Source organism: Catharus ustulatus, chromosome 6 (assembly GCF_009819885.2).
Source record: "Catharus ustulatus isolate bCatUst1 chromosome 6, bCatUst1.pri.v2, whole genome shotgun sequence".
NCBI lineage: Eukaryota > Metazoa > Chordata > Aves > Passeriformes > Turdidae > Catharus > Catharus ustulatus.
In genome coordinates, this window is record NC_046226.1 from 8,651,539 (window position 1) to 8,760,373 (window position 108,835).

Below are 108,835 nucleotides of genomic sequence, written 5' to 3' on the forward strand. Positions count from 1 at the left end.
GAAAGTGTGGAAGTGAATCTGCAACTTCATATTCCTGTCTGAGGAGCTGCCCACGGGTTTCAGTGGAGCAAGGCAGGAGAAAAGCAGCAGTGCTGGGACAAAAAGAGTGCTGCCAGATCCCAGGCTGAGCCTCCCAGCATGAGCCCCTGGCTCAGTGGGGATGCTCTTAGACACCTCCCCCAGCACAAGGGCTGTGGTGGTTGGTGCAAACCAGGGCTGTGCCCCAGCCCACAGGGACCCTCACAAATTGGAGCCTTCCAGCCCTCTCCAAAACCCTGGGCCTCAGCAGCAGCTACAAGCCATCCCTCCACCCATATGCTGCTTTCCAAACCCAGCCTGAAAATGAGACTTCTGTCTCCAGACTGCCACAAGCCAGGGCTGAGCTGCTGAGCACCACCAGTTTTCTCTCAGGTTCAGGGCTGACTGGGTATTTCCTTTTGAAGTGATGACAAACCACTGAGAGTTGCCATCACTTGATGGCAAAAAACTCTGTATCCTGGGGCTGGGGAGTTCCAGTGCCCTGCCTTGGAGCAATGACCCTGCAGCACCTCTGCCCAGCTACCCAGCACCACACAGAGCTTCTGGCCATCCAGCTGCTGGAAGTGGCATGCAGGGACCTGGAAAGAAAGCCATGGGATCAAGATGGGAGAGGTTATAATAAAGCCAAGCAAGCACACTCTAGCACAGGTTTCTGTAAAAGCAGGGAGAGCTAACCCACCTCACCATTAGGGCACTAATTGGGGATTTTTATTCAGTGTTGACTCTCTTTTATCAACTCCTTGTCTGCACGAGGTTCTTTTAGGCATGGTAAAATGAGATTCATATTACCACATTCCGGCTCCTCCAGGCATTTTCACATCACTTTTCCCCTCTGCAGATGAAAAGCAGTGCAGTTGTAAGTGGCATTTCTGTAGAATATACTGCCTCAAGACACAAACTGCATGCACAATTACTTCTCCCTCTGGGGAAAGTAAGACGTAATGATAACAGCACCTTGCCTTTGCTAGGCTGCTTTGATCCTGGAGGATCTCACAGATTTCCCAGAAAATCTTATCCTGAAGCAATAAATCATGTGAACTAGGCAAAACATTTCTGAGATTATTTTTTTTAAATACAAACACCGGTCATACATGGACAAAGCCCAAGAGGTTCTGTCAGATGTCTCCTGTGACAGCTTTGCGTAAAAAAAGTAAGAGAGAATGAAAAATACCCATGGATAAGCATACACCCAAACATTCTGTATTTTCCTTAAAAACTGAATCTCTTACTTGTGTTTCCTACATCATGACAATCTGCAGCTGAGGACATGTGCAGGTATGGCCCCTCTAAGTGGGGCTGGGCACAGCCCAGAGATCTGGAATAAAAAATTTTCCTTCTTCAGTGGCTGCAAGGGACTGAAGTTACACCCATATAGGTATGGGAAGACCTGAGTGCCCATCTCAGCTCCTGGAAACCCCTTATCCCAAGTACCCTATAGCCTGGAGGTCAGGGAAATACCCTGTTAGAGAGATGTTTGCATTGTACCATGTCGAGGAGGCTTAGGCACCTGTCTTCTCTATCTGCAAGTACAAGATCTCTGAGATCAGCTGGAGCCTCATCCCTCCAAGTTCATGTTTCCAGAGCACAGGCAGACTTGCACCAGCCCAGAGAGAGAAATTACAGAAAGAAAAATAAGCAGGGATCGTATTAGGCAAGATCTGAATGCAAGTGGCATTGCACTTGTGAATGTCTCCGTTTCCTTTCCTAGCTTAGCTTAAAGACAGGGGGTGTCAAATGGGTGCTTTGCAGTCAAACAGCACATTTAGTGCCTGGGGTATTCCACAGGAGTAGTTTTAGCTGGAGTAATTTAGAAAACATCATAGCCTGGCCACCCAAGTCACTGACCTGATGTGGCTTTTTAGGAGTGAGCTATAAAGCACATTCGGGGGATTTAAGAAAACTTTTGGTGATCTGGCTCTCTTTAAGTAATAAAGTAAATGCAGAGGGTCTGTGAGTGAACAATATACTTCACAGCCAGCTGGAGTTTCTGACTCAGGAAAGGACTAACAGACATGCAGAAACACTGCATGAAAACTCTGCCATCGACAGAGCTGCAGGTCTGAGCATTTGCTTTGGTCTCACCCTGTGCTGCTGGAAAACTTTACTTCCATCACCCAGCTCTCAGCCAGATCTCATTTTGACTTGGTTTTAAACAGACTCATTGGGCCATTCCTGAGCTGGCTTTGGTTGGTGAAACTTTGCTTCCTGAGACAACGTGAAGTGAGAAAGGAAAACTTAAAAGGTAAGGCAAGATGATTTTGCTTATTTGCTGTAAGTAGATGGTTTTGCAGGCCTGACTAGGAAAGTCTTCCCAAAATCTGCTTTCATAAGCTCTCCAATCTGCTCTCTGCTGGCGGGCTCACAGATACTTTGCTGGCTCGGTAATGAGCTGTTATAAGTGAGACTCCTGTAAATCAGATGACTCTGTAGTCATTTGATGCTTATATTTGGCATGCTGAGTCACAAGGACAGGGGTTACAGCATGTCAAGCTAATCATGCAAAACGAATTACAGATATGCAGAGCTCTGGGGTGTGGGAGTGGGCAGCCACCATCCTTCCCTTACCCCTCTGTCACCATCAGTGGGGCTCTGTCCCTCACTTCTGCTCCTGGCACCTCTCCTGCTCTGGTAGATGTTTCCTTTGAGAAGTATTTACAACAGACCTCTAGAAGGCCCCCACCAGATAATGTCTGGTCACACACCCAGGTTCAGCGCGAGGTCGCACAGGGCGTCCCAGCACAGACTTACACAGAAGATGCTATTTTTCTTTAAAACAGAAAAGCCAAATCATTTTATTATTTCCAACACACTGTTCCCTCTAACAGCCCATCCCTGACCCCGCCTGTTGGCTGTACACTCCCCTCCCTGAGCCATGGCTTTCTCCCTGTGGTTCCTCCTCTTCTGCACCTTCTTGCTCCTGGAGTGTCCCCCAGCCTTGCACCCTTTCCTCATCCACCACTGATAAATGCTAGGCAACCTTCAGACTTCCTAAAGAAAACAGCCTTCATTTAAAGGCTTAATGCAGTAGGGAAGCCACAGCAGCCTCTCTCAGCAACCCCTTTGAATAATTAGAGTTGGTGCAGCTGGAGGTACCCACCTCTCCCATCAAGTTGTGGCATCTCTTTGTACCTTTGGCTGCTCAGAGTTCACAACAAAACCACAGAGACAAGCAGAGTGGAAAACAGATATATTAACACCTTTATTTTTCAAAGAGATGCAGCAGTTTAGAAGAAAGAGCATTTTATTCCATGAGTGTTAGGGTAGTCTTGCATCATGAAATAATTCAAAAACCTGCAAGCTGAAGCCAGGTCAAAAATCCCATAAGCTCACAAAAAAGCAATGTTTGGATAATGGTATTCTGGTATTCCCCAGTGAAATACTTTGCAAGTTACCTCTCACAGGTCACTCTTTTCCCTTCAGATTGTAGAAAGCAATGCACATGCAGCAAGGAAAAAATGATGACTTTGATGGTTTAGCAGTCAAGCCACTCACCTAGAAGGGGCACTCTGCTCCAGAAAACCACTTTCTTTTTTATGTGCTAAATATTTAATGCAAAATGTACAACAAGGTTTGGCAGCCACCTGCTTACCTCGACCACTGAATCACAGTCATATTTGCAGTGGTGCCTCTCTATCTGATCAGAGTCTGAGCTTCTTGCTGCACAGCAGGCACATTTTCAGGAAATGCAATGGGAATTCCCACAGCTCCCATCAGACTACCTGGTGAGCAAGCATGGATTTGGATCCCATTACTCTGCAAATCTGGCTCCCCCAATTCTTGGACCAAAGCTCCAGATCTGTATAATCACTGAAAAAGAATGGATTCATTCAGACAGAAAAGATTCAGCTGTGGTGAGGTCTGTGTAAGGTGTGTCTGCACCAGGAAAAGGTCCTGGCTGCTGCAGGTGTCTCTTTGCAATCCTGGAAAGGACACTGGTCCCACTGAAGCACCAGTGTTCAGGTAATGCCCTGTGCTGGGTGGTGGCACTCCTGTGGCAATGTCAGCCACTGCAGGTGGACACCAGGAGAAGGGCTGAGGGCCAGCAGAGCCTCACTGGCTGAGGAGAGGGCTCTGTTCCAGCACAGAGCCTCTGGCTGGATATTCACAGTCTCTGCAAGGCACAGTGCTGTGCTGAGCCTCAGCTCCCACAGAGCAGCAGGGGGTTATTTCTTAGGGAGTGCATTATCTCTGATGGTAGTGCAGTTACTCTCCCTCTCACCAACTCTTATCTCTCCTCCAGCCATACACATTTCAGTTATGTGACCATTTCTGTTTGGGATTTTTGTTCACACACAGAGTATTTTCCTAGGGAGACCAGTTCAAAAGCATCACACATTTGATTTTTGTCCCTATTTTCTGGAAAACAGTGTGGCCTGCCTGGAAGTGTCAAGCTATCCAGAGAGAACAGCTCTCCCTGCGAGCCCTCACAGCTGGCTTGTTTTCAGAGGTGTTGCTGCCTCTGTTAACATGAGAATCATAAGTGATCCCCAATTTTATGGCAGGTGAGGAGCAGTGGCTGCAGCTGATGGTGTGTCCTTGTGTTCTGGTGGCATGGCTGTCCCACCCCTGTGCCTGGCTGAAAATGTAAATCCCCGTGGCAGTAGCTGAACCACTCCCATGCCTTCCCTTCACAGAAGTACCACACACATGAAATAAATAGCAGCAGCCCTGTCAAAAGGCTCCTGCCTTGTTGAGGACCAGGTTGAAACCCCAGCAGGCAACTCAGAACTGTCTCCCTCCTCATAACTTGTTCTCCCTGCCCTCTTCTGTGAGAAAAAAGGGCAAAAATCCCACAGCCACAGCCAGACCCTTCCTGGTGGGAGAGGGATGCCTGGGTTTGGAGGGGCTCAGCTCTCACTGCCAGGGAGAGCAGAGCAAGGCGTGCATGAAACCTTCTGGGCTTCAGGCTTTGGCCTCTTTTGAGCAGGAAGAAAAACACTCTCCCTGCAACCCTTGAGTGACCTGAGGTTGGTTTGCAGCACGAGCAAGCAGAAGGGTGAAGGCCCTGGCTCCCAGGGAGCAGCCACAGCGCTGGCCTCAGCCCCTGCTCTCCGGGAAGTCGAGCCTTTGGCGTGCTCAAATATCTGATCCCATTTGAATCACAGCCCTCTCCAGTGTGATAGTGCTGGTGAGCTGACAGCAAACAGCTCAGTCAGATGTGATGGACAGCCTTCTCTGTCCTGTGGACAGCAGCCCCAGGCACTGTCCCTCCTCTGTCCCCAAGCAGAGTCACCGTGCAATACGAAAGTGCTCCGGTCTTTGGAGGAGAACACCATGTACCACTGGATCTCCCGAGGAGAAGTAATTACAATGCTGTCTGCTGGTGCCTGGGGGACCAGCAATGCATGTCTTGGCAGCCCTCACGTGTTGTTCAAGGCAGATTTCCTGCTCAGATCCAGGCGCTGGATGGCAGCCACAAGCAGGACAGAGATGAACCCTCCGCCCTCTCAGGAAATGATACAGGAGCTGAGCGAATGCTTTTGTTTGTGAAACAGCATCATCTGGAGCCCCCTTCCAGAGGCAAAGGCAAAGTGTGGAAATCACAAGCATCTCCTAACCCCATGCCAGGCACTGGGTGTCACTGGGTGAGCTGTGCAAGTCAGCTAACACCAGAAAGGACCTTAATGCTCTGTCACTTCTGAGTGGTGTCCCTTTGACAAGAAAGGAAAGAAGATGGCAGAAGGATAGTGATCCACCTGCTATGAACTCATGCTGTAAAAGAATTTCCTTTTTCACAAAACCAGCACTGAGGAAGCAGGGGAGTGATCCTGGCATGGAGGAAGCTGAGAACAAGAGAGCAGAGGGAACACAGGCTCACGGAGTGGGAGGCACTGCACAGGTGACACACAAGTCTGCAGCAGACAGAGCAGACCTACAGCAAAGATGGACAGGGCAGATTTCAGCACTGGGACAACACATGGAACCCTGGAGTTAACAGGCCTTTTTCATGTGGGAGATTATTTTGCAGGGATGAGTCATGAAAGACTCACATTGGGCATCCTCCAAGGCAGCAAGCTCTGGAACACAGCCTCTGGAAACACAGAAAGAAGAGATGCCCACCAGCCAAAGCGTTTTCCCAGACGTGCCAGAGCCCAGTTCAAACACTTTTGCTGCTGGGTTGAGGGATGTTTTCATGCAGGGCACAGTGCCTCTCTCCTACTCCACAGGGCAGCCAGTGCTCACAAGGTTCTCACACAGCCAGGTCACCTTCAGGCACCCTTCTCCAGAAAATGGAGGGAATTGCTCCTCAGCTTCCAGAATTGTGCTACAAATACTGAGCCACTCCATGCAAAGGCAGGTGGGCCTCTCCCCAGCTGGATTTTGTGACAAAAGGGTGGCTTGGACATGGTCTCCAGGGAAGAGCCCATGGTTACAGATTCCAGGTGAGAGTAGGTACTTCTGCAGCTCAGAGCTAAGTGTTCATATCTCTTTGCAGGTCCCTGCTCCTCTCCTTGCCATTTTCTTCACGCCAACTTAGGGAATTGCTCCTTGTTGACCTCGGTGAATCCCACTTTTACATGCTGAGTTCTCCCAGAATCTGCACAGGACTCCAATCAGAACTGGATAGAGAAATGTAAGAGGCAAAGTGCTGAAATATTCAGCCCTGCAGCCTTTCTGTCTGAGCAATGCTGTCACCTGGGTAGCTAAAAGATCATTCATTACCTTTTGACTGGTTAATGGAGGAGCACTGATCTGACCACTGTGGAAGAAAAGGTCTCCCTGCACTGATATTTTCTCTTCAGCTGGGAAGAGGAGATTGGGAAACAGAGCTAGGGAAAACTAGCAGATTTTAGGCAACCAATACCTCTTCATAGCCTAAAGAATGTAACATTGAAAAAGGAAAGAAATTTCTGTAATGGATTTTCTGGGACTCAAATGGCAGAAACAGAAAGAGATAAATTAACTATACTCATAACTGGACAAATCAGGGTATGCAGATAGTTTCATGTAAAAACGAAAGCTTTTATATAGTTGAGGTTGATATATCTCACTCAGAAATTTTCACATTTTTTCATTTTAATGAAACTTTCAAAGTTATTTAAATAGAACTAAGAGTCTTTTTGGGTAAAACACTGAGATATTGCACCTGATTGTCTCAAAAAGGAAGCCTGAAAGCAAGTATATTTTACTAGGAACATCTGTACTGCACTTTAGCATTATTATAGTGTGATGAGGGTGCAGGAGACTTAACCTGCACAAAGTTTTTCTCACTGTTTAAAGCAGTGAAATCTCTTCTTCCCAAGCCTTGATCTCTGCCTAAAGACTGACACCCACTTAGCTCCAGGGAACTTTGTTGTCTGATTTTCCCATTTCATTTGTGCCAGAAAAGGTTTGTGCATCTGAGATGAGAGAGGAGGAGGCTAAAAATCAGACAGCAGAGAGGGGACTCTTCTAAAAGGCAAAAAGAGCAACAGTAGGAAAAAAAGGAATTTAGGCACAGAGGGTCCAGTTATATCAACAGTAAAAGCCAGTGACTTTACAAATAATAATCATGAGTCCCTAGAGGTCCTTACCAGTCCTCAGCCACCCTGAGACAGATGCTGAACTATACTGAGACATCCGGTGTCTGAATAGCTTTGAACAGCTGGTCAATAGAGCCTGGCCAAAAGAACAGCTGAGTCAGGACATCAAAACATGACCCAACAGAAATTCACTGGGCACTGCATATTTCCTTCCTTCCCTGCCCCATGGATGTACCAGTACACGCCCACTTGCATGCACCAAATGCACATTAAAAAAAGAGAACAAACAGCCATGACAAGATCCTCTACAGTCAGGAACCATATTCTGGAGTCTTCACTTAGACCAGTAAAATGATGTGGACCCAAGTTACTAAAGCTAGAAGGAACACTCCAAGAGCTTGGTGCCAAAGTTTTATAAACTGGTAAAGAGCTGAACCAATTTTTCTTAGAAAAGATCAATTTTTTCATGCATCTGGACTCTGCACACTAAAGGCCAGTGCAACTGGGCTCCTTCTGCATCAGGGAAGCTGCAGCATGTTCATTTTGGATACTCTACGTGCACAGTTCCAAGAGTGGAGCAAATCACAGACATATTTAAAAGGGAAGGATGAGGCTGGAAGGCTGAAGTTGAGCAGGGTTGTTTTTTGCTTTTTTGGTTTTGGGTTTTTTTTAATTTCAGGCAAAATATTTTAATATTTTGTATCTAATTTTTTCCATGTTCAATTATTAGCTCTGCTTGCCTGTAGGAACAGTTTCAGACAACTTCTAAACTTGCTCCTAAGTTCTCTGTTCTGTTCTTGCTGTACTGCTTAAAAGAGCAAGACATGGCAGGAATGAATGACACCCATTTGGCTCCAGGGAACTTTGTTGTCTGACTTTCCCATTTCATTTGTGCCAGAAAAGGTTTGTGCATCTGAGATGAGAGCAGCTCCCTAAGCAGATTTTTACCTTGGGGGAGGGATGAGCTGAATGTTACTGTCAGAGGGGATTGTGTAACTCAGCAGATACCAGATCACAAAAGTGAGGTGGGAAAAGTCACTGGAACTGGTCCATGTCACGTAGACTGAAACCTCCAATCACCTAGAAAGTTATGTAAAACACTCTAGGAAAAAAGCAGTCACATAAAGAAAACAAGAAAATTGGTAATTCAGAAGATGTTCAGGACCTTGCAGATCTCAAACAGCTGAACTGGCCAGAGCATAAATCCAAGCAGAAGACATCTCACAAATAAGAATGGGCACAGTTCAGGAGGCCATTGAAGGGGAGAGGGAAGGCTGAGGAGGGACTAGCTGAGCCTTCTGTTGGACATGGAAATGTGAACATATTTCCCAGGGCAATGCATCTCCCCTCTGATCCTAAGAGACCTCAGTGGAAAAACCTCCTGCCACCCATTTTCCATAATTGCCCATGCAGTGGCAGCACCATCTGACCAGTAACCAACCACTGAGGGTCAAGAATAGAAGGACATTGAGACCAAGAAAGAAGAGAATGAAGAGAGAGGAATGTGGGCCCTCAAAAGAGCAAGTATATTAATTTGGATACTGGAGTGCACGTAGGAATCAAGACTGGGACATAGCTGTGCCACCTGGAAAGCCACAGTGCAGAGTGACAGTGACATCCATGCCCATGGGAACAAAGAAGCTGCTCGCAGTTCAGCCATGTGCTGTTGCAGAGCAGCTGAAGGGCTGGAGAAGGCACTGCAGGGCTCACACAGCCGCTGAGAACAGATGCTGGTGGCTGAGCAGCCTTCCCCAGCTCTGAGTTTCCAAGGCACGAGCTGTGCTCCCCGTTTCACCCAAGTATTTGAGGATCAGGGAGGCATTCAGCCTCATTAACCTCTCAGTGGTATGAAAACTGCAGAGCAAAAGGACAGCTGGAATTCTTCCTCCTGTACACACTGACCTAGGGCACAGTCATCTGAACACACTGGTGCATGGAGACATGGAGTGCTGACATTTGGAGGAATTGCTCAGGATATAACAGGGACCTGCTGGAGCGGGTCCAGAGAAGGCCACAGAGAGGATCAGAGGGCTGGAGCACCTGTCCTACAAACACAGGCTGAGAGAGCAGGAGCTGCTCAGCCTGGAGAAGGGAAGGCTCCAGGGAGACCTTAGAGCCCCTTCCAGTGCCTACAGGGGCTCCAAGAGAGCTGGAGAGGAACTTTTGACAAGGGCATGGAGGGGTAGGACAAAGGGGAAAGGCTTTAAACTGAAAGATTAGAAGAGATTTTTGCAATGAAACTGGTGAAATACAGGCTGCCCAGAGAGACAGCAGCTGCCCCATCCCTGGAAGTGTTCAAGGTTAGGTTGGATGGGGCTTTGAACAACCTGATCTAGTTGAAGATGTCCCTGCTATTCCAGGGGGTTGCACTATATGACCTTTAAAGATCCCTTCCAACCCAAACTATTCTATGATTCTGTGATATTGCTAGCCCCTAATTTCTGGTAGTATTTATATTTTTGGCAAGACTGTGGTGTTATTGTGAGAATCGAGCAGATGGGGAGGAGATCAGGTCTGTGCCCTGACCTCACCCTGCCACCGTGCTCCTGCACAGGCTGCCCTCCTCCAACAGCACAGAGGGAACGAGGTGTGCCAGCCCAGAGCCATAAATCCCACTGGAGCAGTCCTACCTGTGAAATGAACTGGGTCACACATCCAGAGGAGGAAGTTTCTAACAAGAAACCAAATGAGGTGTTGCTACTCAGGAAGTACACACAGGACAGAAATATAAGCTCATTGGAAGAGATATCTTCACTTGTGCTGCACTGTTTGGACGAGTTGAACTGCAAGGGAAAGAGTAATTCAAACAAAACAAGTTGGAATGAATGTAGAAAAATAAATATGTGTCTCTGAACAATTTTGATCTGCCCATTATTCGAATTGTCAAGATCCAGAACAGATGTGTTGACTCAGCTTTAACAATGTCAAAGTGCAGCCTCCCTGGCCAGGTTCAGCCATCCAAATGTAGGCAAGTCATGCTCTCAGACAAGCAGGATATGCTGCCTTGCCTCTGCTGGCCTCTCTGGAAGCGGACAGGTTTATCCTGGGTCCTGTGTCAGATCTGCCAGCCCCATGTAGATGTCTAGGGGCCCTAAGGTACCCAGGATGGGCATCAGGTACCTTTGTGTACAGAAGAAAATGCAGAAACTGGACTGAATCCATCCTCCAGGCTCCTTGAGCAATAATGGAGAGGTGTGTGTCTGCAACACCCATCTCTAGAGGAATCTCCTTTCAGAGGTACATTTATCTTTCCAGAGGCTATTAAAAATCCTTGAAAGTTAACTTGCAATGTACATGTCCTGCTTTAAAAACTGAAGACACTTCAGTTAATCTTTTCCTTAGTCATGCAAACATACTCCTTCCAATATCTCACTTTTGGGTCTTTGTAGACTCAGCTGGAAACAAAGAACCCAGAAATACCACACCACCAAACTCTGACAGCCAGTGACTGCCTTGCTCTGGGACATTGCTCAGTTGGTGGCCTGGTCCAGGGGATGTGACAAGCAGTGAAGGGACACAGAGCAGCAAGGCTGCATACCCCATGGAAAAAGGCTCCTGTTCCCAAACCACAACCCACTTACTCCTCCCCCACCACAAATTTTCTGGGGTGTGAAATGTCACGGAAAGGTCTGGTATTGTCTTTTTATCTTATTTTTGTTCACAGCCCCGGAGGGAGCTTTAGCACTTTGCAATTGCTTTTCCCTCTTTTTCTGTCATCTGTGGATATTTCCATGACACACTTGCCCTGAGGCCATCAGACTCAGCTGCCAGCCCTGAGGGCATCTCCACCTGGCTGAACCTAATGAGCGATGGAGGGAGGACATTTTCAGAGGACAAGATGCTTGGATTTTACGGAGAAAGGGTGTGATCAGAAAACTGTAGCATTAGTCCTATTTACAGGTTGAAAATGCTTGCAGAGAGCAGCAGAAGGCTGGAAATAGCCTAGGGAGGACAGGCTGAGCTGTGGCCCTGCACAGGGTAGCCAGCAGGTCTATGTGGTTGTGCAGTTCTAAATCTTGGGTCCCTTCTATCAGCACCTCAGACCTTGTTTCAGCAGAGACTGGTGACATGGGCAAGCAGCTACTGATTTATGGCCATTTCCTTCAGGAAAGGGCTGCCACTTTCCCTTCATCTGTGAAGACTCTGATGGAATTCATTTGGCAGGCAAGAGACACAGAGCTTTCTTAATGGTGTCACGAAAGGATGTTTTCCAGATCCAATGAAGCTCTGTATTTATGTCTCTGGTTCTTCTGAGATAAGGAAAATGTGAATCCAAACCTTCACCCTGACAGAGCAAGCTGAGAACTGAACCCAGACTACGTGCATGCCAGGAGAGAGCTCTGTGGACTGGTGTGTTGTGACAAAAGTGGTACCACCCCTAAACCACTGCAGGTGGAGAAACCCAAACCTGCTACCACGGATAAATCAAGCTCCAAGGATACCTAACAAAACATCTCTGGAGATCCAGCAGCTCAGCAGGCTCAGGAATCCAGATGGGCTGAACTTCTCCTGCAGAGCAGCCCCCTCTGTGCCTGTGTGGGAGGGATCCAATCTCCTGGCCAACAGAAACCAGGTCCCTCCAGAGGGTATTTGTGTTTAGCACAAGGCAGCAGCCCAGAGAGCTGGGGTGCCTGGCAGCACAGTGCTGGACTGATTTCTGCACATGTCATGCTTCAAGCTCTGAAACCTCATTTATATCTAGTCCCCAGTTATGGATCTCTTCCAGATTTACCCCTTCTTCCTGTGTTGGATAATGACATATTGGTGCATTCCTTTTCTGCTCACTTTCTGCATTGTACAGGAATTCACTACTGATACCAGAAGCAAAAATAAAGCTAACCAAAAATATCTGTCACAAGAAATATTTTGGCTTCGTAGGTGCAAACATACAGCTGAAATGAGTAAATAGGGAGATCTCCCAGCTGAGTTGTTCTGTGTGTGTATGCACATCTGCTTGCATCTGCATTTTTACTTGAGCTGTTGTCATCTTCACTAAATATTTTACTATGTTCAAAAGCATGTCTTTAAAGGGCTTTCAACAGTAGGAAAGAGCACATGGATTTTTATTCCTGTACTGCACTACGAATAATTCACTTGTCAGATACCACCCCGCTCTCCTGATCAGCTGGTTCTGCAAATAGAGAGAAACCACATCCTATGCGCACTGAGAATCCCTGAGTCACCACTCTGTCTTCTGATCCATCCTCTCCATGTGTGAGCCATGACAAGCTGGGGCCTTGGACTGGCCCTGCTGCTCAAGGATTTACAGCATCAGGCACAATTAGCAGAATATAAAGGTTAGAGATACAATTAACAAAATATGGTTGGATGACTACAGTCCTTTGACTACAATGGGACACAGCATGAAGCTTTTATTCTCTAGGCATCTAAAGCTGTGGGAGTTGAACCCCGGCCTGAGAAGTCCACAGACCTGACTTTTGGTGGGAGTCACCTCTCCTGTGTACTTTGAGGCACCAAACCCCCACAGAGCTGGTGGGGCCAGGCTAACTGGAGTCATGGGGATTATGCTCCTCGAGACAAACTAAGGGCTAGGTATAACCCAAGGTGGATGCCAAGCAGTACAACCATATTTGTTGCCTTCCTTGTCATAAATGCCAAGGAGGCCAACTCTAGCATGAAGCCTTGAAGTCCCTTCCCACCTTGTGCTCCTCACCCATAGCACTGCCATACTCACAGCCAGAAAGCAGGGGTGATGGTATGGCACACTCCCTGTCTTTAGCAGCATTGGCTTCCTGGCTTACACTGGCTGCTCTCATCCTCTCCTCAGCTTCCACTAGGATCAGGGAAACTTCTCCTGTTGATCTCAGTGGACACTGCATCAGACCCAAGTGCACATTCTTGCACAGCAGCTGGTTTTGGCAGCATGATTTTCCTGTTTTTCAAAGATTACTAATGAAATGTCTGAGCATTATAATAAGTTCAACACAGAAAGTCTACATATAATTTATATCTTGTTCTTTTTCATTCTTAGTGGTGGTATGTAGCTGGCCATGAATACAAGTTCATTTCCAAGATGTGTCCCAAACCCCTTCTTCTGATGAGTGTCCAGAATGTAATTTTAAGCAGATGAGTGGGATTCCCTTCTGCTGATTTGGTGGGGAGGGCAGCAGACCTTGCTCACAGGGAAGGGAAAATCCCAGGTCTGCTCACCCTTCTTGCATGCTTCTCTGCATTTCCTCAGGGAGGCATGCAGAACACTGCCAGCCCCACTGCTCCTGGCTCTCTCCATCACCAGGAGGCTGCTGTGCTCTGTCAGCGTGGCCTCTCTGCTGAGCCCGGGGAGAGCAGCAGCCAATCGGGCAGCCGGGCAGCCTTCATCAATCTCCCTAAGTGTGCTCAGACTCCGCGAGCAACATCCTCACCACTCCTCTTCTCTCCCTGCAATGACCTGAACTCCAGCTCTGCAAGCAGTGATCAGTGAGGCATAATGCAATGCAGGGCAGCCCGGAATAACCTGGTTGGCATCCAAGGATGTATATTCACTGAGAGGCTGAGGAGTGTGTCAGCATTTAGTTTCAGTCTAGCTGCACTTTTTCTGCAGCACAGAATCACAAAGTCTCCGTCTCCTCCTCTGGATTGGGACTGATTCTGCACCGGGATCCTCTGAAAAGACAAAGTTTTCCTCTCTTGTTATTGCTGTACCACCATAATCTACCAAGATGTGTGACTGCTTTCATCTAGTTCTTCCTAACTGGCAAGGATCTCCAGCCAGTGGTGGGCTTACATTTTCTATACTTTTCTGTATTCTGCTTCTGCTTTCCTGCACTCCGCTCGCTGCGACTCAGCCTCCCAGGCAAACCCTGCAGCTGCTGGGGTGTGGCTTTCTCTGATGCTGCATGAATCAGATAAGGAAAAATAGAGTTAAGAAAAGCCTGTGTTACCTCCTCTAAACTTTCCTGCCTATGTCGAAGCTATGCTTAAAGAAGCCTTTGACTTTGTAAACAAATTAAATTCAAGCTGTGTCTAAATGACCTCTTTCGGGTTGCATGCCTTAATTCACGAGCTTGCCCTTCATTTTCAGAGTAGCAGGATTCCTGCATGATCCGATCCACCCGGCATTTACAATGGCTAAAGCTGTGCCGTGCACTGTGTGTTTGCAAATTCAACGTGTCCTATGCTCTGTATTCGGTCTGTTGGCTGGACAACACGGCACTCTGGAAGCAGAGATTGTTTTCCTGGGTTTCCCTGCAGAGCAGGAGGAAATTAGCAATTTAATTTTTTTTTTTTAAGGGGAAAAGATACACATTTTAATATAAAATATTGCTGAAGCAGAACAGGGATGACTGGAGGAATGAGTATAGAGAGTAATGCAAAACAGTGCTTAGCTGGCAGAAGTGTATCAATAAATTACAAATCTGCCCTTCAGTTTATGCAGAGATTGACCTGTTTTAAAACAAGCAACTTAAGTCTTAAAGTTGTCTCTACAAAAATGGCAGGAATCTGAAATTTCTACAGTATCTTTTCCTCCCTAAAATATACAAAAAACTATGTTTATCTACATTCTGCAATAAATTTCCTTGCTATTTATTCTGGTAGAAGTTATAACCTACAAAACACAGTCTGTAAGATTTTGATAGTCTAAAAGTGGAGTGCTTTTATTTTTTTTTCTTTAAATGCCTGACTATTTCTGTTTTCTTTTATAAATAGTTTGGGATTATACTTTCCATAACAATGGAAAGCCAGAAATTGCTTGTCAGACTCTGAGTCCTATTATTGCCTAAGCTGACTTGTTGAAATCAAGGAGACAACTCAAGGAATAACTCCTATCTCTCCACCCAACAAAAGAAACAGTCTGACTCTGTGCTGGTTACCTGGTGATTAGATTAAACAATTGCTATAAGGTTATAGAATATATTTTAGGACTACACTCTGACAGTATTTAAATACGATTTATTTAAAATATATTTAACATAGTTTTGGCAAAAATATTTTCTTTTCTAAATGCGACTTTCCCAGTAGTAGCATTTTCCTAATGTTTGTCTGCCTGCACAGATTTACTTGTTTAGCAAACAAACTAGTTTTGTGGTTCTTACTACTCTTTCTATTTATCACATCAGAGGCATTCTTGGGACTTCTAGGTGCTACCTAATAGAAACAAAAACAACCAGTGTACGAACAGAGCACTCTAGCAAACCAGGCTTTCCCCACCAGTTAGCAAAATGTTTGGGTTGGTTTTTTTCAGGCTTTTTTCTACTAAAGAAACAAAATTCCATTTCCCCCATGCCATGAACTTGGGTTATTACTTCCATGGTGCCACTTTCTGGTGGTGTGACAGGATGCTGTTGGTGGGTGACATGTCAGAGGAGCATCTCCTGCCCTGGGTCATGCCATGGCACCAACCAGATCCTGGTGCCTAGGGGTGCCAAGCAGGACCAGGGCATGGCACCTACAGCAAGATCTGTGCTGGGAAGGGATGCAGCAGGGAAAGTTGGCTGCATGTGAAGTTTGACAGGCATCTGCTTTCCAAACAGTTATTGCTGATGTTTCCTGACAATGGGTTATCATCCTCAGGGTGTGGTGGGGAGAAGCAGCTCTGTTTTTCTCAGACAGGTAGGCTGGCTGGCTGCCCAGGCATGTGATATGGGTTTGAGAAAGGATGGTGATGAGGCAGGATCATCTGAGCAAGGGTGGGGAAAACCACACCATGAATCCCACATCAAGCAGAGCATATTAAATGCCTCGTTTCCTCCACAGCATGGAAGGAAGGCTGGCTAAAAATAGCCTGGTTTTGTAAGCTCCTGTCTCTGCTGGCTAAATTCATCTGCTCCTGCTTTAGCTGACTGTCACAATGACACAGGTGAGAAACAGATAAACAAAAATTTGTCAGTTTTCTTTATTAGCCAGGCAAGCAGAGGCATGCACTTGGATCTGACATCTGGAGGAGGCTGGGAGCATTTTGCAGTTGTTGATGAACATGTTTTTCATGGATAATTTTTGAGTCAGAACAAAAAATAAGTAGGAGAACATCTCCATTGGCAAACTGTGGCAATTGGCCAAATCCTAAAAATAGAGGTCTTTCTAGCAGAAATGTTTTCTAAACTTTTTCTTCACCTTGTTTTGGGGCATGATCTAAATCCTCAGAAACTAATGGCTGTAAAAGACTCCATTCACTAAGACACTGGAACAAGTGTGTATGGCCTCCTAATTGCCACTAGATTGGAGCAAGGGTCAAAATAAAACACATAGCTTAGTCCTTTGCTGAGTGGACACCTGGACCACAAGATTGCTGCTTCTCAGGAGCCACATTGATCTTGCACTGTGTGGGAATAACACACCTGAGATCCTGAGACCAGCTGGAGCTCTGGAAGTCCCTGGTCAGGGCTCCAGTGCAAGCTATGACATCAGAAAAACACTACAAGTACAGTGACATCCCTTCTTCTCTGTTCTTGTCTGCCATGCCAAAGACTGCACTACCATTCCACTGTAAGACTTGCTGAATACAGTCCACAAATTTTGAGGATCTAAACCAAAATGCTAGCTCAGTTACACTTTTTTTCCTAGAAATATTTTCTCAAGATGTTCGACTATGAGCTGCAACAGCATCTATTCCAACCCCATCAAGAGACAGAGACAAACAAAACCCGTAGGAGGCAGACGCCCAGCCTGGGTGAGGAACACCTCCCTGCCTCTCAGGAGAAGTTCTGACCTGACACACCAGCATATTTCATCTTCCCTCCTTCTACTTCATTCAGTGAGAATATTGTTAGGATGACAAGCTGTTTCAGTTTCAACAGACACTCACTCTCTGCCCAGTAATGCTTCCCAATACTGACTCTTGTTCTGCCCATGGTAACACCAAAATAACTGTGGTGCCAGCACAGACTGAAAAGGAATCTGATTCATCTGGCTCTGGCAGAGAGATCCCTGCCAGCATCATGAATCAGGCTCAGTAAATTGCATCCCTCTGGCTTCTCTCGGTCTTCCCTCCCTCCTGACTCATTTTCTTCCCTCCAGAGTTTATATTTTTAGTTATTAGTTTCACACTTCTATTTCCAATGGGTACCCACGGGCCCTTTGGTGACTTATGAGCACAAGTGAAAAAGAAACATCGGCATGACAGAGCCCCACAGGCAACAAGGCTTTCTTTGTCCATCCCCAGCCCAATGAAGGGTTTGCTGTTCTCCATCAAGCTGCAAGAAGTGGGGATGGTATGTACCCGCCAGAGGCACAGCACATTGTGTTTGCCACAGCTTCTGATTCATGTGAGGAACGGACATAGCCCAGCAGCAAACCAAAACCAGCTGAAAAGTGTTGATTTTTCTTTACTGCTGTATTTCAAAACTTCAAGAAGGAAAGAGAATCAACAGACATCTCAAGTAGTGTGCTTCTCTGGGCACCAAGTGGGATGCATTTCACCCAGCAGTTTGTGCACCATCTGTTTCTGTCCAAGGCATTCTGGCTGCAGCAGCCTCTTTTCCAGGGCCCTTGTTACTGTGTGAGAGGTGGAAGAATGCAAAGCAAAGGCCAGGGAGAGCCCCCACGAGCCAGGGCCTCCAGGGCTGTGCTGCAGCTCCTCGCTCGGGCGAGCACTGCCACCACCAGAGATAAATGACACCCTTGGTTCAACGTGGGGACTCGCTGCCAAGGCAAACACTCAAACAATCAGCCAGGCTGGGCTTGTCACACAGAGGAGTGGCTGCAAAATACTTCTGGATCCAAGCTTGCTGCACACATGGTCACCCAGTGCCAGTGTCCTGTGCAGATGGACCTTGTGTTTTCCTCCTTCCCGTGTTTCCCGTGGCACAGGGCTGTGCACCCTTGTCCCAGTCACAATCCCATCCCCAGCACATCTGGGGATCACACATCTGCTGCCACTGCAGCCACCATGGGTGACCTGGATGTGTGGGGTGCTCAGGGCTGCATTGCTGAGCACTGGGACACCCCCATGGGGTTTTGGTTGGCAGTGGGGCTGCTGGAGGGTTATTTTCTCCCTGGTCTAACTGAGAGTGCACCTTTGGGGGTGATGTGGCAGTGCAGGGAGGGACAACAAGGAGCTCCTTTAGCCAGTGTTGATGTGAATAAAAAGGCACATGGAGATGGTATTCTGCACGAGGGAGCTCTCCCATCCTAGAGCCTGTTCACTGTATAAAACCCAGGCCTCCAAGCTCTCAAACACCAAAGGAATAACTGTCTCTCAAGGATACATCCCTGCCTTTATGGCAACAATTTCCTAACTGTGTCATCATGACACACAGATGAGTTTGAAAATGCCAATAATATGCCTAATTTTTCTAGCCTTAAGCCTTTGTATTTACTAGTAGTGGGTATTACAACTGAACAGTAGTGTCTGTGTACCAAAACTTGCTGGCGTAACATTTTGTGTTGAAGTATCTTCAGGGCCATAGGAGTTGCACAAGTGTAACCTTTCATTCCTGTTTTTGCATCAGTTTTTTCCCCTACTAACCCTGCCAGCCCGTGTGCCTGCACAGAGCCTCAGCATGCGGAGAGCAGCCAGGTCTGAGGTTGCACTAATTAGTCCTGGCTGGGCTTCCAGTTTTCTTTAGTACAATATTGCCATTAGATTTCTATCAGTGTGCCTTCCTCTGTTAGAATAGGCAGCACAAAAAAAAAAAAAAAAAATTAAAAAAAAATGTATCTAGTTGTTAGAATTACTGTGGGAGAAATATTAGTAAATTAATGCTAGCAAATTAATTGTAAATTACACAGGTGCATTACACATGCAATCTTCTCTTGCATTTACTGTTGTGCTCATAAGAATACCTAAGAAACAAGAAACAAAACTGTTTCATCTGTCTTTCACTGCCATCTCACCTCAATACAAGCTTTTTAAAATGAAACACACAGCTGGGGTGCACCAGCAGACTAGTCCAGTGTGAGAACACGATGCATGCTTATGGGCCAAGAAAATTAAAGGAAACAGCCCCACCACCTTCACCCTTTTCTTAGGGCACAAAAGGCAGATGCACTGCACAGTCTGGGAAGTTTTCCAGGCTTCTATTTTATATTTTTTTTTTAAGTTCATGACACACAGCAGGAACCCAAATCCTTTAAGCTACTGTGGCACCAGATGTGTTTCAGGAGAGGTGCTGGGGATGTGGATGAATGCAGAACAGATCAGGTTCTCCACACTTTTGTTTTCAAGGTCTGGCAGCACCAAAGCTGTGCTTAGCTTGGACTGATGACCAACGTGAGTAAATCCCTTTGGGACTCAGCAGTAGCATGAAAGGGGAAAATCTATCCTCAAATCCTGAGGGACCTGGAATCTTGCTGCTATGGGCTGGAAGAGGAAATGTGATAGTCCCAGTGAAACTAGTGATATATGGAGTGGCTTGTCACAGACATTTGTATTTCCTCCGACCCTGTTCAACAGAACACCGACTCCAAATTTGACACAACTGTAGTATGGCAAAAACGCTGCACCCATTCTGTGGCATCCATTTTCCCAGTGAGATCAACATTCTGCTAAGACACAGCAAAAGACAGAGACTTTTCTCTTATTTTGACCCCTACTGCTGAATTAAGCCAATAAAGTCAATGTGAGGTTTCACCACAGAGCCATAGGGGACTCTTCATATGTGCCTTTGAAAACATTGCCTCACCCTGAAAATGATAACCCTCATCTTTGCTGGGCTCCTAGACTTAATTAATGGCTGAAAAGCATCTGAAGAAGGTTGAAGTAGGTAAATGATGCAACTTAGCTCCCAGTCTGATGATTGGTATCACTGTTCCCAGACTACAATCTCTCTTTGATATTGGAAACAACGGCGAGAAAGATGCTGACGATGGTGACATTGGTTTTGGCTCTGGCTCCTGGAAGGTACAGTCATCTCATATCTTATGATCCCAATTACACCAGCAGATTTACTCTGGATTCACACTAGTGTAACTGGAAAAGGGAGCTGGACCACAGAAAGCTTTAGTAAATGGGGATTACAGCTATGACTAGAAAAACAAAAAGGATTAAAAGAAGGTACGAAAAAAGATGGAAAAGGTGGGTCAGCATGGATCTGAAAGAGCTGGAGCTGAAGTTGTTGTAAAGAACAGCGAAATTTGTGACCTGGCCCAACAGTCAGCATTTCTGAGCCTTCAACAGCTGTTCTCTGTATTACACAGAAGGGCCAACAACACAATGAGAAGAGAGAAGGATATGAGGAGGAGCAAGAGAAAATACGAGATCTGGAAAGAGCCACACATCCCACACCATCAGAAAGGCAACAGTGGCATTAAAGGGAGGAGGAAGAAAACAGCCTAGGAAAGCTTTGCCATGAATTATCATGAGATGATGTCAAGTAGCCTATAAACAGTCTCAGGAAAAAGCTAAATAGCAAAACTTTTTTTTGTCTCCCTCCCTTTCCCTTTGTGTCCTCTCTTAATCCAGAGTGACCTTAGCAAAACAGCACAAGAATAGCTGGACTCCACCTAATGTGGACTAAGGATAACTCACCTCCTCCCTACCCTATTTCTAGTTCTTTGCTTGACTTGTGTCATGTTTGTCTCTTGCACTCTGATCTCTGGTATGTGCCACAGCAGGAGAAGTGGGGAAAGGAGAGATGTTAACCTTTTCCTTGAGAAGCAAAACATGACTGGTGTGAGGGGGAACACAGTGCCTTTTCTCGGCCACTGAATAAGGCAAGCAGAGAAAAAAATGCCCCTTGCATGTCTCTATCCTGATTTCCAAAGGGGAAAAATTCATAAAGGAGAATATGCTTCTCGCCACCATCAATCCTGCAATTAAACTGAACTTTAGCAAAATATTTGCTGGGTTATGTAATAGAGGCGGATTACAACAGGCTGCCACATGGCTGGAAACTGCAGTTTTAACCCCTGGACAAATTGCCTTGTGGTAGGTAAAGATAAGTGACATCATGGGCTGTAAGAGCAGTCAAGCTCAGACAAACATTTAAAGTATAGTTTGATGGTCCACCTGATAGAGCAACTCCAAATATCTAAGGCTGCTTTTCTTCCTGATTTTCTTGCCTATACACAGCCTTTCTGTCTTTCTTCTATCTCTCCCTCTGAGCAATGAGAGCAGTTCTCCTCATTCTCCAGGTGCCTCTTTCTCAGGCTCCCCACTTTTTATGGCTGCAGAGGATGCCCTGGAGATGTTCCTTTGCACCAATGGGTTTGTGCTGTCATCCCTTCAATGTCCCAGTCCCCCCAGCCCCTCCTGCACCTGCAGGTGTTGATGGCTTCCTCTGTTACCTGATCCCAGTGATCTGTGCCAGGACCAGGAACAAGGATGTGGCAGTTCTGGCTGCAGGGCACTGCACAAACCAAGGTACACAGCCTGTTGTGATACTGGCCCCAAGCCACCGTGCCTTTGCTGATGTTCTGTGCATCAGCTGGATGAACCTGCACAGGCACAGAGCACCTTCCTTCCTCAGCACAAGCTTTAAAGTCTCTCTAGGTCTGACCAGCTCTTATTTGGGCAGCACTTAAAAACTGGAGAAGCTGAGCATTGTAGCTAATTAGCTGAGCCAGAAAGGCACAAAGGATGTTTGAAACAGAAGAGAAAACAAACAAAGCTTTGGCAGGGACTCAAAGGCGAGGCAGGCTGGCTGCAATTTGCCGCTCCACAGGCAGAGAGGCTCCTCAGGAGGGCTCCCAGAGCCATGGGAGAGGGGAGCACCCTTTGGGAAGGGCTGGAAGGGAAGGGCACACATCATGCGAGGCGGGGTTTGGAGCCAAAGCCGCCCCCGCTGGCCCCACCCTGGGACCTGGTGCATGAATGACCCAAAGCACCTCATCCATCCCAGCGGGGACACGCACCAGGACACGGCACCGAAACCTGCCCACGCCTTCAGGTAGGAGCTCACTTCTTGCAGCACATCTTGCTCTGCCTCCACTGCCTTGCTGCTCATGGCTGTGAGAAGGGCACCTGGTGCCATCAAGAAGATGCAATTTCTGCTTTCTCTGAGCACACACCTCATTAAGACTTTCTACCTGTGTGTTAAGTTTCTTCCCTCTCTTTCCCCCAGCTGCTGGGGTTTGAAAATCTTGTTGGATGTGTGCTAAGGTGATAAACTGGTTTTATTTCCTTTCTGCCGGGTATTGCTGTCATGACAAGCAGAGAAAAGTAGGATACCCTCAATGCTGACAGAGCAACCAACATGCTGCTGGGGCATGTGCATTTGCTTTCTTTACAAACGTCTGCAAAGCAGAGAGTGGCAAGGAGCTTCTTGAAATGGTTATGCATCATTGAACTTAACTGGCACCCACCCAGACCCCCAGATGGGAGAAGAGGAGCTTTTTCTAAGCCCTTCCCACATTCTTGTGCAAATAGAAAGGATGAATGATCACCATCCCCTGTGCCAGACAGCTTTCTGGGCCAAATTCACACACAAGCGTAGGAAAGCCAAGGGGAACTCAAACTGGTGAAGCTCTCCCTTCCTTCCGCTTCTCGCAGGGACTGTATTTCATATGTTCAAATCCTTCTGGGATTGCTTAGACTGACTTTGCGTAATTATTTTCATCCTTGGATTAAACAGGCCAAATATGTAAGCTGGATCTCAACTTGCTGAGATCTTACTTTACACCATATTTTGTCCCTCTGGCATATATATTACACAGCAGCAGATTGCATTTAAGTAGTTTTTTCAGAATAAAAGTCTGTCTTTGCTTGAGGGTGTCAATTTTCTTGTAATTCTTGCTGTTCTGTCTTGTATGGATACTTCAAAGGATCAGGGAAAGGTCCTAAACCAGGCATTTACCCATTCTGGCTTTCAGTACACTCAGTCTGACTGACACCTCTCCAGACTTGGAGCATGCACAGATTTCTCAGCCTAGAGGTTAGGAGGATGGTGTGACTTGATGCAAAAACCTGTAACTACACCCTTATTTCTACCAACTGTGCTTGTCCTTCATTTCTTGTGATTGATGACGAGATGGGCAGACTCATGGATGTGCCTAAACCTGAGGGATAGCCTTGTTTTCAGAGTGAGTAGGCAATGATGCTTTTTGAAATTAAAGACCAAAGGATGCAAGGGGCTATGGGACCCCCAGGAAGGAGCAGTGGCTTTGAAATCAGCTTATAATTGCCTTGTGGGATGCCAGTAGGTGCAGGAGAAAGGGTGGCCATTGAGTTTGCATTGTTATGGGAGGTACTGAGTGCATCCTGTGCAGAAGGACAAAGTATTTATGTGCTATAAAAGATTCAGTGTGTTCCATCTGTCACCAGGTCAGGGTCAGCAGGTACAGCCAAAATTAAAACCAGCATTTTTGATGTGCACCACCTTTCTTTCTGCTGGCAAAGTGCCACCTTAAACAAAGCCTAAATTTTTCATGAGTGAAAATTACTTGCTCAGCAGTCAGAGGTTTCCAGGGAAATAACAATAGTTTTGAAATCATCATCTGTTGGTGATTTGGTCAATCAATCCTAATTTTTCCTTTGAACATTTGGCGTCTAAACTGGGAATTGTGGTGTTTGGCCATCACTGGATACACCTTGGTTAAAAATCTTACCACACAAATACTTCATCTACTATTAAGAGATGCTCAAAATCTTCCTCTAGGCTCTTCCCCATGAGCTTGTTTGCTAGAGGCTTTGTGAAAAGCAGTTGTGGTGAGCAGAAAATGCACGAAGGGCAAATCCTAGCTACATTCCTGAGAGGACTGTTTCCCACTAGACCCATCTCTCCAACACTCCCTACTTCCTTGTTCCACCCATTAATTTCCAGCTTCTTCTGTATTGCTGGCATCTGTCTCCAGGAGCTCTGGAGGTTTCCACCACGCTTCTTGTTCAGTCCAGGTGAAGATGTGCTCTCCTTGCCTGAACCTTGACTAGGTCCAGCTTGTACCTGAGCTGAATCCTTCCAGCCTGCCACAGTTCTTGCCTGCTGTCTCCTCTCTCCGCCTCTACCATCTGCAGGATTGATCCCAAGCAGAGGCTGATGTGCTGCCATCCTCTCCTGCCCCAGGGGATGGGTGTTCCTGGTGTTCCTGGTGTTCCTGGACATGTTCTGTCCAGAAACAGTGAAGTTTCAAGGGGCAGGGCCACTGAACAAGCAGGATCACTGAACTAAGAAAATACTGCCGTGGCTGGGATGGAAGGGCTGCTTCAGGCTCCTGTCTGTCTCATGTTGGCTCTATCTGAAGCACATTCCCAATGTTCTCCGCATCTTGGCCCTGGCACTGTTCTGCTCTGCTGAGTTCCTGCTCAGTTTGTTCTTCATAAAGTGGCTGTTTCTTGATAATAATGGGTGGCCTTGCTGGAAGGCTGTAGGTAACATCTGGCAGGGTGACTTTCCTCTTTGCAGCTCCCTGGAGAATGACTGTGGGCCCTGAGCTGCAGATTCCCAAACCTGTTCTGGTTCATAGGCACCCCAAGGGTGTTCTGCAGTGCTGCTGTTAGAACTTGTTCTCTTCTAAAAAAGCCAAAGCTCCTTGAGATTAGAAAAGTGTAAACTACGAAAATAGAAGATTAATGCTGTACCTGAAACTAATCTCTTTCCCAAGATGTCTTTTAAGTTCTCACCAAGGCTTCTCCTCTGTGCAGTTACCAAGAACCAATTCATCCATGGTCTCACTCCTTTGTCTCACAACCCTTGGTCCTCCTCTCTCCAAGTTTACTGGAGGGTTAGATGGGTGCTACAGACTACAGATAAATAAATCTTTGAAGCTGTTGCTTGCATCTGCACTCTCTCTCCTGCCTCCAAATCAGTGCAGGGAGTTAGATTTGCAGTTTGGTTGAGATTTAGGCCTTTTTGAGGCTGTAAATAAAACACTGTGTGCGATATCCAGGTCGTCTGGATTTGCTGATTTTGCACGGGGCTCACGCTGCTGTTTAAAAGTGAATTGGCTGCTCTGCCTCATCTCTTCCTGAGTATCATGACTCACACTAAAAAACTCCTCTTGGGTTTCTAATGGCTTTATTATGGGATATACACATGCAACATCTTTTTGATGGTCTCAGAGTTTGTGATATGTGGCCAGATTTTCAGAGAGACCACACACAATATGATAATAAAAATGACTAATTGGGCATTTGGGATGTTTCACTCCTTCATTCCTTTACCAGTTTTAAAGTTTCAGTTTGTTGCTTGGGGACTTCACATCGCCTCCAAGGGCTTCTGATATTCTGTGGTGCATGATTAGTTTGGAGATGGTTAATGGGTCCTTCACTTCTCACCAAAGGATCTGTAAGAAAAGAATAAAGTTCAAAATCCAGGAGAGGAAATTAACTATTTTCTCAAGAGGAAAAAAAATCCATTTCTCTTTGAGTGGGAATTTTATATCTGAATATAAACTGTGTTTCATTTGCTTTTCCCTGTTGAAACCTCCCTGTTTCAACAGAATGATGAGAGAAACTTTTCAGCAAGGACTGAGAGAATAATCAGAAAAGCCAATCTGCAGCTTTTCTGTTGTGATTCCTTGGCAAAATGGACTATAAAAATATTGTAATGCAGGGAAAGAATAGTCCCAGGCCACAGCATTATGGATGTGGTCAGGATTAGTCTTGGAGCTGAAAACAGTGGGAGCAAGGTGAGCAGAAAGCTGTCTCTGAGGGTTCAGGGAGGGAAAAGCTGAGCACCCTTCTGCAATATTCCCAGCCCTTCCAGCTCTTCCTGCAGCTCTGCAGAAAGCAAGGGGGGTGTTCATGTTTCTTACTGAATTCCCCAATGAGAAGGGCTCAGAAAAGAGAGTGAATGAGAAACCCTCTGAACTCAGCATAACTGCACATGAGAGGGAATACAGACCAAACCAAACCTGGTTTAATTGCTGTTAGATTGGGTTTGTGGGCTAAGCAAAAGCTGCTCTGCCCCCTTATCCCCCTGCTCACAAGGGAAGAACAGAATTCCACCTGCCTCTGCCATCTGTGGGAGCTGAAAAGCACCTGGGGAAGCAGACAGGGTGCACATGCCATGCCCAGACATTTTTCAGGACCAAGAGAAGGACAAATGTTGTAGTAGATTAGATTAATTATTATCTCATCCCTGTAGCTGTGCTTAATTCTACAGAACTACAGGCCTATACCCAGTGAGGGCCGTTTTCCACACAGCATGAATCACTTGCTCAGTTTTTGTGCTCTCCAGTTTCACGTTTTAGTTTTCCATTCCTCTGGCTTTCCTCATGCAGGTGAGTAATGGATAATTTACAATGCACCAACAATATCAGAGCGCAGGGTAGGGCTGTGCTCAGTGTAATCCCTTCAGACAGAGCCCAGAGCATGCCTGTCGTGCACAGCCACCTCTGTTTCCACAAAGGACACGGGAGGGGATGCCCTGGCAGCTTCTCCCCTCTGCTGCCCAAAATAGCGCTCAGGAGCTGAGTCACGCAGGGAGCCCGAAGTAATGGTGATTCCTTTCAGCAGGGACAATCCTCAGCTCTGCTGACAATTACAGATGGAAATGGGCTCCAGGCAGTTTATCACAGGACACTCTGAGCCTTTCCATTGCTCTGTGTAAAAGAAAAAGGCAGCCTGAGGACTGAGCCCATGCTGTTTGCCCATGGGGCTGCAGGACCTGCGCTGTGACACTCAGCATCCTGATTCATGGATGCTGCTTAAAGGAGAACTTGCTTCTCTTCTTGCATCCAAAAACCCTCATTAAGGACTACCAAATCACACTTGAGCAGGTGATGCTTGCAGTTCTGCTTTTCTGTTCCCCTATCACACCTTTTCCTCTGTCATGTGTTTGTTGAATATTTGGAAAAGGAATAGTTTCCTGAAACCAGGATTTTGAGTCTGGAAATATGTAGGGCCAGTGCTGCTTAACTGAACCACTCTCTACATAGGAAGTCATCAGCAGAAGAAGGTGATGAATCATGAGTCTGTGTAGTGAGAAATTGGAAGCCTTCACAGAGCTGCTTGTGAGGTGTCACATGTGTGCATTTCCTGAGTCACTTGTATTACTCAGAATCATGGGCTGGGATGTGGCACGTGGGTATGCCTGGGCAAGAGCCCAGTCCAGGCAGGATCCTGCAGCTGCCAGAGGGGTCTGGAGGGAGTTCAGGACTGTGTGAGCAGGAAGGATTCACTAAATAATACCATGAGGAGCACTACAACTTCCATTTGAGTTCTTTGAGCAAGAACTGAACAGCAGCAAAAAAATACATTTTAAAAATTCCCCACTACCTTCTGTCTTAACCATTCATCCACAGGAATACCCATTTCAAATAAAGGAACTTCTAAGGACGCTTTTCCTCCATTTTTGAAAAACAAAGGTGTTTAAACCAAGCTAACAAAATTAAGCTGACAAAGCATGAGGTAGAAAAGAGAAGAGCTACATCCCCTCTCCCTTCACTGGTCAGTTCAGGTACTTCTTGGGATTCTTTTAATTAATAAACTTCTTATTTGAAACAAGACAAAGAAAAAGCTTAACTATCAGTAATTCGTTATTTAACTTTTCAAATCCTTTCATGAACATTGTATAAAAATCTTTAAGATTCAGTTCTCCTCCTACTCCCCAAATACATTCAATACCTTTTTTAAAAAGGAAAAGATAAACTAAAATAAGCAAACACAGACTGAAAACACAAGCACTTGTGTGAGATAACAGATTGTGGAAGAACAGGACTAGACTCACTGCTGGCAGTGTTCAGTTTGCTGTGATCTCAGAATAAATTCTCTTCTCTGCTCCTGACCCATTTTGGGCTCTTTCTTCTCAGCCTACATTTACAGGGTTTGCATCAGCAACTGAGAGCACTTCTGCTGTCAAAACTCCACAGTATATATAATGTCTCCCTTTAAAAAAATATGAGCTATTCTCTCTCACTTCATTGATTCCTATCTATTGGCAGCTGCTGCCAGAAGCAACACAGCACTGTGTGCTGTGCAAGACTGAAGAGTGACCTTGTTTACCGTTAGCACCACTGAAAATTAGGAGGAATTAATTATCACACACTGGGTTTTTTCATCCAACCAAGTGGCTGGCAGCTGAACTCAAAGGCACCAGTGCAGTGGTGGGGAAAGGTCTCTTCCAGGGCCCCTTCCTCCACACAGAAATGCTGCCTCACAGCTGAGTGCTTCAGCAGGACCCAAGGGAATCCTGTTCCTCTGCTTCTCAAGCTGATTTTCTCTGCCAGCACCATCAATCAATGTTTAAATTCAATTTCTGGGTGTGTATTGAGGAGTCCAGCAGTTTCAGTGATATTTTACCTTTCTCTGGCACTGACCAGTGAAAAAGATGAGATGATTTATTTCTCACCCCTGACTGAGGTTGGTTGCTGTTGTTTCCTCTGCTCTTCAGGGGGAGAAAGTCAGGAATGAAGCATTAAAGGGCTCAGCATTGCTGCCATTAAAAGTCACAGGCAATACTACAGCTGACTTCAGTGACAGTGATTAAAAGGCCTGAAACCAAAATGTACAAGTGCTAAGACCCTTAAAGCCCAAAATTTAATTCACAGGACAAAGCCAATGGCATCACAAATGCATTGTGGAGGGAGCACTCCTTTTCTTACTCCCTCTTGGCAGCTGTTTCCCAGAGTTTTCCTTTCTGGGGCACTGGAGAGCCAGTTCAGCTGAGTAAGCTGAAGTGCAGAAGTCAGATAACTGTGCTGATTATCTGATTTTACTTACCCTGTACTTCTGGCTTTCCCCTTTCCAAGGAAAGGCCTTTTTTTTTTTTTCCCTGGTATGTAGGGCTTTGAGGTGGATTTTGTGTTGCTGGAAAATCAGTCTCAACTCTGTGAGGAAGCAGGAGACTTAGAAAGCCCAGATGGAATTAACCTAATGTATTTCCATCTCTCACTGATGTTGTTTACACAGTGCAAGCCAGTCCAGAGTGGTGAATGGTATATTTAAAACGAATCCTCTAACATTTGGATCCACCCCATCACTCAACTTAACAGATACTTGATACCAATCGAGTGACTCACTTCATTAAGAAATAAACCCTGCTGTGTTGCTGACATCCTACAGCAAACACTGAGCCCCATTGTCATCTGCTGAGTCCTTTCTCAGTCCAGCCCACGCCCTGAAGATGCACACCGAGTCTCAGGCACAGCAGCAGCACTGACCCTGATTTTCCATGGTGGTGTGTGCCAGCCACAGGCACACAGCAACCCCTGTGCGTGTGAAATACCCTCCCTCGATCCCCAGCTCCCTCTGTGCCCCGACACGGAGGGGCAAAACAGGGAGAGCATTCATCATCTGGAGGAAAACAGTTTATTTTATTAGCGAGACAGGAGCTGGTGCTTGCTGTTCCCAGTTTGAGGGGGTTTCTCCTGTTTTTTCCATTCACCTGGGCTTCTTGCTGGTTGTCAAAGGCAGCTCCTGCCCACCAAGCAGGACACAGGAACAGGTGCAAGGGTTCCAGTAACAGGTGGTGTTACAGATGTGTGCGAAGGCTTGGGTTAAAACACTGTGAAAAAGAAGTGACACTAAGAAATGTCCCCCTGTGCCCAGAGCCACTGCCAGAAACAGCCCTTGCCTGACGGGCTGTGGGCACAGCCAGGGCCCCAGGTGAGCATTTACACTTTTCCATCACCCAGAGCAGGTTCCATCGGGACCTGGAAGCCAGAAGAAAGGGATTATTTCAGTGCAGCTCCCAGTTACTCCTTCACCAAACCTACTAATCACTGGTGACCGCCACTAAATGCCATGGAAACCCCAGGGCACATCGTGAGATCCTCTGCCAGGACTCTTGTATTTTAAGATCTTTGTTTAAGAGCTTTGGAGAGAAAAACAACAAGGGAGGGTTCACTGAAGCATTTCCACAGCTGGAATGTCATAAAGCCACAGGAGCACCCACAAAAGGCAAGAGTTTATGTCATTCCATACAGGAACTAGTGAAAAGGAAAAGGGAAAAAACCTCAACCTTTAGTGAAGCATCTGAAATGTGTTTTGCTATAGCAGATGAAAACTTCTGCTTTTTTTTCAATGGTGTCTGAGCTACTGCATTTGATAATTATACTTGGCTTTTACTGATGTCTGCTTTTTATAGGAGATATTTTATATTATTTTATATTATACCAAATCGGTAGCAATATCCTTCAACTTTCAGTTTGATAGGAAAAGAGTGTCTTGATCAAATATAACAAATGTCACACAGATGCTTAAAAGTACTTCAGAAATATCTAACTTAGTAAATGATTGAAAATTGAGAGTTTGTGAATGCTGTATTAATACTTTGACAGTCCTTAGGGCTTTTTTCCCTTGGATTTCGAAAGGAGAAAACTCACTGACTTTGTGATACCCAGAAGTTCCAAAACTGCGGAAAGAAAAGTGCTTAAGGCAGCATAATGACATTGCAGAAAGAAAAACAGTTTATTTTAAATAGTTTTTTTTCCAGGTGCTTGAGCATTACCATCTAGTACAAACAGGTTATTCACGGGTAATTAACACCTATCTTTCCAGCTTGAAGAGCTGCTTTTGTTTTACTCCTGTCGGCTATTTGTCACTAATCAATTTTCAGGGAGGAGCCCAGGTCTGCTCTTCATACAACGTCACAGGTTTTGAAATAGTAAAATAATAAAGGTCCACGGTCAGCCAGCTCTGGATTCCAGTTGAGTGGGGAGCTGAAAACAGCAGAGAGCAGGGAAGGAGATGGCTGTGAGGAACAGGGAATAAATACCAACTTTTAATTACAGCCCTCCACAGCACAGTCTGGAGATGGAGGAGGATGCTGATGGCGAGGTGACTCCTCAGCCAGGGGGTGTGAAGAGTTCTGCAGGCTCTGTTTCCCTTTACTCTCAATGCTCTAACATGCAGCTGGCAGGGCAGGAAGGCAGCACTCCATGAGTACCGTGGGTTTTGTACGAGCCCTGCTAATTATAGCAGTTTTCCCCCAGGTCCACAACCAGGGCTGTCTTGCCCCTTGCTCTGGCTGGCTCCTGTTTTTCTGTTTCGCTCTGTCCAAGCTATTTTGGCTGCAGAAGGTCAATGCCAGCACTGTCAGGCCAGTGGAAATGCATTTGGGGGACAAAGGGAGATGGAGCACATGCCCGAGGACAAAATAAAAGAAACTCTGCAGGGTGAATTAGTTTCCTTTTCCTTCTCCTCCTGTTAATGAAAGGATTGCTCTTGGAAATGTATCATTTTATTTAATTTCTAAATAATGCTTTCTCTGTTGTTGTTGGAGTTTTTTGTTTATGCTGGTAGTAGATCTGCATTTTTAGGCTCCTTTTTTTTTTTTTTTTTTTCCCATCAGCAGCAATATTAACCACTAAAGTGGAAAAAAAAAGTATTTAGGATGCTGGAAGAGAATATTTGAATTTCTGAAAGTATACAACTCTTGCCTGGGTTTATTTGGGTTATTTTGCCATGAGTTTGGATTTTACTACTCCAGCCCTGAATACCTGGAGTTGACATTTGCTAATCTTCACAAAGGAGAAACCTCTTTCTATACAAAATATTATCAGTTGCATCTTGGTGTTAGTGCAGGAAGCAGGTAGTGCTGGTAGAACTTGCCACAGGCAGGTAGACACTGGAGCCTCTTTTGAGTAAATTCTCAAATGAAAAGACCAATCTCTTTGGAGGACAGACTGCAGTTAAGTTACAAGATACATGAATGACACCCATTCACTTTTTGGGGGGGAGAACTCATCTGAATTGACTAACTTCAGAAAGAAGTCTTTGAGTCCAGCCCTGAGGTTTTTAAAAGAGGCAGCGATGGAACCTCATTTCCATACTGGGCTCTCTCTCTGTTTGTGAGGTTGCATGTCTACCTGCAAATGGAAGAGCTTTATGCAAAAAAAATGAAGCAAATCAATCAAATTAATGGCTTATGTATTGCAAAAGAGAAGAAATTCGGAGGAAGTTAGTGTGGCTGACTTAAATACCTTTTTAGTTCAAACAAACTGAGTGTGAAATAGATAAATGTATACATTCCTATGTTGTAACAAAATGCTGTCATGGGAGACAAAGTATGGGAGATGTCTGTAAATTGGTGATTAATACTATATTTGTCTTCCTCTGGGCTAGAACTGAGAGTTGGTGGCCAGATGCTTCCACCCATTCATTCCTCTCATTGCCTGTCTGATATTCAGTTCCATCCACTCTTCTGCATCTTGAGTTCACATTGGTCTTTTCTCTTCCTTCCTTTCTCTTTTTCCTGTGGTTCATTCTCTTAGCAGCCTATTTCTCTTTCAGCTGGAGGTCCTCAATGTTTTAACTGTTTTCTGAATTGTGCAGACAAGTTTGCTTTCTTTAGCTGGTCTCTGCAACCCAGTCTTATCTACTTGTGGAAATTTGTGGCTTCATATTTTTCCCTCAAATATCTGAAGATTCCTAACTGCTGGAAAGGAAAAATAATAGAAACTATCCCTCTTGCATCCTCCACACTAAACTACAGGAATTTGTGTTCCAGAGCATGCTTTACTATAATCTCATGGAACATGTCTCTCTCTCTTTTTGGTCAAAGAAAACACAGGAACATTCCCGTTGTTTTTCATTTCATTTCTCAATTACTATTAAAGCAGCATACCCTTATGTGTAAATCTAACATGAGTCCATGCACAGGTCAGGGTGTGAATAGCACAAATAAAAGAAAGCTTGTGTCACTCAGCTGTGTGTTTGCAGCCTCACCTGTGAACAGAGTAGAGAAAACAAGGTTGTAACACAGGGAAGTTGGGAAACGGGGTTAGATATGGGACAGGGAAGTGTGGGACACAATGATGCTCCCTGGTAAGGCAGCTCAGCAGAAAGGAATATTTTTAAATATTGCTGCAGCGTAACTCAAAGAGCTTTATCCTTTAATATTTAGATGTCTGTCAAGAAGAGTAAACACAAGGGCTGTTTGGAGTGTTTTCACTGAATAACTCACGCTGGAACCACTTGGTGAATTGGGAAATTATCAGTCTCATAGCATTTTTTCAATAGCTCAGTAGACAAACAGTGGATTTGATAAATATTTAAAAATAAACCCAGTGAGTGTTATGAATTCCTGTCAGTCAAATAATGTTGAAATAGTCCCAGAACAGCACCATATTGGCTGAAAAGAGGGGAGATTTTAGGCTTGAAGTTGTGTGAGGATAGATCTCTGACACAGCAGTTGTCTTCACTGGAGTCACAGCTGCAGGGCAGTGCTCAGACACCCGAGCTCACACCTTCAGTCCCGAGATCAAATTGGAAAAAAGCCACTGACAGTGAAGGTAGGTTTCCCAATACCATGAAAAGGAGCAAAGTAATTTCTTCCAGGTTTATGGAAAAACAGTTGGCTTCTCTCAACTTAGCCAGGAGTTTGTCTCACGTGGGCTTTAAAAATTCTTAAAAAGATCGAAACAATGCCCATCCATGTATCCAGCAAAGACAGCTGAGATGCAGCACTGGCTGGGATGAGCACACTGCAGCTGCTGCCACCCACAGCCTGTGCCCTGCTGGAGTGATGCTGCGGGCACCGCTCTGGAGGCAGGAGCCAGATTTCTGCATCCAAATGAACTGTCCCCACATCAATCCATGATGTAGGCTGGCCTTCTTGTTTTGCATGTCTGTTTCTAAAAATATATGTTGTTTGTCAGGATGTTGTTTGTCAGGATGTAAGAAGGCTCAGAAAGGCTGGACCTTGGTATAGTCCTAAAGACTGCACAGAAATGGGGGTGGCAGCAGAGCAAGCCTGAAACAGCTCTTAGCAAGTCTTGTTCCCATTCTCAGTAATCTCAGTTTACTCTGCTGCTGTCAACTGCACCTCAGGAGGCCTTTATTGCTTCTGGCCACCTCCATCCTTGAGGCAGCTGCAGGACATCTTTCTTGAAACACAGAATCATGGAATGGTTTGTGCTGGAAAGGACCCTAAAGACCATCCAGTTCCAAGCCCCTGCTATGGGCACGGACATCTTCCACTAGATCAGGTCACTCCAAACCCCACCCAGCCTGGCCTTCAACACTTCCAGGTGCCACCTTCTCACTTCCCCTGTGCTGACACTGTCCCATTGCCTCATCTCCCTTCTTCACAGCCTTACCACCTTGCAGTGGCTACAGCCACCCTCTGCTTTTAACTCTTTAAGTGCCTGCCACACTCACAAGAAGACACAGGTTGCATGTGAACTGCATACTACTTCACAACATATCTATATTAATTATATATGATTATAGATATAATATATAATCACACATTATATATGATTATATATTACTTATTTTGTATAGATATACAGTAGAATCACATAATAGACACAATTGCTGAAGTGCTCATGTGCTGAAAAACTGTATATTAATTAGACAAAATTACAGATAGTATTTATAAATTAAATTATATATGTGATCTATAATTAATATATAATGTATAATTAGATGTAATGATACACATTAATTGCACAAGTTAAAGAATTGGCTTAAATAGAAATACTGTAGTTCTGTGACCCAGTTTTCACAAAATGCCTGTTAAGTACCCGCATAGGATGGAATCAGAGATACACACTCAGTTTTCTCTCTCAGATTTTCAAATGCCCTCTGTGGAAACTATGTGTGCCCATTCCAAACTAGTGCCCACAAACCCAACATCTGCAGAATTTCAGGTATCAAAACCTATTCAGAGCCAACAGCATAAAAACCCCCAGCACAGCATCTGCCTCGACACGAAACGAGGCTGTTCTGCCAACACAGGGGTTTTCCTTCTCCATTGGCTGGAGTGTTTTTTACCTGCTCTGGGGTGTTGGCAAAGCAGCCGGAGCAATTGCAGGACACTCCCAGGGCTGCTTGTGTGTTGTTTGTATTTTGCACCCCTTCTCGCCTCACCCTTATTTGACAGAATGCAAACCAGCAGCCAGATGCTTCTGTGAAATGCAGAAACCCGGGCTGAAATCTGTTGCTGTGACTTTTTAAAGCTTCAGGGAGGAGGAGTCAAAGGATCAGTGGAATTCCTGGGAGAGGGAGGAATCACTGTATTAGAAATGTCTTTCCTTTACATGAGGTGAAATAGAAACAGGTGAGAGGAGGGGCTGGGGATTTTAATAAATCGGTTTGTGCTGGCGTTAAGCAGCTTCTCTCAAGTGTAGAATATCAGGACACGAAGCACTGGCACTCCCAACACCATGGTGCTTCACTTGGTGTGAGCACTGTCAGCTCAGCATTCAGGGGGCTTTGGGACAGAATCGAACAGCTGAATAGAAGTGACCAGGAAAGACGGACTGGGAGAGGACATGGGACAGCCTTGAAGCCCGTTTGAACCGCGCTGTTGTGACAGGCTGCATCCTGTGTGTGCGCATGAGACTTTACTGATACACACAACGTTAATTACCCAGTTATGTCCTGAAGCAAGGCTGGGAATGAATTTCAGGAAAAGAGATGTTTGTTTTGCGCGGGCGCCCACATCCCATATAGTCGCAGAGCCGCGGAAATCGCCCCGCATCTCCGCCCTGCGATCCCCGTGCCTGCGGGCAGCGAGCTCACGGAAACCCCCGTGCCCCCACTCCTCAGCCTCCCCCAGCATGGGAAGCCTGACCAGCAGCAAGCCCAGGGTCTGTGCCCTGCTCCCGCCTCAGCTGAAGCCGTACAGCTGTTGCCTGAGCAGAGGAAGGGATTGGATTTCACGGGCTGTGTGATCTGCGACAGCGCTCTGTGCCTTGGGGATCGCGGCGAGCCTCGCCCCGGCTCAGCCATCCCCTTCTGCCCGCCAGGAACGCCCCGGCCGACATAGAAGGAAAATTGTTTGCTGAATTTCTGCACAGCCCTCCTTCCAATTGCTGGAGAGAGAGGGGGAGTGGGAAAGAGAGAGAGTTTAAGGCAGGCTCTGCACTGGTGTTCTGGGCTATTTCAACTTCAGGGCAACTTTAGAGAACTTCAGTTATTTTTGGTAAGTTTTTTTTTCTTAAAACCCAAACGTCTCTCTCTCTCTTTCTTTCTTTCTATGAAATCTCCGATGCAGATTGTAAAAGTTTGCAGTAGATGATGGGCTTTTAAACATGCAGAGAGATGTGGGCGTGAGCATTTTGCGTCCTTTGATACAGAAACCGGACTTTACAATTGTAAAGACAAAATGTTCCCAGCTGCTGTACTTGATAAGCGGAACCTGAAGATGTTGTGTGTTAAATGACACTGCTGAGGAAAAGCATTGCCCAGAGCTTCAGCCAAGGTGCATCTCACCTGGTGTAAAGCTTTGCCTCTCTCTTGTGTATGGGAAGAGGTGAGATCAGGGATGAACAGATGTGTTCGCCCTGATAAAGTTTCTGATCCAGGTTTTCACACAGGGGGTTTCAAGCCTCCAAGCCTCCCCAAGCTTTCAGAGGGATGTTGGTTCTTAGTGTATACACACCCCTCCATTCAGTAATCTCTATTCCAGATCATGCATGTTGTTTTTCTTACTTCCTCTGTCTGTATACTTAACCCATCGGGACGATCTCAAAGATAGTGAAACTCTTTTGTAGTGCTAAGACCAATCCCAATTGTTGCAATGAATTGCAGGGTGCAAGAGCAGTTTTCTTACAGAGAGTTTGATTTCTGATGAATCTGAGTTTTCTGTTATTTGTTCTTCCTCTAGATATGTCTGCATTTTATAGTATCTCTGCTCCTATATGAGGAATACTGTTTGTGTGGATATTATATCTCAACAGATACTATTTGCAATATATATATATATATAAAACTATATAAAATATAATCTACTGACTTGGCATTAGGATCTCTGAATGTTCGTGGAATTTGAGACTAAGATTAACCTTGAAGCCTTCAAAAAGCAGATCCATAACCTTGTCAGTAGAAGTTGGATCCTGGAAGTGCTCACTGCAAGGCTGCTGAGGCTAGTTCATAAAGTGTTGTGAAATACACAGGGTAAAATTATTCTGTCCACCTGTCTAGGTTCATCCATGTACCCTGATATCTCTCTGAACATATAATATGGATGGTCAGAAGTATAATCTATAACTGTAACCACCTGTAGAGAAAGTGAAATCTGTTCTCTCAAAGCTTCGATAAAAAAAGAGAGAAAACATTACTCATGTGAGAGAAAAGACCAAAAGCCATTGCTAAAACAAAAATAACCATCATTCTTTATAATTTATGACACAAAAACCAGAGAAGGTTGGAAGATGACTTGTAAGAGACACACTACTTAGCTTATGATCACCTGTTGCATGCATGAGGGAAAAGGTCTAAGTATTGCCTCACTCCTTCTTTTACTATAATAAAAACAAAATTACAAGAAATTTTGAAGACCTAAGCACATCAGAAGTAAACCAGCTTACAACAGGCAATTTACATCCAAAATCCATCCTAACATAAGTCAAAAATGCAGCATAAAAAAAGTTTCAGATGTTTAACAGCATGGGAAAACCTGTAACGTCTCAGGATGTATTGGGTTTTATTAGCTATGTTTAAAAATGATAAGTGTGACTGGAACTTTTAATTGCAGAAAGTCTGTAACAATGGAGTTAACAATAACTCTTCAGCACTAAACTGAAAACGATAAATCTGCGCCAGGCGCTCTGCGGTGCTGACACGCTCCGCGATGGCTGCAGCTTTTCTGTGCAAGCGTGTAGATTTGTTAGCTAAAACTGCATTTTACTATCTTTGGTGTGGCACTCTCGTAAAGTAAACTCTACTATTAGATTATGAGGCTTGTGTAAATCTCTGACTGAAGTCAGTTTGACTCTAGTCAGTGCTCATAAGCAATCCATCGGGGATGGCTGCCTTCCAACCTGCTCTGCAGCGGGTGTTAATGTCTTTGCAGGCGGACGGGGCAGCGGTAACTTCTGGCAGTGCCTTGCCAGGGGTTTGGAGATGGCACGTATTCCCTGCTTTTAATTGTCTTGGACGCTCCCTCTGTATTCACAAAACTATGAGGTCAACGTGCCTCTATTCGCTTTTGGCTGTACTCGAAGCTCATCACTGAAACAAAATCCAGCAGTCTGTAATGCATGGTTATTGGGAATAGCTGCAATCTGAGTTAACCTCCTGTTGACTTCAGGGGGTTCAGGGCCCTGTGCTCAGACACACCTTTCTCCAGGAAGCCACACCACAAACTTCCCAGACTTCACTTAAGGTTGACACTGTGAGTGGAGGGAGCATCAGGGTCTTGCTGAGACCCATGCCTTACATTAAGCCACAGGAATGTGAATTTGAAGGTTTGAACCTCCAAATATTCTTGGAGTTTTGGGTTGTTTTTATTCCTCAAGTTTTCTACTTGGGCAAAGAAGTAAGTTCATCCTATGCGAGTGTAAAACACTGACGGATTAGAGTAAGATTTTTTCCAGGATTCCTCACATTCAGAGACCTCAGTAATTTGAATATAAGGCAGTGTATTTGAAAGGTGTGAAATCTTATAATATGAGTAAATATTTGAGTAAATAGAGTCAATCTATTTTTTTACATCTTGCTATTTTTGCATTCCATAATGTTGCTTACATTTGGAAACAGCAAAAATGTGCCCTGAAAAACCCCAGGGTTTCCTCCTCTGGAGAAACATCTCACTATGTAGTGGGCTTTGTATTGCAGGTACAATCTGAACCAGTAAGGCTGAGAAAAGCCTCACCATTAACCTTGTCTGGAGTGAGGAGGGGACCTGGCCCTCTGCACCAGCACAGGCAGACCCAGCAAGTGCAAGCACTTGTTCTCAGGCAGTTTGCCACGTCCCTGACCCCCAGTGCACCAACAAACTGTTTTCCTGACAATACCAGCAAACAAATGCTGCCTTTTCTGCTTCCCTGAGGTGTAACTTGCAGTCTGCCCAGCAGGCTTTTCCCTCCACAGCCAAGAGGTGGAGCAGTGCTGAGCCGTGTAGGAGATTCAGGTCCCAGTGGAGCTAAGATTAAACGTGACCAAAACTAGTTTGCCATCTCTCCACATGCTGCAGGAATCAAAGCAACATCCCTGGGGCAAGGAAGATCCTTTGGATGACCCAAAGCTCCTGTCTGGGAGGGTTATGCCTGCTCCAAGGAAAATTTGCTAAATCCACTTGTTTGCTCATTTCACTCTGGATTTCAGAGTGAAGGCTGGAATTCTTTATTTCATATTGGAAAACAAAACCTCAGGCTAGGAGATGACCTTTCATGTACTAAATACTTCCTACCAACATGTTTACTTCCTGAAAGGAGGCCCTAGGTAGCCAAATAGCTGAAAGTAACTGCTGACTTATTGCAGAGAATAAGTCTGCAGTTTTCTGTCAAAGAAAGAGATGACCAAATGTGTAGTCCAGAGTGACTGAAACAAGTCAAAATATGCTGAGGGTGCTATGGCATGTAAGTAATAAATAGGCTAAGATAATTGGTAGAGGACCCATCAGTAAGGGACAGCAGCTGTGCAAGGGAGAGAGTCCCAGGTCACAGTAACCACCCAAATCCCTGCAAAATTCCATGGAGCAGGAATGCAAGTGCCTGAAGAAGAGCAGGCACCAAGTCCACTTCATCTGCCTAATAAAGATAGCAGTGTCTTCAGGGGGCAGAATTATCTGTTTTTCAGAAACACAAACAAAGAGATAAGGTTTATATGATTTCCAAACTTGCTGATAAATGCTGGAGACTCCAAAGCCACAGGAACTGCTCTTCACTGCTGGGCAAATGTTGTTTCTTCTCTGTAGTTAAGAGAACAAACACTACTTGATTCTGATAGCAGTGGTCTGTACCTGACTTTCATAGAGTCAGAGGAGCAGCTCTTATCCATGCAGCCCTCTGATTTTAAATACCTTTTACCTGCCTGCTGACGTCCCAGTTCTCTCCCCTTGATCAGTGGTCAGCCAGTCAGCACTGAAAAACAAAGGTTTCAAGCTGTACATGCTTCTTCCCATTTCCACAAGTCCTAGCTAAATAGTCTAATAAATTGTTATAGATATAAAATATTCCACCTTGAAGTGTATCCTGAAAGCTCACATACTTTATTAGTCCAAGCATCCCCACTTTTCCTATGATCCCCATTCTCCATACCAGCCATAGGAACCAAATATGATCAGGTTTCTACAGGTTCTCTCTTCGTTTTCTTGCTGTGTGATTTGCTCCAGCTCCTGGATCTTAGACTGTCAGCCAGGCACAGTGCTCTACTTTTCCCTCAAGTAAATAGATGCAGGAACTTTTCTTTCCCTTGCCTCACATCACTCTTTTTCTAATCTGAAGAATTTGCCTTAGCTCTATTACTTGGAGGAGCAAAAAAATTCTCATTTCCAAAATGAGAATTTTAGCCTGAGCAGAAGAAACTCAAAGGACATGCATGCAGGAGCAAAAATTATTAAAGTTAGCAAATGGGATTCCACACAGCAGGAATGCTTTAACTTGCATTGTATTCTGAAGGGGGGAAAATGGCTCAGTAGGACTAGGCATCGTTATCTTGAAAATTAGAGACCAGCTTTTGGTGAACCTCGAAGAAGTTAGCAGCTCTCCCTCAGATCAGAAAATCAGATAAGCATCCAAAAGATTGGGTTGCTTTTGTTTTTGTTTTTGTTTGTTTTTTGTTTTTTGTTTGTTTTTTTGTTTTTGTTTTTGTTTTTTTGCAGGAGGGTTGTTTGTTTGTTTTTCTTTAATTTGCTTGAAAACTGAGCATGGCAGGATCAGGTCAAAGGTTGGACTTTATGATCTTGGAGGTCTTTTCCACATTTAAAGATTCTCTGATTCTGGGTGTATGAGTTTATTGGAAGGTCTACAAGAATAAGATCTGTGAAACTATCATGAGAAAGCTGGTGGTTTCAATTGCTGATATTTCCTGATATGAGCTGAGCTTCCCCTATTCCTCCTTTTAAAATCAGCTGAAAGCAAATAATTTACAAGAACACAAAAATGTCGTTAAACATTCCCCAAATATTTTCATATATGTCAGAGCTGATCTATGTTTCAGTGAAAGGTTGCATTGATTTTTATATGAACTGTGTCCTCACACTCCTTAAGGCTGACTTTTTCACATAATGGGCTTGATTATGAGAAAAAAAATTGTTTGCAGAATGAATTGCTCAGCCAACTCAGTGCCTAAAGAGCGAGTAAGAGCCCATTTTGGAGGCAAACTGGGCATTTTCACGTGAGAATGACTACATGCAGCACTTGGGTTCGTGGTGATGCCATCTTGCTGCTCAGGCTTCCCATGGACAGTGAGGGGTAATATGTTCATAGGCTTTGCTGTCAGTATCCTTTTTGGGGACAGGTCTCAGACTAGAAAATGATTGACTCTGTAAGTGGTGTAAAGCAGAATTGTCACACATGGGTATTTATGAGGGGACATTCCAGTGATCGGAGCTGGATGGAGGAAGGGCCCCCACAGATCTGCTATGAAAGGAATAAATTTAGTATCTTATATCTGTGGATTATATGTTCACAGTGGATTTAACCACTGCTTCAGTCAGTCTAAAAGCAATCTGTGAATGAAAGGGTTTGGATAGAGATAGCAGGAGAAATCATGTTTTTCTTCTTGAAATTATCCCTCCTCAGAGATTAAAAAGAAGCTTTTGGATAACTGTACTGAGTTATGCCAGGAAAGCTCATCACAGAGATTAGTGCATTAACTACATAATTATAATGTATACATTGCATGCTTCACCAACCAAATATATAAACCTTATTTAGTCTAAATAAACCTTAAAGCCCAGAGAATAAGCCAAGCACTTTCAGATAAGCTCAAGCATGAATTTAATCTCTCCTTAATGTACCAGCTTTTTTCTTAGAAAGAAAACAGCGTGCTCAGTGCATGTGACAACAAATCATCCCTGGGTCTCATGGTGAGGAGATCAGAGCAGCCATCAGGAGTCCCCAAGGAGCCCAAGCAAGCTGTCCACACAACATTTTCCTGGGAGCTCTGCCCAGTGCTTCCTCCTCCTTCTCTCCCTTTCTCACTTTGCTTTTTCTACCGAGGATAAACAGCCCCACTCCTGCAGAACCGCTCACATCCCAACCTGGCCAGCCCCAGGCCATGGGACCCCTCCCAGAGACCTGGATCATCATTTCCCTTCTGCTGCTGCTGAGCACAGCAGGGCATGGGGAGGGTGAGTGGGTGCCTGAGGTATCCCTGTTCAGAGGTCAGGCTGCTCAGGGGGTATTGGAAAATACAGCATCCCAGACTGGCAGGATCTCAGCAGCAGTAGGTAGGGAGAATCTGGCAGCAGAAATGTTATTTGGAGGGCAGCAGGGTTTGTCATTCTGGAGCCAGCATGAACAGGTACATGTGTCAGCAGCATTTACTGCACATCAGTATGATGATGTCCTGGTCAACCTACGGGCTCCAGAGGATGTTGTCACACAAATTCAGAGCTCTGCCTCTCTCTTGATTAGGAAAATGCTGCAGTCCCTCTCTGTCACAGAAGCGTGGCGTTTCCAGGAGAGCAGTGCCTGGTGCAGTGGCAGGGAAGGCTGTGCAGGCAGATGGCAGAGCAGGTGGGTGCTGTTCTGCAGGCTGGGTGTTTGCAGGCAGGCAGAGGGTGCCCAGCACAATGCTAGCAGGGACATTCAGGGCACTCAGCACTGCAGGTGCACTGGAACAGAGAGGCTGAAGCACCTGAGTCAGATCAACCTGTTGGGTGGGGACCATAGTTGATGGCATGGCTTGGGTAGGAAAACCGAAAAAAAATCCCATTTCTTATTTCCAGTTTTTGGAGCTTTCTTCCTGAATAAAAGTTTAAATTCATACAGCACCCATGAAAGAAGATTGTGACAGGCCCACCTTGAAGTCCTTTGCAGCTTTCCTCTGGGATCAGTCTGCTTGGCAGAGGCAGTGTTGAGGGAAGATACCTTGGCAAAAAGGGAGATATGGGAGCAGGCAGCCCACAGCACACCCTCCTGCCACAGCCTCTGCCTCAGCAAGGCTGCCCAAAGGTGCCTGCAGACCCTTGGGATGCAGTGATGGAGTCAAAGACAACCTCAGAGCAGGGATGGAAACAAATAGCATGGAGAGAAAGCAAGTGATTTTGGATTATTTTTCAAGGGCACTGACAAAGCAGCCAGCAGGGCCACACACAGACACATCCAGCCACAGGCCAGTGAAAACCAGTGTGGGTGAGACAACCTCATGCAGCAAAATCCCCTCCTTGCCCATTTGGGCAACCACAGCACTTTGCAGCCCAGGGGAAACACCTTGTAGGAGTTTTGGCTGGTGCCACAGAGCTGTGCTGCACAGCAGCAGCAAGACACACTGTGATGTGTTTGGGGTGTTGCTGCTGACCACAGCCCCCATCATTCTCAGCTGTGCTTCATTAATTTATTTCCCCTCCTGTGTGTCTGGAGCTTATTGCTGGTTCACATCCAGTCCCTGCCCTGCTCTGAAATATGGGGATTGGAATCAGCAGATCTCCACCCTGGTGTTTGATAGGGAAGTGCTTTTGCAATGATCCCCCAAGTTGTGACATGCACTGAAAACTGGTCTTCTGCCAGCACTCCTCTGTGCAGGGAGCTGCAGCTGAGCTCAGGTGCTGCATGAACAGCTCTCCACTGTCACACTGATATTTCATGGCCTGGGCTGACAAAAGCCCCGTGACAGCACACACAGATACAGCCCATGGGCCTGGGGCTTGCATTTGCACCAGAGCCAAGGGAGAGCAAAGGAACTATAAAAAACATTATGAATATTTCCCCTCACCACAAATCCTCCTCTTTCAAATGCCCAGTAAGGGGTGTAGAGGGAGGGAAAAGCATCATCCTCCAATCCAAAACAGGAGCTGGCTGTCATACCAGCACAAACAGACCACGCCAACTCCTCCACTAGCTCTGCTCCTGCGAGGAGACAGAGATGGGCTGCGATAAGGCTTTGGCTCTCAGACACACTTGGAACCCTGGGGAAGGCCAGCCAGAGCCTGTGCATCCAGGGGAAGGGAGCTGGGACTTGCTAAATCCGCACTGACAGATTGCAGCAAGGAGCAATGTCCTTGACCTGGCTGCAATAGCTCTGAGGAGCAGGAGTGAGAGTTTCCTGCTTCGCAGGGACTTTGCAGACAGCAGTGTCTCTGACAGGAGCACAGGCTCAAATCTGTAAAATTTTGCACCAAAGTGGTGCAACCCAGCCATGTTTGTCAAGACCTGTTCTTGTCATTTATTGCTGCTGCAGTCTGAGGGCAGGTTAAGGTCCCCACCATGTTAAGTGATATGCTGTCTCCTGCCCAGGTGTGCCTCAGAGGATTTACAAGGTTTGTGTCAGGCAAGTTGGGCAAAATGGAGGTGACAGTAATGAGGAAATAGCAAAAACAGTTTAAAGAAAAAGAAGGAAGGCTTTTTGGGCTGCATTTTTGACTGTTTGTTGTCTAGAATATCTCAGAAAATGTCAATCGTAATAAAGCCCAGTTGGCTGGAGCAAAGCTGTGGATGCAGTTATCCAGCTTGTGGGATCATGCAGAGTGCTCATGGTGGAGGCACCTAATACAGGAGCATCTAAGAAGACCGTGAGCTCTTTGACCTGGCCATGTGTGGGATCTCCAGCTGCAGAGGAGCAGGAGGCTGCTGCTCTCTGACAGGAGACCTGAATGCAAAATCTGGAGGGAGTTTGTTTTCCAGTGGAGAGAAATGAGGGAGTGAAGTGTTTTAGGCAACCTGCACCTGCTGAAGTTTTTGTTCCCACTGTCATGCCCCTTGAGTATTTGGGTGAGAGGAGGATACAACATGAAATGCTGCATTTCTTTTTAACTTCTGTCCAGCTCCCCTGAAGCACCTTCAGTAGGCAGAGCAGCATGAAAGTGGAGTTATAGCAACAGCAGCACAATACCTGCAGTCCCAGCTGGGTTTGTATGATGACAGGTAGGAAAAATGGAATGGCATTCACCTTGAGGGTGAGAAAACAGGCAAATAAGAGTGTGTAACTGCTCGGAGACATGGACTTGCCGTGGGCTGACAGCAGTAAGGATGGTTTGCTGACAGGACATGAGGTATTAGATGGAAATGAGATTTACGTTGCTTTTGGAAAATATGTGAACATGGCCTACCACACAGGCACCATAGATACCTTAATGAGCAAATTTAAAATATTGATTTAAATATTCTGTTCACTAAATAAATTGATGGGAAATTAACGTCAATTAGCTATCTTATGGCAGACCTGAGGTCAAGGGTTGAATTTTCTACCTTTCAACAAAATAAAAAGGTATAGAGGCTTGTCTTAAGTTTATGCTTACAAAAAGCATGCTGTAGCTTTTTTTTGTTTGTTTTTTAATATTAGTAGATCCATTTATTCACTGCTTGATTGAGTTACTGTCATGGTTTAACTCCACCTGAGCCCCACAGAGTCATTCACTCCCTCCTGCAGTGGGATGGGGAGAGAATAGGAAAAGTGAAAAAACTCTTGGGCTTAGATAAGAACAGTTTAATAGGTAAAACAGAATCCACACACAAAAGCAAAGCAAAGCAAGGAATTAATTCACGGCTTCCCATTGGCAGGCAGGTGTTCAGCCATCCTCAGGAAATCAGGACTCCATCACAGGCACCGGGGAAGACAAATGCCATGACTCTGAATGTGTCCTCCCCCTCCTTCTTCTTCCCCCAGCTTTATATGCTGAGCAGATGCCATATGGTCTGGAATATCCTTTGGGTCAGTTGGGGTCAGCTGTCCCAGCTGTGTCCCCTCTCAGCTCCTTTTGCACCCCCACTCTGCTCAATGGTGGGGTTGCTGCGAGGAGCAGAAAAGGCCTTGACTCTGTGGAAGCACTGCTCAGCAATAACAAAAACATCCCTGAATTATCAACACTGTTTCCAGCACAAATCCAAAACACAGCCCCATACCAGCTACTATGAAAAAAAATTAACTCTACCTCAGCCAAAACCATCGCAGTCACAAAAATTGCGGTTTTGTAATTAGTGGTTCTTTGCAAAGTCATGAAATATATATATGTATACACAATGCCTATCTATATAAAAGCAGTATGTGCTTAAATGAGTTTTGCACTGATAGGCTACTTGGCAAAGAAATCACTTTTAGTTGTCCATTAGGGCTGGATTCAATAAAAATGTTGGCTGACTTTACTGCAAGCCTTGGAAACCATTGGAGTATTCAAGGCTTAGGCAGTCAGATGCCTGCTTTAATTTCTATTGACAAAGGAAAAGGAGGGATGAGTAAATGTAAAACATTTTCTTCCAGCATTGAGCTAAGGGAGGCAGCATGGTGCAGGGAGGAGGTGGAATCCAGGACATCTGGGTTGCATTTACTGCTGGCTCTGCTGCCAACTTGCTTTGTGACTTTCAGCAAGTAATTTTTTTTTTAACTTTGCTGTCTTACTTTCTGCAAGGTGGGGAAAGCTCGCCTGGTTTCACATGGTGCTGTGGGCAGGGGGAGGGATTTCCTTGGTGGCCATGACCAGGATGCTGCAGTTGCTAAGCTGGCAGATTCTCATGTGCCAGGCAGTGCTGTCTGTGTGACAGAGGGTGCAAGGGGTAGCTGTGCCTTTGGAGAACCCAAAGGGAAAGATGTTCCTGAAGTAGCACCATGCCTGCACAAACATGTGTCCATAAGTACCAGTAACCAATGCCTGCTACTACCCACCACAAAGTAATTTGGAGCTGAAGTTCGGTTGGCAACCTCTACCTATGATCTCCTTTTCAATTTTCAACAGCATTCCCAGGGAAGAGGAATTGCTTTGAGGCTAAATCACAGAGAATGAGGTGGCTATTTTTAAATGGTCTCTGTAGGTGTGCTTCCTGGACCCAAACTGTTTTCAGGTTCTCAGTGGGGAGGAAAGAAGCCTGGCAGCTCCTTATTTTTTTCTTTTTCATAAGATACATTTCTGCCAAATGTGAAGAAGTGAAAAAGCACATGAAAGCCAAGAGAGAGTCATATATGGTCCTCTGCATGGCACCACGTCTGTAGTCCAGCAGTGATGCTTGGGCTATTGCTAGAAATCTTCTGCTATCTCTTATTTGCCTTTCTCACTTCATACAACACTAGTCCTAGTGCTAGTGCTAGTGCTACTTACTGTATCCACCAATGGAGCTCATGGCTAATCTACAAAATACTTGTGTTTTTTTCTCAAAGCATTTACTCTTACAAGGTTGCAGGTGTGATTGCTGTGGGCAATGATGTGTGCTCTGCTGGATTTTGCAAGATGAAATCACCGCTGACCTCAGCCCATATCAGAGTCTGAATTACAAGATGAATGCAATGTAATGTGCCATGTATCAGTTTCAATGAGACCAAGTGGTGTCTTGCTCAAGTAGGCACAGAATGAAATATCAACACTTCAGGATTTGATCCTGTGGCATTACATGATCAGCAGCTATCATGTAAGTCCTACTGATTTTTGTAAGCTTCCATTTATGGCTGTGTCCTGATGATCCTACTGGTGGGTCAAGATGTCTTTGATGAAACCTCTTGGAAATACCTGGAACACGAGAGTTTGGGCAGACTTACCTCTCCACAAAGCTGTACATGAACTCAAGACTCTGTTGAGTATTGTACAAATGATGGAAGAACTTGTGATGAATAGTGATAATCATATGCCTTTATGCAGTGTACAAATCTGAGAATAAAATGCAGTATTCAAGTCTGGAGACAGAGTGATTAAAATCAATAGAAAACATTGATGGAGACTGATCTGATCTATACACTCTACTGCAATATTCCCCTTTATTTTTTTTAACCTATGAAGGGAAAATATTATTAAGAATATCAGGGTAACAGGAGTATAAATTTTGCCTGATATACTGTAGCTTTGTTGTATGCTGTCCTAGTTTAGGTGTCACTTCAACTGCATTGCTTTTCTCTCCTCTGCAGGGTACATAATGTATTCTTCTTCTCACAGTAACAAATTTGGCAACTAGAATCAGTAATTTGAGCTGGGGTGCAAGACACCTGGGTGTCTAGGTGGTTAATGCAGTCACATCACCTCTCTGCCTCTGCCTCCTCCTCTGTCCAGCCTCCTCCCCCTTTGGCTCTCTGTTAGTTTAACAGAAAGCCCTTTGGGGCCAGCATTGTTCTCCATTGTGTGTTTGTACAGCATAATGAGGTGTCAGTCCTGGGACAGGCTCTTGGAAACTACTAAAGCATAAATGGTAATAGAAATTAATTAAGTGAATACCCATGTCATGTCCTAGGTGTCAAGGCACGGTGTAAAAATTATCTCCAGTAAAGTGGTCTAAGTGTTTTAAAGTGTGATACAAACCTTCTCCAGACTTCAGGGGCTTAAATTCATCTCTTAGCATACAGCCAGGACTTCCTGCAAAGTTCTCTAGTCCTGCACAGACAACTTTGTGATGTGAAGTGAAAGCTCAGTTTGAATTGCCGTGGGTTAAAGGCGGTTATTCCCACAGTTCCCATTTCCTAATGTTTTCCACTTATGATGTTCGTCTCTTTCAATGTTCATAGTAACTCGTGCCAAAAAAGGTGTTTCCTATCATGTTCTCTTCACACTGTGTGTTGTGGTTTAGGGATTTTTTTAAATTCCATATTTTCAATCCCCAGAGAGCTAAGGTTAGTCATAAACATGCTTTTGGCTATCAGATTCATGTGTGGTTTGCTATAGCAACAAACAAAAGCATTAGTCAGAAACTGGCATGAAGCTATAAACACATATTTTTTTGTGATATTGCCCAGAGTTAGCTGAATTTATCTGGTACACTGTTGCCACACAACTGCATTGTATTTAGACTATAATCCTGGTTGAATAGAAACCTTGTAGAAAACCCAAATAATACATTATAGAGAAATAAACAAGTCTGTTAACTGGTGGTGTTGTCTGAAGATCATGGCCAAATTCTGCTATTGCACTGTTATAAATTCAGCTGAACACCTTCAGGACACACATTTAGATCAGAGGCTAAAATTTGAATCTGTATCTGTTGAGTAAGAGGAAAATTATAATTAAAAAAAAAATCTTGCTTTGCCTTTGCTGTTTTCACCTCCATAATTGTACTGCAGCAAAATGACTGGAGGTAGGTGTTACCAGATTGTAGATGGTGTGAGTTCACTGCCAGCACACTTGGAACACATTATCTGCAGCATGGCAGGGAGGGTGAGCATTGCTAAGGACAGTCCCTGGCTGTGCTTCCCCAGTGCTGGGAAGGTGCAGTTTGTGCAGAGCTGGTGTCTATCCAGCCACTCTGGGCACAGCAGGAGTGGCTTGTGCAGCAAGTACAGGCTTCCCTGGGGAGCTGGTTGGGTTTGTAAGGCATTCACTGAAATCCCACAGCTACACAGCTACCAGTCCCTGAGCCAGCTAGTTTAAAGGTTGCCCTGAAGGCTCTACAGAAGTGGTGATTTTTGCCTAGGCAGAGTAGGCACATTCCTGCTTTATTCCAACCATTTGTCTTCTCTTCCCTGCACCTTTTCAGGAACATGAGCCCTGCTCTGTTTTGACAGCTGCATTTAATAAAAAACATATGCATGAAAAATGTGTTTTCCAGTATCCCTGAGCTGGCACTGCTCTGCAAGGAGAACTTAAACTTCCCTAGAAATTGTTCAGATACATTTTCAGATCCCTCTCTTTGAATGTGTATGTGTGAAGTGGTCATGACCTTCCCTGCTGCAGAGGTGTGCAGAGGAACATAGCTGTAATATCCACACCTATCCAGGTGATAAGAGTAACAAATCCATCAGAACCTCCTCGTACCAACCTGTCCAGAAGTTGTTCACATGGCCAGTGGTTCCAGCTGCAGAGGATAAACCTGCAGCAGCATGTACTTTGAACATGTGTACTTGAGCCCTCTGAGAATTGGCTTTAGAAGTATAGGGATCAGGAACAAGACCTAGCACTGGTCAAGCCATGTCCAAAAACAAAGAGCTCTTTTCCTGAACTAAGCCCAGAGCACAAGGACATGCCCCTGGAAATCCTACATTTTAACCCTCACTCTGTGCTTTGCTTAGTTTTGTTGAATCTGGGTCCTACACACTTGAGACCCTGGCCCCCGTTTATTTTCAAAAACTTTTAAAATAATTTTTCCGGGTAGATTTCTCTGATGTAGAAGTGTAGAAGGACCTGTTTTTCTGTTATCAGGACTTCGGGAGGCTTTGAGCAACCTGGTCTAGTGAAACGTGTCTCTGTCCATGGCAGGGGGTTTGGAATGGGATGATCCTTAAGGTCATTTTTAGACCATTCTGTGATTCTATGATTCTGTGGCTTACTCTGCACTTACATGTGGGTTTGTCTTTGCCCTTTGCCCATCTGTCCCCTTTTGCATCGCAAGCCCTGTGCTTGATTTCTCTGAAGAGTCCTGAGTGTTTGTCTTCTAAGATCAGCAGAATGCTTTTCTTTACTCTCTTTTGGTCAAATGGGGGCAGATCTTCTTCCTGAGAGTTCAAAGTGGGATTAAGTAGTGTTCAAAGTATTTGTGATCAAGAAAGAAACAAATTCTTCTCTCAGTGGAGTTGCAGAATTCTGTCAACACTGCCCCAACACCACTATATAAAGCAAATATTTCAGTCTCTGCTAAAACCCTATTAACATTTCAGTCCATGGAGGACTTTGGGATTGCAGCATTTAAGAATGTCACAGTGAGATGGTGGTGGAGCCTTTTGTTTTAGATGGGATAATTTCATGGTAGCAATCGTTCTTTTCTGGCATTATTGACTGTAAGCTGTGCACAGTGCAAGGAATGCAAATACACCTTCCTTAGGAGAGAGCAGTGGTCTCTGTGCTGCACACAGAGCTCACAGAGAGCTCAACCTCTGTTCAGACAGCAGAGTCCTCACTGGGGCTGTGGATCAGGCAGGGTGCAAGAGAGCAAAGGTAGTAAAACACCATTGGTTTAAAAATAATCTGTGCAAAGATGCATAAAACCCTACAGATGGACTGAAGGGCATCTCCAGGTGCCTCCCACTCTTTCCTGTTGCTCAAGCTCTTCACAGTTCCACAAATCAAGGTGGTCATTGCTGTTCTTCAGAGTGAGGACAAGCCACTGGATTGTCCTCCTGTTGCACAGATTTAAATGACTCTGAAAAAGCCACCTTGCAGCAGATCTCAAAAACTGTAACTAAAGCCCCAGGATATTCATTTTCCTTATACTTTGTATTGGTATTTAAGCTGTTTTATTTCAGTGGAGCTCTTGATCTGGCTGGAAAGCAAAATGTAATTTACTCTCTCTTATTAGTCTGAATCTAGCACAGCTTTTCATCAAGAAAAACCTTACCATGTGCCTTCAAAAAGAATGCATCCTGTTTTAACTGAATTACAAAATACTTAACCTGAGTGTGAACAGACCATTATGATAACATTACTAATTTCCATTAGATATCATTATTTTCGTATTACAGAGAAGCTCTGGATGTTTGGAAATGTTTTGAGTCAGCGTTAGGGTTGATAATCAGATCCAAGAAACAGTCCTCTTAGTGCTTTCAAACAACTCCACCCATCTCAATTCATTCACCAGTTACTACATGGATGAGCCACAGTGCATTCACTTTCTCACTATTTTAGTCTTTAACCAGAAAGAAATCCAGAACTACAGTAAAGAGTCTTTAAAGAAATGGTTTCTCCCTATCATTTATACAAGTGTCTGTGAAACCTAAAACTGAAATCTATTTCCTTAACTAAACTGTGTTTTTCTCTAATCTATTAAGCAAGCATTTTGATTTGTTATTTTTGGGGTGCTAGGAGGTACAGAAATGGAAAATCCATACTGAACCATTTAAAAACCACATGCAAAGATTCAATTTTCTTTTTTCAAAAATATCATGCTACAAAATTTTATCAGTGTCAGTTTTTTCTTTTGTAAATTAATATGCACTTTAAATTCCAATACTTTTAAGTCTTAACATAATTATTTCTGATTTCAAACAATGAAAATTAAGTTAACAGAATTAATTTGTAAAAGAGGACATGCATCAAATGTCTTGTTAAGAAAATGATGGGGCAAGGTATACATCTGTTAGAGAAAGATATTCAGAAAAGAGGTAAAAGCCAATGGGCTGAAATCAAGAGACAACATTTTCAAAAAGAATTTGGTATGTGACCAATTCAATTATTTTGAAATCTGACCTTTTTGTGACTGAAACCTAAGTTTATAGTCCATTTATTCAGATTTGAATTACACTGATGTGGGCAGAACTAAGCTAATTTATTTATTTATATGACTCAATGGATTAATTTATCTGTAAATGAGATTTTACGCTTTTGTAAACCCACTGTGCATCCAGAAATAATCTCTAATTTTAAAGAGAATCTTCTTCCACACAAAAACAAGGAAAAGTGAGCTGTGCTAAATGCTATTTTGCTACTATCAGTGTTTATTGACAGAAAAGATTTTTATCTTAACAAAATAAGGGAACTGTTAACTTTATCTTTGATGTAAAATATTTTCCCATAATAATTTTCTGTCACCTTTCTCCCATATCTCTTGTATTACATATACATTAAGGAATTTAAAAGCTTAAAAGATATTTTCTTCTGTGGTGATTTACATCCAAACAAGTTGCCCAGGGAATTTTCTCTCAAACTGAAAACCTGTTTCCAAAGGCAGATATTTATATAAAAGCCCCCATAAAAGGTTGTGGGAACACTACAAGGTTTTTTTCTGCATTCCTGTTTTGACAGGGGCTGTGTCCAGCATACCAGAGAGACAGCCAAAGTAGCATCACTCCATTAATATTGCTGTATCTGCAACTTAATTATGCACTTAATTATGCACTGAATTTTATCAGTGGGATAAGGAAAAATAGAAGTCTTCTAGACCATAAGGACCTTAACACCATAAGGGATCATAATATGCACTCTTTCTCTCGATATATATATGTATGTATTTATTTATATTTATCTCCAAATAGAAAAAAATTTACTGAGCATGGATTCTGATGGCAATTTTTTTAAACAAAGTGTTTGAAGAGCATTTTTAACAGTTTGGGCTAAAAAAATCTGTTTCTAATTTGGAGTGGTAAGTGCCATTTATACAAAGCCTGCGTCAGTTTCTTTGGGCTTTTTGCAAAATGTTAACAGTTCCTCTATTCTTATCTTAAGACCTATTCTTACAGAACAAATGTACTTTCTACCAAAACCACCGAGAATTAGCATCTTTCTTCAGTGTGTCAGTACTGGGCTACCTTAAGAGACAGCTTGGGGTTACAACCACTTCTTCTGAAGAAATACTGGTTCTGTGGCCAGAGAGATTGAGTCTCCAGGGCTGCCAATCAAGCCTACGCAGGCAGAGAGATCATTTTCCATAAATGCATTCATTTGATTCATTTATAAATCTGAGCAGGGCTGTGCTTTGGCAGTGGAACAGGCAATCTGCTCTGGTAGAAGCCTGAATTCTTGGAAGGGTGAATCAGAGAGGGGAAGGAATGTGGCAAAGTTAATTTTTGTGATCTTTATGGGCCTTATCTGCAATAGGCACCCACCTGCCCGTGCTCCTAGGTGAGTCATGGTAGGAGCTGAGTTCACAGCTATCTAACAAGGAAGGCAGCAGGAATCTGCTCCTTGCTCTGAGAGGGAGCCAGATGTGCTGTGCACTCCCTTCCCAAGTCTAGCTTGTTGTATAGGTCAAGGGGTTTCTTTCAGAGGGGAGAAAACTGCAAGATGCCTGATTAATATACTGGATAACCAAATAGCTGCAGTGTAGTTCCCATTAGGGTTTCTGAAGCTGGTAAGTGAGAGCTCTGCATTTGCAACATGTTCCTGAAGCCCTTCTTAAAACTCAGATCATCCAGATGGGCAGAGACACTCCAGGAAATTTTGTTTGGGTATCCATACAACTATTTACAGCACGGTAGCAAATCAATTGCAAGTAAAACCAATATATCCCAAGAGATAAAACTGTTGAGAGCCCCAGGAGATAAAACTGTTAAGGTTCAGGGTGGATTAGACCTGTCTTTATTGCTTTGTTTGGCTATGAATTGCTAACTCACTTTCTGTCCAAAAGGGTGGTAAGCAATTTTGGTTCAGTCGAGGAGCTTGGGCACACAGAGCAACAACTGCTAAAAACTAATTCCCTTCTCTTATCATCTTTGTGAGAACATGCCCTTCAAACCTGGAAAATTATAATTACCAGAGATGGTCCCAATTCACTGCATTATCACAACATTATGCAAGAAAACACTGTACAAATTCATGCAGGAAGTAAAGCACAGACTGGAAACCCATTCTGTTACATAAAACCTGAGAAAGAGGAAAATTCCTGCCTAAGACATGCAAGACAGAGACACAGGGCAGAAAGTTACACCTACCCTCCATGCAAACAGACTAAAACTAGAGATTATACAAAACTTGTGATTCTGAGACAGAGCCATGGCCTAGGGGAAACAGCACCAAACCTCTGCTTGTCTGCTGGGTACCATGAGCATTTCTCCAGCTTCCTTTTTCACTCTGCCACTTGTAGCAGTGTTTTAGCTAGGAAGAGAAGGGATGGACCAGGAGAGCCAAATACAGCTATTAACCACTTCTGTCTGCTTTTGCTGTCACTTTTGGACATCACTCTGTTCATGTCCCTGCAATAAACTTTGGTTAAGAGCTTATTTTCAAACTCTCTGTTACTCATAGCAAGCATTATTCTGTTTCAGTAAGAGGTGAAATATTAGACTAATGAAATACTTTAGTTAATATTTTATCCTTGTAGCAGAAGAGTTACGTGGATCTGGCCAAACTACCTTTCCTATATAGCCAAGTAACCAATAAATGATAGCTAGATGAAAGTCATTAACTCAGGATCTGGGAAATTTCAGTTTGACAATTGGAAAAAAAAAAGTCCCCTGTGCTTTTCATGATAAATATGACTCAAGCTGAGAAGGTCTGTGCAGAGCCCCACTAGAGTGATTTATTTTCATGCTCGAATTGTTCTGTGGTTTCTGTTAAGTTTATCCTTAATAAAAAGGAAAGGTGGAAGAGGAAAGGTGGACCACTGTAAGCATTAAGAACTTTCTTCTGATCACCCTGACTAAAGTTTTTGCTCCTATTGTGAAATATGAACAGGAATGCTTTTAATACTTTTAAATTTGTGGGCAGAGTTTATCAATAAACACACACTCGTGGGAAAGCCATTCACTCTTCATCTGGGGGCTGTTAGTTTCTCGTTTTATGGTAATGTTTTTATCAGTTCTTTGTTGCCAGTGCTCTTACACATCTTTCCTGATATTAGTCAACATGTAGAAAATGCTCTATAAAATCCTACAGAGCTCAGTATGGTCTGCAAGGGACCTTAATTCCTTAGACATTTCCCTGCTTGGATGTACTTTGCAGAGCAGAGTACTGTTCTGTTTGATAAAAATAAGTGTTAACTTCATGGACACTCCTCTGGCTGGGCAAGGAGACTCATGATTGTAACTCACATATATATAATGTCTTCAAAAGTTTTCGAGATGAAATGATTTGAAGGCTTTTAATGAAGTGCTCTAACAGCCAACAAGGGCAGCTTAACATACCAAGGCAATGAATCAAAACATCTTGTTCATGCCTTGAATGGAAGGAAACTATTCACACACGTTGGTTATTTGGGAGTAGCTGCTCCTTTAGCACGACTCTGCTCCAAGCTTTCGGCTCCCAGGTCTGAGCTGCATTCATCAGAGCACAAGTATGCAGCCCAGGGACAGAGTGCAGCCAAGGGGCATTGCCAAACCAGCGCAGAACAAAGGCAGGAGTGTAGCTTGAGCACCGGCCCAGCTGGTTCTGATAGCATCCCGCTGATAACAAGGCCTGTTAAACTCCTTCAGCAGCAAAATCTTTATCTTCATTCCACAGAGCCCTGCTTTGTCTTCATCCCACAGAAGTGTCAGGGCTTGGTGGGAGGGTCCCTGTCCCAGCACAGAGCAGAGGGGCGATGCTGTGCTCACTCTAACACTTTCTCTGAGGCAGGCCTGCCTGCTGCACTGAGCCCTGCTCTGCTCAGAGCTGACGAGCTGCTGCTTGTACTGGGGCTGCTCTGTCTGGCTGGCAGCGGTTCAAGCGCAGTAAATGACATCTCTGCATGGAGGGGAGAGGCTGTGTCTCCGTGACAGAGTGCCCGCATGTCCCCAGGCCCTGCGCCCTGCCCGCATGCAGCGACAGCCGCAGCATTCCGGCCGTGCCCCACAGCCCTGCCCTGCAGTTGTTGTAACTCAGCCCCTGGGAGCTTGCAGGACAGTGGAATGAATCCAGGTCTCTGGAATGCACTAGGAAATCTCTGTAGAAGATGAACCTCCTGATTTTTTTTTGCTGGTGGTTTTCCCCAGCATCACTGGAGCTGTTTACTGGAAATGCTGTGAACCTTCTCAAGTCTCGAGACTGTGCGAGAGCCTGGGCTCTAAACCATGGTTTAAACTTCATGGCAGCTTTCATCAGGAGCACTGCACATGCCTAACAAGGTTTATTTGCAGACACTTTCAGATTCTTATCTTAGCAGCTGATGCTTGCAGGATCATTTCCCTCCAGCGTTGCTCGCTTGGGAGTCAGGTGAACTTACCTATCTGAAAAAGTGCTCTTGAGAGGCCAAGACAAATGCCAGCCATGTGCATAGTGTTCCTGTTATCAAGTGCTTTCCTGAACTGGGACCCACGATTTAAAATATTCTAACTATTCTGAGTATTCCCTATTTCAACTCTAAGAAGTGAATCAGAAGGGGCTGGGGGACTTCTGGGCAGCGCTGCTCAGGCGGCGGTGAGAGCTCGGAGGGAGGAAAAGGAATCCCAGTAATTGTGATACCTGCACGAGAGGGAGAACAAGCTGTGGGGGAAAAGTCACGCACACCATCCATCTGGAGAGAGGGGTGTGGTTCTAAAAACAAAAGACATTCTGGAGAAATGCATTAGCAGTTACCAGCCATTTGTGCATGAGGAATAACAGCCCCACGATAGGGGCTGGGGGCAGAGGGACAGACAGACCTGCAGGTACAGGGACTGACAGCTGCAGGAGAGGTCTGGTACCAGAGCCAGCTGAAGCTGTCCATGACAGCAGTCATGCACATCTTTTTTACAACAAAACATAAGCCCATGAGGAGGCACCATTAAAACTGCTGACCTACATGTATGAATTCTTTAGTGGGTCAAACACAGTGTCAACAATGACAATGATACTGAATTATTTCTGCTGCTGTTCGTCTTGCAATTATTCATTCCTCCTTCTCCTTATTAATAACACAAATGAGGGTATGTGTCCAGAGAGTGCTTTGCATTGTCAGAAAAGACATGATCTAAAGGTGTCCCAGCCTTGCCCACAGGTCAAGGCACAAGTTTTCTAACTGGCTATGGACTCAGAGTTATTTCCACAACACTGCACAAACAGGACTGTTACTTTCTTGTTACAGCTTAGAAATAGTAACTAGCAAATGCCAAAATCCTCATAAACAAAAGGCACAGGTTGTGACTTTAAATAACAATAAGTGAGTGAAGAACGCATAAAACTTTTCACCTGTGGACAGGTATTTATCATGGATCAGGTTTCTGTCTGTTAAGAAAAACTATTTGTTGAAGTAACATTGAAGTTGATGCAAGAAAAAGTAATATACCTAAAGTTAAGAGCAGATTACTTAAATTCACTATTCATATGCAAATATAACTTCAGTACAAAATCTTACAAAACAAAAAGCCCAAATCTAAGAATTGCAGAGACAGGGCTATAGTGTGGAAGCAGAGAAGCTAGGATGATCAGCAAAATATATTATTGTTTCTTTTATTAATATCTCCGGTATTTTCATGTATTGTTTTATTTTACTTTAAAGTATACAAATCACAGAAATTTTATATGCCAGTGTTCCAATTAAAATTAGGTTTTCTCTTTATACAATACATTAAAGCACATTTTATTTCAATTCAATGACACTGACATACTTGGACTCCATCATATTGTATGAAATGTGATTTTGGAGACTGTTGCCCACTTAATGTGAATACCAAAAAATAACCTGTTTTTATTTTTTCCTTCTGATTTTCCCCAAACAGTCCATCTGGGTTGCTAGGCTAAAGATAAAATAATTTTTGAAAAATTGCATTTCTAAAAGCAGATACACATTTCAGTCATATGATACGAAAATGATCCAGCCTATATAACTCCTACTGCTTACTTTCAAAAATTCCCTTGTTCTGAAGTCAGTCCAGTGGCTATTAGAAGTAGTCACTGATGTGAATTCCATCTTGTTTATGAAAACATTTTGAACAAAGCATTGATTGTCCAGGGTCCATAAAAAAGAGTTAAAATCTATAAAATGTTGGCATTGCTACTATTCAGGGCATGAGAATGACATGCATATAAATCATAATTTATTGGCGCAGGCTTTTCTACTCAGAAAGAAGGCTTTGCTGAAAATGTACTGTAATGCCCCTCTTTTGTAGATTACTTTTGAAAGTATTCTGAATCAGGAAATAATCAGAAGCAAATCTTAGTCTACGGTAGGAATCAAGGGCACAACAAGTCTTTAACACAACATGGGTTAACTATCGTAGAGGGCCAACCTGGGCAGAGTGTGGGGAAATCAGGGTGGATGGAAAAACCTCAGTATGAAGCTTAGGGAGGGAAGATCATCTGTGTCTGATGCCCCTCCATGAAATCTCAGCCACGTCTCTGTTTGCCCTGGGGACAGCAATATGTTGGCTGATTTTTGTAGGAAAAGACACTACTACCACAGTTTAGGAGAACATTTAGTACTTGCATTGCTTCAGCTCCAGACAACTGAAGTGTTTTACATCAGAGTAAAACAAGAGAAACTGCAGTGAACCAGCCTAAGAAGTCTCACAGATGATTCTTTCCTGTTTCTTTTCCAGTAGCAAAATTATTGGCAGCCACCAGGGATCAATGCTGCAGTTAACGTTGAAGTGTTGCACTGAACAGCAAACACTCCAGCAATCCAAGCAGTTTTCTGTTAAGTCATTCTACTGGACTGCAGAGCTTGTGGGTGGGATTCTCCCAAGTGAAAAATACGGCAATACCACAAGACTAAGTCCTTACTATTTCTTGGAATTTTAGTAACAGCCATAAAATTTATTGTTGGCACCTGAATCTCTAGAAGCACTAGACAAATTAAACAATCAAGCATCAATCTTGCAGATCTTCTCCTCATATGATGCTTATTAAAATGCATTTGGTGAAGTGCTTCATGAACGCATTCCAGAATTTTCAAGCAGAAATGCTTAAAAACAGGTTCATAAATCCATGTCTAATTTTTTTAGCAAGGTTATGCTAATTTTTCAGTTTTCTTGAGATTCTGAAAACTGCAAATGCTAGAGCTTTTGAAAAAAAAACAAACTTAATTTCAAGCAGGCCTTTCATCTGAGTTAAAATGTGTATTAAGACCATTTTCTAGAATTTGCTAGAATTGTCCATTGTAGGTGCCAGGATTAGTGTTGTGAAGGCTAAAGGAGGAATGGTCTGGCTGCCCTGATGTGTTCTGGGTTGATCCTAATTCCCTGGAGTTGGAATACTGCAGGAGAGCTGATTATGATGCTGTATATATGGCTAATGTGGATTGCCTTCTATTTTATCAAGTTTGGAAGCTTGACCCACAGACTGCTACGGGATATTCCCACTGGAAGCACACTATTTCCATTCATCTTAACAAAGTGGTCCATCACTGACCACTGGGGCATAGCTTTTTCAAAACTTTGCCTGCACTATATAATTTCATCTTCAAAAAATCAAGGAAAAAGTGAACATAGGAGATCAGAAAATTGTGAGGAATGACCAACAAAATCCCAGCCGCTTTAACAAGAGTTTGGCAGCGTGTGAAAGTCAGGGACTGCAGACATGACTAAGTCATGCCATCTTGTCTGCACACACAGCGTGTAACGTCCAGAAATCTTGTGTTCCAGCCCAAAGATTCTCCATTTAAAACAGACAATGAGTTGCACAGTTCTTCTTGTCAGTTGTTTTCTCGAGTTTTTGAGCATATTTTTAAGCCAGAGGATCCATTTAGGAGAGCCAAAACTATGTATAGTAATGGCAGTTGCAGAACTGAGTGTTGTGGAGCTAGACAGCTTGATGGCTTGGAAAAAACAAGCATGGAGACAGGAAAGAGACATAGTTATTGGGACAAGGACTTGGGCACGTGTGTGAATAGCTGCTGCATTAGGGAATGTGTTGTTCAGCCACACTGTCCTCTACTGGCTAAGCCCGGATCTCTGAAAACATGTTCCAGTTCATGCTGTTTTCATTCTTTGGTGCCCGATTTAAAGCATTTCAAGAGAATCATGCTTTCAGACAGCCCGTCTCCTTCACGTCATCTCTGTCCATCCTCAATACTTTTAAAAACTAAGAAAACAGAGTCTTTATGTCTATCAAGGTTCATGATATTGACTCTTCTGTTCTTAAGACCTTTGTCAGAAGCAAGAAAGAGTTTCAATATGGGGAATTTCAATCAATTTAATTTATTGTGAATTAGCACACTGTTAATTACTGATTCTAATATTTTAAAGAATAAAACAATTCAGGGAAAAACACTTCAGATTCCCTCTGCACACCTCTTCTTTCCTTTTTCTGGTCTCCAATCCCTCCAAGCCTTCATTGTGGGCTGCATTCAGTCCCTTTGGAAAGGTGGAGGCTCATGCAGGAGACAGGGGTCAGCAGATGACCACTGCTTTTCTTTTTCTTTCAAAGATACAGAAATACCCAGAAACTTAAAGGCTTTTGTGAAGGAGAAAAATCCCCAGACTGGAGAAGATGTTGAACTAGAAGTAAACCAGATTACAATCCCTGCCCATGGCTAGTAGGGAGAGCTAGATGATCTTTAAGGTCCCTTCCAACCCAAACCATTCTGTGATGCTAGGAATCTAAATTAAGGCAGGCCTTTCCAGTGGCCTGTGCACATCCCTTGCCATGCTGCTCCAGAGGGTTTCAGTTTGCCAGCTGACTGCTCTGTCTCGGTGTGGATCGTGCAGGCACCAACAGCCTGTGTGCTGCTTTCAGGTTCTGGACGACAGCTGACACCGGCTGAGCCCCCAGGAGATGCTGATGCTGTTGCAGATGCAGAGGATGAAGATTCTGTGAGTTTTTTAGAGTTGAATTTTTCTGTGATGACAGTTTGGCAAAATGGGATCTTAAATATTTTGTTTGTAGCTGGGTCTTGCTGGTGATTTTCCTCCCCATTAAAAATGTATTTTAGCTTGGGATTGTCCTGCCAGCTCAAAAACCAGAAAGATGTTTCAGTGTAAAGGCATCTGCTCATTGCCATGGTTCATTGGCATAAGTTTACTACCAAGACTTAGCAAACTATTACATGGTTGTTAACTGCAATAACTTTTCTTTAAGGATTTAGATAGTTTAGGTTCCCTATTGTCTGACTGAAGAAGGAAGAATGCCAAGTGCTTGTCAGCAGAAATTCCTGCTGGGACTTTTCCATGGTTTGCTTGCCTATAGAGGGCAATAAAGTTTGAAGCCATTGGATGCAAAGTTTAGGTGTGCAAATATGAACAGGGAAGGGATTTTTTTTTTTACTTTTTCAGTTATTACTAATTGATCTGTCTGTACATACAACACATAAAGAAAATCAAAATAAGCTTACCACTGTTTTTTGTGTCTCAGAACTCTGTCCCTTGTGGTTTTGAGTGCTTTAACATGAAAACTGTATTTGTTCTTGACCTTAAAAAAGAGTTACTGGTTATTTTTTATCCACCATCACTAATGAAGTATTTTTACTCAGGAGGACACTATGGATAACTAGAGAAACACTTCTAAAAATGAATCACTGTGTAATGGTGGATGTTCCTTTTCCACTGCTCATGTCTTTTCCACAGGTTAATGAAGTGGCAGTAGAAGACATTCGTCCAAGGCCACAAGGATCCTCTCCAGTTTATGAGTATCCCATAGAAGACGACTATTTAAAGGCAAGATACTGAATTTTCATGCAGGCATGGCTTTATCAAGTTGATTCAAGAGGCTTTAGCTCCCACAAGTAGCAGAGGATCAGATGTCATAGAATGGGGCATTGCTGCAGCCATATTGTCATCCTGTCACCACCGAAATTGTATCTATGTTTATTGATGGATTTGTTTTGTGCTGGACTTGCTGACCATGCTCTTGTTTCTTGGCAAGAAAATGCATTTGATTTAATTCTGTAAAGGACATTAGGCAGAGAGCATAAAGGAATTATAGTGGTTTTCCTCTTAGAATATATAACTGGCTTGAATCTAACTAATGAGTATTTCAAAATTACCTGTACCTCTTGGTTATTCCGAGTTAGAAATTTAATCAGTACAGCCATGTTAAGTAGGCAACAGTTTAAAATTCAGTAAGTAAAAAAAGAAATAAAATTGAAAGATGAACATTAGAACACAGGAAAGCTCCCAGTATCTTAAGACATTTGGTCTCTGACCAAATGCAAATTTTGGTACAATGGTCTCTGATTTAATGCAAGTTTTGGTACAATGAAGGGAGGCCTTGGCATATAATTTACTACTGGGATTAGTATAGTTTAATCATTCATGTTGTATATTGCACTTGATCCTGATTTTGCTCTCTTGCCATTAAAGTCAGCCTCATTTCTTATTCTAAACTAGGAATTTTAACTACTAACTTTTGTTGTACTTAAAAACACTATAGCTTCTGAACGTGAAATAATCAAAAATTATTTTTCAGCTTCAAGAAGAAAACAAAAAGCATTCTACAGACAGATCAAAACAGAGTCATCCACAGGTCAGTCTAAAAGCACTCTGTAGTTTTAGACAGGAGCCTAAATTGTAAATTGTACTTTTGTAAATAGCAAAGTTTGTTATAACACACAGACATGAATGGCTGGACAGAAGGAAGGACAAATGGGCAGAAAATCACTTTGGACTTGTTGTGACCAGGAACTTCATGAGTGGCCGAGTTGTGGCATAGGCATACATATTTATTTGTCCTATTTGTGGTTCTTCCATAGTTCTTTTTAGAATTCTTTCTTTAGCCTTCTCTGATTTGAGTGCAGTACAGCATTAGCTCTTAGTCTGACTTTTCTGGCCCATTGACTTTAATTTGAGTGGTTAACATCTTCACAAAAAATACAGTCTTTCAGCCCTAAAAGTTTCCATATGCTTCACACTTCCAAATTATAACCTATTTTCCCTATGACCTTGATCCAACCTAACTAACGCAAATGCTTAATTTACAATTTAGAACAGAATCAAACCCACACTAAGTTTATTTTCTATTTTGGATAATTTTTCTTGAGCCGTTGAAAATATACCTGAGGAGACAAAAGTTTTTCTTGTAGAACAACACAGAACCCTTTAATACAAATGAATAAAAATTATAAATTCATATCTTTTTCTGTCTCTAGGAGACGATGGAAGTGACCCTGAAAACGGAAGTGGAAGCTGGTGCTAGTGGTTTTAGTGTGAAAGGTGGAGGAAATGAAGGAATATTTATTAAAAGAGTACTTAAGGAATCTCCTGCTTCAAAAATATTTAGTCTTAGAGAAGGTACAGTCTGATTTTTTTATTCATACTTTATTTTATATCTTTAAATAATGAGATTTGTAGCTGTGTGATCTGCCATTTCTTTAGGTATCAGAAATAGTAGATTTCAAACCAACTAATGTTATCTGTGAGCTTAACCTGTCCATATTAATAATTTCTAAGATCAATAATGAAATGTGATTTTTTGTACACCAAAAAAAAAAAATCAGTTTTCACTGGAACACTGAAAAAGACACATAGAAAGTAGTATATACAAAACTAAAATGAAAAACTGTAAGAAAACACTAAGTAAAATTATGTATTATTCCACTTGCAGGTGATCAGCTTCTAAGTGCTACAATATTTTTTGATAATATCAAATATGAAGATGCACTGAAGATTCTCCAATACTCCGAGCCATACAGAGTCCAATTCAGCCTCAAAAGAAAAATTTCTGTGCAAGAAGACCTAGAGCACTCTACAGCCCAGCACAAAAAGGAAAGGATAGGCCAGGTAGATATCTGATTTGTTTATAAAGTTTGGGTAACATATTATAGTAATAAAACACACACTTGTGTCTTCTTCAGACTCAGGCGTGTGTTTAAAGTTACCAGCATGAATATTCGTGAGTTTAAAAAAAACCCCACACAATATTTGCAGCTTTCTAAATACCTTGAGTGAGACTAGAGATTTTACAAAACTCCACAATCTTGTTTTAGGGTGTAAAAATATTCTTCAGTGAGTTAGCATATTTTAATTGTTAGTTGTCCACTGATGGAACAGACTTGGGTAATCTCTGTAATACTTACATTCAGTATGTTCAAAAATGTAAAATATCAGTAAACTTTTTTATCCAAAGCCCCTCGGTACGACTTTCTATTAAAAAAATCTGCATCTAACCACTGATATTTTGATAGACCTATGATCTTTTCATAGGTTTCCATTAATTTAAAGATTATGTTTTCTTCATATACATATATATATAAATAGTATATATAACATATATTTGTACAGACACATATATAGATACATATATAGACATATATATAGATACATACAGGAACCTCTGTTTACTGTAATGTTTTCAAGGAATAAAAATCTTTAGAAATCCATATTTACAATCTATTTGTTTTATGTAATTTCTGCCTGACATTGCATATTTTTGTAGTCTTCAGGAATTTTTTCATATAGCAAATAGATACTGCTAATAAAAGAATTCTTTTTTAAACTTATTTTATAGTATGTTTTTTATTTTCTGTTGCATCTATATTCAGTTTACTTCTAATCTTCTGACTACTATTTGTTCTTTTAGGAAAAAGAACTCAGTGAGAGCATTGCTGAAGAAACACTGCATGTTTCAGGAAAAGCCATTTCAGAAGAAGACAGGGAAACATTAATTGCAAGCCAAAGGATAGGAAGAAGTAAGAGACCTAAGAAAGATAGATTATCATGGCCGAAATTTCAGTCAATCAAAAATAAAAAGATATTGAGGCACAGAAGATCTCATAGTACATCAGATGCATATGAGCCTGCTATGCAGGATATTTCCCCTACAAGCACGGACACAGAGTCTCAATTTCCACAGGAGGTCCATACCAAAGAGAAAAAAGGAAACCAAAGGAAGCTGAAGTTCCCTAGCATTGGATTCAGAATGCACAGGTCCAAACCAGAACCACAAGAGAAGCAAAAAAAAGAAATAAAAACTACACTAATTTCTGAAAGAGAAAAAATAGATAGAGATGATATAAGTCTGGAAAATCCTGAAATCTTAACTGTTGAATATACCACATCTCCTGCTTATGAAATGAAAACAGGTGAGGAACATGAAACTTTAACAAAAGACTTAAAAGAAATGAAAAATGGCATTCCGTCTCATGTAAAACAATGCCCTGAAGTTGAAATAAGCATTAAAAAAGAAAAAGATAAGGAAGCAACATCAGAATTTAGTGTACCTGAAGTACCAGAGATAACAATAGAGATACCAAAGCCAAGTTTAGAAACAGCTGATCTGAAAGTAAGCCCAACTAAAAAATCACCAAAAGCTTCATCAAAATCACGAAAAAAGAAACAGAAAGGAACAGCAGATAAAAAAGATGGAGAAAGTGGAATTAACATAGACTCGATGGGTCACACAGCTAAAGGATCTGTGCAGGTAAAAGGGCTAGAAATAGGGACTACTAAAGCTGAATTACAGACATCTGACACACTAGAAACAGGAGAAAAACAAACAGAAGAAGACAAACAAATGCTAAATATACAGAAAATAAATTATGGAATTTCAATGCTAAAAGGAAAAGAGACAGAAACTGACGCCACCAAACAGGGAAGTCAAGTTCCACAGTCAGAGCCAGAAAAAACAGTTGATACGACTTCACAGGACAGCAGAAATTTCAATGTGAAAACTCTTAGACCGGATGCACAATCAGAAATGTCTACTTGGAAAATACAAATGCCATCATTCAAAGTGGCCAAAGCACCAAAAACTGAAATGAAAATATCAAGAGATGAGAGCAGAGAGGACACAGAAGACAGGGTAAAAAAGGAACAGATAGAAGAAGAGGGCATGCCCACAAATGACAAAGCCTTAAACATAGAAATTGGAATGAAGACAGCAGAAAAAGATATAGATGGGAAAGAAAGCAAATTCAGATTGCCAAAGTTAAAATTCCCTACATTTACCTGGTCAACTACCAAGGAAGAAACTGCCCAAGATGAAGCACAGATAAGTGAAAGAGAAGTAAAACTGAAAAATGAAGAAAATGAAGGAGGGCTTCAGGAAATTGGAACAAGTGGAGAAATAATGGTTCTAAGTGCAGAAAATGGAATAGTCACAGAAAAAATGGAGGAAAAAGACATAAAACAAAAGACAGCAGGCCAGTTGCCCAGTCCGAAAAAAAGAAATATAAAATCTTCCACAATAGAAATTACCATGAAAGAAACAAAAGAAAACATATTAATTTCAAAAACTAATACTGAAACAGAGAAAAGAGATTTCAATAAAAAATCAAAATATGACATTTCAGAAATTACACAATCTGATATTGAAGATGTCAGGGTGGACATCAGCCTGCCCTCCGTCGACGTCAGCCTTCCACAGGCCAGCGTTGACCTTCAGGCGCCCGAGGCTACCCTCAGCCTTGAAGGAGAAGCCAAAGTGCCAGAGAAGGAGGTCACCAAGACCAAGGATGGCAAGTTCAAGATGCCCAAGTTCGGCATGCCTTCCTTTGGCTGGTCCAGCAGCAGAGAGGCCAAGGGCACCGTGGCCGCCGAGGTGGACGTCAGCCTCAAGGAGCCTCAAGTGGCGGCGCCCTCGGCAGCAGCCAAAGCGGACGTTACCCTGCCCGCGGTCGATATCCAAGCGCCCGGCATGGAGGTGACCGTCGAGACGGCCACCGTAGCAGCGGAGGGTGAGAAAGGCCGATTCAAGATGCCCGACGTCAAGATGCCCAGCGTCAAGCTGCCCAAAGTCAAAACTCCCCAGGCGCAGGTCAGCCTGCCCAAGGCCGAGGTCTCGCTGCCCAAAGGCCAGGAGGGCGAAGTCGCCCTGCAGGGCCCCGAGGCCGAAGCCAGCCTGGAGGTGGCCGCCGGCAAAGCTGAGGGCAGCGGCATGAAAATACACATGCCCAAAGTCAAGGTGCCCAGCGTGGTCTTCTCCAAGCCCACCGTCAAGTCTCCCAAACTGGACGTAGAGGTCAGCCTCCCGCAGGCAGAGCTCAAGGCCGCCGACGTCACCGTGGCGGCGCCCGACGTCAAGCTGCCCTCGGTGGAAGGTTCCCTGGAGCTCCAGGCGCCTGACGTCGACCTCAAAGCGCCCTCCGCTGAAGGCAAGCTGGAGCTGGAAGGCACGGGCCTGAAAGGCAAGCTCAAGATGCCCAAGTTCGACAAGCCCAAATTCTCGGTGTCCTCGCCCAAGGCCGAGGCTCCTGCAGCCGAGGTCAGCCTGCCCAGCGCAGAGGTCGACATCCCCTCCGCCACGGTGACAGCCACGGGAGAGGGCCCCGCGCTGGACCTTAAAGCCGACGTCCCCGGCGCCAAGACCGAAGGCGTCGGCTGGAAGCTGGAGAAGCCCTCCCTCAAGATGCCCAAAGCTGACATCAAAGCTCCCAAGGTGGACATCAGCCTGCCCTCCGTCGACGTCAGCCTTCCACAGGCCAGCGTTGACCTTCAGGCGCCCGAGGCCACCCTCAGCCTTGAAGGAGAAGCCAAAGTGCCAGAGAAGGAGGCCACCAAGACCAAGGACGGCAAGTTCAAGATGCCCAAGTTCGGCATGCCTTCCTTTGGCTGGTCCAGCAGCAGAGAGGCCAAGGGCACCGTGGCCGCCGAGGTGGACGTCAGCCTCAAGGAGCCTCAAGTGGCGGCGCCCTCGGCAGCAGCCGAAGCGGACGTTACCCTGCCCGTGGTCGATATCCAAGCGCCCGGCGTGGAGGTGACCGTCGAGACGGCCACCGTAGCAGCGGAGGGTGAGAAAGGCCGATTCAAGATGCCCGACGTCAAGATGCCCAGCGTCAAGCTACCCAAAGTCAAAACTCCCCAGGCACAGGTCAGCCTGCCCAAGGCCGAGGTCTCGCTGCCCAAAGGCCAGGAGGGCGAAGTCGCCCTGCAGGGCCCCGAGGCCGAAGCCAGCCTGGAGGTGGCCGCCGGCAAAGCTGAGGGCGGCGGCATGAAAATACACATGCCCAAAGTCAAGGTGCCCAGCGTGGTCTTCTCCAAGCCCACCGTCAAGTCTCCCAAACTGGACGTAGATGTCAGCCTCCCGCAGGCAGAGCTCAAGGCCGCCGACGTCACCGTGGCGGCGCCCGACGTCAAGCTGCCCTCGGTGGAAGGTTCCCTGGAGCTCCAGGCGCCTGACGTCGACCTCAAAGCACCCTCCGCTGAAGGCAAGCTGGAGCTGGAAGGCACGGGCCTGAAAGGCAAGCTCAAGATGCCCAAGTTCGACAAGCCCAAATTCTCGGTGTCCTCCCCCAAGGCCGAGGCTCCTGCAGCCGAGGTCAGCCTGCCCAGCGCAGAGGTCGACATCCCCTCCGCCACGGTGACAGCCACGGGAGAGGGCCCCGCGCTGGACCTCAAAGCCGACGTCCCCGGCGCCAAGACCGAAGGCGTCGGCTGGAAGCTGGAGAAGCCCTCCCTCAAGATGCCCAAAGCTGACATCAAAGCTCCCAAGGTGGACATCAGCCTGCCCTCCGTCGACGTCAGCCTTCCACAGGCCAGCGTTGACCTTCAGGCGCCCGAGGCCACCCTCAGCCTTGAAGGAGAAGCCAAAGTGCCAGAGAAGGAGGCCACCAAGACCAAGGACGGCAAGTTCAAGATGCCCAAGTTCGGCATGCCTTCCTTTGGCTGGTCCAGCAGCAGAGAGGCCAAGGGCACCGTGGCCGCCGAGGTGGACGTCAGCCTCAAGGAGCCTCAAGTGGCGGCGCCCTCGGCAGCAGCCGAAGCGGACGTTACCCTGCCCGCGGTCGATATCCAAGCGCCCGGCGTGGAGGTGACCGTCGAGACGGCCACCGTAGCAGCGGAGGGTGAGAAAGGCCGATTCAAGATGCCCGACGTCAAGATGCCCAGCGTCAAGCTGCCCAAAGTCAAAACTCCCCAGGCGCAGGTCAGCCTGCCCAAGGCCGAGGTCTCGCTGCCCAAAGGCCAGGAGGGCGAAGTCGCCCTGCAGGGCCCTGAGGCCGAAGCCAGCCTGGAGGTGGCCGCCGGCAAAGCTGAGGGCAGCGGCATGAAAATACACATGCCCAAAGTCAAGGTGCCCAGCGTGGTCTTCTCCAAGCCCACCGTCAAGTCTCCCAAACTGGACGTAGAGGTCAGCCTCCCGCAGGCAGAGCTCAAAGCCGCCGACGTCACCGTGGCGGCGCCCGACGTCAAGCTGCCCTCGGTGGAAGGTTCCCTGGAGCTCCAGGCGCCTGACGTCGACCTCAAAGCGCCCTCCGCTGAAGGCAAGCTGGAGCTGGAAGGCACGGGCCTGAAAGGCAAGCTCAAGATGCCCAAGTTCGACAAGCCCAAATTCTCGGTGTCCTCGCCCAAGGCCGAGGCTCCTGCAGCCGAGGTCAGCCTGCCCAGCGCAGAGGTCGACATCCCCTCCGCCACGGTGACAGCCACGGGAGAGGGCCCCGCGCTGGACCTTAAAGCCGACGTCCCCGGCGCCAAGACCGAAGGCGTCGGCTGGAAGCTGGAGAAGCCCTCCCTCAAGATGCCCAAAGCTGACATCAAAGCTCCCAAGGTGGACATCAGCCTGCCCTCCGTCGACGTCAGCCTTCCACAGGCCAGCGTTGACCTTCAGGCGCCCGAGGCCACCCTCAGCCTTGAAGGAGAAGCCAAAGTGCCAGAGAAGGAGGCCACCAAGACCAAGGACGGCAAGTTCAAGATGCCCAAGTTCGGCATGCCTTCCTTTGGCTGGTCCAGCAGCAGAGAGGCCAAGGGCACCGTGGCCGCCGAGGTGGACGTCAGCCTCAAGGAGCCTCAAGTGGCGGCGCCCTCGGCAGCAGCCGAAGCGGACGTTACCCTGCCCGCGGTCGATATCCAAGCGCCCGGCGTGGAGGTGACCGTCGAGACGGCCACCGTAGCAGCGGAGGGTGAGAAAGGCCGATTCAAGATGCCTGACGTCAAGATGCCCAGCGTCAAGCTACCCAAAGTCAAAACTCCCCAGGCACAGGTCAGCCTGCCCAAGGCCGAGGTCTCGCTGCCCAAAGGCCAGGAGGGCGAAGTCGCCCTGCAGGGCCCCGAGGCCGAAGCCAGCCTGGAGGTGGCCGCCGGCAAAGCTGAGGGCGGCGGCATGAAAATACACATGCCCAAAGTCAAGGTGCCCAGCGTGGTCTTCTCCAAGCCCACCGTCAAGTCTCCCAAACTGGACGTAGATGTCAGCCTCCCGCAGGCAGAGCTCAAGGCCGCCGACGTCACCGTGGCGGCGCCCGACGTCAAGCTGCCCTCGGTGGAAGGTTCCCTGGAGCTCCAGGCGCCTGACGTCGACCTCAAAGCACCCTCCGCTGAAGGCAAGCTGGAGCTGGAAGGCACGGGCCTGAAAGGCAAGCTCAAGATGCCCAAGTTCGACAAGCCCAAATTCTCGGTGTCCTCCCCCAAGGCCGAGGCTCCTGCAGCCGAGGTCAGCCTGCCCAGCGCAGAGGTCGACATCCCCTCCGCCACGGTGACAGCCACGGGAGAGGGCCCCGCGCTGGACCTCAAAGCCGACGTCCCCGGCGCCAAGACCGAAGGCGTCGGCTGGAAGCTGGAGAAGCCCTCCCTCAAGATGCCCAAAGCTGACATCAAAGCTCCCAAGGTGGACATCAGCCTGCCCTCTGTCGACGTCAGCCTTCCACAGGCCAGCGTTGACCTTCAGGCGCCCGAGGCCACCCTCAGCCTTGAAGGAGAAGCCAAAGTGCCAGAGAAGGAGGCCACCAAGACCAAGGACGGCAAGTTCAAGATGCCCAAGTTCGGCATGCCTTCCTTTGGCTGGTCCAGCAGCAGAGAGGCCAAGGGCACCGTGGCCGCCGAGGTGGACGTCAGCCTCAAGGAGCCTCAAGTGGCGGCGCCCTCGGCAGCAGCCGAAGCGGACGTTACCCTGCCCGCGGTCGATATCCAAGCGCCCGGCGTGGAGGTGACCGTCGAGACGGCCACCGTAGCAGCGGAGGGTGAGAAAGGCCGATTCAAGATGCCCGACGTCAAGATGCCCAGCGTCAAGCTGCCCAAAGTCAAAACTCCCCAGGCGCAGGTCAGCCTGCCCAAGGCCGAGGTCTCGCTGCCCAAAGGCCAGGAGGGCGAAGTCGCCCTGCAGGGCCCCGAGGCCGAAGCCAGCCTGGAGGTGGCCGCCGGCAAAGCTGAGGGCGGCGGCATGAAAATACACATGCCCAAAGTCAAGGTGCCCAGCGTGGTCTTCTCCAAGCCCACCGTCAAGTCTCCCAAACTGGACGTAGATGTCAGCCTCCTGCAGGCAGAGCTCAAGGCCGCCGACGTCACCGTGGCGGCGCCCGACGTCAAGCTGCCCTCGGTGGAAGGTTCCCTGGAGCTCCAGGCGCCTGACGTCGACCTCAAAGCACCCTCCGCTGAAGGCAAGCTGGAGCTGGAAGGCACGGGCCTGAAAGGCAAGCTCAAGATGCCCAAGTTCGACAAGCCCAAATTCTCGGTGTCCTCCCCCAAGGCCGAGGCTCCTGCAGCCGAGGTCAGCCTGCCCAGCGCAGAGGTCGACATCCCCTCCGCCACGGTGACAGCCACGGGAGAGGGCCCCGCGCTGGACCTCAAAGTCGACGTCCCCGGCGCCAAGACCGAAGGCGTCGGCTGGAAGCTGGAGAAGCCCTCCCTCAAGATGCCCAAAGCTGACATCAAAGCTCCCAAGGTGGACATCAGCCTGCCCTCCGTCGACGTCAGCCTTCCACAGGCCAGCGTTGACCTTCAGGCGCCCGAGGCCACCCTCAGCCTTGAAGGAGAAGCCAAAGTGCCAGAGAAGGAGGCCACCAAGACCAAGGACGGCAAGTTCAAGATGCCCAAGTTCGGCATGCCTTCCTTTGGCTGGTCCAGCAGCAGAGAGGCCAAGGGCACCGTGGCCGCCGAGGTGGACGTCAGCCTCAAGGAGCCTCAAGTGGCGGCGCCCTCGGCAGCAGCCGAAGCGGACGTTACCCTGCCCGCGGTCGATATCCAAGTGCCAGGCGTGGAGGTGACCGTCGAGACGGCCACCGTAGCAGCGGAGGGTGAGAAAGGCCGATTCAAGATGCCCGACGTCAAGATGCCCAGCGTCAAGCTGCCCAAAGTCAAAACTCCCCAGGCGCAGGTCAGCCTGCCCAAGGCCGAGGTCTCGCTGCCCAAAGGCCAGGAGGGCGAAGTCGCCCTGCAGGGCCCCGAGGCCGAAGCCAGCCTGGAGGTGGCCGCCGGCAAAGCTGAGGGCGGCGGCATGAAAATACACATGCCCAAAGTCAAGGTGCCCAGCGTGGTCTTCTCCAAGCCCACCGTCAAGTCTCCCAAACTGGACGTAGATGTCAGCCTCCTGCAGGCAGAGCTCAAGGCCGCCGACGTCACCGTGGCGGCGCCCGACGTCAAGCTGCCCTCGGTGGAAGGTTCCCTGGAGCTCCAGGCGCCTGACGTCGACCTCAAAGCGCCCTCCGCTGAAGGCAAGCTGGAGCTGGAAGGCACGGGCCTGAAAGGCAAGCTCAAGATGCCCAAGTTCGACAAGCCCAAATTCTCGGTGTCCTCCCCCAAGGCCGAGGCTCCTGCAGCCGAGGTCAGCCTGCCCAGCGCAGAGGTCGACATCCCCTCCGCCACGGTGACAGCCACGGGAGAGGGCCCCGCGCTGGACCTCAAAGTCGACGTCCCCGGCGCCAAGACCGAAGGCGTCGGCTGGAAGCTGGAGAAGCCCTCCCTCAAGATGCCCAAAGCTGACATCAAAGCTCCCAAGGTGGACATCAGCCAGCCCTCCGTCGACGTCAGCCTTCCACAGGCCAGCGTTGACCTTCAGGCGCCCGAGGCCACCCTCAGCCTTGAAGGAGAAGCCAAAGTGCCAGAGAAGGAGGCCACCAAGACCAAGGACGGCAAGTTCAAGATGCCCAAGTTCGGCATGCCTTCCTTTGGCTGGTCCAGCAGCAGAGAGGCCAAGGGCACCGTGGCCGCCGAGGTGGACGTCAGCCTCAAGGAGCCTCAAGTGGCGGCGCCCTCGGCAGCAGCCGAAGCGGACGTTACCCTGCCCGCGGTCGATATCCAAGCGCCAGGCGTGGAGGTGACCGTCGAGACGGCCACCGTAGCAGCGGAGGGTGAGAAAGGCCGATTCAAGATGCCCGACGTCAAGATGCCCAGCGTCAAGCTGCCCAAAGTCAAAACTCCCCAGGCGCAGGTCAGCCTGCCCAAGGCCGAGGTCTCGCTGCCCAAAGGCCAGGAGGGCGAAGTCGCCCTGCAGGGCCCCGAGGCCGAAGCCAGCCTGGAGGTGGCCGCCGGCAAAGCTGAGGGCGGCGGCATGAAAATACACATGCCCAAAGTCAAGGTGCCCAGCGTGGTCTTCTCCAAGCCCACCGTCAAGTCTCCCAAACTGGACGTAGATGTCAGCCTCCCGCAGGCAGAGCTCAAGGCCGCCGACGTCACCGTGGCGGCGCCCGACGTCAAGCTGCCCTCGGTGGAAGGTTCCCTGGAGCTCCAGGCGCCTGACGTCGACCTCAAAGCGCCCTCCGCTGAAGGCAAGCTGGAGCTGGAAGGCACGGGCCTGAAAGGCAAGCTCAAGATGCCCAAGTTCGACAAGCCCAAATTCTCGGTGTCCTCCCCCAAGGCCGAGGCTCCTGCAGCCGAGGTCAGCCTGCCCAGCGCAGAGGTCGACATCCCCTCCGCCACGGTGACAGCCACGGGAGAGGGCCCCGCGCTGGACCTCAAAGCCGACGTCCCCGGCGCCAAGACCGAAGGCGTCGGCTGGAAGCTGGAGAAGCCCTCCCTCAAGATGCCCAAAGCTGACATCAAAGCTCCCAAGGTGGACATCAGCCTGCCCTCCGTCGACGTCAGCCTTCCACAGGCCAGCGTTGACCTTCAGGCGCCCGAGGCCACCCTCAGCCTTGAAGGAGAAGCCAAAGTGCCAGAGAAGGAGGCCACCAAGACCAAGGACGGCAAGTTCAAGATGCCCAAGTTCGGCATGCCTTCCTTTGGCTGGTCCAGCAGCAGAGAGGCCAAGGGCACCGTGGCCGCCGAGGTGGACGTCAGCCTCAAGGAGCCTCAAGTGGCGGCGCCCTCGGCAGCAGCCGAAGCGGACGTTACCCTGCCCGCGGTCGATATCCAAGCGCCCGGCGTGGAGGTGACCGTCGAGACGGCCACCGTAGCAGCGGAGGGTGAGAAAGGCCGATTCAAGATGCCCGACGTCAAGATGCCCAGCGTCAAGCTGCCCAAAGTCAAAACTCCCCAGGCGCAGGTCAGCCTGCCCAAGGCCGAGGTCTCGCTGCCCAAAGGCCAGGAGGGCGAAGTCGCCCTGCAGGGCCCCGAGGCCGAAGCCAGCCTGGAGGTGGCCGCCGGCAAAGCTGAGGGCGGCGGCATGAAAATACACATGCCCAAAGTCAAGGTGCCCAGCGTGGTCTTCTCCAAGCCCACCGTCAAGTCTCCCAAACTGGACGTAGATGTCAGCCTCCCGCAGGCAGAGCTCAAGGCCGCCGACGTCACCGTGGCGGCGCCCGACGTCAAGCTGCCCTCGGTGGAAGGTTCCCTGGAGCTCCAGGCGCCTGACGTCGACCTCAAAGCGCCCTCCGCTGAAGGCAAGCTGGAGCTGGAAGGCACGGGCCTGAAAGGCAAGCTCAAGATGCCCAAGTTCGACAAGCCCAAATTCTCGGTGTCCTCCCCCAAGGCCGAGGCTCCTGCAGCCGAGGTCAGCCTGCCCAGCGCAGAGGTCGACATCCCCTCCGCCACGGTGACAGCCACGGGAGAGGGCCCCGCGCTGGACCTCAAAGCCGACGTCCCCGGCGCCAAGACCGAAGGCGTCGGCTGGAAGCTGGAGAAGCCCTCCCTCAAGATGCCCAAAGCTGACATCAAAGCTCCCAAGGTGGACATCAGCCTGCCCTCTGTCGACGTCAGCCTTCCACAGGCCAGCGTTGACCTTCAGGCGCCCGAGGCCACCCTCAGCCTTGAAGGAGAAGCCAAAGTGCCAGAGAAGGAGGCCACCAAGACCAAGGACGGCAAGTTCAAGATGCCCAAGTTCGGCATGCCTTCCTTTGGCTGGTCCAGCAGCAGAGAGGCCAAGGGCACCGTGGCCGCCGAGGTGGACGTCAGCCTCAAGGAGCCTCAAGTGGCGGCGCCCTCGGCAGCAGCCGAAGCGGACGTTACCCTGCCCGCGGTCGATATCCAAGCGCCCGGCGTGGAGGTGACCGTCGAGACGGCCACCGTAGCAGCGGAGGGTGAGAAAGGCCGATTCAAGATGCCCGACGTCAAGATGCCCAGCGTCAAGCTGCCCAAAGTCAAAACTCCCCAGGCGCAGGTCAGCCTGCCCAAGGCCGAGGTCTCGCTGCCCAAAGGCCAGGAGGGCGAAGTCGCCCTGCAGGGCCCCGAGGCCGAAGCCAGCCTGGAGGTGGCCGCCGGCAAAGCTGAGGGCGGCGGCATGAAAATACACATGCCCAAAGTCAAGGTGCCCAGCGTGGTCTTCTCCAAGCCCACCGTCAAGTCTCCCAAACTGGACGTAGATGTCAGCCTCCCGCAGGCAGAGCTCAAGGCCGCCGACGTCACCGTGGCGGCGCCCGACGTCAAGCTGCCCTCGGTGGAAGGTTCCCTGGAGCTCCAGGCGCCTGACGTCGACCTCAAAGCACCCTCCGCTGAAGGCAAGCTGGAGCTGGAAGGCACGGGCCTGAAAGGCAAGCTCAAGATGCCCAAGTTCGACAAGCCCAAATTCTCGGTGTCCTCCCCCAAGGCCGAGGCTCCTGCAGCCGAGGTCAGCCTGCCCAGCGCAGAGGTCGACATCCCCTCCGCCACGGTGACAGCCACGGGAGAGGGCCCCGCGCTGGACCTCAAAGCCGACGTCCCCGGCGCCAAGACCGAAGGCGTCGGCTGGAAGCTGGAGAAGCCCTCCCTCAAGATGCCCAAAGCTGACATCAAAGCTCCCAAGGTGGACATCAGCCTGCCCTCCGTCGACGTCAGCCTTCCACAGGCCAGCGTTGACCTTCAGGCGCCCGAGGCCACCCTCAGCCTTGAAGGAGAAGCCAAAGTGCCAGAGAAGGAGGCCACCAAGACCAAGGACGGCAAGTTCAAGATGCCCAAGTTCGGCATGCCTTCCTTTGGCTGGTCCAGCAGCAGAGAGGCCAAGGGCACCGTGGCCGCCGAGGTGGACGTCAGCCTCAAGGAGCCTCAAGTGGCGGCGCCCTCGGCAGCAGCCGAAGCGGACGTTACCCTGCCCGCGGTCGATATCCAAGCGCCAGGCGTGGAGGTGACCGTCGAGACGGCCACCGTAGCAGCGGAGGGTGAGAAAGGCCGATTCAAGATGCCCGACGTCAAGATGCCCAGCGTCAAGCTGCCCAAAGTCAAAACTCCCCAGGCGCAGGTCAGCCTGCCCAAGGCCGAGGTCTCGCTGCCCAAAGGCCAGGAGGGCGAAGTCGCCCTGCAGGGCCCCGAGGTCGAAGCCAGCCTGGAGGTGGCCGCCGGCAAAGCTGAGGGCGGCGGCATGAAAATACACATGCCCAAAGTCAAGGTGCCCAGCGTGGTCTTCTCCAAGCCCACCGTCAAGTCTCCCAAACTGGACGTAGATGTCAGCCTCCCGCAGGCAGAGCTCAAGGCCGCCGACGTCACCGTGGCGGCGCCCGATGTCAAGCTGCCCTCGGTGGAAGGTTCCCTGGAGCTCCAGGCGCCTGACGTCGACCTCAAAGCACCCTCCGCTGAAGGCAAGCTGGAGCTGGAAGGCACGGGCCTGAAAGGCAAGCTCAAGATGCCCAAGTTCGACAAGCCCAAATTCTCGGTGTCCTCCCCCAAGGCCGAGGCTCCTGCAGCCGAGGTCAGCCTGCCCAGCGCAGAGGTCGACATCCCCTCCGCCACGGTGACAGCCACGGGAGAGGGCCCCGCGCTGGACCTCAAAGCCGACGTCCCCGGCGCCAAGACCGAAGGCGTCGGCTGGAAGCTGGAGAAGCCCTCCCTCAAGATGCCCAAAGCTGACATCAAAGCTCCCAAGGTGGACATCAGCCTGCCCTCCGTCGACGTCAGCCTTCCACAGGCCAGCGTTGACCTTCAGGCGCCCGAGGCCACCCTCAGCCTTGAAGGAGAAGCCAAAGTGCCAGAGAAGGAGGCCACCAAGACCAAGGACGGCAAGTTCAAGATGCCCAAGTTCGGCATGCCTTCCTTTGGCTGGTCCAGCAGCAGAGAGGCCAAGGGCACCGTGGCCGCCGAGGTGGACGTCAGCCTCAAGGAGCCTCAAGTGGCGGCGCCCTCGGCAGCAGCCGAAGCGGACGTTACCCTGCCCGCGGTCGATATCCAAGCGCCAGGCGTGGAGGTGACCGTCGAGACGGCCACCGTAGCAGCGGAGGGTGAGAAAGGCCGATTCAAGATGCCCGACGTCAAGATGCCCAGCGTCAAGCTGCCCAAAGTCAAAACTCCCCAGGCGCAGGTCAGCCTGCCCAAGGCCGAGGTCTCGCTGCCCAAAGGCCAGGAGGGCGAAGTCGCCCTGCAGGGCCCCGAGGCCGAAGCCAGCCTGGAGGTGGCCGCCGGCAAAGCTGAGGGCGGCGGCATGAAAATACACATGCCCAAAGTCAAGGTGCCCAGCGTGGTCTTCTCCAAGCCCACCGTCAAGTCTCCCAAACTGGACGTAGATGTCAGCCTCCCGCAGGCAGAGCTCAAGGCCGCCGACGTCACCGTGGCGGCGCCCGACGTCAAGCTGCCCTCGGTGGAAGGTTCCCTGGAGCTCCAGGCGCCTGACGTCGACCTCAAAGCGCCCTCCGCTGAAGGCAAGCTGGAGCTGGAAGGCACGGGCCTGAAAGGCAAGCTCAAGATGCCCAAGTTCGACAAGCCCAAATTCTCGGTGTCCTCCCCCAAGGCCGAGGCTCCTGCAGCCGAGGTCAGCCTGCCCAGCGCAGAGGTCGACATCCCCTCCGCCACGGTGACAGCCACGGGAGAGGGCCCCGCGCTGGACCTCAAAGCCGACGTCCCCGGCGCCAAGACCGAAGGCGTCGGCTGGAAGCTGGAGAAGCCCTCCCTCAAGATGCCCAAAGCTGACATCAAAGCTCCCAAGGTGGACATCAGCCTGCCCTCCGTCGACGTCAGCCTTCCACAGGCCAGCGTTGACCTTCAGGCGCCCGAGGCCACCCTCAGCCTTGAAGGAGAAGCCAAAGTGCCAGAGAAGGAGGCCACCAAGACCAAGGACGGCAAGTTCAAGATGCCCAAGTTCGGCATGCCTTCCTTTGGCTGGTCCAGTAGCAGAGAGGCCAAGGGCACCGTGGCCGCCGAGGTGGACGTCAGCCTCAAGGAGCCTCAAGTGGCGGCGCCCTCGGCAGCAGCCGAAGCGGACGTTACCCTGCCCGCGGTCGATATCCAAGCGCCAGGCGTGGAGGTGACCGTCGAGACGGCCACCGTAGCAGCGGAGGGTGAGAAAGGCCGATTCAAGATGCCCGACGTCAAGATGCCCAGCGTCAAGCTGCCCAAAGTCAAAACTCCCCAGGCGCAGGTCAGCCTGCCCAAGGCCGAGGTCTCGCTGCCCAAAGGCCAGGAGGGCGAAGTCGCCCTGCAGGGCCCCGAGGCCGAAGCCAGCCTGGAGGTGGCCGCCGGCAAAGCTGAGGGCGGCGGCATGAAAATACACATGCCCAAAGTCAAGGTGCCCAGCGTGGTCTTCTCCAAGCCCACCGTCAAGTCTCCCAAACTGGACGTAGATGTCAGCCTCCCGCAGGCAGAGCTCAAGGCCGCCGACGTCACCGTGGCGGCGCCCGACGTCAAGCTGCCCTCGGTGGAAGGTTCCCTGGAGCTCCAGGCGCCTGACGTCGACCTCAAAGCACCCTCCGCTGAAGGCAAGCTGGAGCTGGAAGGCACGGGCCTGAAAGGCAAGCTCAAGATGCCCAAGTTCGACAAGCCCAAATTCTCGGTGTCCTCCCCCAAGGCCGAGGCTCCTGCAGCCGAGGTCAGCCTGCCCAGCGCAGAGGTCGACATCCCCTCCGCCACGGTGACAGCCACGGGAGAGGGCCCCGCGCTGGACCTCAAAGCCGACGTCCCCGGCGCCAAGACCGAAGGCGTCGGCTGGAAGCTGGAGAAGCCCTCCCTCAAGATGCCCAAAGCTGACATCAAAGCTCCCAAGGTGGACATCAGCCTGCCCTCCGTCGACGTCAGCCTTCCACAGGCCAGCGTTGACCTTCAGGCGCCCGAGGCCACCCTCAGCCTTGAAGGAGAAGCCAAAGTGCCAGAGAAGGAGGCCACCAAGACCAAGGACGGCAAGTTCAAGATGCCCAAGTTCGGCATGCCTTCCTTTGGCTGGTCCAGCAGCAGAGAGGCCAAGGGCACCGTGGCCGCCGAGGTGGACGTCAGCCTCAAGGAGCCTCAAGTGGCGGCGCCCTCGGCAGCAGCCGAAGCGGACGTTACCCTGCCCGCGGTCGATATCCAAGCGCCCGGCGTGGAGGTGACCGTCGAGACGGCCACCGTAGCAGCGGAGGGTGAGAAAGGCCGATTCAAGATGCCCGACGTCAAGATGCCCAGCGTCAAGCTGCCCAAAGTCAAAACTCCCCAGGCGCAGGTCAGCCTGCCCAAGGCCGAGGTCTCGCTGCCCAAAGGCCAGGAGGGCGAAGTCGCCCTGCAGGGCCCCGAGGCCGAAGCCAGCCTGGAGGTGGCCGCCGGCAAAGCTGAGGGCGGCGGCATGAAAATACACATGCCCAAAGTCAAGGTGCCCAGCGTGGTCTTCTCCAAGCCCACCGTCAAGTCTCCCAAACTGGACGTAGATGTCAGCCTCCCGCAGGCAGAGCTCAAGGCCGCCGACGTCACCGTGGCGGCGCCCGACGTCAAGCTGCCCTCGGTGGAAGGTTCCCTGGAGCTCCAGGCGCCTGACGTCGACCTCAAAGCGCCCTCCGCTGAAGGCAAGCTGGAGCTGGAAGGCACGGGCCTGAAAGGCAAGCTCAAGATGCCCAAGTTCGACAAGCCCAAATTCTCGGTGTCCTCCCCCAAGGCCGAGGCTCCTGCAGCCGAGGTCAGCCTGCCCAGCGCAGAGGTCGACATCCCCTCCGCCACGGTGACAGCCACGGGAGAGGGCCCCGCGCTGGACCTCAAAGCCGACGTCCCCGGCGCCAAGACCGAAGGCGTCGGCTGGAAGCTGGAGAAGCCCTCCCTCAAGATGCCCAAAGCTGACATCAAAGCTCCCAAGGTGGACATCAGCCTGCCCTCCGTCGACGTCAGCCTTCCACAGGCCAGCGTTGACCTTCAGGCGCCCGAGGCCACCCTCAGCCTTGAAGGAGAAGCCAAAGTGCCAGAGAAGGAGGCCACCAAGACCAAGGACGGCAAGTTCAAGATGCCCAAGTTCGGCATGCCTTCCTTTGGCTGGTCCAGCAGCAGAGAGGCCAAGGGCACCGTGGCCGCCGAGGTGGACGTCAGCCTCAAGGAGCCTCAAGTGGCGGCGCCCTCGGCAGCAGCCGAAGCGGACGTTACCCTGCCCGCGGTCGATATCCAAGCGCCCGGCGTGGAGGTGACCGTCGAGACGGCCACCGTAGCAGCGGAGGGTGAGAAAGGCCGATTCAAGATGCCCGACGTCAAGATGCCCAGCGTCAAGCTGCCCAAAGTCAAAACTCCCCAGGCGCAGGTCAGCCTGCCCAAGGCCGAGGTCTCGCTGCCCAAAGGCCAGGAGGGCGAAGTCGCCCTGCAGGGCCCCGAGGCCGAAGCCAGCCTGGAGGTGGCCGCCGGCAAAGCTGAGGGCGGCGGCATGAAAATACACATGCCCAAAGTCAAGGTGCCCAGCGTGGTCTTCTCCAAGCCCACCGTCAAGTCTCCCAAACTGGACGTAGATGTCAGCCTCCCGCAGGCAGAGCTCAAGGCCGCCGACGTCACCGTGGCGGCGCCCGACGTCAAGCTGCCCTCGGTGGAAGGTTCCCTGGAGCTCCAGGCGCCTGACGTCGACCTCAAAGCGCCCTCCGCTGAAGGCAAGCTGGAGCTGGAAGGCACGGGCCTGAAAGGCAAGCTCAAGATGCCCAAGTTCGACAAGCCCAAATTCTCGGTGTCCTCCCCCAAGGCCGAGGCTCCTGCAGCCGAGGTCAGCCTGCCCAGCGCAGAGGTCGACATCCCCTCCGCCACGGTGACAGCCACGGGAGAGGGCCCCGCGCTGGACCTCAAAGCCGACGTCCCCGGCGCCAAGACCGAAGGCGTCGGCTGGAAGCTGGAGAAGCCCTCCCTCAAGATGCCCAAAGCTGACATCAAAGCTCCCAAGGTGGACATCAGCCTGCCCTCCGTCGACGTCAGCCTTCCACAGGCCAGCGTTGACCTTCAGGCGCCCGAGGCCACCCTCAGCCTTGAAGGAGAAGCCAAAGTGCCAGAGAAGGAGGCCACCAAGACCAAGGACGGCAAGTTCAAGATGCCCAAGTTCGGCATGCCTTCCTTTGGCTGGTCCAGCAGCAGAGAGGCCAAGGGCACCGTGGCCGCCGATGTGGACGTCAGCCTCAAGGAGCCTCAAGTGGCGGTGCCCTTGGCAGCAGCTGAATCAGACATTACATTGCCTAGCCCAGAGCTTCCAGAGCCCACTTTTGATGTTCCTTTAGATTCTTCCATTAGTAAAGGGGAGGAAGTTGGTAAATCTAAAAGTTCTGTATTTAGAATGCCCAAAATTTCTTTTTCCAGAAGTTCTAAAGCTCCTCTACAAAACCAGTCTGAATGTGGTATTTCTGTTCCAGAAACTCTTTGTTATTCTTTAACAGAGGACTCTTTTTCTCTTCCTTCTGATAGTGTTGGTTCTAAATATTTGCCTGACATTAAAGGAGACAGTGTATCTAAAAGTTCCAAATTCCGAGTTCCTAGCATTGGCTTCTCTAAAGCTGAAGTGTCTTCATCTAAAATTGATATGGAATCCTCCTTACAAAAAGGGGATATTACTCTTACTAAATACCAAATTAATCAAACAGAATCTCAATCAAAAATACCATCTCTTGCTGATGACAATCTTTCTGATTTTGAAGTTTTAGGTGAAGATGCTTCTGAGGAGCAAGGCGGTTTTAAGTTAGATGGCAAAACAACTTCTGCTGAAACACCTTTAATTGAACCAGAGGTCACAGTTAAAATTCCTAAATTCCGTAAACCAAAATTCAGAATTCGGTCTAAAGGAAAAGCATCTGAAAATGATATTGGTTCCAACGTGGAGTCTGAAATTTCCAAGGGAAGGATAACATCTGATATGACTGATTCTGATATTGAAAAACCAGCTCAAATCTCTGATGCCCAGCTTGGTGTAAAGTTGCCTAAGCCTTCACTAGAAGTTGTTCTGGATGCATCAACAGTGGATCCAAATCTCTCACCCATGGAGGTTACCTTGCCAAAATTAGAAGCAGAAATCCACCGCCCAGATTTAGAGTGCAAAGCAGAACAGGAAATAGTTACAGGAGATAAGGGTACTGAGGAGAAAGAAAACAAAATTAAATCATCAAAATTCAAACTACCTTCATTTAGATGGTCACCAAAGAAAGAAGCTGTTGCTCCTTCTCACACTGAGGAACATCTGGAAGGACCTACTTTATCTACTTTATCTGAAGACATGGGATCTGAATTAACATTTCCTACTCCTGAGAATCAATACCTCCATGATGAAGTTGATACAACAGAAAAAGATGGTGAAAAGGCCAAAACCAGGAAGTCCCAATTTACCATGCCAAAGATCTCATTCCCTAAAATTAGGGGTCAAAAACTACAGGTGTCTCTGCCCATATTGGAAACTGATGTTTCTGGACCCAAACAAGAAAAAGAAAGTGTTTCTGTTCAGGTATCTGAGAAAGGAAGTAGTGGAGAAGGGGCAGGACTGGGCATAAAAGTGCCAAAAGTTACAGTCCCAACTTTGGAATTTTCCAAACCAGAAGCCAAAGCTCCCAAAATAGAGATGGATATTAGCATGCCTACAGGTGAAGTCACAGTTCCTACCTGTGAAGATGAGCTGACATTAAAATCAGCTGCTGCTGATTCCAGCCTCTCTACCTCAGATATTAAAATGATACCTGAAGGTTCACTTGAGGTGAAGAGTCCTGACATAAGTGTTGAAAGAACATCAAGTGAAATTGCTGTGGGTGATGTAGAGATAAAAGCTGAAGGTTCTGAAGGGAAAACAAAAATGCCTAAATTCCAAATGCCAAAGGTAGGAATTACACTTTCTAAGGGGAAAGGGTCAGAAAAGGATGTTGGCCAATCCAAATCAGAAGTCAAGGTTCCCCAGCTAAAAGCAACAGTAGAAATATCTGACATTGCTCTTGAAGCACCAGACTTGGAGGTGGAACATGGCACAAAAACAGAGACTTACAGCCCTGAAGCCAAAATTACCAAAACTGACAGTAAGGCATCAGAAGCTGATGTTCACCTCCCATCAGCTGACATTTCTATTTCAAAAACAGACAGTGATATTCAGGATTCAGATCCAGCAGTAAAGATCAAGGGGGAAATAAAGCAAGATGGAGATGGAGAAGAGAAAGAAGGACATTTCAAAATGCCCAAATTCAAACTTCCATCCTTCAGTTGGTCACCAAAGAAGGAAGCAAGTGTTAAATCAGATTCTGGAGCAAATTTGGAAGACCAAAACCTTGCTGTCATGACAAGCAGAATAGACACAGAAGTGAAAGGAACTGCAACCGATGATCAAGGTAGTGGACCAGACCTTGATCTGGAAATATCTGCAGGAAAAGTTGAACAAAAAAGTCCAATTAAAAAGCCTCAATTTGTCATGCCTAAAATTTCACTCTCCAAGATCAAGGTTCCAAAATCTCAGTCTTATTCACCAAAAGTTGGAGCTGATTCTGCTCTTCCTAAAAGAGAAATAGAGGGTGATGATTCAATTAAGATACCTGATATAGAAAAAAGTCATCCTGAAGGGACTGAAGAAGGGGCACAAATAAGCATAAAACTGGCTGACACTTTGGAGTTTTCCAGAGTAGAAACTGAAACCTCTAAAACTGAAATAACAGTCAGCTCAGCAAAGATTGATGCTTCTTTGACTCCCTCAGAGAAGAGTTTTCAACAGGTTGACTTAAAAATTAGTTCTAGCAATGAATGTAACATTCAAAAAACAGGTATTAATCTCCCCAAAGGAGAAGCTTCAGTTGATTTGAAGAGCCCTGATATATTAACAGAAAGCTCATCAGTTGTGGATGGAAGAAAAATTAAATTGGAAGGTCCTGAAGGGAAGATTAAAATGCCCAAATTCCAGAAGACAAAGTTTGGAATCTCCCTAACAAAAGGGAAAGTCCCAGAGAGAGAGATCAGCTCTCCAAAAATAGAAGCTGAGCTACCTCAGCTAAGAACGACAAACGAAAGTGCTGACATTTCTGTGGGAGTTCCAGCATCAGAACTTACATCTGATCTGTCAGATCCTGGAGTAGTTGAGGGTAAGATAAAAACACCCCAAGCTCTGACAGGTGGCATTGAAGACGCAAGGTTAGACATAAGCACCCAGTCAGTGTCTAAACCACAGACAGAGGGAGTTACTGAGAGTCTTGAGGAGAAGGAAATCAAATTAAAAGAATGTGAAATAAAAGCTGAAGAAGTTCAGACAGAAGAATATCAGGGATGGTTTAAAATGCCAAAATTCAGAATGCCTGCATTTGGCAGGTCATCCTTAAAGGAAAAAAAAAGTGATGCTGATACTGAAAGAAGTATGGGAAAAGCTCAGGAAACTATTCCTTCTGCTAAAGTGCAAATACCTGAAAATACCTTCTCATTACCACATGCAGTTGCTGAAATTACTGTTGGAAAAGAAGGGATTCAAAAATTAGGAGATTCTGCGAAGAGTTCTGATATTAGCTTGCCAAAGATGGAAGAAGATATTTCATTATCCACAGAAAGAGCAGACAGTAGAGTAAATATTCCAAAAACTGAAACTTATGCAGATGTAGTTAAGCGCAGTGCTGAAGGACATACTTCAGAAATCACACTGTCTGCAGCAGAATTGTCTAAATCATACCCAGGTGCTTCAGAAATTGACAAAGACAAGAGTTCAACAAGTAGTGTTCCTATATGTACTCTAACGTTTCCAGAGCAGAAAGGCAAATCACAGGATATAGAAGTCCCAAAGGTCGGAAGCTCCATGAAGTTAGAGACATCAGGGGTAGGATGCAAATCAACAGTTGAAACTACTCTGGATGCAACACAGAAGAAAACAGATGTTAGTCTTCCAAAGGAAGAGCTAGATATTCAAAATAAAGAGGCAGCAATTAAAAAAGGCAAGATAAAGGGTGAGGTGAAAATCATAGGAAAAGACAGTGAAGAAAGTCAATTAAAAAGGACTGTATGTGAATGGTCTACAGCAAAAGGATCAGAAGATGGTACTTACGTTACTGCTAAGATGGAAGATTTAAAGGTAGAAGTTCCAACACTAAAAACAGATGTTAAAATTACTGAAGTAGATCCTGAAATGAAATTTCAAGTGAAAAGTGTTGAAAAGGATGTGTCTGCAGGAGTGGAAGTGCAAGTAGAAGACAGAGCAGAAACAAGTAAAATTAAAGCATACAAGTTTAAGATTCCAAAGTTTGGAATGTTGCGTTCAGAAGTCAAGGAGTTTGAAGATGGTACTCATTTGCCAAAGTCAGAGGCTGATTCAGCACCTGAAAGTGAAAGAGGCACAGCAGAAATGCAGTTCCAAAAACCAGAAGGATCAGTTGACCTGAAAAGTCCAGCTCTAGATCATATAGAAGCATCTGCCAGAATAACAGGGGAAACAGTGGACCAAACACAAGGTGTCCCAGAAGTAAGTGTAAGAATTCCCAAACTGAAAATACCAAGATTCACATTCAGAACTCTCCCAATTGAAGCTGATGTTTTACTGTCAAAAGTAGTAACAGACCCAAAGGGATCTAGTACTGACATTGAAATAGTGCAACTGCAAACAAGCTCTGCTATCCCTGAAGAAACAGGAGCTCTAGAGGGGGGTATTCAAAAAGCAAAAAGCAAAATTTTAACACTGAATGAACCTGATATTAAAACAGCACAGATGACAGCTACCATAGAGTCCTCCCTTTCAAGTGCAGGGCAAGACATTCATTGGTCTTATACAGAGGGCCAAGAAGTAAGTGAAAAAGTAGAACCTGAACATGTTGCTATTGAGCGGTGTGAGATTTACACTACTGAAATACTGAAAGAATCAGAGATTTTGTCATCAGAGGTCAAAACTGCTACTTTGGGATTCTCATTGCTCAAGACAAAGTTGCCTGAATCTCGCAGTGATTTAGACGTGCTGGTCCAGCAGCCATCTCCAACAGGAGGTGCATCAGTGAGAAAACCTACAAGTGCTGGTGAAAGCTTTGGGGTAGCAGCACAGAGAGCTGGCAGTGCTGAGCTTAAACTGTCTGACAAACCACACCATGAGTCTGAAGAATCTAGAGGAAAAGTAAGTTTGACAAAGTTAAAAACATCTACTGCTGAAGTAAAGTGTTCCAGTAAACTTGAAGAGAGTTTTCCTGATAAATCGCCAGAGGGAATAACTGCAGCTTCTCTTTCTAAAGATGAAGATGTAGTTGAAGCAGTGGAAGGTGAAGAAAAAGACATAACCAATGAGAAAGAAAAGACTGATAGTAAAAGATCTCCTGGAAGATTCAAATTTTGGCTTCCAAGTATTGGCTTTTCATCTTCTGGGGAGGAAACAAGCACAGATGCAAAACCAGAAATAAAAAAATCAGTTCCAGAAGATGTGAAACCTGCTGATACATCAGATGAATCCTCTAAGCAGGCTGATAAAACTGGATGGTTTAGATTTCCAAAACTTGGTTTCACATCTCCTTCCAAAAAGGCTAAGTCTGTTGAAAAAGAAGAGGTGGGTCATAAAGAGGGGAGACTCTCAGATGAAGACAGCCCAACAGATAGACCAGATGTGTTTTTTGATGCACAAGAAAGCTTATCACCTAAAGAAACAGGAGAGGGTGAAAAAGCTGAAATTGATGGAGCCTCATCTATTGTGACATCTTCAGCAAGAACTGAACTAATCTTGTTGGAGGAAGAAAAAGATGGTAAATCTAATATTGGTGGAGATACACCCAAATGAAGGTTGTATTTTCTCAATTCTCAATGAAAACAAAATCATCCATATGTACAGAAGAGAATGTTTTCCTAATTTTCTGATAACTGAAAATTAAAACCCAAGGCTGGTATTTATGAAAACACTTGAACAGAATGTACCACATTCAGATGTTCAAATACATGGATGTACTAGATTGTACACTAATAAAAATAATGCTTTCTTCATATCTACCCCAAGGGCAACAATTATGACAGATGCAGAGGAGCCCTTAGTTAGAGCAAAGTCTGAGTAGGTACCAAAACCATGAAAGTAAATCATTGAAAGGCTCAACAATAGCAAAAGACTTGTTAAAGAGGCTTCTCAAAACACACCTATTATATTTAGATCACAGATTATTTCCAGAATGGGTTCTAAACTAGTACTATAAGAACTATACTCACCTGCTTAGATTTTGGAACTTTCTGATCTACTTTTGCTTTGTTATTAAAATGTTTTTCTTTATTTCAGCTAAGGTAGTATGTATATTTCACAAACATTTTTAAATATAAAATAGAAATTAAATACTAATGTAGAGAGACTAATGCTTTGCTTCTTTCTCTCTTCTCATTTTTTTATTATTGTGGTGGGTCATATTTAGCCTTACAATAATTTAAAAAAAACAGCAAAAACCAACAGAATAATTTCAAGACCAAAAAACATGTACCTAAATCATGTTTGTAAGATACCAGAATAAAACATGCTTACAAAGAATATTATTCAAATGTGGATAAATAAATTTTAATGTATATACTTACAGGATAGTAAAATGCTTAGAATGATCTGCCACACTGGTGGAATTGCTTCAGAGATTTTCTGGGAAAGGAGGTGTATATAATTATTTGCTCCTTTGTTTATATTAATGCTTCTCTCAAGTGCACAATGAAAACCAGAGTGCATATGTGACGGCCTTCATATGTACCATTAAAACACTGTCTGTATTCTTAATTCACAATAAACTCACCATACAAATAATAACTTGTGTAGCCTGAATTACTGACACTTCTGATTCAGAAAATCCCAGCTTAAATTTGCAAAAGTTTGCATGTACTTCACTGTGTGCTGAGGTGGATGCTTAATTGACAGCAGAGTTTCTAAATACAGGGGTAGTGGTTACAATCCCATGTTGAATCACAGGATATGTTGAGTTGGAAGGAATCTGTCAGGATCCTTGAATCCCACTCCTGGCCCGGCACAGGACACCCCAAGAATCATCCTGTGCCTAGAAGTATTGTCCAAAGGCTTGTTAAACTCTGTCAGGCTTGGGGTTGTGGCTCTGGGGAGTCTGTTCCAGTGCTCAAACACCCTTTGGGTGAAAAGCCTTTTCCTAATCTCTAACCTAAACCCCTCATCACTCAGCTCCAGCCATTTCCTCAGCTCCTGTCACTGGCCACGAGAGTGAAGAGATCAGCACCTGCCCCTCCTCTGCCCCTCATGAGGATGCTGAAGGGCACAATGAGCTCTCCCCTCAGTCTCCTCCAGGCTGAACAGACCAAGTGGCTTCAGCCCCTCCTCATACAACTTCCCCTCCAGACCCTTCATCATCCTTGTGGCCTCCTTTGGATGCTCTCTCATGTATTTTTTTATTGTAGCGCTCAAAACTGCTCACAGGACTCCAGGTGAGGCTGCCCCAGCACAGAGCAGAGCAGGACCATCCCTTCAAATACAAAAACATTTTCCCAGGAGACTTTACTCACTGAGCAACCTGAAGTCAGCTCTTCTCCTGTCCAGAACTGAAGCTTTGCTGCCCCTTTTCCTCCTTTCAACAGCGATTTTAAACTCAATTTCTTTGTGTCCTCTGTGGCCAAGACAGCTGCAATCACCACTTTACTCACAAGATCCTCTCTCCAGAAGTGCAGGCATGCTTCATTATAGTGTTTTCTTATCCCGTATTTCTCCATATTCTACTTAGTACAGGAAAGAAGACACAGCAAAACACTTAGGAAATGGGTTGTAAGTGAAGTGTACTTGGCTGTCTAACCACCTGTAGATTGAGATGTTCTTCATTTCATTTCTTCGTTTTATCACAGAATCATAGAATGTTAAGGGGATGGAAGGAACCATAAAGATCATCTAGTTCCACCCCCTGCCATGGGCAGGGACACCTTCCACCAGACTTTGTTCAAAGTCCCATCCAGCCTGGCCTTGAACACTCCCAGGGATGGGGCAGCCTGTGCCAGGGCCTCACCACCCTCACAGTAAAGATTTTTTCCTTTGATCTAAGCCTGTTTCACATCAAAGACATTTAGAGTAGAACATGTAGCACAGTTAATTAAAAGGGGTCCACGATGATCACTCAGTCCACTTGCCTGTCACCAAATACAGGAAAAACATTGAGGTTATTAAGAGCATTGCCCAAATGCCTCTTGAACACTGACTGCTTTGTGGCATTGAACACCTCTCTAGACAAGTTTGGTTTAGTGTTTGACCACTCTCTTGGTACGGAGATGTTTCCTAGGGTCAACTCTGGACGTCCCCTGCTGCAACTTTGAACTATCCCCACACACCCTATCACTGGCTACCAGGAATAAAGAACTGGCACCGCCCTCTCCACTTCCCCTCCTCAGGAAGCTCCACCACCACAGTCCACCCTGCAACTAAAGCTGGCTATTCTGGGCCTCTGAGAGCAGAGTCAGTGGTCACAACCCAAGAACTATCCTCTAGGGATTATGGAGATATTCAGGACTGTCTGGAAATTAAGTGTACCCTGATATGGCATGAATGGTAGATGAAGTGTTTTCTCAGCACTTGGATCAAAGCAACAAAGGTATGTTTTATCTGGAACAACTGGGAAAGGCAAATCCTGGGTAGTGGCAGGAAAATAAGAACTGTTAATAGTGAAGCTTTTGGAACAAGCTGGTGTCTAATGTGTGCAGACAGGTGACTTTGAGGTCTTGTCTGTACCCATAACCCATGGAGCCAGGTTCTGTCTTGCTGTCACCTGCACTGCTGTTGCAGCATTGTGGCCACAAGGCACTGCACCAAACCAAGAGCTTCCAGAGGTGATCCTGCTGGAGAGCAGTGCAGCAGCTCCTCCTGAAAGCCACTCCAGTAAAGCAGAGCCAATTCACACACCTTGTACTCCCTCATAGCACAGTATGTGAGATGAGCTGACCAGAGGAGAGTATCCATGCTCAAGACCTAATCCAGAGACTTTCTCTAGATATGAATAACCAGTACTGACAAAAATCTGAACAGCCTGCAGTCAGACTAGAAAATCATAGAGTATCCTGAGTGGGAGGGGACTCACAATGTCCAGCTCCTGGCTCTACACCCCAAGAATCGCACCACATCTCCAAGAGTGTAGTTCAGATGTTTCTTGTAACTTCCCTGGGGAGCCTTTCCAATGTCCAGCCACCCTCTGGGTGAAAAACCTTTTCCTAATATCTGATCTGCCCAAGGATGGTGCTAATAAATACCACTGAAGGCCCCAGGTTACATTTGCTACAGTCCTTAGTTTGGAGAAATCACAATCTAAATGAGACAAGTAGGAGATGAATGGGTAAGGGCTGTTATTAACCCTGTTTCATAAATGGAAAAGAATTGAGACTCAAAGCCTGGTTATAACTTACATGATATTCTACCTTTCTAATGGAAAACAAGTAAATAAGAATCAAGGTATGAATGGGCTTCAAAAGTTTCACAAGAAACCAGGTAAATAATCTCAAGTTTCTCTTAGGTTTAGTTTATGGTATTAATTGTAATCTCCTCCCTTCACTTTCCCATATGTAGAGGAAAACCAAGAGTGATGTCAGTAGAGAAAATAGAAGAGCACTCTCCTACGCATCTATTTTTCTTTTATAAGCCAAACCTTAACCTGCCTGAGGTTTATATGGCCATAAGAAATCTGCCAGATTGTCCAGAAACTCTGTCCCACTGAACAACTAATCCAGCACGGTCTGATTCGAGCTCACAAGTATAAGAGAAAGAGGTTTTCTTCTTACTCCTGCAATATCTATCCCTGCCAAAACACAAAAACACAGCTTGGAGTGCCATCTAGAGGAATGTGCTCCTTTACAGAAAACTCTTGTGTTGGTTGAAGTTGTAACATCTCACAAAGGTTTTCAACTAGCTCTAGTAAGGAAATAGGGGGTGAGAGCATGAAAAACACCTACATATTTCTCAATATTTTGGCATGTATGTGAATATGTCCAAAATTTCAATGATATCTGTACATGTAACTGCATGTCTTAAAAAATCTGCCACAGTAACAAGAAGCATTAATTTGTAATGATGGATAAGATACTCCAAGGAGTCTTGGAAGTGTCTGAAGAAATAGCTAAGGAGCAGCCTGGAAATCACAAAAGGGAACTTTAATGGGGGTCACCTCTAAAAGTCCTTTAGATTTTTGTGTATGCACAGCCCTGGCAAGGCTCATGGAGTTCCAGCCCAGTGCCACTCACAGCACTCACAGCTGGAGCACATGTCCTGCTCTCCTTTCCTGTTTGGTGCACAAGACCAGCACCCAGACATCCAAACATCCCCAGACACTCGGGGTTCCCTGTTCCAGGGCAGCTGAGTTGGAAACTGGCCCCAAGGTTTAAATCCCAGACATGTATCTCTAGCAGTTAGCCTCAACACTTATAAACAGGTACTTCCCTGTATCTGTAATTTCTGAAATTTAAAAATCTTTTTGAAATCTGCCATTGCTGTTGTAGATGATCATATACATGGCTCAAACACTAAGATTTATTAAAAATGTTTAAACACATGTAAGCAAACACTGTTAATGCAACATTCAGGTTGAAATATATTGTTTCCAAGGATAAAATAACACAGCAATAATGATCTGTATCTCTGATGTTTGCTTTAATGCCAGACAGCTTGTCACACAACACTGTATTCATTTCATTAACTCTGTGATGAGGTAATCACACCAAAAAAAAAAAATCAAACATCATACATTGACGAATGGGTTTGCAGGTAGAGCCAACTATCAGAAATTCTCATGCATCAATGTGGATGCCACAAGGAAGTGATTTCTCTGACAAAGACAAAAAGGAGGGAGTTCCTTGATTTGCATGTGAACAAGATTCAAATACATTTTTTCTTACTATTTTAAATGTACATTTCAATTCACTTCAGGGTCTGCCTCCCAGTTACAGTCTTTCTGTCCCTGCACATCTTCCAGATTCACCGCATATTTGGAATTCCAGTCTCGTTCAAAAAGGTCTTTCAACTGTTCCTGGACAGGTTGTTGCCTTCTTTGCGGGTTGGTCGAATTCTGTTTGATAATTAGTCCCACACCAGCTGTATCAGTGAAGTAGTTTTCTGACCAATTGGAAGTCCCTGTGCAATGGAAAAGTAGCTGATTAGAAAACATTCATTTCCCAGTGTTCTGTTTGATCTCTGGGCTTTGTTGATTTGCTCTATGACTGCAAATCTCATTAGGACCAACAGGACAGCAAAAATCGGGTCACCTCCTTCTTATGCCAGACCTCAGATTTTGAAAATTTGCTATTAACTCCAACCCTGAAGGTTCATAACCTTCTGATTTGTTACAGCCTGTGACAGAATGCACAAATCTACTCATAAACATGGTAATAAAGTGCAATATTTCAGTATTAAGAGGGGTAAAAGCCAGTGTTTGACATGGGTTCCTGTGTTTAAAGAAAAAAGTCTTTAATGGACTTAATTCTCTTCACTTGTTAAAGGAAAACAAAAGGAGAAACTGGAGTCTTGATCAATAAACCCTCAGGAGCTGTTCTGAGCTTGACATGCAAAGCCTACTTCTAAGCCAGGCAAAGCTGGGAATCCAGCTGCAGACATTGTCTGGGGCTCTCTCCAAAGCTACCTCAGTTCAGAAAGTCAAGCACTGAGAAAAATACACATTTTATCACTTACACACTTCCCCTCGTGATTGCCTTAGCCAGAAAAATCTGTCAATTCCAGAAGGTGCTTAGGCATGAAAACAAATTATCTGCATATATGCCTTCAAGTACAAAACAAGTTATTAAAGTATTGAAGGCAATTGGAGTTGTAAACCCTCAGCCAGTTGGAAGATCAGGCTATTTGCTGGTGTGTATAGCTGGGAGGATGAGCTGGCTGAAATGACAGAGCACTTTCACATCCCATTTTTGGAGGGTTCCTAGTAAAAGAGTGAAATATAAACACCATCCTGGCTTTCAGGAACAGCACACAGTTGACATTACTGTTTTCTCATTTCCTTTCCTAGAGTTCTGTTCAACAAACAGAATTAATTCCTCCCAGCAGTTCCTTTTTATTAAAGCAGCATAATGCTGTATACTGGAGCAGCAGCTATCCCTGTCATTCTGAGCACACAGGCTGTGAAATTCCCACTGTGCTTGACACAGGCTGTGCACTCAGCCTTGCCATGCTCTGTTCCTAATGGTTCACAATCATATGAAATAATCTCTTACTGAACTTGACCTACATTATTTTCTCCCCTTCATGTCTGTACTCTTTACCTAGGACAGACTTTGCTTTATATGGCAAAATGAGGTATTTTTTGGTATTGCAGCTGATCCTATCTCAGTCTCAGTCCAGTAGATCTGGAGATACTGTAAGTATTTGGAATAATGGAATACATACCGATGTAGGCTACTTTATCAGTGACCATGTATTTGTTGTGATTCACTCTCCCATGAGGAATGTTTGTGTGATTCAGAAGGGGAACAATGAAGAGTTTCTGGAGGGAGATAAATATAAAATATTAGCAGAAATACTAGAGTGAGGAACAGACTTCATTGGACAGTGCATTTTTTCTATAGTTTTAAAGAATAGAATAGTATGAGAAGAACAGAAGAGAACATACTACACTCTTATTGAATAGACCATAGAAGAGATTTTACTCCTATCCAAGAAAACTAGCAAATAATACTCTCACTATACATAAAACTAGATAAGCAATTGAGATCAGATACAGATAATGTTTGCCTCACAATGTTCCATTAGTGGCACAGCTATTATCATTATAGGGCAGACAATTAAATGCAGTTTTAGGCAGCTGTTTAATAGATCTGCATTTACCACTGATTGCTGCTCTTATTTTGTGCAAGAATGGGCTGATCACAGATACAAGGGGTAATGCAGACAACTATAATGCCTAACTTATTGTGTTAACTCTTACCAAAATCTGTATTTCCCTTTTTATTTTTTTTCTGAAACCCACTTCTCCTTCTGTGCTATCTCTCTGTTGTGATTACTGCATCATTTTGGGAGCATCCCCGCTCCACTTGATGCATTCCAGCCTCATGCCTATGGCCTGCGTGCAATAGTTAGTGTTCAAGAATAGATCTATCTATATAGGTAGACTGCAGAGCTCTCAATTTTGAAAAAACTGATAGCAATTGGACCGATTTAACATATTCCATGCAGGAAAAGGTCTCTGAGAGGAGCACTAAATTATCATATAAACTGTTACTGTCATGGTGCTCAGCAAAAGCAGCTGCCTGGATAATGTCTCCAGTGCCACAGCCAGGCACATACCTGGTATCACTAGTAGCCTGAAATAGCTGCTTTCTCAAAGATTATATATTGGGCCCTATTTTCTCAAAACTGGGAAGCAGTCACTGCAAAACCAGACAACCTGCTTCTCTAAAAGCCAATATTTGTACACACAAACAGCAGCTTAGTCTCAGAAATCAGTGTGGGGCCGTATCCTCAAGTTGTCTTTCCAAAATCAGGTTTCTTATTCATACCACGTCGATGCTGATGGGGACATGTGGGTTGTTGAGAGCACGCAGGGACCGCAGATAGTGGAGCATGGCTGGGTCAGTGTATGCCCAGCAGCTGACCAGAAGCCGGACCTGTGCTCTGTGGTTGAAAGCCGCACGTCTCAGGGCGTTGTCAATGGCTGGCCAGTATCTGCAGAAAAGGAGGTGGGTGCAGAATGATCATTTTTTAAACAGTTCACTAGAAAGTTGTGACATTGAACTGAGGCTACAAGTGATGCACAGATGGATTTCTGATGTCTAGTGAGTGAAGCACTTGTGGCTACCCTGGAGGTACAAACAAGGCTGCTGCCTTCTACCAAATCCATTCTTCTAACAGAATGTGTTTTGAGACCTCCAGAGTCTGCCAAAATTGGGGTGAAATTCATCCAAAAGTTTAAAGCTTAGGAAAGTGCACATACACAGAGAAACACTCAGCATGGGGCCACCATGCTCATCTCCTTATGAAATTAAAGATAACAATGGTAACTCCAGGGTAAAGCCAGTTCATACAGCACAGAGTAAAAGGGGCAGTGCAGAGCCCAGAGGAAAGCCTAAGAACCATTTTGCAGAATGTGGCTTTTTCAGGCCCCTGGAGACTGTTTCCAGTGACTGCAGTGGTCCTGTGCCATCAGCCAGCCTGGGCAGACCCTCCCTGTCCTCATTGTGTGTGCCCAAGGTAATGGACACAGCTGTGCTCTCCATGTTCCCTGAACATGGGAAAATCCATTTTCCTGGCACTTGTGTTGGCTGTAGCTATGGGGAACATTTTTAATGTCCTTCACCCAGCTACACAACAGTAAAAGCTGGACAATGTGCATCCCAGGGCTGGTAACTCCAAACACCCATGCAGCATTTTCATTCCATAGATCCTAACAAATGCTGCACAGAGGGAGACGAGCATGTTTAGTACAGATTGGAGGGCTGATACAGAGAGAGGTCCAGCATTTGTTCACAGTCCCATGAGCAATGATGAATTAATTTGCCTAACTTAATCCTTTTGGTCTTATGTACAAAGGCCTGAATTCTCTAATCCTCCCCCATGCATCATCCTATTGTGATCAATGGCTTGGCCACGTGCTCTGAGGCTCAGGCTTGACTTAGAGATCCTGGAAAGCTTGGAAAATCATGCTATTTGTAATGCAATTTTTGAATGGTTTCAATTTTTAAAATATATCAGTTTCTAGTTGATTAACACTCAGGCATTAGACAGCGGCTTTGTTCCCTCTGCCTCAGCTGCTGGAGGAGCCTAACCTGAACTAATCAGCTTCAATTCATGGCACTACAGCTGGTTGCTGTGGAGATAGCCCGAGGCCCTGCACTGCTTTCCCTGGGCCTTTCAAACTCTTGTTTGCATCTGATCAGCCCTAGATGTCACAAACTGTGGATTAAGCCTTCAGATGAAGAATAAGGAGTATTAATGCATTCAATCCTAAGGGGGAAAAGAGACTTTCTGGGAACTTATTCCTGGCTAAAATCAGAAGATGAGGAACCCAGAGACTCAACTGTACTACATAGAAACCAAAAATCCTCTGAACTGTTTGATTTATTAAATATATCCTCCAAATAGAAGCCAGTCTCTTGTTTCTTGGAGAGTAGAATTATCTGTGTCTCTCTATTATTGTAAAATCTTCCCCATAACACACCTGTGCCCCAGCTTTGCACAGTTATGACAGAGGACATGATCCATGGTATCGTTCTGGCTAAATGGCAGCCTGGAGCTTACCCTGTTCAACAAGCCATGCTGTACGTGTTTCTTTCACTTGAACTTCTTTCTCACATTATTTAGATGGTTGGAAAATTCAGAAATGTTGTAAGCAGATAATTCAGAGTACTTGTTTGCATGTAAACATCGTAATTCAAGCATATCTGAGAGGATTTGGGAGTCATAGTGCTGCTCCATGACTGACTCACTTTCTGTTAGTCAGAAATTTCTGTGTTACTCAGGCTTGTAACCCAAACCTTCTATGATTCTGTGATTACTCCAGATCACCACTATCACCTCATCTCTGAAACTGCTACTGGAACTTAGATGGAATTATTAAAAACAAAATAAAAACCCCAAACAACAACAAAAAAACCCAACCCAACCCAAACAACAACAACCAAAAAAAAAACCCCTACCAACCTCCAAACAAACAAAAACCCCCGGAAGTTTCTTTTAGAGGCTGATTCAGCTCTCACTGCAAAGGTCAGGACAGTCAAGAGCCATCCTCTAAACTATGGGTCAAGTGCATCAAGCAGGAGATAGAGCAGGAAGTCAAGACTCTTCAGAAGTAGAGGACAGCAAGAAAGCAAAATTGGAGCAAGAAAGGAGAGAACAGCAATGTTTTCTCTGAAAAATCTGATGTCAGATAAATTTCTGGTGTTCCCTCTGTCTGTTCATAAAGCTGCTGTGCTGAATTTTGGAGGATGCTGGAGTGACTGTCCCTAGAATGGCATTTCACAGGTTTCCTGTTGTGTGTAGAACACGGGAGGCTGCTCTAAAACACCAGCAAAGCACACAGGTATTGGATATCATCCTTCCTGCAGCCTCGGGACTGGAATCACAGCATCCTAGAATTGTTCTGGAAAAGACCTTTAAGATCATCAAGTCCAGCTCTCAGCCCAGCACCATGTTCCCCACTAAACCATGTACTCAAGTGCCACATCCACAGAATTTTTGAACAGTTCCAGGAATGGTGGCTCCACCACTTCCCTGGATAGTCTGTTCCAACACCTGACAACCCTTTCCATTAATTTCTTTTTCCTCATATCTAATCTAAACCTCCCCTGGCACGACTTGAGGTGATTTCTCTCATCTTGTCCCTTGGTACCTGGGAGGCACAGTCTATGGGAAGGCTGTGAATGCAGAGCAAAGCCTCTCTCTGAATATTTTCATTGCAGAAGGAGGGGAATCACATTTTTTTTCATTAAATAGTACAAGTAACTGATTTGCTCAGGATTAAAATTGTACCTTTTTGGATTAATAAAACGGCTAGTAGGAAAATATTCCATAACAGAAACATAGACAAACTCTTGTGCCTGACTGATAATGCTGAGTATAGCATAGAGGTCATGGGTGCGACCTGCTGGACAAAATGCTGGAGGGGAAGCCTGTAAAAAAAAAAGAAAACATGTAGGTCAGTGATTTAATCTTATTTTTTTTTTCCCAGACTGTGACTCAATTATGTTTAGAGCTATCTAGTTTTCATTGAAATGTCACACTTGGGCTGGACCACCACCTTTCCTCATGCCTTCCCATATCCTGCTGGGTCAGATGCTTATTGATATATTGGGTCTAGAAGTGATTAGAAGAGACCTGCACACTGTTCCTGCCATACAATTTGACAGCTTATGCTGGTGTTATCTCTATTCTCTGAATAGTTCCAGATAAACCCAAGGAACAAATTATTATTCACCTGGAGCTCAAGCAACTGAGGAGGACTGGTGAAGAAACTTTCCTGCCAAATCCTCTAACAGTTTACAGTCTGTCATGTTATTTTCAAACATACTTACAGAAAAATAGGCTTCTGTCAAGATTCCATTAAATTCTACTTCCAGAGGCTGATGATTGTTAATGTGGGTAGAATAATTAAGAGGCCAAGGGAATGGGATGGTAGCATTAGGATATCCAACATCCCAGTAGGTACTGAATGTTTTCCAGAGGTCTTTGGCCAAACAGCTGCAGTTATAGATCACAGCACCAAACTCTTTCACCTGCAAAGAGAGCAAGCTGTCACAGCCCCAGAAGGAGCCACCTCCAGGGGTTTCTTTGCTGTTTCTTCTGCTCTGACAATATTTTACGTCATTACAATTTTTCTCTGTTATCTGCTAGGATGTGAGTTTTCCCCCAGATTTTTGAATGTGCAGCAGTAGAGGTTACCTGAGATAAAGCTCTCCAGTCCATATTTGCACTACCAATATATATGTGTTTCATGTCCACTATCCAGAATTTGCTATGCAACACTCCTCCTGTCAAACGTCCAAAATCAATCTTTCTCACATGAGCACCTGAAGAAAGATGGGGAGGAGAAAAAAGAATTTAGATACCGCATGGAGATGGTTCCTCAACGGCCAGAACACATCTGCATGTCTGACTCTTGCAGGCAGCAACAACTACCAAAATTCACAAGCACTCATTCCTGGGAATGCAATAACTTGAAAAAAAAACCATGCAAAATGTGAACTTTCAGAAAATCCTAAAGAGCATGGTAACACAGAAAGAAAGCATGAACTAGTGAGCAGATGGTGCTTGTCCTGTGAACCCATGTAAGCACCACACCAGAACAGGAGAGCAGTTTCCCCCAGATGCCTTTTTGCAGTACAGAAACTCTGAGTGGATCACTGAAGGGGAATAATTTACCTTTTTCCTCTAAAACCTCAAGGTCCCTTGATTTTGTAGCCAGAGTTGGTGAACTTGCTGCAATATACAAAGAGACATTCTCTGCGAGTAACCTCTCAAACCTCTGCAGAATATCTTCACCCTGTGTGGTACATTGTTATTTTTTATATTTTCTAACAGAATATTGTAATATTGTATTGTTATATTGTTATTTTTTATATTTTACCTTCTTACTACAGAAGGTGTAGTAAGATATATGCAAGTGTGATGTTACTAATGAGTATTTCCTTTGAAGAACCCCAGCACAAGGAAGGTCAGAAATGTCACCTTTTCCAATCTAACTTGACTGAAGGAGGAAAGTTGGAATGTTGCTTCAGAACAGCATGGAAAACCTTCCTGGATTTGCAGGAGGAGTCAAGCAATGTCTCTGGGAGTCAGACCACACAGCAAACCTGCCCCATGCCACATGTACATGAGAAAAAACAGCTACAGACATTCTTACTGCTGATTTTACATTACCTGCTTGGAAGAGGAGTCATTGACACCAATATCCTTCCCAGTCAGAGACCAGTAGTAAGAAGCCACATGAACTTTTTCCTGGGCTAGACCAAGCAGTCTCACCCAGGCTTGGTACAAGGGTTTGGCAGCAGTGCTGTTTATCTCGAAGGGTAAGTCATAGGGAACATTTTCCACAAGTTCAAAGCTGCAATGATAATTTTATATTGTGAAGCAAGTGACTGTGGCCCCGAGAGGACACCAAGCACCTGTCAGGCTGTACAGCTGGCCATGCTGGGTGTCACCTCCACAGCAAACAAGATGAGCTGGACAAACAGGCTGGCAGTGCTCTCTACCCCTAGTTTTTATAGCCAGGTTTTTATTGTACAGTGATGCCCCAAATTCAGCAGAATGGTTTCTCAGCAGCCATTCTGAGCTTTTTATTATACCACACCTAAGATGTGAGAAAAGCAAACCCCCATAGCTGGATGCTGCTTGGGTACCCTCTTCACCCTGTCCCAGCAGAGACATTCCCTGCCCCTCTGAGGAAGGCTGCTCTGCCAGCTGCTCACTCTGCTGCCACAGGAGGAGGATGGAGGTGCCAGAGGAGCAGCCGAGCTGGGATGAACATACAAGCACAGGACTGGGAGAGGAGCTGTGCACTGCCCCTCACAGCAGGCAACCACAATTACCCAGTGCCTAAACAGCACCCCCACTCTTCCCAAATTAGTGGTGCTCCATCACTTATGATACAGTGGGAAGAGAATAAAACCCATGCTGGTATTGTCAGTACTGTAACTATTTCTCCATCTGGTGGTGGCTTCTCCACATGCCATCTAACCTGGCTCACCTGCAGGAGTCATTGCATCTGTTGGTGCCCTCCTCAGTTATTGTGGTTCTTGGGAGATCTCCATAGAGCCCCTCTTCCTCTGGGAGATCTCTGTAGGCTCCTTCCTGCTCCACCTTCCTGTAGATGATGGCAACTACGGCTTCTTCTCTGTTAGCACCAGCTCTGCTGCACACACTCATGAAGTAAGTAGCCATGAGGACAAGACCAAGCATCAAAATTGCTCCTAAGATTTGAAACTAGAACAGAATCCACAGAGGAGAAGATTTAAGTGATCACCAAGATACTGATGCACCAGCTAATGGATGACTGCCTGTGCAGGGGAATAAATCACACTCTTTGAACAGGAGATCTGCTTGCAGCTACTGGCAGACAGAGCAACCTGATCTAGTTGTAGATGTCCCTTCTCTCTGCAGGGGGATGGACTGGATGACCTTTAAAAGGTCCCTTTAAACTCAAATGAGGTACAGTGAAAAGGAACAAAACTTGCCAAAGTTATTCACGCTGAAACCCCAAAATCGGGGAAGAAAGGTAAACAAACAGACAGGAGAAGAAACTGAAGAAATGAAATGTTAAAAAAACAAAAGAGAAAATTCTGAAACTAAGTGAAAACAATAAAAACCATTGGGATGACATGAAGTACAAGGAAATGGACCAAAGTTTGGCCAAATTATCCTCCTTGAAATGGCAAGATTTCATTCCCTTTCCTAAAAGGAAATTCTTTCTTTCAGGAAAGGGAATGAAATTTTGAGATCAGAGTACCAAGTGGAACAAACACTCTGGACAGGAGATATGATCAAATAAAATGAATTCGGAAAAAAAAATTGGAAATGGATTGGTTTTGTTTATGTAACAACTGTGATTTTAGTCCCATTTTTGGGGTTTTTTTTGTACCAACATATCAATCCCTTGGTTTTTTTCCCCAATTTTGTGATCAATTTGACATTGATTAGCTTTATTTTATCACAGGACCAATGGATGTTCAACAAAATTTCTACCAAAATCAAAATAAGGAAATTCCTAACACAAGATTAGCTGTGAGCAAAGCATTACCATAAAAAGGAAGTTTACGTTGTCAGGGGAGAAAAAACAGTTCAGAAAGTGTCAGAGGCAGAAAGACATTTTGTGGTTTCTGAACATGTTCTGTTTTTGTCTTAAAGCTCCCTTAATTTAGAGTACACAAATCTCATTTATCCATGTGAACAGTATTCCTATGTCATTCTAGTGCGGTGAGTTAGTTTCATTTCCCTTTTGCTGGACTTTCTTTTTCTTTTCCTGAATGTAGATGGGAGAAAAAAAGTACCCTGGCTACCTGGTAGCTTCAATCTGCAGTCCAGCCACTCACATGCTGAAAATTATGGCACCAGGCTCTAAATGTTGCCCTGTACCGAGCAGGAAAAGACAACCAACCACACATGCAGATCCATTTCCTCCCAGTAATTACCATGTCTGGCTCCCCATGGCAATTCTGGGGAGCTGGAACCATCCACCAGCCTGTCACAGGCAGCATGCACTCCAGAGCTGAGCTGCTGAGCTTCCAGGCAGGAGACTCGAGTCTGGGGTGGTTGTGAGGCTGTGGCCATAAATCTGAGCTCCCAGAAGGGCACACGGGAAAACCACACAGAAACCACTTTTCTCTGAGAGTTTCAGTTTCATGTAGATAAAGCTTCTTGCTTTTAATTTTCTCTGCTTTTCTCAAAATTTACAGTGCTGACATTGATTTCGGGCAGTGATTTGAATGAAATAATAATTTTTAAGGGATCTACTGAAATTTTTTGCCCTCTGGCTTGTTCTGTACCTCACCACAAAAAAACACCTCTCACCCATTGTTAAGAGTTCTGCATTTCATCACATGAACATGTTAGCAAGACTTAAACAGGTTTAAGAAGACATTTCTAAGGTAAGAAATCCATTTTGAAGTCACATCATAGCTGTCACCTATGGACTGTGATGTCCAGGTACTCTGGGCACCTGAAAAAATGAACAAATATATAAATATATGAATAAATGTTGTGCCAATGGGGGGAAGTGAGGCTGCTTGTACGAGCATGGTTTCCTTGTCCCAAGCCAGCCAGAGCTGCAGGATTTATCTCCACATTGTTCCCTCTGGGCAAGGTTTGATCAGTCTACCGGATAAATCAATGAGGGTTTTGTCACTCACTTGTTTACAAATAGGATTTAGACCTACACAGATTTCTAAAATGGCCAATAAAATAATTCTTCTTAACCTGTTAGTTCTTTTCAGAAATGTCGGTGCAATCTCAGCTCCTGTAAGCAAATGTGGTGTATCCCAGTAATTACCGTTTTGACGTCTTTTTGATTGTTCACGCCTAATTTCATGTTGGAGGACTCATTAAGCATCAGGGATGTTTTTAGTGCTTTTTTCACAATCTGAAAAACAGAAATGTATGCAAAGGGAAAAATAAAGCTTTATGACAACATTTGTGTACAGCCAATTACAGACAAAAAGTGCAGGTTACTGCCACTTTACACAGCGCTCTGAGATTTAAGTATGGATCTGTGCAACATCCTCCCTGCATTATGGGTCTTGAGTGACATTAACAGATTCCAAAGTGTCAGAGAGACGTGTCCCTGCAGTTTTCCCCCAGTGCTGTCTGCACACAAAATCCCTGCAGTAATTAATGTGCAAACAACTGCATTGCTGCCTCTTCCAGCCATCCTTCAACACCCACTTTTGTCCAGTTGCAAGCAAACATATTTACCAACAAGCAGTAATTAAATGCAGAAGCAGTGGGTGATGTTGTGCAGCCTCAGACTCATCCTGGGTGTGACCCTACTTCTGCTCTCTTCCTGTGCCTGTGAGTTGTCTTCAGTGCCAGCGTCTCTTCCAGAAGTGACTGTGTTGAGGGGCAGGGACCAGGCTGAAACACAAACTTCCCTTCTCCCCTATTGCAGTCATGACTCTAGAAAATAAGTTATCTTCTTTTCCTGCTCAGGCAGTATTTCTCCAATCTTGTGTTACCACCAGCAGAGGCATCCATAAGAGCAAATACCAAAAATATGCCAATGTGACAGCAGATGGCCAGACAGGGGGAGTTGGCATTTGCCTGTTTTACCTTCTCAGAAATCTGACACATGCCCAGTGGGTCGTGAATCATCCCTGCATTGGCAGAGGTGAATTTACCCCAGAGGAGCCTGATGACACTTCATTCTCAGAAGCAAGAAGCAGATCCTGGGGCACAGCAGACCTCAGGAGGTGCTACCAGATGGAACCATCACCTGCCCAGTCCCTGAATGACTGCGTCTGACCCCGAGCCACTGAGCACTTGTAGCCTGGAGGATGAACCTGCTGCAATGGTATTGGAGATGCAGTTGCACTATGGGTGGCCACACTCAAACAAGTTTTACATAGGAGTGATCCTGCCAGACTCGTCCCATCCATCTTTGCCATGTGTTCACAGCTGCTGTCACCTGAGCTGGGTGGGCTCATGGTGTCTGCCCTCCCCCAGCAGCAAAGCAGCACAGCTCTACATGTTCTCTGCTGCTTCCAGCTCCTGCCCACCCCCCTTTCTGTATGGATGCTGTGGCTGTGAGGAGCAGGCAGGGGCTGGGCACTGCCCAGACACAGCCCCAAAGGCTTCCTGTGGGACTCGACTCACAGGTACTGCTGGGGCTGAACCGAAGAGCTGGAGGATGTCTTGGAAAACAAGGGAGGTGGGTCTGAAACTTGGGGAATGCAGGGGATGTGGAAAGGGAGGGCCTGTGGTAAAAGAGCAGACGAGAGAATTACAGAGATGGAAAAGGTGGAGAAGGAAGAAAAGGTAGAAACACTCCTGCTTGGAAGCAGCTGGAGCTGTGTAGAAGAAAGCCACGTTTCCATTTCAGGACATGCTTGTTGTCATCAGCTGTAGTCACTGTAGCAGGGCCCACATCCCAAAGCAGTTTTACTCACACTTCTCAGTGGCACTTCTGTTTGCTGCCCCAGGCTCAGCTGAAGCTTTTACACTGGAAATAGTTACAAATGCAGGCAGGTAAACATCCATTCTCCCAGCCCTGGAGAAATGGAGTGGCTGCCAGCATGAAGGACTTCCCTGAAATACCTCTGAAATCCCAGTATGTGTTTTCAGCACAATACAAAGACCACTGACTTACCCCAAAGAACTGACAGCCCAAGCAGAGGGGAGGACATTACCCACCACACAGAGAAAGGTGTGTGACAGCAACACACATGAGAGGAAGTGGTCCCATTCCAACCCAGAAATCTTAGTGGGGAGAAAGGGAAGAGAGAGCAAGAGTGAAGATGTGAAAGAGCTGGGTAGGAAAGTGGGGCAAAGGAGGAGGAGAAAGGCATCAGATAAACAGCAGCAGCCCTTCAGGCTGGGCCAGGAGAGTGCACTGGGGCTGCAGGTCACACTCCACAGCTTGTGCCTTTGGCACTGCTGTCCCAGCCAGCTGGGCTGGCCAGGAACAGCCACCATGGGTGCCTCTCATCACAGAACTGGAGCTGGGAGGAGTTGCCTTGTCCCTCTGGCTCCCAAAGTCAAATCTGGGGACCCAGGCAGTGTCTGGTAAGGAACTGCAGGTGTCAGTGCTCCTACAGCCACGTGATGGCCTCAGAGGGATGGAGCTCACCAGAAACAACTTGTTTCACTTCTCTTTTTCAGCAAGTTACAAAATGTCTTCAAAAAGCAGTGTTTTTCTTGAAATATGAAGGCGAACAGATTTTTTATGTGCTGTGATAGAATCCTCTACCATTCTGTTCAAACAAAGCCCTTCTTGATGTTTTTGACTGGTGATGGGTTGGAGTCTCACCTGCTGTACAGAAGTCATGAGAACTGCTCTAAAACAGTTTAATTTTCAAGAAGGGAAACATCACAGACACAACCAGGATCCTAAGAACATTATTGTAGCTAGTCAGCAATTAACCACCTCTCCCTCGAAGCTTTCAGGGTTCTTCCAACTGGCAGTTTCAATGACTGACATTCATCCAAGAGCAATAAATACAAACAGTATTTAGCATTGCTTCACAGGCTGGGACACCAGCTAATGCCAGTCTGCTGAGTACCCACAGCACGCTGCTGTTTGTAACATTAAGGTTGTTTTCTCTTTGCCTCCAAAATACCTCTTGGTACTTCTTTTCTCCATCAGCAACAAATTGTGAGAGACTTCAACTTTCAAACACAAGAATGTGATTTTTCACTGTACAAAATCCTCCCCAGGAGCTGTTTGAAGTTCCTCAGATAAACAAGGTGCATTCATCTCTCCATGGCCACCCCCAGCTCTCTCAAGATGATGAAAATGTACTCACCATCCTGGAAAATCTCCTCCTGTGTGGATGCCCCACTGCACTCTGGTGCTACTTCCAGCTTTGTGTACAAGAGGCAGTACTCATGCTCTGTCAGCACATTTGTCTAGGGTTCTTCTGGTTTTTGCCCCTCCTGCTGTAGATCACTTCCTCTTAGACACTGAGTTTCACACAGTGCACTGACAGGGTGCTAAGTTATCATCCAGTTGTTGTTACCCAGTTCTTAAACTCTGGGTCCTGATGCTCACCTGTTTGCCATAACTTACTCTATTGGATGGCAAAGCTCCCACTCTGTGGTGGAAAGTCAGACTCCAGATCAGGGTGAGAAGACACTGGTTGGAAGGATTGCTCAGCTCTGGAGCTGTTAGCAACCCAAACATGGCTCTGTTCTCACTGCATTATTCTTTACCCACCAGAAGCTTCATTTTAAGCAGACAAACAAACCCTCCAAAACAATCTCTCTACAAAGTTTTTCTTGAAAGCACTTTCCTGCTCAGTCATGCTTGGACAAACACAAACAAGTTCCTTTGAAACAACGCAGCCCTCATCTTCAACACGTGGTGTTTGGAATTTGCAGTGGTGCTGTTGGGGGTTATATCTGATATTGAGTTCAGGGCAGCTTCTAAGAAATTATGCCTTCTGTAAAAATCCAAAGGCTGCACCTCAGCTGACACAAATCACCCTGGGAACACTGCTGTTGTTCTCCAGGCACCTCTGATTCATCCTGAGCCCAAGGATGCAGCTCCCTAGAGGAAGGATGCTGTAAGGAGTCAAAGGAGAGACTGCTTGGAACACAAAGCTTTAGCACACCTTGTACTAAGCTGCTGAAGATGGTAAAAGTGAGGAGGCAGAGGATAGGTCTGGTACAACAGAAAGAAGCCTTTCCCTGGGAAGCTGCAAGTGCCATGAATCCTCTGCTTCCCTCAAGACCAAAACACGAGCATGAACTCAAAGAAGACCAAAAGGTAGTTGGTGGAGCAGGTAGGACACCTCACTCTGAATTTACTGCTGTGCACAGATCACTTATCATGGGAGCCATCCCAAACCCCTGTTACCACAGGACTTAAAGCAAAGGCTGCTGCTGTTGCTGTAGATCCAGTTACCAGAAAGCTGGAGGCAGGATCTGCAGCCAATGAAAAGAGCTCCAGAAAGCCACCCTGCTAAAGGTCCAAATCACCCCCAGGAAGTGTCCCTGGCCCTCAGATGACTTCAGAGGCTGAGCATTCCAACTAAATATTTCAGCTAAGCTCCTGCTTGTGTGCAGGACTGAAATCCTGGCATGAACTATGTCAACATAAAATCACAAAAGCTGCCACTGACTTTGGGATAGAACCACACAGGCAGCAGCACCTTTTTACCAAGGTCAGGATTTATCATTTATTTCTCCCATATCAGCAGTTCAGTTCAAGCTGGTTTTATCAGAGGAAGAGCAGCTTCCAGGAGGAGCTGCATTTCTCCTCCTCTTTGGCAGCTCTCTAACCACTTGCAGCAATGATAAATTCCACTGTCCTCCTCCTCTCCAGCTTGCAAAATCCTGGTTTCCTTCTGCTCATCTGATCTCACATACCAGCCCAACAAGTCTGCATTTCTGATCTTACTGACAGTGCTGCAGCTATGAGAGTTTCAGATGGCAGTGGGTTTATGGGTAGAATATGGTTCTATTTGACCAATTCATGCAGCTGGGGGGAGGAAAGAAAAAAAGAATAGCAAGTTTTAGAGCAAACAGGAAATTTTCTTTATTCTTCCTCTTTCCCATCTCTCAGACACTGCTCCTTCTACCAGTTGCTCTTGCCACCATCCCACACAGAGTAAAAGCATCTCTTGCTGTACAGTTGGGTGGCACTCTGTGGTTAACACATTCCCTCTAAAAATCATGTCTCATCCAATTTGTTATAGGGTGCATTCAAAGATACAGTGAAAGCTTTTTCTGCCTGTGTGGGAGGTTTGCTAAGAAGAAGCTGCCAGTTTAACACATTCTCGTCTCTGAGAGCTAATTATAGACAAAAACATCAGTACCAATGCAAAGATTACTACAAAACTACACTTTCTGTTGCATGAGAACAAGGCTGTGCTCCAAATACCAGCAGTTGACAGAAGGATGGAAGGCAGGAACAGTCGAGGTCCGTACACTTGGAAAGAAAAATGATCTATTTATACTTTGAGTCAAAAGATTGTATACACAAATTAGCTGGGGAGGGGGGACCCAAAATAAGTTGTTTCAGGTTTAGAACTGGGAAGTGATTCAGCTGACAAGCCTAGGGAATATTTCAGTGTCTACATAAAATTGTGATTTGTTTGGAAGTATTTTTAAAGATTTACTCAGTTTCCACTTTTTAAATATTCAGTAAATTCACTAAAATATCTTACCATGGACTTAAAACATTTAACTTATTTGCAGTAATTTTATTCAGCCTAAAATTAAATAATAAAGGCCTGCCAGTCATGTTTTGTTTGGAAAAATATTTCACTTGAAAACAAATAAATAAAGCTGTGACTCATATAGCACAAGAGATTGCAGAGTCTTTTGCTGTCTCAGTCTCACCACTCATCTTTTGTTGCACTCACCCTCCAGTCACACCTGGGATAGATGACTTGCAAATATTAACACTCCAGTGTGTGCTATGTTGAATGCATTATGTATTATAAAACATAAAATATTTTCTTCTCTCTGTGGCTATTTCTCTTGCTGAAACCAAACCTCCCCCCTGCCTCTGGATCTCCTGTTTGGGAAATGTCCACAGGTGCTAGATGGATGCTGCATTTTGGGGGTTTAGAGGTTTTTTTTTCCTTCCTGTGTATTGAATGTTTACAGAAGCATTTAGTGTTGAACAAACCCTTTCTGGCACCAACTCTTTTGGCAAGTACAGTATTACCAGTATTTTCTGTTCAGGGGAGAAAAGGTTTAGTGAGTGTTACTTTCTTCTATTCATTGTTCCTGCCTTCTCTTGCTCAGCCCAAATCAATCAGAGAGCTCAGCAGCCAATCCACTGAAATAACACACCTTTAATGGGTGACTGCACAGGTGAAATCCTGTGTGCTGGTGCTTGGAGTCTTTGCATCCATATGATTGTACAGCACTAAGGAAAGCAACACCCCCCACAGCCAAACTGCTGCCCCACACCGAGCCCATCTCACCAGCTGAGAGCAGCAGGGCTTTGCTCTTCAAAGTCCAGGGAGGTCCTGGCTGAGAGACACGGTGCTCTCC

At 46.2% G+C, this 108,835-nt stretch overlaps 2 protein-coding genes across 2 annotated transcripts; one reads left to right on the forward strand and one right to left on the reverse strand.

The window, feature by feature from the left end:
• The first annotated feature begins 13,811 nt into the window (after window positions 1-13,811).
• On the forward strand, window positions 13,812-88,000 carry LOC116997305 (protein AHNAK2). The gene is made up of 10 exons (XM_042779369.1): window positions 13,812-14,237; window positions 60,959-61,035; window positions 61,786-61,875; window positions 62,627-62,683; window positions 63,306-63,447; window positions 63,761-63,936; window positions 64,736-66,160; window positions 66,290-66,308; window positions 66,471-66,505; window positions 67,115-88,000. Exons 1-10 carry the CDS (start codon window positions 14,183-14,185, stop codon window positions 87,011-87,013), a joined length of 21,975 nt encoding a protein of 7,324 aa, XP_042635303.1. The 5' UTR covers window positions 13,812-14,182; the 3' UTR covers window positions 87,014-88,000.
• Window positions 88,001-91,817: 3,817 nt separating this feature from the next.
• On the reverse strand, window positions 91,818-105,722 carry PLD4 (phospholipase D family member 4). Its single transcript, XM_033063981.1, has 11 exons — window positions 105,634-105,722; window positions 102,666-102,755; window positions 100,368-100,603; window positions 99,542-99,725; window positions 99,044-99,164; window positions 98,564-98,691; window positions 98,197-98,397; window positions 97,655-97,794; window positions 94,687-94,852; window positions 93,578-93,674; window positions 91,818-92,314 (listed from the first exon to the last, which is right to left on the reverse strand). Exons 1-11 carry the CDS (start codon window positions 105,634-105,636, stop codon window positions 92,097-92,099), a joined length of 1,584 nt encoding a protein of 527 aa, XP_032919872.1. The 5' UTR covers window positions 105,637-105,722; the 3' UTR covers window positions 91,818-92,096.
• Between the last annotated feature and the right edge of the window lie 3,113 nt (window positions 105,723-108,835).

Excerpts from the sequence above, each read along its gene's own strand:
- PLD4 (XM_033063981.1), bottom strand. Across the intron at positions 98,398-98,563 it reads ACTGGAGAGCTTTATCTCAG|GTGAAAGAGTTTGGTGCTGT; the intron begins GTAACCTCTACT and ends CTCTCTTTGCAG. Across the intron at positions 94,853-97,654 it reads CGTTTTATTAATCCAAAAAG|ATACTGGCCAGCCATTGACA; the intron begins GTACAATTTTAA and ends CCTTTTCTGCAG.
- LOC116997305 (XM_042779369.1), top strand. The coding sequence starts at position 14,183 with ATGTGTGACTGCTTTCATCTAGTTCTTCCTAACTGGCAAGGATCTCCA. Across the intron at positions 61,876-62,626 it reads TAGAAGACGACTATTTAAAG|CTTCAAGAAGAAAACAAAAA; the intron begins GCAAGATACTGA and ends ATTATTTTTCAG. Across the intron at positions 63,448-63,760 it reads AATATTTAGTCTTAGAGAAG|GTGATCAGCTTCTAAGTGCT; the intron begins GTACAGTCTGAT and ends TTCCACTTGCAG.